Source organism: Macrobrachium rosenbergii, chromosome 42 (genome assembly GCF_040412425.1).
Source record: "Macrobrachium rosenbergii isolate ZJJX-2024 chromosome 42, ASM4041242v1, whole genome shotgun sequence".
NCBI classification, from domain to species: Eukaryota; Metazoa; Arthropoda; class Malacostraca; order Decapoda; family Palaemonidae; genus Macrobrachium; species Macrobrachium rosenbergii.
The window spans coordinates 24793132-24937310 of record NC_089782.1 but is presented as its reverse complement, the minus strand read 5'-3'; the positions used below and the strand labels follow the sequence as shown (position 1 = coordinate 24937310).

The 144179-nt window shown below is 36.0% G+C and overlaps 5 protein-coding genes, 2 long non-coding RNA genes and 1 pseudogene across 11 annotated transcripts in view; 4 read left to right on the top strand and 4 right to left on the bottom strand.

Annotated features, from left to right (window-relative positions):
* Positions 1-23691, top strand: part of ergic53 (protein ERGIC-53) — a 31734-nt gene extending 8043 nt beyond the window's left edge. The window contains exons 3-12 of the mRNA XM_067085790.1: positions 3174-3343; positions 4736-4835; positions 8967-9101; positions 9395-9528; positions 9767-9869; positions 13237-13339; positions 14066-14201; positions 16185-16323; positions 16494-16642; positions 21967-23691. Of these exons, the coding sequence (XP_066941891.1) occupies positions 3174-3343; positions 4736-4835; positions 8967-9101; positions 9395-9528; positions 9767-9869; positions 13237-13339; positions 14066-14201; positions 16185-16323; positions 16494-16642; positions 21967-22003 (1206 nt within the window). The 3' untranslated portion in view covers positions 22004-23691. The remainder of the gene's footprint in view (positions 1-3173; positions 3344-4735; positions 4836-8966; positions 9102-9394; positions 9529-9766; positions 9870-13236; positions 13340-14065; positions 14202-16184; positions 16324-16493; positions 16643-21966) is intronic.
* LOC136827586 (uncharacterized) lies at positions 6277-6954 on the top strand (the record flags this gene model as incomplete). Its single annotated transcript, XM_067085063.1, has 1 exon — positions 6277-6954. A coding segment is annotated over one exon (546 nt), but the record flags the coding sequence as incomplete, so codon positions are not given.
* A 6014-nt stretch (positions 23692-29705) lies between the features above and the next one.
* On the bottom strand, positions 29706-47732 carry LOC136827765 (peptidyl-alpha-hydroxyglycine alpha-amidating lyase 2-like; annotated as a pseudogene).
* A 19513-nt stretch (positions 47733-67245) lies between these two features.
* On the bottom strand, positions 67246-76658 carry l(1)G0320 (signal sequence receptor subunit 1 l(1)G0320). The gene is made up of 5 exons (XM_067085789.1): positions 76485-76658; positions 69836-70051; positions 68887-69146; positions 68481-68739; positions 67246-67850 (listed from the first exon to the last, which is right to left on the bottom strand). The coding sequence occupies exons 1-5, from the start codon at positions 76558-76560 to the stop codon at positions 67789-67791; spliced, it is 873 nt and encodes a 290-aa protein (XP_066941890.1). The 5' UTR covers positions 76561-76658; the 3' UTR covers positions 67246-67788.
* Positions 76659-83106: 6448 nt separating this feature from the next.
* Positions 83107-110450, bottom strand: kibra (WW and C2 domain containing protein kibra). 3 transcript variants are annotated; one of them, XM_067085786.1, is made up of 16 exons: positions 110166-110450; positions 105170-105279; positions 101580-101783; positions 101035-101191; positions 100631-100880; positions 99961-100188; positions 98823-99829; positions 93878-93964; positions 93450-93648; positions 92101-92265; positions 91230-91442; positions 90504-90737; positions 88760-88901; positions 87862-88052; positions 85898-86031; positions 83107-85736 (listed from the first exon to the last, which is right to left on the bottom strand). In XM_067085786.1, the coding sequence occupies exons 1-16, from the start codon at positions 110291-110293 to the stop codon at positions 85373-85375; spliced, it is 3813 nt and encodes a 1270-aa protein (XP_066941887.1). In that variant the 5' UTR covers positions 110294-110450; the 3' UTR covers positions 83107-85372. The 3 variants fall into 3 exon arrangements, with proteins under 3 accessions (XP_066941887.1, XP_066941888.1, XP_066941889.1); XM_067085787.1 differs by lacking the exon at positions 110166-110450 and adding an exon at positions 109726-110027; XM_067085788.1 differs by lacking the exon at positions 90504-90737 and having other exon boundaries at positions 110166-110430.
* Positions 110451-113253: 2803 nt separating this feature from the next.
* LOC136828066 (uncharacterized) lies at positions 113254-121977 on the top strand. Of its 2 annotated transcripts, XR_010849895.1 has the most exons (4): positions 113254-113334; positions 114404-114462; positions 116324-116432; positions 120793-121977. It is a non-coding gene; the product is annotated as an uncharacterized lncRNA (long non-coding RNA). The 2 variants fall into 2 exon arrangements; XR_010849894.1 differs by lacking the exon at positions 113254-113334 and having other exon boundaries at positions 113981-114462.
* Positions 121978-122123: 146 nt separating this feature from the next.
* Positions 122124-137151, bottom strand: Got1 (Glutamate oxaloacetate transaminase 1). The gene is made up of 8 exons (XM_067085785.1): positions 136887-137151; positions 131120-131301; positions 130203-130311; positions 129766-129950; positions 126630-126813; positions 126014-126179; positions 124255-124397; positions 122124-123551 (listed from the first exon to the last, which is right to left on the bottom strand). Exons 1-8 carry the CDS (start codon positions 136999-137001, stop codon positions 123412-123414), a joined length of 1224 nt encoding a protein of 407 aa, XP_066941886.1. The 5' UTR covers positions 137002-137151; the 3' UTR covers positions 122124-123411.
* A 6899-nt stretch (positions 137152-144050) lies between these two features.
* LOC136828064 (uncharacterized) overlaps positions 144051-144179 on the top strand; it is a 23717-nt gene continuing 23588 nt past the window's right edge. For both annotated transcript variants that reach the window (XR_010849893.1, XR_010849892.1), the window contains exon 1: positions 144051-144179. This exon is cut by the window's right edge and continues 56 nt beyond it. This is a non-coding gene — a long non-coding RNA (uncharacterized lncRNA).

The following is a 144179-nucleotide window of genomic DNA, read 5'->3' as shown; positions in this document are numbered from 1 at the left end:
CAGGAGAAAGAGTTTAGCCTTTCGAACTAAAATGTTCAAGATCGTGACAATGTTTCATAATAACAGCAACAATGTGCTGCTGAACCTTTATATCCCCATATGAATATGACGTCACGTCACACTTATGAATAGTGGGTGAGCTTCTGCACCCTCACACAATACTGCCTAAAGGAAGAAAACAGCTCTGGTTGTGGGTGAAAGACGGAGAAGCGCACGCCGCAGTCTTTAACATTGCAGTCAGTCTCAGTTTTGGCGAAGGGTTAAAGGTGGTTAATGAATGTTATAATTTTGTGTATTATAATATAGCTAAATGAAGTAATTGTCATTTCCTGTATTGTCTCAGCAATTTATTGTATATTTGTAAGAATGAGGTTATTTAATGAGGGTAGTACTTAGAGATGGCAACTTGGCTTCCAAAGTATTTTATTTGTTCATACAAGAATGCAAGCCTGTCTTTTACATGGATGTACCTTCAGTGAAAGCTGGTTAGTTCACTGAAGCTCAACAATGCAACCTGATCACTATTCTTCAGCCTCACCACTGGGCCCCTGTTTTAAGATAACAGTTTTGCTTACTTTATGCTTTTTTATGACTTTGTCTTATTTTGTGGTACTGTACAAATGATGGTTCCAAATTGTTCACCAGCGAGGAAGTTTGATCAGCATGAATGTTCAGGATGTGACTGCATGTTTGAAAGATCAGAAACGCACAACATGTTTGAATTGCATAATTTTTCTGCTTGGTTGCCGCCTTATGAAAGAATCAAAGGTCCAAGAGAAAAACATCCAGGGACTACACACTTCATTTTCCCTAGCCTGAGAGACTTATTTAGTGGTGTGGTGAAACACTAGTAATAATAATAATAATCATCATCCCCAACAATCATTCAAAAATCCCTTGTGCTAACCTCTGCAAAGTCCGCTGAACAGGCACAGGGTCAGGCCGACATGTGTCTTCTTAGTGGAGGGTACATTTCAGTTAGAACTGGGTCTTGAAAACTCATCACTAAATTTCTCTAAGTAGGAAACTCAAGATCCTTATTGTGGAGTGGTCTCTCAGCACAGACAACTGCAAGGCAGTATGGCACCTGTTGGGTTCTCCTGACAGTAAACTTGCTTACAGTGTTGCTGAATCACAAGCTGCCATGATTGCTCTCCACATCCGAACCCAGTGGTGGCCGCAAACAAAATACTTGGAGTGGTTCCCCCCCCCCTTTATCTTGAGCTGCTAAGTGAAAATTCATGAACTCAAGCAGCATCCATATGATCCATATACACCCCCTATGGCATTATCAGGAGTGATTCCCAGATGCTGGCGTTGGTTGCAGACTTAACAAGGTTGTTGCTTATGTAGAAGTTCCTGAAACAGGCCTACCTGGTTGGAGTGGTCCACAAACAAGTGGAATACCCTTCAGCTTCTTATGTGGAGAATATTTGGCATCCTCAGAGGCAGTAGCTGCAGCTATCACTACTCTTGCAGAAGATTGATAACCAACCTTTACCAGGAGAAATGGAGGGTTTGTTGCATGGTGTAGTAAATGAGTGCTGCAGGACTTGATGCCTGTATTTCCTTAATAGCAGTGTTTTTCATCTTCCCTGGATCCAAAGAGAAGTTGCCCTTGTTGGCCCATATTGGACACCGAGTAGGTTCTCTGTCTCAAGTACAGTACTGTACTCCTGAGGCAAGGCTTAGTTGTGGGCTGTAGCATAGATTTATGGAACTTGTCTGACATTTTTTTTCAGTCTTCTGAGATTTACAGTCACTTCCTAGCTGGGACTTGGCTCTGGTTGTTGAGCCTGACCAGGCCTTTTAAATTTAAGAGTGCCTTGGCCAAGCCTCTTTCAAGTACCTAACAGTAAAGACTTTGTTCCTTGTATCCCTATTCTATCTGCTTTGTTTCTGAGAACAGGAATGAACGCGGCCTCATGTTTCAAGATACTGTACATTGTGACATGACCTTCTGGCTCAGGCAAGCATTTCCAGGGCATATTTGGTAGTATCTAAGGAAAATTTATTAACTCAAAATCAAGGTCCACGAGATTTGGGTAGTCGCTATCTTGCTGGCCTTCAAGCATAATATTGAGTTTGCAGCCATTCATAGGGCATCTGTGTGTAGATGCCACACCTCCATCTCACAGGTTTACCACAGAGACTTAATTAGCAGATATCTTGACATTACTGTATTTCCTTTGCCAATATTTTCAGTAGAACAAATATTTGAAGGGTACCATGGTAAAGACATATGTTATTCCTTTCTCTTGATTACTTGCTTTCTCCATGGCACCATTAAGAGCCCCATAAACAGAAAGCTGTTGTCCAGAAACACAAACACAAACTGAACCTCCAGATGACTTGCTTTCTCCATGTCAAAAACAGATAAACTGTTAGTACTTGGGCTTATGTTGACCGTAGCCTTCTGCTGATCACAAAACATGCCTCTACACACCAGCATTCTGGAGGCTCACTGGAATGCCCTGCTTCAAACTGAACCTCCTAGATGACTCAGAACAACACAGACAACTTGATCTGAGCGTTGCTACATTTGGTGTAGTTTTTATGTTGCCCTCCCTCTGGATTAGCATTTCAGTCATCTTACAATTAATGGGCTGTAATGAATAGGCAATATTGTTACAATACTGTACAAGAACATTTTTAATAAAATCATTAAACTTGGTGGATTAAAAAGGCATGACGCCTTTCTATCCCCCATACTCATTCGGAGTCCCTGTAGAGCACAATGAAATTATAGTGTGGTGGCAAACAGACATCTGCAGTGCATTATGGATATTGTGGGTTCCCTCATGGAAGACCTGATCTTAACACACTGAATTACAGCCTGCCCCAGATAGATCTCCACATCCAGATACTGGAGTGAGGGTGCCTTTCTTGTCAGGATTATGACGTAACTGGGATTAGGTCTGCACAGTGTGTGGCATCTTTGGAAATATAGGTTTGTAGGAAAATCCTCTTTTTGTGGTGAAGAGGGTAAATTATTTTTAAGCATAAGGAAACACAAATTCTTACTTTATAATACGAACTTTGAGGTAAAGTTGAGAAAAATGGTTAGGTGTAAGATTCAAAAGACTTTTGTAATTAAAAGTAGCTTGTAGAGTCTGAAAATGTTTTTCTTAGCCTCCTGTAAACATTTATTTTTAATTTTTTTTTTTTTCTAGGCATTTTGGTTTACATCAGCTCCAGGAGTTGAAGGTCCAGTCTTTGGAAGCTCGGATAAGTGGAATGGTCTGGGTGTTTTCTTTGATTCGTTTGACAATGACAACAAGAGGAATAATCCATACATCATGGCCATGGTCAATGATGGTACAATTGTGTATGATCATGAACAGTAAGTACTTTCTTATACTGTACATTTTATTACAGTACATATTTTTAGAAGATGGCAAAATACCTTCAAATTAAACAGTATATATTGGAAAACTCATTACTGTAGTTATAAACATTAGTAATTTACAAGTGAGTAAGTTTGCCAGCAGTATGTGGTTCTCCCCCTTCAGAAAAAAATGTACATGGGAATACAATAATGTTACCAATTCATAAGAAGTAATTTAAATGTTTCCAGCTTTTTTACTAAGCTCTATTCATTACTCTTATAACAATTTTTAAGTCTTTCTGGAAATTAGAAATTTACCTTGATACCCTTAGACAGCAAACCTGTGACTCATAGGAGACAGTAATAGATATACAGTATAAGTTACTCTTTGAGTCTCTTGGATTTGTTGAAAAGTTTCCTATGAAAAGACGCTGGTCACACTGAAGAACTTCTAATCAGAAAAAAATTGTTTAATGCATTGAGAAATAACACAGACATAGTAGGGAATCAACACCCTAGGTCTAGGGGATGCATAAGGCATCATATTCTTGCCACAAATGTCCTATACCATTTCCCTCGGGTCGTCCTATTCCTCTCCCACTTCCTGCCAAATCATTCCCTAAAGCTAGGCAATAGACACTGTAAATGCAAATATAACTCACCTGATGTAAAATTGTATGGACTGGAATATTGCTAACAATTAAGAGTTACGAATAAACATAAAAGCAGGCAAATCTGCAGCCGTTATAACTAGGCCAAATATAAAGTTTCAGATAAATGAGGTTGCTGAAGTCCATTGTAGTGAATAAATGGTACTATTTATGGAATGACAGGCAGATAATAAACTAAATAGATTAAACCCACAGAATTGTGCCATTTATCATTTTGGTGTGAATATGCATACTTTAGGTGATAAAGGTTAAGCATTAGGCACAGATGCCTTAGAGAGGAGTTAAGCATTTTCAGTGACATCAGTCAGTCCAATATTTTTTATAAGCTGAACCTTAATAGATGAAGATATTTATTCCATTTTATAATGAAGCATTCACACAAGTCATAGGATTTTTATTTCCAATGTCTGGTTAAACTTGTCTTTTATTTTATAAGTAATATTAAATAGAGTAGTTGAAATAATAAGGAGATTTAAATTGAATTTGACACGAACTTTTAGAATTATTGTTGTCTTTATACAGCCCTAGGTGCTATTCCTTTTCTGTTATCAGTACAGATTGAAGGATAGAAACTGTTGTAATAGTCTTACGGGTTTTCAATTATTGGTTAAAGATTGTTAGAAAATGTTTGGAAATCTTTTATTTTTTGAGATCTTAATATATATATATAATATTCTCCCAGTTCCATATTGTATATCCTTGTGTTTATGAACGTAAATGTTACTTTTTCCTCCAGCGATGGTGCCAGTCAACAGCTGGGTGGATGTTTAAGAGATTTCCGCAATAAGCCTTTCCCAGTCCGTGCACGGATAGAGTATTACAAGAATGTTCTAACTGTAAGTACCATACTTTTTGTTTACATAGTAGCATACTTAAAGACACTGTTGAAATAGTCTAGTCTTTTTGGGTTAGACAGTGAATTGCTATGACACAAGTTGCATTTGGTAAAGGACAATGCATCAGTACTGAACAAATGCTTGCATGACATTTCTTATTGCTATACAGTGTACTATAGTATTTTATCAAGTAGCTTTAGACTCACAGGATGAAGTAAAATAGACACACAAAGCAACCATCTGCTGATTTAGCATAAAGCACTTAAAATTTTTAGATTGATGCCCTCTACTATGATTATTTCTCAGATTTATCAAGATACTGAAATGTTAAAATGAACAGTAAATTCCATTCTCAAAAGTACCTTACCAGTTAACTATGTAGCTCATCAGTTTATCAGGTTTCTTTTCTTATTGGTTGTGTTGTGATGGGTTTTTGTCAGATTATCTTGTTAGAAGTGTTGCATGTTGTTGAGAAATTTTTCAAATTAAATTAAAAGTTTAGAGTTTAGCTTAGGCTATAAATTCTATGGAATTATTGTTAGCAGTGGGATAACTTTTAAAATACTAGTATAGGATATCCCAAATTATCTGAAAAGTTGAAGGCCTACTTGAAAAAATATTACCAATAAATTATCTCCTGTATATAATCAACTTGTGGAACTTGGATGCTGTGCATGAATATTTCTTGTGAAATATAGTCATATTTGCAACAGTATCTTTCTTTTATAATTTTAGCTAATCATACGGAATTGTAGAGAGAATTTTGGTTTGAACAAGGATGCTGAATGTGATCCAATAATATTTATCTCGGTTTCAATACCAACAACTAGCAAAAATAGTTGGCCATGCTGCAGTAAATTTTATCAGTTTGTAGTACTGTACACAAAATCCTGTTTCTGTCCATAAGGTGTGTATTAGTATACTGGAGTTTTATGCCAGCTAGGTCAAAGTTGGCATGGCCTTTACATTTTATAGCTTGACCTTCAAGTCAGTTTGAAGCTGTTTGTTCATTTGAAATTCTTCCTTGCTTGAGCACGTTAGTGGTAAGGTATATTGTATAATTATTCTTACAGGGATAATTTTTTTTATGGAGATATGTTGGTGTGGGAGCCAAGACAGGTCATGTCAGGTTTTAGGGATATGATATGGATTGATTGTACTCGGAGAATGGTACTTTTATTTTTGGTAATTATTTTTTAACTTTATAAGAGGTAGGTCAAACAGTAGTTATTAAATATGAAACTGAGTCCTATTTAAAGTGGGTTATCCTTTTGCAGTTTTAAGCTAAGATAGTGTATATTACTCCTTACTTTTAATGCAGGCATCTGTGAAAATTTTAAATGCACCTGTAACTTTTCGATACCATCTCCAGGATTTTGATATTCATTGAATTTTGTTAGCCATATTTTTATTTGCAAATAGCTCTTGAGTTTTTTAGTGAAACTTGTACGCACAGGTAAAAACACAGCTCCTTGAATATGATTATACAAAAATGCCAGAGGAGGGGTCATATGAATCCGATACCCAAACTACTGAAGAACCGCAGCCTGTTGATTCTCTTCTAACAACACCAGCACCCCTTTATCAAAGCACCACCACAGTCTCTCCCACATATGACGAATATGTAACGACCACACAATCTCCCGACGATATTTCTACGACAACAGCTTATTCATTCTTTGGTTATGGAGCAACAACTACAGTTCAGTCAGAGGTTGAATATAGCACTACTGAAGCCTTGCCAGAAGAAGTATATCTATCCACCACACATGACAGACCTGATTCAAATAGTGCTTTTGTTGAGCCTTTTCATGATGCTGCAGAGGATGAAATGGCTACAGGTTGGGGTTGGTTTGAGACCACAGCAGAACCCACAACTGTTCCGACTACAATGAAATCCAAGAAATTGAGGCGAAGGAAAAAGCAGAGGAGGAGCAGGAGGAGGAAGGGAAAGAAGAGGGTGGGGAGCAGTCTCCCTGTGGTATGAGGGCATGGCAAAGAGTGCAAAGTAACCCCTTCCTAAAACTGTTGCTCTGACAGATTTTATTAATACAATGCAGTAGTGCACAATTGTCAGTCCCTTGACATATTTCTTAACCATTAGGGAGTAAGATTTTTTATATTTACCCATATGTGGTTTTGAAATCTTGGCCTGGGTTTGTTCCCTGTAAGTAACATTTGTTGTCTTATGGCTTTCTACTTAATCCTGTTTTAATATTTTTTCAAGATATTTGTTTTGCTTTTTATCAAATGTATCTGTATTGGAGTTTAGTCCTGAAAGCTGTGTTGTGTTCACTTTAGAATACTTCTCTATCAGGTAGGACTTAAGAATCTTGGGTTTTATTTAGATATTGAGTATACACGTCATAAGTAAAGTTATAGCTTGGGATTGGAAGTAAAGTTTGTAGATTGTAATATTGGGGTCTTCGTAATTATGACGTCAGTCTGTTTTAGACTTCATCATGCTTTCTTAAACAACTACCCCTGAAAAACATGCAGGTATCTAATAGGTTTTGTTGTGTTTGGAGTTAAAATTATGCATGTTAACCAAGAATTAGATCTTACCTATGCAGTGGTGCTCTAGAGAGAGGAGGCTCTCATTCTATAGGTATACATGTTGACCTAAAGTATTGCTCCAATTTTTCTTCCCGCAGTCTAGTCAGTTTTCTCGTATTTTATTAGTAGTTCTTATTTTAATGCTGTTCATTTAGTATTGAACTTAATTTTAGCCCTGACATTTCTAGACCTGGCTTTGAGATAATCTAAATGGATCAACTTTTCAACTTGTACAGTTATGGAACTCTTATTAAACTACCTGGTTCTAAGTCCAGGTCTACATGAGTACCTAATTTCCTTGTTATATTTATATGTTTATATTCTTTGCACTTCACCTTTTCCTTTTCTATCTTTACTGTGCCTGCTTTGACATGTACATCTTACGCCTGTAAAGTATTATCTGATTATTCGTATTATTGTCAGCAGTTTTTTTTTTTGTCATAACATCCACAGTCTTAAAAATATTCTATAGTCTTAAGAATATGTAAGGGTAAACTGTTCATTATTGATAAGGTGTAATAAAAACCTTGACCAGCTATAGTACCCATTTTCAGTAAAATTACACTGGTTTTGCACATCATTTGTGGTATTTTATCATGGCCTTTTGACATGTCAATTCAAAGATTAAAGTGGTAGTTGGTAGGACAAAGTGTGTGGATGATGCACAGGAAGGAACAAGTACAATAAGCATTCCCATAGGTGACTAGTCAAGTTAAGGACACCTCGTATGAGCAAGTGAAGATAAGCATTCCCAACAGAGATGGAGTGAAAATAAATGTTCTAAATTGTTTAGTTAGGAATTATTATCTCCTTTGCTTACAAATAAGCTGTTTAAAATACTTTTTTCACAATGAGTGTTTACATCGACTTTATCCTGAAGGAAAAAAGAAAGCGAGATACAGTCTCATTAACAGGATATGTTGTTCAAATTAATTTTTCTGTATTTTCCAGAAATGTTTTACACTTTGATAGCTTTAGTAAGTCCTAAATTGGTTGGAGGTATTTATTTTATCATTAATTTTAGGCTTTCATTGGAGGTTTTAGGTCTAACAGTGCAACACTTGTAGGAAAAGTGCGAATTTCCTTTTGATATGGAGTATTATACAGAGACAAAGTTGGGTGGACTAATTGACTAATAACTGATGGCAGTTGTTTTTCTAATATTGCTGTGTTTGGTTTTGTACCACTGGACTCTTTATTTTGGGTGTCATTTAAAACTGTGTGTATTTACATTAATGAACTGTAGTGTTTTGAAAACAAAGAAAGCCAGAGTATGAGCAGGGATGCCTCCTAAGATCATTTTCAAGATTTTCCTCTTTTAAGTGTTTGTGTGAACTGTGGCTGCTAACTTAAATTGTGAGTGAAATACTAAAGCAACTTTTAGAGGTATAATATAAAGAAAATTGTCGGATGATCATTTCAAGTAGTGTATCGGGTAATCTTGTGTCCATCATAGAAGTTCATGTAATTTTGTAAATTTTAGTTTTGTGCTTTGAAATTCCTCGGTATAATATTACAATATAGGGTATGCTTCCTTCTAAGACAAACTTACTGTGGCTTTTTCTTATGTTTCAGCTCATGGTTCATAATGGAATGACCAACAATGATAAAGATTATGAGATTTGCATGAGGGCGGAAAATGTGCGTCTTCCAGCATCTGGATACTTTGGAGTTTCTGCAGCTACAGGAGGATTAGCTGATGATCATGATGTGAGTATCATTTTATTTTCTTCAATTTTTTATGGACATAATCATAAATATATGCAGTTTGTAAATATTTTTACGTTATTATTTTTTGTTGATAAATATTTCACTGCTGAGGTCTATGCCAGCAATCATACTCTTCAGTTCTGGGTTGTACACTTTACTGTTCTTATTTGGAGACTCTTTCTTTAATTAATCTCTTTAGTAACCTGTTATAGCATAGTTTTATTTATGAATAGTCCTGTTATAGCATAGTTTTATTTATGAATAGTACATTTACTAAGTTTTATTATGCACAGGTACTTAAATTATTGGTATCATCTCTCCGCTCACCTGAAGAGATGGCGCTTCTCCAAACCAATCAAGAGGAGGAAGAGAAATTCCGCAAGGAGTTCCAAGAGTATCAAGAGAAAACCAAGAGAGCTAGAGAAGAGTATGTATTATTGCTTTTTCATGTACCAGTTGATTCTTTTTTAAAAAATACTAGTCTTTGTGGATGGAAATTCATAGATGTTATCTATTACTGTATAATTCAGTACTGCACAAGATCAAATTAAATCAGATTTGCAGTCATTGAGCATTTCCTTGTTATTGAGGATAAAAATAGTAGTTGTAAGACATAAACTGTAAAAATGTAGGTGTGAAATCATAAGTTTACATTATGACTCCAGATATGTTGCACAAAATCCTGATGCTGCAAGAAAAGATGCAGAAGAGGAGTATGAAACAGGAGAGCAGAGAGAGCTTCGTAATATTTACCAGGGCCAGAGTCAGGTATGTCGACATTTTGGTAAATTTTATTTTGTTTTGCAGCACAGTCGATCCCCGCCTGTTCATGGTTTGGGATTCTCGGCTTCACCTATTCACGGATTTTTCTGCGGAACTATCCCCGAATTATTCGCAAAACATTCAGAAATTCACAGATTTTTTCATCAATAAATATTCACTAGTACTATATTTTCATGTTATTTTCATGACAAAATACATTTTTATGATAAAAAAATTTACTAACTTTCAAATATTACTATTAATGTAAACAGCAAAATATCAGTAAAAAAAATTTTTTTGTTCAATGCATATTACATATTTAGGAACTGTACAGTACTTAACTTTCCAGTGTTTTCCCCTGTGTACTGTAAAAAAGAAAATGGGATTGCTTCAAAACAGTATGAGAGAAAATGGATGTACCTGAATACAGTACATAGGGGTAACTTGAATAGTTTTCACACTGGTTCTGTAAGCCATATATTTTTAAGGGTAATGTTGTAAGATGACTTTGGAATGATATTGGAATGATATTAAAGTGTTTTAGACAATACAGGCAGTCCCCGGTTAACGGCGGGCTCAGTTAATGGTGATCTGGTTTTATGGTGCTTGTCTGGCTTACCTAAAATCGGTACCCATGAGAGAAAATCACCGATTTCCGCTATTGGTGCAGATAATTGGGTATTGGCGCCAATACATACCTAACAGAGGCGCCGATAACCAAAAATCAGCGCTTTTTGGCGCTGATAAGGCCCGAAAATTGCCGAAAAGTTATCATCACACCCTCAGAAACGGAACCCCGCCAATAACCGGGGATTGCCTGTACAGTAAACCCCCCCATATTCGCAGGCTCACTATTTGCAGATTCGCGTATTCGCCGATTTCTCTGTGGAACATATCTACCCATTATTTGCGGAAAAGTCACCCATGCACAGTATTTTTCACTGAGAAATATTCACTAATTACTGTATTTTCGTATCATTTTCATTACTAAATGCACTTTTTGTGATAAAACTATTAAAGTACTTGGGTATAAGCATTTTTAGAGGGTTTTTGTGTTTAAACTATCAAAATAGGCAGTTTTAAGTGTTTTTAGAGGGGTTCTAAGTATTTGCAGATTTTAGCTATTGCTCGGGGGGGGGATTGCGGTATGCATCCCCCACAAATACAGGTGGTTTACAGAAGTGTAATGTATATTTGGTGTAGGATGATTGTTTAAGGTATGCATGTGGTGTTTGAACTATTGAAATAGGCAGATATAAGTGTTTTCAGAGGGAGTGTTTCAGCATTCACTGATTTTTGGTATTCTCTGGTGGGTGTGGTCCCCAGCCCCCATGAATACCAGGGATTGACTGTAAAGTTCTGTGTATTGTAACTTCTCTTGCTCCAGTGTATTTTTTCGCAAATTTCCATTCCAGTTCTGATCTGGACTATGTGCAAAAGGTATACTGTCAAATTCATAAGGACTGACTGTGCCTGTTGTGTGAACTTAACTTGGAAAATCTGGACTTCTACCCCTTTCCCCCATTTTGCCTAATCTGCCAAGTTATCAACAGTGATAATTTCTCAGAACCTCAGGATGACCCATGTAGCACCCTTGTGGCCACATGTAGAATGGTATACAGATCTACTAACTTAGCTGACAGAAGCACCAAGAGAGATTCCTCCTTGGCACAACCCTCTGTGTCAACTGCATGTCGAGAGGTTTCACCAGTCAGTGGGGTCCGTCTATTCACAATTGGGATTATCCAGTATCTCCTGCAAGCAAGAGGCTTTTCTCACAGAGCAGCGTCAGAAATGTCTGGTTATCTCAGAAGGTGTTTTATAGTAGTGTACCAGGGAAAGTAGGCTGCCTACTGTGATTGGTGTCCAGTTGGAACTAGTATTCAACTAGTAGTAGACTTCATTTTTCTCCAAAGGGAGAAATTCCTTTCGGTGTCAGCCATCAAGGGCTAAGGGCTGCTCTAGGTTTAGTTCTACGTTTGAAGAATGTAGACCTATCATCTCCGTGGGAAATCTTTGTTTCTCAGGAGTTTTGAGCAGTCCTGTTCCCTGAGAGATCTTGACCTCCTAATTGGGACCTAACACTGATGCTTAGCAGTCTCACACATAGTCCAAACGAACCCTTACAGGCTTCATCAGATAGAAACTTAAACCGCAAGACGATTTTCGTTTTAGCCTTTGCCTCTTCAAAGAGAGTTAGTGAACTTCACAGACTCTTTTGACGTTAAACACACGAGGGGTTGGGGGTCTGTAGTCTTTGAATTTGACCTGGAATTCATAGCTAAGACTCACAATCCATCTGTTCATGACAGCAGATTCGAATCTCTTTCTATACCTTCCCATGGAGATTTTGTTGGTAATGACCCTGAAAAATTGCTTTTATGTCCTTTTACTAAACAGATCAGAGGCATATGACTCCTTCCTATGTCCTTCTTTGGCCAGGAAGTGAGCCCAGGTGTGCTGAACCTCCAGTCGGTTCTGAGGCTTTCTCTATCCTTCATCCAAGATTAAGTCTCCCTTACGTTAAGACCAAAGGTTTGTTATGTATATGAGCAAATGACAAACTTTAAATCAATTGGTATTTTTCATAATTAACAAACCTGTGGTCTTAACATATATGGCCTACCTCAAGCCACCCCTCATTTAGTTACCTGGGCTAAAGGAAACTGATGTATTGTAGTCGAGATAGATTACGGCAGGTCAGCTCTACCTTCATCCTTTCCACCATCTTGGCTAGCTCCCGTTGCCACCAAAATCCTAGTATCCTTTTTTTTAACTGGACTCCAGTTGGCGCTAGAGAATTTTCCCTTACATTAACACCGCATGTTAGTTAGTAATGAAAAATACAAATTGATATCAAATTTGTCATTTTGTGTTGGTGTGTACTAGATGATAAACCTTATTCAGAGGTATTGTAGATCTTGTCACTGTCAATCATTTGTGAAATAACTGAGTTAGGCTATCTACTTGAATTTCTCGCAAGTAGCATTCACAAATCTTTTTGCAATAATGTAAATCAGTGTAAAGATTTTTTTAAAGGTTTTCATTGATTTTAGACTAAATAGTAGAATCAATATTAATTTTGGTGTTTGACTGTGAAGAATCAAGTGGTATCATATGCTCATTTTATGAGAAGCAATGTTGTAGCCTAAAGGAACCTGAGTCTTTTCTCAAATAGCATGTTGTATTGTAGATATGAAATGTAATTACAAATGGCTACTGTATCTTTTCCTTTGGCAAAGGCATCAATTGTTAGAGTGTTGGATAAGTTTGACATCCTAATGAATTAGATTTGGAAAATATGATTGACATTTCTTTCTATGTGCAGTCCGAAACTGGTTTGATATTTATGGTTAACTGATTTTTCTTCCAGATTCATGAAACTATACGAGCTCTGTATATTAAAATGGATGAAATAATAGGTCGGCAGGAGCGGACTTTAGGCCTTGTATCAGCCGTGCATACTGGAATGGGAGGTTGGTTTGCTTTCTTTATTGTACAGCATAGAAAACTGTAGAAGTCAGATTGTCACTGTCTTCCAATCCAGATCTTCCCTTATACTCTTTTTCCATGATTTTCTGGGTCTTCCTGGTGGACTTGGGTTTTTTTACTTCTATATCAGCTACTTTAAGATCTGTGTTTTCCAGCCCCCTAAACACTACCTCACTGCATCATCTTCAGTTATAATATTCCCAGTGTAATTCAGCCATAAAGCTAGCTTAACATTTTGTTGTCACATCTCATCAGAAACTCTCCATTTTCTGAAAAGTGTCTTTGTCCCCACTCTGTGCATGAAAGTGGTATTTTTTTTTTTGTGGAGGGATTTTATTCACATCTTGAAGTAAATGAAGTATTTTTTTATATGTCAGATTCACAACATTTGATTGTAATTTTATTTGATTTTATGTATATGGAATTAAGGTAATGTATGGCAGTAATTTAAAAAACAATACCTACCCATTTTTGCCTTGATATTGAATGAACAGAATAATGCATCAGTTGCTCTAAAATTTATTCTCACTATTTTTTTTTCTTTGTTATATTTCTTGTAATTCAGTGCTGCTGCTCTTTTGAATACTTGAGAGGCTTACTCTAATAGCTGCCATATTACAATTACTCATATGATTGCAGTCATCAGTGCTAGTGTTCTGGTCAAATTGTTTAATTTAATTAGCAATGCCAACAAAATTTTATTTTTTCAGGAGGACAAGTTGCTCCAACAGGCCAGGTTCCTCCACCCCAGGTTGGAGCCCTGCCTACAGATGGCATAAAACGACATGAAATTGATGCAATGCTCAACAATCAGAGAGACATAGTTCAAACAGCAAGAGATATTAAGTAAGTTTGTGGTGTAATGTTAGGTAATGAAATTCTTTTATCTGATATATCAAGATGGCACATTTTAGCACATTCATTATGAGGTTAAATAGTCCTAAGAACACCCAAAAGTCAAGTCAATAGTAATTGGTATTGGGCTGTAAGGAAAAGATGCACCAGGTATTGCCAGGGTGCAATATTTTTGTAAGGACCTAAAGCTTAAAAAAGTTCATGTTTATTTTTATACCATTCTTTTTTAATTAGTTCCTTGGCTCATGTTATGTGCAGTTAATCACAAAACAGGGAGCTTCCTTTTCTTCTTATTATTCTTCAAAATTGGTAGCCCCGTGTTGTTTTTGGGAAACTGAACAGATGAATATATTTTGCACATAAAAAAAACCTGTTAGGGTGATTTTTAAATTCAGGACCACTTAAGCCGCTGTTTAAATATGAATTAATTCCAGTACAGGTTGACCATCACTAATCCGCATCATTGGGACCTGGAGGGTGCTGATTAGCCATTGGATTAGCCATTTGTTAGGCTAGAAATACACGAAACCCATAGCTACACACCTCATCTTAGAATTAAAGTATCCCATAAATCAGTACAAGTTGGTTAATAAAGAAAAAGACAATTATCAAATACAGGTAGTGCTTGAGTTAATATAATCTGACTTGCGATATTTTTGAGTTTACGATGGGGGTTAGCAATAATTAATAATACGAAAAAATATTTAGGAAAAATATTTTAGATTTCACGAGGCGAGGCAGTGAGAGAGACCAACTTTTTCCTCCATCTCTTTATTCCATCTGCTAGTTAAAAAAGTAAAAAGAGAATGATAAAGTATTATGTTAGTAATGTTATACTTCTTGCGTAAATGCCGTACAGCCATAAACAACTGAACAGGAAACTGTTGTTTTGCTAATAATCGTATCGGATAACAACTGTTGTGCTTGTATTTTCAACCATCGACGGTAATACACAATTACTGTAAAGGCGTTACAAATGACGCGGCACTGTACAATAGGACTGATATATTTTTACACCATACCCTTTATTTGGAGAAAAAGATTAAAGGAAATATACTGCTACAGTAACTTTAGGCTGTGTTGGGAAGCGAAGCTGAGAAACAACGTTGAAGCTGCCAAATGACTATAAATTATCGCATCGGCAACATGGAAAACTTCGACCAAATAAAACTGGAGAGAATTTGGCTTTAATCAAAACTAGTAGGCATGAAAGAATACAAACTACTACTGTTTTCACGCCAATAAAAGATAAATACGTAAAGCTCGTATTACGATGAAATCAAGAGAAAATATCGAACGGAATCTTGATTTTTTCACACAAAACAAACATTCCCCCACAATGGCCAGCCGTGATTCCCGAGAACGTCATATATTAACGAAAAAAATAGCTAAATTAGTTTCACAACGAGACATTTAAGTTATATTTCAACTTAAAAACACCGTATAACGAAAATATCTCGCCCCAAATAAATAAAGCATCCATATTCATTTATGCTAACTAGAAGCAAGAAAAGCGGCTTTGAACTTAGTTAAATGCGGCGAAATAAACACCAAGAGACTACCGATTCCCAAAACAAAACATTGATCACAATTTATAATACAATTGGAAAACACTGTAGTAAAGCATAAACTTTAAAGATCCATGAAAAAGATGCACATTTGTTATGTTGATGTTTGTATAATACTGTTATATGTGAATAGAGTTCAGTATAATGTAGGCTAGGCTACCAGTTTGTTGATGAGCACACTGGTGCCACGAAATCGAAGGGTCATGAAAGCAGTTAGCGCAGCAACCCGAAATTGGAAAATTAATGCGAAAAAACATTGGAAATTACTTCAGCGAATTTGTGCCGGATTACTGATTGTTCCGATCTACTGATTGCCGGGATTAGTGATGGTCAACCTGTACTCTGTGCATAGCTTTTTCATTTTCAGTACTACCAGATAAAATAATTAGCATTCTTGCTTTCACAGGAATTTTGTAACAGAAATTCATCAAAAGAGTAATCAGCTGATATCCAATAGTCAGAAACCACAAGGATCTGTGCAGCCAGTTGGTTATGATCTACATGTCACATTAAATGAAATGAAAGAAGGGCTGAATATTGTAAAGGTAGGAAAACTAAAGATTAACATATTCTTAACCTTAATTTGTGCTATGGGACATTAGCCTTAAATTTTATCTGCATGTTCTCTGCCAGTAAGTGATTTTTTAAACAAAAAAAATCTTAAACTAGTTTTTTTAAATGCTTTTATAAGTATATATAATCCCTTTCTTCGTAGCGGGATGTTTCATCAGCCAATCAGAGATTGAATGCAGTACCTGTAGGTGGTGGACAGGGCTGCCCAGCTGTTAGTTGTGTGTCCACAGGCATTTTCATCACTTGTATGGTGATTCAAGTTGTTTTACTTATTGGATATATTATTTACAGGTGAGCAAGTTTTTTTTCAAGTATTAATCAAGTTTAGGTAGGTACTTTTTTTCTTTAACGAGGCTTCATTTGATATTTCATTTGCTTGGAGAACTGCTAAATTCCATGGAAAATTGAAATAGTTAATTCCAGAATTTATAAAACAACTGATGTACCATTTTTTGTTACGTCATACTTGTTTGATCGTACAAACCCATTAATCTCAAAATAGCCTAAATCTGTACGAACAGTTCTCAGTCACCAACTTGATAAGACGTTGCAAGGAGAAAAGCCCCATTGTTTTGTTCCCAGCCTAGGATCCACTGGCCAAGAAGGCAATTGATTATTTCCTGTGTGACAATGCTGTCTCCCATTAATATGATCTGTTCATTTGTTTTTACTCAAACACTTGTTCATACACATACCACTTAGTGGCTTTTTGCCTTTTGCTCAGTAGCATACTCATTACTCTTGTAACTGAGTACTTTCTTCTTCAGTGTTTCAGTAATTTTATGAATCGTGGAATCTTATACATTTAATCTGTAAGTTTTACCAGGTTTCTGAATTTTTACATTGGCTTAACATGAGAGCTTGGCAGAGGTGAGTTTTGCCCTTAACATAGCCTTTGTCATGGTTTTCGTTTGCCTGTTTTAACTAGTACTTTGTAACAGTTATATTTCCTTTTCAACTTTGGATGTTTAGTGACATCCTTGTCATGATCGCATTCCATGTGATTCTGGAACATGCAGTATTTTTTTTTTTATCCTGGAGTACCAGCCCTAATGCCTCATGTATTATTTTGGTATTCTTCCATTGCAAATTCATTACTTTCAGAAGCTTCCATTAGTTTGGATGATCCACTAATACTCCATTGCCCATTTCTAGTGAGGGATGGGGCTTTTTGCATAGCTCTTCATCGTCTTCCCAACTAAATTGGGATTCAGGCTATATTTTTCTTAATGAGATCATATAAGATGAAATAATGTTTTTACATTAAACTTAAGTTAGTCCTTAGTTCATTAAATGAAGATGAAGATAACATTCTTCCCTAAAGATTAGGGCAAGAAAGGGGTTGAAGGGAGAGTAACAGTACCAAAGTGGGAAGCAATAATTCATAGTCTGAGATATTGAAACAAAAATAGAAATATAAAGCTGAAAAGGGAATGCAAGGCAACTGTTAACATTAGGAGAATATCTACCAAAAATTCTTGCTTAGTTTATGGCATGGGATAATAAATAAGCATGCAAAAACACACACAAAATTACACAAAACTGGAGATACTAGACATATTACTGAATTCTGGAGAAGGGCAAAGTTATTGTATACCAGACAAGTCAGGATACATAATCAATGAAAAGGAACTTTTGAATACAAAATAATACAGCAATACTCAGAGATGCATCTGCAATGTCACGAGATAGTCACAAACCAAAGCAAAACTGGCTAAGCCCTTTAAATCCCTGAAGGTAAAAGGTAATGCACATGTGAAGTTGTCGGAAAATGTTAAATGTTTAAAAGCACATCATGAAATATATAAAAAAAACTAGCAGCAACTATGTTAGCTTTGCACACACCACACAAATCTTATGTAGGTGGAGCTAGTGGGATCTTTCTTCTTTCAACGTGTCAAGTTGGTGTAGCTGGTTCTGTTTTATATGAAATAATACTAATTATGAATAATGGGTTTTTCTGTAAAAATTTTTTTGGCAAAAACATTTTATTTTTTCTGTTTAGTCATAGGTATCACAAGTCACTTATTACTAATTGTATTACTGTAATCAAATTAACCAGGCCATATGACACGTAGAAATGTACCATTCAGTGTGCCTTAATGGCATAAAGTAGACAGTTTTTTTGCAGCTTCCTTTTGACCTCCATTTGTACATTCTGCTTGGTCTCTTCTCACTAGGCTGGCCAATGTCTCTAACTCTACCTTGTTCAATTTTTAATTCTCTCTGTGGATGAGCTTGTGACATTCAAGAAATATGACCTTTATCATGAGTAATTTGACTGTGAACTTGACACCACTTGTTTCAAATATTTATAATTATATAAATTAGTGTACTCCTTTTTTATCATTTGCTCTGATTTGGATATATTTGTATTATGAATAAAAATTGGATTGCTGTAAGTCTGTACAGCATGTTTCATTTACTTTGAATTATGGAAGCCGAGACATCGAGTGAATATTAGTGATGTAATAAATTTCTCTGTATTGTTAGAGGGAATGGTGAGGGGTCAGAGGGTTGCTTAGTCCGATGGTTTTCTTCCCGTCATGAACACTTCAACTAGTGGTTGGTAATTTGTAAGTTAAGGATTTGTTTGAACCTATTCCCATTCCCTTGTTAAATCTTCAGTCAGGGTATAACTAACTTAATAAAAAAAACCCAACCTTAAATACCTTGAGTCTGTGGTGACCTTATGTAATACTTTATACTTATGAGAAGCTTTATTTTTGGGCTTAAGTAATTCTTTCAAGTTCCAATTAAATTTTATAGTGTACTCTATAGTTTAATCAAAAAACTACATTTGGTATTCCCCTCCGTAAGCGTTGTTTGCAAGTCAGCTGTGAAGTTTGTGCATCATCATTTCTTTCCAAATTTTATTTTATAAAACTGTATGCTCATTTACAATAATTGGTACAATATACTGTACTAGCTATTAGGCTTGTAGAATGTTCCCTCTTTTTCTAACTCATACATATGTATAGTACTGCTTACTTACTTCATGTATTTCATGTCATTATAGTGGTATACAGTACTTTGATCATAAAGTTTCCTTTGTAACCCTCTTGATGTATAGGTGAAAAATTTAATTTTGTCTGAAAAGTAGTTTGTGCATATTGGTTATACAGTACAGGTATATGCCATTGTCTTTGGAAAAGGGAGTATAGGGACTGTGCAGACAAAGTCTTGGGTTCTGTCCATAATGAAATTATCATTCTAGAAAAAAAAATTGTATAGAGTGCAGTGAGAAAGGAAGATTAGTGTAACCTTAGAAATAGTTGTAATTTTTCTGTTAATTTACATTAGTGTGGCTTGCATGGCACACAGTAGCATCCATTTGGCCCAGCTACACCATTTTACTTATCTTCCATTCCCTTTGGGCTGTTCCCTACCTAGCTGTCTGGCTGCTTTTTAACTTTACCGTGCTCTAATTTCCTGTTCTCATTAATGAAATCCTTGGTTTGAGAGGTATGGAAGTCAGAAAATTACTTGAAATCTCAAATTAATTTATTGTAATGACACCATAAGCAAGTTGTGAACCAGAACAGAGGTGCATGGCAGGCTATTACTAAACTGGAGAAACCTAAATAGAAAGCTATTTTATTAAGATGTCAGAAAGCATATTAATACAGGAAATACTGAAATATACTAAAAATTATATCCTAAGGAATACATAATTGAAATATATGCAAGATACACTGTAAAAATGAGATTTGACTTTATTAAACTAGGAAAAAATGAGGTTAATGAGGGTTAACTGGATTATAGTAATCTGAAGGAAGAATGGAACTAAACTGTATGTAAATTATTTTGAAGATAAAAATGTCCTGATGTGCAAAACTGGAGTGTTCTCAGAGATGTATTTTTAGACTTCCTTGAAGCTGCAAAACAAAATGATGGATCCTAAACAAAATGGTGCAAGAGGGAATAAAAATATACTTGGCAAAAAAATTTAGTTTGGATACCAAACTAGAATAAATTTGATATGGAGAGGGCAAGAGTTTTAATGATGTAACTTGTATGTTGTGAGGTTTACTTCCTGGTGATCTGGAACTTTGATAGTTGGTACTGACTAAATAAAATTTGATTTGTTTGGTGATCTGAGAAGAGAATTATTAGAATTATCGCATGTAGCTGTCCAGTTTGCGAGTCTTGACTAATGTTTGTTCTTAAATTGAGTAGTAGTAGCATTTTCCTTATAGGTGATGTGTAAAATTATCCTTTTTGTGTCTGTGGGTTAGGGTAGGCTGGCAAATGCAGTTCATATAAAGTAGATATTTTTTTAAATACAGGTATGTCTATCTAGTTTTTTAAACTGAATTGTAGAAAGTATGCTAAAGATGTCTTAAAAGACAACAAGGGCTCATTCTCAAGATTCTCTCTGGTATCTGCAATTGGCCTTGTCCATTCCAAAATTAAAACTATGTTGAAATCATTACATTAAAATTGGTCACAATCATTTGACCCCCAGAATGCAGATCAACACAAACAATCTTTATTAGTTATTGTTCAGCTTCCAACCAACAATGACATATCTAGTATTGGAAACAAATCTTTAAAAGAAATTTTGACAACCTTTAATATTTTCAGTTTGAGAATCTTGAAGTTTTAAGAAGTTGCAGTATATTGAATAAGATCTTACATAATTCATCAAGAACACATCTTTCGGTCCAGCTCAGTGAGCGTTAAGAATGTTCACTCGGTGGTCTGGTTAAACTATTAAGATTTTCAACTGCTGCATTGATTTCCAAATTGTTTAACAACATCAGTGTGTGCCTCAGTCATTTTTGTAAGGGTAGGAATATTTGTCAAAGTATGTGATTGAAGACGAGAGATCGATGTGACGTAAAGTTTACTTTGAGACCAGAGTAAAATTTATTAATGTCTTAATCATATGGTATCGAGGTGTAATTTTCATGTATATATACATCATGCCTGCTTTTGTCAGAAAATTCATAACCGAACTGGTTGTGAGTCTTTGTTAAAAGTTAAGTGAGGTGAGAGGCAGTAAAGAAATAGGCTATTTGCAGCATGCTGCACTACTGCATACATTTAGTTTCATGGTTTAATCAGAAACATTTATGGGTTCATTAACTGGTGATTTCAATTGTACTTCTTGTTAAGAGTAATTTTTGTCATATTTACAGTATAGCATTCTTAATATGCACTATGCTGCACTAAGAGTTGAAATTAATTTATGGCATAGAAGAAATGTTTTGGACTCTGATGAGATTAAAGTTTGACAGTTTTCTATACTGTAGTTCATTTTTATTTTACATAAGAGAGGTAAAGGTGTTAAAGCAAAAGTTATGGTAATTAATATAGCTTTGTTACAAATTGAGAAATTGTCTTAAAGGTGCTGTGGGATTAAAGTACCTGTATTCAGCAAAAAGAATAATGCATAAAAAGTTTCCTTGAGTAGTCATAATGTTTCAATACTATCTATAGAACACTGCAGTTTTGATAAATCTGTACAGTTTACTTTGATACAGAGTTTAGCATGAAATATTGACAAATGTAGTATTTGGTGTTTTGACAGTACCGTACATTGTTGTACAGTATGTCTGATATTTAGTAAATATTCTGTTTTCTCAGTGTAATTATTTTCTTTGTTTCAGAGATAACAAAGAAGCCCAGGCTAAGAAGTTCTACTGATTTCCTACACAGCAGATAGAAATTACACAGTACGCAGATAGAAAATACACAGTACTTGATCTCAGGCATTTCAATTGTATTTTGCCTAAAGGTATTTTGGAATTTACATGGGAGGGTCATTAGGCATTTTTTTGGCTTTTAAACTGTAAGGGTGTTTTATATAGTACAGTACGTAGTGTATTTTGTTGTTACTGATCTGAAAGTGAGATTAATTTAGCAAATTAAATTTTTCTATAGTCTTCCTCGATAAATAGTTTAGCTCTGTCAGATAGATGCTAGCATAGAGCAGTCTAAGCGCACATGAAACAGGTTATTGGATTAAAGAAGTTTCAGAAATTTTATTCTGAGACTTAATTTTTACAGTACAGTATATGTATATACTGTAAATATTTGTATGCATACGTGCAGTAGAGGCATTTTGAGTCCTACAGATACAGAGTCGATCCAATTCTAGTAACACCTGGTAAGTCAAACTTTTGGTTGTTTTTACTATTATTTAAACACCTGAAAAATCATTTAGATATGTGGGATAAAAGTTAATTTTATATTTTAGTATTAATTTGGATATTTGTCAGGGTAGTTTTACGTGGCTTGCAGTATATTATGTTTTACCAAGAAAGGATTTTGATTATCAAGCAGCAAAGTAGATTTCAGGCTAACTGGTGTTCATTGTCATCAGGCAGGTCAAAATTGATTCAATGAATGCAGGAGTGTAGTTGATGACTTGTTTCACAGATGTAGTCATATTTCTTTTTAAAGAATCAAAGTATGAATGTTGTTATTGATACTGTATATAGCAGAGTTGAAGTTTTGTACTACTAAAAGACTTGACATATTTGTATAGAGATGCTTGGAATTTATGGTTTTATTTTCCCACTTTTTAAACAAGAGCAGTATTTTTAAAGTAAGTGATATGTGGTTTGCCTACAAGGAAAGTTTTTGGAAATTTTTGAGGAATTTGTGAAACATTTTGCTATGTAAATACAGTATGTATGATCATGTCATTTCAACCCATTTGGCAGCCCCTTTGAGTCCTGGTATTGTAGAGGAATTTCGCACCAGTGCTGTTCACATTCAGCTAATATTATTTAGAAATGTATTTAAATGGATAGGCAAACTTGAAATTTTAGCAGCATGAACAGAAAGCTTGGTAGTCTATTCTCTTATCAGAAAGGGTTTTCACTCTCTTCTCACTTTTGATTTAAACTTTTCTTCTGACTTGGAGGAGAAGTAATTTATAAAATAAGTTTCACTTTTTGAAGTTTTTTTTTATACTGCCAAATGTACATATCAAGTATACCATTCTTAATCTAACCTTTCTTCATTGGTATTTTCCCCCCACTTTTTTTTTGTTACAGAAATGTTGAATGTAAAGGCATATTACTTAGGAATCTTGTTACTTGTGCAAGGTATTTCAAGATTGTGATTGAATTTTTCTAATAACATTTTAAATTAGTGAGCAGGTTACTACAGAAAACACCAAGCTTAGGTATGTGTTGTAAATATAGGTCTTCATACATTAGTGAAACTTGCTCATACTAGGTCGACTAATACGGTTGAAATGGATAGGTATTAACATCTTTTCAGAGTACATTGTTGCTTTTATTTTTTTAAATATTGCCAACTTGGTCAAATTAATGTATTTGTTAAGATTAATGATAAATTATTTAAATAAATGTTTTCTACACTGCCTTGTATAATTCCTAATGTTGCATGTTTATATAAGTAAGAATTACCTCTGGTATTTCAGGAATTTATCAATGCATTCTTCAATCTGAAGCTGTAAGTACCATGCAAAAAGAATGTCGGGTACAGTACATTCAAAGATATGGTACTGCAGCATCTGTAGTAATACAAAGTGCTATTCCATTTGGGAACTGCTTTGTTTGATGTTGTAATAACAATAAACAAAAATGGTTAGCTACAGACTAAAGCAGCTGAATGCCCTTTTAACACCCTAGTCTGGGTTTTTCCATGAAATACCATACCATTGGCACAAACTGCTATTTAATGTTTAATGGCTTGGCACTTTGTTTCAAAGTTGGTCTTCTCCCTAGGAATAGTGTTTCAGAAAGTATGTGGCTCCTATATAAGAATATAAAATAGTGGTGTGATATTTGGTCCATCAGGGAGGCCACTAAAGCACTGTCACGGCAGTGAAGATATGAATTTTTACAGAAAAAACACATGATGACATGGAGATGGCCTTGGAAGGTTACGCAACCATGAAGGGCTATCAACGTGAGGCATGGCCTTGTGAGCTAGAAGACCTTCGAGGAAAACAGGCTCGGCCAAAAGAGGGATTCTGCACTTTTGACTTCTTGATGAAGGCTTCATCATCTTTCCTACAGACTTGAGGAGCGCTCGCACCCTGAACAAGAAAAGTAGTAGTCCGATCTGTAGATTGGGGATCCCCTAGAAGTATCTCTGTCCATTAGTACTGCAGCATGGGAGTTGGGAATTAGGCGTGGAATGTCGGACACGGCAGAAGGAACATTTATGTGTGCCTTGACGGAAGAACGGGTTCGGCACGGGCGTGATCGGACGAACGCAGAACAGCTGCAGGAGAAGAGGAATGAGATTCCAAAGAGGATTTGTGTAACCTCTTACATGGAGGGGCTATGAAATCCTCCATCCTCTGTCTGATGGGAATGAACATAACAGACAATGATGATGACGAGGATGATGATGAAGACAACGAATATCAGGACTGCTTAAAACTCCTAAGAAGCATAGCAATTCTCCTTTCAGAGAAAAATAAGTAGGTCTACTACTTGTTGAATTCCAACTGGAGGGAAACCCCGTTGATGACACCAATCACAGTAGTCGGCCCACTTTCCCTGGTACACAGCTGTAGGAGACGACCTGAGATAACCAAACATTTCTGAGCTGCTCTGCGAGGAAAGCCTCTCACTCGCAGGAGATACTGGATGGTCTCCAACCATGAAGAGATAGGGACCCTGCCAACTGGTGAAACCTCTCAATGTGCGGTTGGCATAGAAGGTTGTGCTAAGAGGGAATATCTCTCGGTGCTTCTGTCAGCAAGGAATCTACAAGGGTCATCCTGAAGTCCTAAGAAATTATCACTGTGATAACTTGGTGGATTAGGCAAAAGGGGTTGGGGGGTAAAGGCATAGACATCCAGATTGTCCCAAGGATGTTGAAGGGTGTCTTCTGCCACGGGCCAGGGATCTGGAATGACTGAACTAAATACCTCTAGTTTTTTGTTGTCTGGCCACAAAAAGGTCTACTGATGGCCTTCCCTTAGATGAAAAAACCTTTTTGCCACATCCTGATGCAGTGACCACTGTTCCCAGAACCTGACCCCGACGACTCGGCTTGTCAACCACTACATTCCTCTTGCCTGGGATGTATCTGAGAGATCCACCGAGCGAGACCACCCACTGGTGCAATTGTACCGTCACGTCGTGAAATGACGAGACACTAGCCCCAAACCCCCAATCAAATCTTTTAAGGGCAAAGCAATAGAAGAAATCGAGGGAGTAAAACCTTCCAGGGAAGAAGTAATGAAAGGAGATTCTAGTAAAGAAGAGCCAAAACAAGAAGGAACAGGTGCATCACTGCCACAGACACAAAGCCTTCCCAAGATGGTCACCAATTTCCTCTTATACATATCTCCTCTTCCTATCAAAATTCCTCCATTGCTCAGGAGAATAAACAACACACACTGAACCTGGGTTACTTGCGCTACAGTCGTTAGATCTACACCTGCTACAAGTAGAATGGGGATCTAAATCAAGGCAGGCAGAAAACAAGAGCAACGATTGTTACCAACCCTAGGGTATTCTTGCTGAGGCTTGGGAAGCTTAAATGACTCATGGGTTTTCATGCTTAAAAAAAAAAAAAAAGCATATCACGCAGAGCACAACACACTCAAAAAAAAAAAATAAATAAATAAATAACAGAACACTGAGGCGTAATGCAGGCAGGAAGGGACATAACTGGCTTCTTGGCAGAGAGGGCAACAGCGCAACCTGCTATGAAGGTGGTCAAAAAGAAACAACAGCTGTAGCTATGCCTTCCTCCTTTCTGCCATCTTGGCTATCTCCCGTTGCCACCAAAATCCTTGTACTTTTTTAACTGGACTCCAGTAGTCGCTAGAGATACGATAAGACTGCAGGTTTTAGTTATAAAAAATACAAATTGATTTAAAATTTGTCATTTTTCCTAGGTTTACAAAACAGATTTTCTTATAGGGATTTATCCTTCAACATGAAGTGGAACAGCCTTTGAATTCTGATAAAAATAGGTGGTTAAAATGATGGAGCTGGGGGGGAAGAGGGGAGTTACCACAAGCTCGTCATTACATTCTTTCCTTCGGCCACAGGTAAACAAATTGTTTCAAAAATTTGTTCTCATGGGGGATACAACAATAATCTTTCATACATGATATTTCACCTGTAAATGCCATCCTCCCACTTGCCTGTACAAGCAAGAGGTGCAATGTCTCTAGCAACCTCCTACCATTCTGGTGAACAGAGGACTTGAGAGGTAGGACTCTGTGCCTGAGATCCTCAAAAGTTAGAAGGAAGTCCAGTAGGAACAACAATTTTAAACAAAAACTTCCGCAGGAGTTAGCAAGTAAACAGGCAGCTTTTTCAAGGCTGTTCATAATGGGATAGGAGAAAAGCTCTTTGTCCTTCCTCTCCCTCGTTAAGAGTATGGACAGAACTATTCTGCAGCAAGAAGCTGCTCTTGTGGGATATCTGGTAAGAAATAAAGGAGAAAACTCAATATACAGAACCAGGTTTGCCTACTGGATGGCTAATGTGAGTGCCAGGTAGATGAGAGCCTTACCACCTGACATGAACCTCCTGAACTTGGCCTTTTGTCCACAGTCAAAATCCCTATGACAACATAGTGGTGGTGTCCATCCGCAAGTCTAACCAATACACTTCTTACACTGATGCCATCACTGCGGATTCCAAGGCACTGGTACCCTTAGTGTTAAAAATGAAGCCCACCAAATAGTTACTCAAGAGGGAGGTTTTCCATCTATCAGCAGACTGATGCATCCAACCAGAGGCGAGTCTTCCACTTTCTCTGGCATATACAACCTCTGCTCGCATGTAAGAAGCAGGGGAAGTTGTCTGCTCAATATGCTGGTTCCAAGAGAACTCCCAGATCTGCAAATTAGTGTGTTCACTTCTGTTAAAACACCACAAGATAAATATGACCAAAGCAACCAACCTGACAAACTGTCTTGCCTCCAGAGCAGAGACCAAACTCTGCTCCGAAGTTGGGATCAGAGGCTGGCAGAAGTCAAAGTCGCCTCCCTGATATTTTGGCACTCGTGAACGAGCAAAGCAGCCTCCAGAAAACACTGCTCCAACTCTGCCTGAAGAGTTCCAGGTCTGAGGGTCCCCAGAGGGCCAAGCTACCCCACCTACTGGAGAGGAGAGACCCATACCAAACTTCGCTCCCACTCTCGTTCCTGCGCCGGACAAGCCTGTCGACAGGGAAGGCAGACAGGAACCTACAGGATCTTGGTCCTAACAGAAATCAGACCTCGAATTGCTCCCTACAGCAAGAATGCCCAGGTTGCAAGTGCAAGCATGCAGGGAGAGGTGGTGGCGCAGGGTCCCACCTACAACATCTGAAGGTTGAGGGATAGGGAGATCTTGACCTGCTGCTCACCTGTGCATAGTACAGAAGCTGTGCTCAATGTGCAGAACAAACAGGCTGTGCATGCCTACTTAGTTGCAGCTCAATTGAGCTGCATGAAGGAAGACCACCCGGAGCCAAGACTAAGAATTACGCAACGACATCCCAATGTGAGCCCAAGAGCTCACAGTGGTTACGTGAGGGAGTGGTCCTCTTGTCCAAATAGCCTGCCAGAAGTATGATGTTCACCTGGAGGGAATTTGTACCTCTGCTCTCCTGCTAAGAGGAAGGGCAATGAGAAGTTTGCATGGACCTCTTCCTACTACTGCTCTTGGACTTCCCCTTCCTCCTACACTGAGGAAGATGACTGGGAGTAAGAATGATGAACACTTCTTCCTTTCACTATTTAGTTCAACTCATTAGTCAGCTTACACACTGAAGAGGTGGTTGAAGCTGGGGGAAGATAAGTCACAATGTCAACTTGCTCCGCCACAGGCATTACCACAGCTACCTATGGTAAACAAGGCAGACACTGGGATTACAGAAGCAGCAGGAGACATGTTGGTACTAGATGGTTGGTTAGTCTTTCTTCCTGCGAGCAAAACCAGGATCACAGCAGGTGATGGACTACCTGGAATATTCAAATGGTTTAAATGTCATTTAAAACAAGTTTACCCTCAAAAAGCTTATAATGGGCTCAGTCAAAACCTCTTCTCACAATATCTAGGCAAGAGATATCAGGTGATGGCCACACTTATACCTGCTGCTTATCCATGATATGATGAGCAATAAGATTACAGTACCATGTTAAAACTGATGTATACACTACCTGCTGAAATGCCAAAGAATTCACATCAAAGAATCACAAATATTTTTAAGGTTAATTACAACTTCCTATACATTTCAAGGCATCAACTCTGGAGCAGTATTGTGGTTTTTTAAATGTTCCTAGCATAGACAGGGGCATAATTTCAGATTTTTGTTGGGGGGGGGAGACAGTTTGGCGAGCTTAATCAGGTGGGGTTTTTTCGATTTTGAGCTATTTTATCTGCTTCCTGAAGCAAATAAAATAGACAGATAGATAGGTATAACTTAATGTGATGACATATTTGAATTTTGGTAAGGATAATGGAAAACCAGCTGCTGTTACCACTTAGGGCTTTGGGGAGGGTGAGGGGGGCAACTTGAGTCTTGGGGGGGGCAGTTGCCCCCCTAAATGATGCCCCCTGAGCATAGATCAAAATCTTAGCTGACAAACAAAGATGCCACAAACAGCCAACCTGGTCTCAAACCCACGATTAAAGTAAAAATAAACAGCATAATAATCATAATTTATTTTACTTATATTTTCAATACATCATTCTTTAAATAATTTATGTACTTACTCAACATGCAGTTGTCCCCCAATATTCCTGAGATGTGGGATACCATGCCCTGGAAAACCTATGTAACTTGCAAATTACCTAGTCTGGAACTTTGTACATCCGAATTGCCCACCTATGATGTACACTCAACTGCCAGAGGAAACATATATGCAGTGTTCTGCTTGTCAATTATGCTTGCACTACCTTAGTGTGACTTGCAATAGACAATTCAGTCTCTGACATGTTACACTTGCACCTTTGTAAGAATAGCTTGATACTGATTGTGTAAAATACATGGTGCACTTAGAACCTTCAAATACTGGAGGTTAACTGCATGGGACTGTACACATATTTTAATATAGAGAAATAGAGTATATACATGTACTGTGTATCACTTATAGTATGCATATTATATAATTTTACATCACATTTATATATATATGTATATATATACTATATTCATACTTTTCAAATTTTCAACAATTTAATACAGATTGCTTACACATCCTAGTTTTTGGTAAAAAAAAAAATTAACATGATAGTATGACATCCGCTCATCATGAATAAAACTCCTATAAATTTTACAAAGCTTAAACAAGAGCAGAATATTCTTAATTTTATCATTCTTTGAATATATGATAAACAAAAAAATATTCTTCAAATTCTCATCCTCTTAGGTTGTCACAAAAATAATAAAACATGAAAAAAAAAGGTTCACATTTGAGACTTATATTTGCAGCTAATACTGAGGATGCCCACATTTCTTCTCTGCCATGCAGTAACAAACTTTTTTTTTTTAGTACAGAGAATTAAAATACCATTTATGGTACACATTAACCCTGTTGGCAACACTGGCAAAAGCTGTCAGCTGTGAAGACTGAAAAAGTGCCATAATCTTTCTCATTAGCATTTGCGCTGTCAAATACTGTATGAAACCTAGTCCAATTATTTGATATCCTATACACGACAAAGTTATTCTCCAGTTACATACATATTTCATCTAAAGAAATTTGACTGGCTACATTGCAGATATTCCAATGTAAATTAGATTTATCTTTTAATAATAATTGTATAATTAATGTACAATGTTCACCTAACCAACCCTGCATAACTCTGCAGTGTTGACATTCCAAAACCTTTGGCAAATTCAATATTTCTATTCTATTTAGGGATTGGGATTGTCATTAAATAATAATGTATTTTATTAATGTTAAAACTTCCAAGTAGTGTAGCTACAGGTAGTTTTGATATGGATGTGAAGATTCTACACTACGAAAGTTGAAGCATTTCAGAGTTATTGATATATGATATGTCAGGTAAGCAAAGAAATGTTCAGGTTGCAACATGAAGTAGGTAGGAAAAGTAAATATTGCAGATCCACAATTACTGATGGCTCCCTGTAGTATCAGTATCAATGGGTTTAAAAATAAAATTCTCAAATTCTACAGTGTTTTCAACAAATTACTGAATGATGATTGGTTAAATTTCATGGTAGACATCAGTTATTTTAACAAAAGGATTATCCAAATAATTTAAATAAACTGATACATTACTATGGAGCACTGCAAAAAACTAACTTTACACTACCTGTTCAATTCAGAATACTACTATAAATTCTGGGGTTACTGTATGTATAACCACATGATTTGGGGTTTTTTTATAAGTGCATATCTACAAACCATACAAAAACACTTGTCAAAGTAATCTTATTTTTCCATCTTTGTTTTGCTGGATTAGATGCAAACTTGGAATTTAACCCCAGAGAAAAAAAATTCAGGAAGTTTATCATTATCTGAGTGGCAATAAGTTTTTAAAAATTATATGAATAAAACATTTTCATGTGGCTATAGCACTGCACATGAAACAATATCTGAATGAATAATTATGAACAGAACATTTTCAAGTGGCTATAGCATTGCACATAAAACATCTGAATGCGTAATTATGAATGGAGCATATTCAATGTGGCTATAGCACCGCACATAAAATATCTGAATGAATAATTATGAGTAGAACATTTTCATGTGGCTATAGCAACGCACACAAAACAATATCTGAATGAAAACACTACTGTACATCTTGATACATTATGAAAAACAATGTAAGAGAGAGAGAAATATTTCTGAGACCTGACTTTGGAAGCCTCTTGAAAATTTTATAAACTCTTGAAGTAATAATATACATATCAGTCAAAGTACAGCAATTACAAAGAACTGCTTCACTTGACATTTTAGTTTAATCTATACTACTGTGCTGTATATGAATACTATACTGCGTACGCAAGGAAATAATACAGCAATCCAAAAGTAACCCAATCCTTACAAGGGATACTCACCAGTAATGGGTCTTCTTTTCCTACAGGAATTGGAAACCTGCATACAACAAAATGTTATACAGGTAGTACTCTTAATTCATAATTCACACATCGGAATTAGAATCGACTCCCCTTGCTGTTCTCTCCAAATGAAAGTTTGCTTGACACAGCTCTTCTTTGGCACCTGTTGTATTCTTTTCTGCCTTTCTTATCATCCAATCTCTTTACTTGGTATCAAAGAATATTTTACATATTGACACCTGACAACCCAAACTAAATCAAACCCTTCCCTTTGGCCTGTTCCTGCTTGGCTGACCTCACATACATAAACTTCTATTACAATTTTGATTTATCATATCAAACCAAAAACCTAGGGCTAGCTCTTTGAGAATATTAAAAATTTGGGTGACTCAGTAGTCTCATTAATCTGGTTCATGACGAGAAATCGACTGCATAATTCTAAACATTTCACTTTCGTAAATGATCTATACTTTAACCACTTAAGAATTTCTCCAGTTAGTGACAAACTAAGTTTTTACCTTGTTAGTAAGAGCAACCAAAAATTTCAGTTTGCAAAATCTTTCCTGTAACAGGATAGTTTGAGAGCAAATTTTATATTGCAGTGAATTAAATGAATTGTATAAAAGGTTTAATAGACTGGTAATATTTTTACATAAACTTTCAATACTTCATCCAACTTTGCACATCTTCTCCTGTTATCTAAGAATTAAATCTAAAATTTACTTTGAATCATGTATAATGGACATAAATGATATTATTTATGAGAACAGTATCTTAGAACTGACAATTATTAAAGTTAATTTTACTCAATACCCTTATGAATTATGTATAAGATTGTACTGAGAAATGCCAGTGTAAATTTTGTGAATTGCCTACTGAATTGGTTAGTCTTTTTAATGTAATGAATTTAGATTTTTAGTATTCTGCTGGATTCTCCAACAAGAACTTCCATACCCTGTTTGGTCCAATTTCTGTAACATAGATTGTAGTAGCATCTGGAGTAACAGCAATAGCATGTGGATTCTGGAATCCCTGAAAATCAAAATTAAAATAAGAATTAATCATGAAATAATCAAGACTCCACTGCTGTAGTTAGCTGGCTTTTTTTAACCTGGTAAACAAGTTCCTCTCAGAATACTTCATCATAACATTTTTCAATCTGGTGTTGACAATGCAATGTATGCAAATAATGTAAGGTGCATACAACCCTTCACACTTTGCTTTAATACAAAGTTGAAGGTTTTATTTTGATAGTGCCTTGAATAATCATATCTCATTACAAAAGGGAACAAATTTTATTTCTGATATTCCTTAAGTATTTCATCTCATCATAAGATATATACAAAACAAGAAAAAAAAACATTGCATCACTTTTTAGCAGTATGCGTTTAAATTATCAATGAAAAGTCAAAAAAAGCTTACATGAACTGGTCCCCAAGCATCTAGTAGTATACCAGCATCTAAATCTGCAGTAAATCCTGTAGCTGCTCCATCACTTGAACTTCCCCCTACACCAACTAGGAATTCATCTGGAAATGGATTGATTAATCATTATTAGTGCCACAATAATTCTACAAGTGCAGTAGTTTGACTAAGTTACTTTTTCAAAAATCATAGCCATACTTCCACTATGAACTTAATCAGGTCATTAACTCATGGCTATAATTTAGATATTAACTAAAGACATTCCCCAAATTACGATGGAGTCTGTTCAGATAAACCTATCAAATGGCAAATAATGAACATGACAGCCTGGCCTAGCATAGCCTACCTTAAATATACACCATGTAATTTATCGAATAATGTACTGAAAGTGAAAACAGAATGGCTGTACTGGTACCTAAAATTAACATACATAATGAAAATGCACTTGGTGTGAAGAATGTTACAAGTATTAAATGGTAAAATTAATTGCTGTATATAATGAGGATGAAGGAGTTTTTGGTGCAACACGGCTGCCAGCATCTCTCTTTTGAAGAGGACTGAGAAAAATTGGTAGAAGGCACTAGGGCAACAGTACTTGTGAGAAAAATTGGTAGAAGGCACCAGGGCAACAGTACTTGTCAAAGGCATGCTGCTTATATGGTAAAGCATGCCTGGCACGATCTCCAAGGTGTCAAAAAAAACTATCTTAGCCTCTATCTAGTCCTCCATCCATGTGTAAAAGGATTGCATCTCTCAGATCATCTTAGCTCTTTTCTTTGTGATGACAGGATTTTAACAATGCCAAAGAATTGACAATATTACTAATTTGCTTCTTACCCTTAAGATGGTTGGGAAAGTCACCTCCAGTGGCCATTAAAGGTATGCCATCTTCATGTTTGAAATGATTATATTCAAACACAAGATTATATCATTTTTGTGTACCTTTACAATATAGCTACAAATACTCACAGAAAATTACTTAACATTCTATAACATAAAACTTACTCAATACAGCTACATCAAATACTCGCCATGGTTAGGATCCTCCAGCCGCAACACAGCATGTCCAAAGTCCTCCTTATTTTGCAGTCCAGCTGCAACACATACCACCCTTTTATTTTCTGTCAGCAATGCACAAAACATCACGAGATTCCTCTAGTGCCACTCCATGAGAACAAACATGGCATCTGAAGAACCATCCATACCTAAGAGAGAGAGAAAGAAAATAAAACACAATAAGGAATTGTGACACTATTGAATAAATGCCTATCCAAAAAAATGTTGACAAATGGTAAAAATTCATATAAACAAAACTGGGTATTGCTTTCATAACCTTTAGTACTGTACAGCGTACACTATACAGAAACCATGGGGTCACCCAGTTGCACTGCTTTCTGCCTTTTACATGTTTCAACTTCAACTTCACCTGCTCCTGTTTTCAATTCCCAGTTATGAACATCATCCTCTTGAGTCCTGGAAATGTAACTCAGTAGTCTCATTATTATAACTGACAAAAAATGTTTCTTCTGCAATGTCCATAAATAATAAATCATGCAAGAAATTATGACTCTCTGAAGATGCACTGGAGAAGAAACAGGCCCAGCACCTCTGAGGGTGTCCTGGGCCAATGATCAATCATAAGCACTTGTGACAACTGACAGCCTTCTCCTGGTGCTTAACACTAGAGGCAAAACTGGTAACTCTTCTACCACACCAAGCAGAAACAAGCAGAAGAATCACCAGAATAATTCACAGGAAACCCCAAACTGCAGTTCTTTTGGATATGGGGAAAAACAAACTCAAATTGTGCATGTTAGTCTAGCAGACAGTTGGTCATGGACACTTGTGAAAAACCAATAACCATCTTCTGTAGTTCAGTCCCAAAGAGGAGCAAAGACAGCACCCTCTCCAACAAGAGAAATAACATTCATGAAGAATTCTAGAATTACCACTGAGAAGACTTCCAAACCTCTGGGACAGTGAAAACGGGTAACAGTAGCCCGTGTGTACTCCTGCTGATGGCACAGGCAAGTTCAAGCAAAAAGAGCACAAGCACACAGGTAGCATAAGCATGCAAACCCCACAAACACATTGATCTTTATGCAGAAAACAAAATAAATGAGAAAATTCACTATAAAAATTTAAATCATTTTAATTGTTTATAGACCTTTTAGTCTTGACGGTAAGGTTAAAATATCCAAAAATATGAGAATTCCCCGTAATATAGGAATGTCTACTTTTTTTGAGGTACAAACCCAAAGTCTTCATGATAGACAAAACCAAAGTTAAATATTTTGTATGAACAACATAACAATCTTGGATCTTACACCCTGATATGATGACCATCTACTTACAAAAAGGCCTCAAAGAGGTACAGGTACAATAACAAAGATTCACAACCAAAGCTGCATCCTGTGACCATAGTGCAACAAGGAGACTTCTTTTTCAATGACATCAAAGAAAGTGGTGGTTCTAACAGATGAGTGGGCAGGCTTTTCTTTCAATCATTGCATACAAATCTTAACTACCTTGCTGCAAGCTGCAGTTAATGAACAGAATACTTTAAAGCTATATAACCAGTGACTGAAGAGTAAATTTTTGTCTGATACATACCTGGGACCAAACTTTCCAACAAGTTTTCCATCTACATCGAAAGCGTAGGACACGGGCATTGCAATAACCATTGCGACATAAAAGTCACCTGTGGATGACACAGCAACACTAGTTGGCTTGCACATGTGAACATCATCACTGCCTGGAATTTTGGCTTCACCGAGGGTCAACTCTGGTTTTTCACTGCCAGGTGCAAACTGTGAAAGGATAAGTATGATTCAAAAATTTAACTTAATCCTCAGTATAAAAACATTCAAATACATAAAACTAATAAGTTCAAATTACTAACAACCCATATGAAGTAGATTACCGATAAAGCTTAATGTAGGAAGGGATCCAATTAGATTTTGAGATTCCAACTTCCAATGAAAAAACTTCTAACAGCCAAAACTCCCAGAGCTGTCAAGCAGAACACCAAAAAATATCCGTATGAGCCTCAAAAAATATCGTAACATTCTGGCATAAGTATTTACAGGAACACCACTGATTTCTGACCCAACAACCTACAGCACCTTTGAGACCTTGCAAGATCCTTCTCCAAAACTTTTTTTTTTACCACTTTTTTCAGCTTTTTTTGTTATTAGGTGTTACAATCTTACCGCAATGAGTAATCACACAACTTATTAAAGAATCTAGATTCACCATTCCATATCAATGCAGCTGTAGATACAAAGTATATATAGTACTGCATTGTTTCAACAAATATTACACCGAAACTGTCTCTGAAATGAAAAAGCTTGATTCTCATACAGTCTATAATCCAGAGAAATACTCATCACCTCCTTCAGCTGTATTTATTTTACATGCAACATACAGTTGGCTGAGTCACTGGATCAATAGCTCTAGGGCATCCTTGTACTGTAGGCTATTTAGCATGAAGAATATCAGCAGTTACAACTGCAGTGTTCCTTGGATACCATGGTGAGATCCTCCAACTGACAGCACTAACTTTAGAATCAATGAACATGTTTCTGGTAGGGAAAAATTAACCTAAGAAGATTAACTGGACCAAAATACTCTCTCACCATAGGACTTACTCTTGAAGACTTGATGAAGAGCAACATCTGTTAGCCATGTATTGCCTTTCTGATCAACAGTGATGCCATGGGGAAGGTAAAACAAGTCTTTGCCCCATGATTTTACAACATCACCAGTCTGAGGGTCAAGAACCATCACCCACATCCTCATCAATTGGACCTTGGCCTTGGAAATGATGGAGTCGAGTTGAAAGTCCTGTCATAAGAATGTTAATGAATTATGTCTTGAAATATGTCACAACACAGAAATAGATAAAGATAATCACCTTTGGTTTCTGTCAAAATTTACAAAGAAAAATGGTGACTCATTTTTAAACACTTCTCAGGATACACAACAGAACTTGTATTCTCTTAACTGTGTGATACATTTCACCTTCAACAAAATGCCAACACTTGAAGGGCCAAAAATACAAATATACAGAATCTTTTGAACTAGACGATTACCATGAATGTGAGACCCCTCCATACAACAATATGAGCAAAGCTAAATAAAATATCAGAAAGTAATAAAAAAAAAAAGGCTGGGTAAAATGAACAAATAAAAAAATTTCTCAAGAGGTGTTGACAATTCTTGTGGGTCCTGTCTCCTCACCTTCAATACAACATCTTTAAAGTTACAATGGTTCTAACCATGCAACTCTTTAATTCTATTGAAATTAAGGTAATGGAGTCCAAATTAAATTTTGGCATCACTTCAGTAATTATGCTTTTAGTATGATGAAGTAATATATTTTCATTCTTTTTGAACTTTAACATTTTATGGGATGTAATTTTACCTTATGATAAGTAATGTGACCTTATATATACACCGCAATATCACTTTAATCATTTATATTAAAAGAATCATATTTAAAGACAAATTTTAAAGATTTTAATTTTTCCTACATATACACTACATACAAGACCTCTTCTTTATATGGACATGCCCCTGACGCAGATGGGACCTGTTCAAGCTTAAAAACAAGATTTCAAATTTGACAATCTCCCTTAACAAGAGCTTTATAATCACCAATGCACAGATTATGAACAGCCTCAGTTTCTCTTCAGCTGTAGGGCATTGTCAAGTGGTAGATGTGAGATTATACCGTAAAGACCTGGGCTTGTCTATCTTAGAAAAATGAAAATTACACGTATCTTCAAAATCTGCCATTTATTCATACCAGAAAACAAACCCTTAAATTTCTAAAGAGACTTATCCATATGGGTAAGGAATGGCCTCGAAATTGTGACTGTTTAAGTGCTGGCTTGAGTGTCAATTTTCCTGGCCACTTATGTGAGAAGGGAGAAATGGCTCTTGTACCATTAAATCCTGACCTGGCAAAAGTACGTCAGGTGACAGGTACCCATGACAGTGTAGCTGAGCACTGTGAAACCATCAGAACTCCCTCCCTCCACACAGGAGAGTCATCGGAAAATTAGTTATTACTTAAAATAGATACTGCCCTGGCCCCCTTAGATCTAAAATGCTGAGGACTTTTGCATTAGTTAACAAATTAATAAAACTTTGTCACCAAAGTTCTACAGTACAGTATTCTGTATCCTAACAACTGATGACATGACTGTAATTCAGTGATATTACAGTATCTAAAAATACTTCAATAAATTCAGTACTACCAGAACTTACAATTCAAGTTTACACTCGTAATACATTGGAATTGTATTTCAAATTATAATTTAATTTTTCTTGTTACTAATACTGTACAGTGTATTCTTAATTTACGGGGTTGACTGGAAAGGTTCAACCAATCATCAAATACAGTAACCCCTAAATCATTTGTACTCTTTCTATCTGCACCATGCCCTCAAATCTCAACTTTCTCTGCGCAACTAGGCCTATGTACGGGGTACACACTTGTTGCACTAAATTATAAAAGTGAAGATAAAATCACACAGGAGCCCTTTATGTATGATACGTTAATTACCCGACTGGAATAAGTGTGAAAACTGACTTACTGATGAGGTGGGGAATAGGAAGAATGGAGTAATCAGGTGTATTGGCCCTGGGTATATAGAAATTCATACACTGATTTAGTCTCAGTGCTATGGTCACTGACATTTACAGAATGTTGTTAGTTCTTCACTTGGGAAGCTACTATACATTCGTTGGGAGTTCAGTGTTCTGCTGGTGGTCATGTTTCTATTATGTTTACGCTTGGATGCTGGACAGCAATACCATTAAATTCATAACTTCACCTAAATATGATGTTTCATGTAGCATACCCTAATAACATAGTAGGACATGTACCCAACACATCCAATTACAGCATTAAAGGTCAGCCTCATGCACTTATCTACAAAGCTTTTTTGTTGCATCTCTGCCCAAGATTCACTTCAAGCAACCTCATCTTCATTCAATAATAACAATTTCCCTTCATTCCTCAGTGCTTATACCTCTGTATATACGACAACTTCATCTTTTCTATCAGTACTTGGCACTATACTGAACCCATTTTCATTAACATTTGCTTCCTAAACAAGGGGTTTTCAGCTCTACCACCCTTGAACCTTAAATAATCAAAACAAGTGTCCTGTTTCCATTTTACTCACAGCATTCACCTAGTTATTTCCACAAACTTGTCACATGTGAATTCTTAGTCACTGTGACTGAATCATATGTATAAAGCAGTTCCTACAAGCCCTCCACTTTGCTATACTGCACTTACTAAGAACATCTATCGCAATCTCAGGAAGGTGTGTCTTTGGTACCCAATTCTTCTTCTGTACAAAAAGTGTTTGCTTACCATATCGAGTTCAAACTTGAAGTTTTAGGCTCTTTCCTAATTTCCTAACTGATCTCATTCGTAAAACTGGGTGAATATTAGTTTTGGCCTTCCTTCCTTCCTGGACTTGGAGATATTACAAAATCTAAGCACACATTCTTTTCATCCTTATATTTTGAGAGAGCAAAGTCTATCCAAATGGTGCTCAACCATTCTGGCTTCCCCTTGCCCGAGTGTGCCCCTGCAATACACTTGTAAGGTCTCCCCTGAAACTCGTTCTCCTCGCTCCGTTTTCTATATTCGGCCTTCATACTACCCGAGTGCATCATACACGGAAGTGTTCTGCTTTCAAGGCAAAAATAGTTTTATTGTAACATTTGTCTGGCGAGTCATATTCCATGCCCTCAGATTTTGTTTTCTCAACAAATTGAGCTGTATAGCAGTCTACCCTTTATGCATAGATAGGCTGCGGTGAAGGCCATATTTTTTGTTAATAGATCAGTCTTATTGTTCCTGTTATCGTATTTTTTGGACAAATACATCTTTCTAGTCTTAGGTAAAACAAATTGGGCTCTGCAGGTAGCTCGGCATTAATGTATCAGGCCAAATCAAAGATGGTTAGGTAAGTGCCCTAAAAATGTTGAGTTAGAGCAGTGACCTATTCACCTAAGTTTTATGACATCTACCACTGGACTAGAATAGTTCCCATGGTATGACTCTTCTTGTCTTACATATACTTTGCCAGAATTATATTTTCCTGCACCAAAATTTTGGTCAGCATGTGTACCACCTCCCCTAACCTATTCTTTCCTATTAATGTCCCAAATTAACAGCTCACACTTCACAGAGCTCCTTCCACTCAAGTTCTAGTTCCATCTGGGGTATCTGGGTAGCAATTTAAGAGGGGTCTTCCTAGTGGTCCAGTATAAATTTTAAGGTAAAATTTTACCTTGAACCACTGTCACATTTTGGACTTTGAAGTTATTTACCTATGTTTTAATATGTGCTTTCAACGTTTCTGACATTCATTTCATTTCACAAATGACTTAACCTAACCTAACCTAACCAAGGGTACCAGATCCTTGCCCTAGGGCATATTATGTGGTTGGTTGGGTCATTTGCAAATGAAACAAACATCAGAACTATTTAAAGCACTCAGAATTGTTCAAACCACACACCAAAACATACAAAAGTTACATCTTAAGTTTGGAATATAACATTTTGGCCAAAGGGTAAAACTTTACGGTAATTCTGTATATTAGCTTCACGCCTGTTTTTACCTTTTCAACTGGTTTTTTCTACACTTTTAGGGGTTCTGATACTGGCGGTGCATCTTTGTTTGTTGTCGGCCAAATGGAATGTCCTTCATTGTTTAGTACTGGCCTGGGGGTACCCATATGTTAACAAGTTATTGCACTTGCTGGACGGGATATGAATCGTTGAAACAGACGCACCGTGCTCTGTCTTGTGAAGATCGCGTGAAAACCCCTCGTTGGTTGGACTTGGGGTTAATTACAGGTTAATTAGACTCGAGTGCAAAAATGAAAGGTAAATACATAATTAGCAACCAAAAACTGGCAAGAAAAGTCAAGTTATAGTGCCGGCGGCGACACGGAGCTACCCTATAGTTCTACCAACTTTACTTTGGTAATTCCAAGGTGAGCTAGGCTATGGCAACTGATGTTTTCCTATGTTATTTTACTTGCTTTACAAGAATTTAAAGTAATATTTTGTTGGCCGCTGTAACTAAACTGTAATTGACCTTTGAAGACTACACGATACCGACGGGGTAGATCTAAGCAGGCATTCCGCAGGCGAGCCCCCCAACCCCCTCCATACCTAACCACGCAACTCAAGTAAAGTTTTACCCGCCAAAGGCCAAGTGCTGGGGCCTATGAGGTCATTCAGCGCTGAAATGAAAATTGTGAGTAAAGGAGTTTTTCAAGGTGAAACAGGAGGAAAACCTCACAATTGCACTATAAAACAATTGTTAAGTGTGAGTGGAAAGCAAGATGGAGGAAAGAAAATGTGAACAGAGGTACAGTAAAAGGAATGACGGAGTCGCAGCTAGGGGCCAGGGGACACTGCAAAGAACCTGACATAATGTCTAGTGGTGGTATCTTCAAGTAAAAAAAAAATTGTGTAGAGTAGTTTAAATATGTTACTCATGGTTCACAGACTCAAAGGACCCAAAATATCTCCAATGTTTGTTCAACTTCTAAAGGATTAAAAGTGTTGGCGACAAGTCAATCAAAAAATTTCGAGAAATTACAAAAAAAAACAAAAGAAAATTAAACTAGGCTAGGTTTAGCCTACTCACCTCGAGATCACATGGCCAACGTGAGCAATACAATATCGCCTGCGAACTTATGTTAGGTTGTATTAGCTATATAATCTTTATTATAAAATATCCAATATTTTCCCGACTGATATAACGTCAGATGGCCTAATTTCACGGGAGTTTTCCCTAAGCTTTCCTACCAACACCATGCTATGCTAGGCCTACTTGCCAAGTAGACTAGGATATAGGCCTTTGTTCAGCTATTATAAATTTTAATTGTTCATTCATACAACTGAACGCAACAAAACGAGTATTATAAATACTTACAAACACTAGTAACTTGACAAAAAAAACAACCTTCTAACATCACCCACGCACTAAACAATTTTGCCGGCAAGGATAATTGAATTTGTTTGTTGTACCACGAAACTTTGCGCGCACTACGTAAAGCAAAGGCTTATAAAATTACTTCGCCTGTCATATGGTAAGAAATAATTTTCTTTCAACGAGCAAATGCACGCAAATTAGTAAAATTGCATTTTGGTAAATGGAAGGTCGGTGATCAGAAAATTAAATTTCTCCTCAAGTTGCTAAATCAATAAGTTTTTCTTGTGTGAAACGTTCGAAAGTATAACTATTCAATCTCTTTTTAGTTTTCTACATCAATAACTACACGCACCTCATCTACACCATCTCGCTTAAAACTGTCTTCGACATGAAAGTTTCATTAAATATTTTTATTTAATAATACTCTCTCTTCAGTTTCCATGAACGCCTCGTTTTGTCACTATTTTCTAGCTTAACATTCTATTTACTCGTTCCTTTTTTTTATCCTAATTTCTCTGTTCTTCATTTGGACTTTATCTTGGTACAAAACTAAAACGTCCACCTCTACTGGGAAACTCTGTGCTTATTTTGTTACCGAAATGTCTCAGGTTTTGGGAGGGAGGGGAGGGACGGAAATCGATTACAGCTGAAATTGAGTATTTTGTAATCAACAAATTATGAGACATAAATATGATTTACTGACTTCTAAAAACTTTCGAACAAATTTACCCTGTTACACCCCAAGAGATAACTATATTTCTTAACTAAACACACATACACGCACACATACATACATACATAAACACACACACACACACACACACACACACATACACATACACACACACACACACACACACACATATATATATATATATATATATATATATATATATATATATATATATACTGCACGCTAAGTAATTTCCCTTTGACAGGGGTGGCTCAAAAAAGTAAAAACACAACGGTCATTTAAATATTCATACTAAGGAATGAATTATACAAATACATACTAAGGGTTATTAAAGATTAATAAAGAATAAGTCTACAGTTTTAATGTCCAGAATCAAGCCATATCTCCTATATGGCACTTGAGAGATCTGCCGAAGTGCAAACTTTTCCGAGTCACTAAATGAAAAAGTTCGAGAGCCAGTATAGCTTATATACTCACGTATGGTCCCATTTCCTCGACGCTCTGTGGAAGACGACTGGATGTCCCTCAGGGTCAACTGATACCCCAGAGACTTGGCCCAGCTTCAGCATGCTGCCCCATCCTTTCACTTCTCGGGGGTGGGATACCCTGTGGGCTCTGTTCCAGTCGCTCTGCTGTTTGATCTGGAAGGGGCAACATAAAAGAAAATCCCATTACAACCAAAGACAGAATAGAAATCGCAAGAGAGCCCTTTTAAAGCAAACTCCGAAAAGTACTACTATTATTAACTGCCATTTCAATTTTTTCCTTAGGTTTTTCCTAGAGTATAAAGGTGTTTTATATTAGTACGTACTGCAACGCATTAAGGAAAATTTAGCTATTTTTATACTGATCAACAGATTACTGAAATCTTATAAACACAGTTATTCTCTCTCTCTCTCTCTCTCTCTACCAAATTCACCCAAAGGGGATGTATTCGCTATAACAGGAATAAGTAAAAATACCCACTGCGTTGTCTCCAACATTCGCCTGGAATAGAGAAAAATGAGCTATATGTAATTATAAAGATCGCACCATATACGTTATAGGGCCTTGAAATCTTTCCAGATCCACAGCTTCAAGCAGTAAAGGGGACAGCCACGAACGAACTTGGCTGACATTTACGGCAAAGCCAAAGAAGCATCCAGTTACGATAAGTTATATTATTTGCGATTTGTTACTGAACGCGGATGTTTTTGTCTCAGTTACAAATAATTATTTTAAACTTGGCATTACTATCAATCAAGCAGAAACGTATACTAAATGCAAAGTGATGTTAAACTGCGACGAAGATGAAAAATAAGTTACTACACTATAATGTATTTGCATAAACGAAAATGATGGTGTTAAAGATGGCAATGCGATGGAAAGTGTTCGAATGAAAAGGAAGAGATGTAAAACAAACGTATTCATAAATAAAATGGAAACTGTTATAATGGTTTCACAAGGTCATAGTTAAGATATCAGTCAGGGTTGGCGGAGAGGGGAGCCAAAAATTTATATAAACTGAAAATGTATTATGATTTACTTCAAACAACTTTATTGATTTCATCTGCACTCAAGAAAGACAGTCACACCGCCAGATAACGCCAAATCAATCAGTCAACTCATCAGACACCAATAAACTTAAAAACATGCATCTTAGTTTTTTCATGGAGTAAGGCTGTAATGTGTTAGTTAATCTTCACCAAATGATTTTCATAACCTCATTTTTTGGCCAAAATTTAGAGGAAGCAGCGATCACTGTAGCCCGACTCTGACCGCGCCCAATATAAACGCAATATTGCTAATCACACGAAATAACCTCAATCTTCTCTTGGCATTCTATTTTTAAATTGTCATATCATGATTCTGTTAATGAGAAAGCAAAACAAACCACAGTCATTAGCAAGAAATTGCAACTTACTTTCCACGGAAATATAAAATCCCTGTCATCCAATTTGGATTTATGTCATTCCTTTTCATCCTTTTTTTTTATGGAAATCAATCAGAAATGTCAAATACGGAACTAGAAAAGAATTTTGCAAGATTACAATTCTTTTATCCAGAATTGTAATCAGGGCTGATCGCTGAAATGCCGTCGAAAAGCCACTTCAGACAATGCAATCCTGTACCATAAGGATTTCATTAAATATTTCTCCCTGATACCATTGCACGCCAGTAAATAAAGTTTCACCGGGGTCTCTCCCATTCCCTGTCATATTCACCATAACAGTAATTGTAGGCTAATAGAAGTCACAAATTGAATATTATAATTTTGGAACAAAACGCATGGCCGAGAAAGAGTTAAACGTTGAGCTTATGAATTGTTCATATCAGGTCAATTATAATTGCTAAAAGAATTTATCGTACCAGGCGGTCTCGAATATCTTCGGCCCACGCGAGAAATATTTTGGTAGTTCAGCCATCAAAAATATCTTTAATACAATAAATGTTAAATTAGACGAATCGAAGAGCTTCTGAATAAAGGGCAACTCATGTTGTTGTCAGACTGGGCTCGTCTTATGCCAGCACACTGTCTTGCTCACACGAGCACCCAGCAAAAATTAAGTAAATAAATACAATTTAGCTTGCGTACTGTCATGTCCAACTTACAGTTTTCCATACGTTTATCACAGTGGAACACTAAATAAAATACTAGAGAAGGATGAGTCAACCTAAACCGAGAAAGAGTCAGCAACCTGCGGACATTGCTCTGGGGAAGTTGACGATGAAGGAACTTGCTGTGAAATGTATAACGCATGGTTTCATTATGAATGTTCAGGCATCGAGGTCAGACACAGACCCAGACTTCGCAGTGATAACATATTGTACATCTGCAATAATTGCAAGACGCCTGGAAAAAAAACACAAAAAAATTGATTGAAGATGAACTGGAAGAAATAAAAGAAAACACAGAGATATTAACAAAGTTGATTCAGGATTCGGCTCAGAAAACTAGTGACGTAATGACCAACACAGATGAAATCCAAAACAAAATTGATAACGTTGATAAAGATGTAAAGACCATGACAAACATGAACAAAACTTATGCTGAATCACTAAAGACAAAAAGTGCTTCTGATAAAATCTACAAACGAAGAGAACACAGCAGCTAATGAAGGGAGAAAAATTATGAGTAAAATAACGGCGCCACTTGAAAAGGTTAAAACAAAAGAGATGGGCACTTATTTGTAAGATTTCCAGACAGGAAACACTTAGAAAAGGCAAAAATGGAGATTCAGAATATCAACAGTATATCAGTAAATGAGAAGGGTAAACTTAAACCAAAAATAAAAGTAGTATATGTCCCGAAGGATGAAGATGACATTATCGATAACATTGTAAAGAAAAATCCATGGAAAGGTAACCTCATATCTGAAAATGACGACCTAAAACTTGTAAAAGAAATGATAGCCAAAATTGACAAATATAAACACTGTATCATCAAATGCACACCACAAATACGAAAGGCTATCTATGGTAGAGGTGACAAATTGTGTACACTGTATAGCCGTTGCAAAGTATACGACTTTACATGCCCTGTCAATGCTATAAATGTCAGGAATTTGGTCACAGCGCAACAAATTGTGGAAACGGCCAAGCTTGCCCTAGATGTGGTGAAAATCACAAATCAAATTAATGTGCTAGCAACACCTTCAAGTGTAAAAATTGTGTAAAGACAGGTCATAGTGATACTAAACATAAAAACATATGATGGCAACAAGTGCATAGTATATACAGACTATGTGCCAAAGGTGAAAAATAATAAGGATCATGGCTTTGACTAATAATCTTCTATACAATTTAATACAAGAAGAAAGCAAATTTGGAAAAGAACTAAAGACTCTCCTATCCTTCAGGAGCTGCGATACTGACGAGAAAACACTTAAAGACAATTATAAAATATAAGAAGCTCCTTGTAATGAAAACGTACAAGGGCCCGCCAGAGAGGGAATTATTCCTTTGAAGGTCGACTTTTGACAGCAACAAGTGATCACTGGATAGTGACAACAGAGGGCATTTGGCCTGCTTTAGAAAAAAAAAAATGTGACGTTGGGCAATCGAGACCTTCACATATTGCACATGTGTCATTTAACACATGTGGTCATGCCTCAGTCACTAGAGATACTTTGTTTTTCCTGTCGAAACTGGGGACAGGAAGACAAAGCCTGGAAACAAATTAATTGTTATTCCATAAAAATATGCGTTACTATTTGGATAATACTTTCTCGTGTTTACAGGCTTTCATAATTTTCTGGATGTATTTGTTAAGTGTTCTTTATTTGTTACGAATACGTTTATTTCAATTAAAAATTACAAGGAAGTGTGTCACAAGATGACTGCCGTGTCGCTGCAAGTACAAAAATGCTGTAAATATCAGTTATAAGAAGACGGTAAACTAATGAAATTGATAATGTTGCACTTAAAACATTCATTGTTTTTATTATAGTTATCACTATTCACTAACCAATATATATATATATATATATATATATATATATATATATATATATATATATATATATATATATATATATATATATACACACACACTCGAAAATAATGAGGACAGCCAAAAACAGATGAATCATATAATTAAAAATATAATGTTCAATCTTTTGCAGAGATAACTATCCTTTAGAATAACAACGTGGGAATTCTACCATCGCGTTATTACATTTCCAAAATAAACCATGCGCTTTAAAATAATTACTGTGAGTCATTACTTTGCAATCTTGTCTTTTCTTTGAAGAATGGAACACTCGGACGATGGAGAGACTGTGTCTTACATATATGTTTTACTTTCTTCACGACTATGATAATGGTAGAAAGAAGTCATGACCTTACCAATCCCTTATCTTCAGCTTATCGTGGGAAAGAGCATGTCCCGCTACACAAAAGGCAAAAATTACCACTCCACTATAGTAACACCCCCAATAAATACTAAATGAACGAGGACCACACCACATATTACTGTCCTACGGTAAATCGCTGCTCTAAGAAAATTACTGGAAAAAAAAATGTTTCCTCACCTTCCTCTCGACGTTGCCATCGAGGAGGTTCCTCAGTTCGGAATAGAAATCATCATCGAGGTCGGAATAATCGTATACGGGAATCCTGCCGCCCAGAACGCAGGCTATGCACCATATGGCTGTGATGATTCTCAACCAAAACATCACCTCCATCAGGTTGTTCTCGGCTTCCCAACGATAGACGGCGCTCTCCGATTGAGTGTGGTGTTAACTGTCAATCTTCCTTGCACCGAAAAGAGCGGAATATAGAATGAGACAGTTTACGACGATGAGGAAAACCCCTTTCGCCCAATGGGTGTCACTTCTCGTAGTTCACAGGCGAATGACGTGACTAGCCCACTCGGGGTGCTGAATGAACTTGCCCATCGATTCTGGTTGCCATGACAACGCTGATGTCACTTTGACGTCATTTCTACGCGTGCGCCCAAATACATAATAACCTGTGGGATAATATCTTAGTTACTTGGTATTTGCCTAGCGAGGCAATCATGATAAGCTATTGAACCCGCGTTTATGAAAGGAAAACATTATCAGGAGAAGCGGAGGATTTCAGTTTTATAGTCTGAGCTGCCATATTAGATGAATAAGTTGCGACTAAATAATTTTCGCTACCTCTTTTATTAGTACTTAACATCATCATCATCTTCACATTCCTCACCATTAGGTCCTTTTTTTTCAAAATAAAAACGAATACCCGTATTGTCAGCAAAGGAACGCGTCATGTGTTTTTAAACCAGAGCACCTGCCCCATTCGGACAGCCTGAAAATTTGACAAGGCAACAGGTGTTCATTGTAAATACTGTAGACACCTGCCAATAAGAGGTTGCAAGTCACAAATCTTTCATTTCACATACACACTAATATATATATATATAGATATATATATATATATATATATATATATATATATATATATATATATATATATGTGTGTGTGTGTGTGTGTGTGTGTGATTATAATCACAAACATCATCATCTTCTTCCCAGCTTGTTCCCATTTTTATATGGGGTCGCCGTGATACCTTCTTTTTGAAGGACTTTGGTTTGGCTTTGGGGTAGACTTTGTAGTCCCGTGATTCACTTATTTCAACCATAGGGAAATGAAAACCTGGGCGTAAATCCATATCGATTTCTACTTTATTTTAAGGACTGATAAATGCTGGTAATTTCTACCGCTATGTATCTGTCCTTCGAAAATATTAGAAATATAGTCGAAACTGGTCAGGAATAACATACAGTTTTCCATGTCCCTGTATATATATATATATATATATATATATATATATATATATATATATATATATATATATATATATATATATATATATAAAAAAAAAGGTAGACGAATCACTATCAGATAGAAAGAGTTGCTGTTCCTGATTTCCCCGAGACAAGAGGAAGGAGCGAAGATTACTAAAAAATATCTGGTTTGTCTGTGAGATAAGTAATAAGTAATAGTCGTGTTACCAGTAGTGTCTAGTATAAATTATCATTTACAATTTCACTCGCCTGATGCTCAGTCCTTGAAGGACCGTAAATCATTGCAAATAATCAACATTGTTGGGATATCCCAGAAGAACTATCTTGTACTGTACAATGTTTACGCTTCACCATTGTCTGGTCTGAAGATCTTGCATTGTCAACTTAATACCTTGAATATTGCTGTCAGAGTTAATCATTATTCCTGCGTAAGAGCCAGTTCAGATTTTAAGCACTTGTGTTTTTTACCTTGCTAATAGAAGTCGACTGAACGTATTGGTTATCAAAAATCGAACTCAGGTTCAAATACTGAATACTGATAGACGAATTCTGCACTTGATAACAGGTATCATTGATCTCTCATGCAATTTTATGAGTCTCATTTATGTCTACTGAATGTTTCATTTATGTATTCAAGTATGCATAACTGAGTATAGTATACATGTCACTTGCCTCTTACATAACTAATATGGTGCCCTCTCGATGAGACAGAAAGAGTTATTCCTGGGGAGAGACTATTTTCCCCATGTCAATCTGATTTTGTTAAAATCACAATCGACAGACAGGAAGCCACGCACCGAGTCGTAAAAGTCTACCAGCAGTTTATAAAATTTCGAAATTTATAACGAACGGGGGAAGGAACTGAAACAAAACTTTAGCAAGGAACGAGGTTCACAATACAAAGGACCTGTTCAATAAAGAAATAAGTTCACCTGGGAGGTTCAAGAGCAAGGTACGTTCCATACACCAGTCTTCTGAGTAGGTCTAGAACTGCCACTTTTTATTTAAATTTTCACACTTCTTAAAACGAATGCTAGCTATGTGGGAACGGTTAGAATATTGAGAGAGAGAGAGAGAGAGAGAGAGAGAGAGAGAGAGAGAACAAAAAACAATCCGAAATGTAAGACATCTGAAATTTGAACACCTCCACGTGTTCATTACGACTTATCTGTTAGAGTAGATCACAAAACTTGAGGACAACACTGAATTACACTCTAGTCTAACGACAGAGGTTTATACATAACAATACGATGTTCATCTTTAGTTTCCTCAGAGCCTCCCAAGGAGATGAACATTCTACAGTGAGCTCTCATAGGCGACAGCCGTCTCGAAAAATTAATTATAATTCAAAACGAAAAGAATTAACACTATAAGCTCCCTTGCTTCAAGGAATGAAAGACCGGTCTCCTCGGAATATTTATATCCCTCTATTACATATGCATTAACCTTAATGCGTTGCTTTTTTTTATTAAAGTTACATAAACGATATTTTACACATCACGATATTTGTACAAATATTCTAACCTTTCAATTTTCTATCAAAACACTTACTTCAACAAAACCTTTAGGTAACTGGTTTATGAAGCCCAGGTTTAAGAACGTGCGCGTAACACCAGATATTAAAGGCTCCTTAAACCTGAATGTATTTGCATCTCGAACACTGTTATTCCTGAAGGCCTTGTCACAAAAGTGCTCCAATTCTTCAACGCAGTAATGGCGATAATGTTGTAAATGACCGTCTGACGCGTCCACAAAGTAGTGGGGCCGCACCCATCATCGAGACAGTCCAGTGGGAGATTATGGCGGATTACAGCTTCGACTCCGATGAACATTCCGTACCATGTGCATATAGGGAGGAACATTTTTCAGTCTCATTCGAATGTCGCATAACATGACTAGAGGGAGACCTTTGATGCATCCACAGCTTTTGCAACTACAATGCTCATCATAGTTTCCCCAGAGGAAGCGACCTTGGGCATTATAACCTCGTCAATGTCAACAAGAGCGCTGACAAACTTATACCTGTTGATGAAACAATCATTGTAAGAGACCGTTTCCTCGTGCTCCTTTGGAACTTTGCCAATGAACCCTAAATACATATTCAAAAGACCACATGCATTGGGTCGCCTTCCAGACAAGGGAAGCTTTATTACTTCAACAAGACCTTGTTCTTAATAGTAACTTAGGACCTTCGACATATTTGGATGCATGTCATAATCATAAAAGAAAACCTTATCAGCACCTAAAATGAATATAAGTTCGAGCCATTCAATCAATCTAATGCTGTAATCAGTGATTGGATAACTCATTCCCTTCACACACAAACTGCAAGATCTTCCTTCTGACCAGATGGAGGAAGAATGTTGTCTACCTTTAGATTTGTCTTGGCCATGTCACAAGGTTTTCTCAACTACAGACACAGCTTGCAGTACAATATGTCTGTATCCATGAGGATACAGACATGTATGGTTGCATAACTCCATTCTTATACACGCCCATTGCAGCCCTCCATAGACATCTGCGCTCAAAAACAGGAGCAACTGCTGTTCCTTGTCTTCTTCAAACCACAGTTGACAAAAAAGAGATGTGTTGACCTTGATCTTAGTGATCTGACCTATGATACGTACTGCCGGTACTTCTTTGGTCCAAGTTCTATTATCGAAGTCTGCACCAAACAGACAGTAAGGTCCGTCAGCAGTCTGAAGTTCTTGATAGTGTGTGCCAACGTAACTAAGATTATAAAGAGACGGGAATTATGAACTCGAACTATTCTTAGATAAATCTTTGTCCTTCACTTTCAGCCAGAATCCTGAATCGATGGAAACAAGGGTGATATTTGAAGTCCTTGCTGAAGACTTAAGGCAAAACTGTTGCCGCTCAACAATGTACTGTAAAAAAAAATTAAAAACAAATTTTCATGAGCAAAATTTTCTTTGCATATTCTATAGATATCGGGTAATTTTAAATCAAACCGTGCAAAAGAGGGCTACGTTTAACATGAAGCTCAGTTTATTCCCTTTGGAATGAATATTAGGGGTTCTTTCTTCAACTATGACCTATAAACATTTTGATCTGTGTGGAATGAGTCTTGATTCTTATTATAACTGAAACTGACTATGAGTACGAAATTCAAATAGGTTTATCAATATGTTTCTGGTAAGTGTTAATTTTTAATGTGTACCATTTGATGGTTCGTAAATGTCTGAAAACTACTGATCAGGAAAGATGCTGGTTCTTGCTTATAAACCGTTTTGTGAACAGTTTGCAACTGCTATGATTGTTAACTTGCATCAACACTCAAGCATAAGCCTAATGATTTTTGGCAATCTCAACATTATGAAAAACTTTTTTGCCGAATGATTTGCGAACTAATGTGAAATAGAGACGACCATCTATCTATCTTCCTTTCTTTTCCAGACCTGCAAACTTTTTTCGAAACAATGACGACAATTTATCTATCTTCCTTTTTTTTCCAGACTTTCAGTCAACCCCAAAGATGTCCCTCTATTAATATTTTATCTTTAGCCTATCTCTAAGGATTTCTTTAATAGATATTAATTTATATGTGTAGATTCTGGCACAAAATACCATTTGTCTTGTACAGTACAATGACTCATTTGCCAACATTTCTTCTTGCAGTAAATGTCAGTGTGAAAACATTTTTCCAGGTCAAACGTTGTTAAAATATTGTCAGCACAATGCTGAACAACTGCACAGTTTTTGGCTGTTTTAACACAAAAAGGAAAATCAAATCTTTTGGTTTAAGCATAAGTTTCTTTCCTTTTTTCGAGAGGTGAAAGTTTCAGAGATGCATGCATACAAGCATGTCGACGATTTGATAAGCTTAACCCTGATAATGCTTATGATTTGCTCTTCGCTTTTTTGCAACGATGATAGTACTGACATGAAATCAAGTTGCAAGATGAAAGTTTTGTTTCTGAAAGGCAGAATATAGCCTTTCTTGTAAGTTAAATGGAAGACATTTTAACTCGTTAGGCCAAGACAAACAGCGCGTGAACTCGATAACAGTTGTTATCCAGTTCGATTGCAAGTGCAAATGACTACTTATGTAGGAAAGGTCTCTTAAACAGCAGCAGTTTGGAAAAAAACTGCTAATTTCATTATGTTGTTGAAAAGTGTTTTGATATTATGAATTCTTCTTCAGTATATGATGACAGTAACACGAAATGCTTTTGGGATTAATTATGAGGAGCAGAAAAAGGTAGATAATATGAAAACAATGATAGCAGCGAACTCACGATTTAATTGCCTTTATAGATTTCAAAATTGAGAAATTCTGTCAAATCTCTTACAGACCTTTACAAATTACTAAGTAAATTATGTAGTGTTAAATTCATACCTACAAGGCGATTAAATCAAGACATACGTTGGAATATTTTTTTGGTTGCATACGTCAAATGAATGGACCACATAAGCTAAATTCGGTGAGTTTTTAATTTTGCTTGAGAAAGTATTTGTCAGGAAAAGACATTGCACTGTGAAGTGAAAGAAAAACCCCACTGAATGTGAAAACAAAGTTGATTTTTAAATAAGCAGTTGTCATCATCTGCTAGTTCACAGCTGTGAACGAACGGAAATTAGCAGTAGAAATGTGTCTGATTAGCATTTTCTTTAAAAATCTGATCAGTGAACTTAAAATTGAAAAGGATGATGTTAGAGAAGAACAGAATCTGACTAAGAAAGAGGAAGGAAAACTTGAAAAATTAATTTCTTATATAACAGAAGAATAGTCTCTTCGTTACATTGATGGCTGCACCGTCAAGAAATTTGCATTGAAATATCTTTAAAAAAGGAGTTGAAACAAGAGACTGCAATTTATCAGAAATTTCATGGCTGAGCACAATCAAAATATAGGCAGACTACATGCAGCACCTTCTAATGCTTTCACGTCTCAGTTATCTATGTGAGAGAGACATTTATTGCAACTCATGACAAAACTTCACGGGAAGTTAAAAACTGCATAAAGTCGCTTGATTCTGAATTAGAATTGTCTGAGGCTGATGATCCCAAAGATGTAATAATTAGGATGAATTACCTAAATAAAATGACTGTAATGAAGAAAAAGAAAAAGAACGAGTGCCAGAGCACGAAAAGAAAATTTATGAAACTAATAAACTAATACCGAATGGGTATCGAGAAGTTCTTTGTTCTTATTTTGTTAAATGAATCCATATACAATACTAGTTACGATAAAAACAGTTATGTCCATCTTACTGGACATATCCTCTAGGACCTTTAATGACTCATGGCTTTGTGAATTTGTTTAGCATTAAAGTGAAAAATAAGAAAAACTCTTAACTGAAGATAAGTTTTACTAAAGGAACCGATTATGAAAAAAAAAAATGACCGCTTAAATGAGCGCGGTACCTTGACATATGAATCTCTAGCGGAGAGGGGCTCACGTGACAGCCTGCGCAGAAAAGGTCTTATTTTCGTTACCAGGCCCATTCTTCTTTGGATCCTGCACCACACATCTCACACCTTACTCATTATTGGAACAGGGTATCTGGAGTCCTACAATATCCAACGAAATACTATTCTTTGGATAATGGAGTCCTACTGCGCATGTGCTGACCGGCCGCTTGGATAGAGAAAACAAAAGAATAACGTCTGTGGGTCCCAGAGACCAAACTGAGATACTATAGGTTCCCGAAGTCACTTCAGGTAATTAATTGATATATACACTGTGTCTGTTCATTTTAAAGCATTTCTAAGAATTGTCTAGGCACTAAGACCTCAAAGGGATATTCTGTTAATGAGCAGACGTCCGGTATTGGCGATCGCTGAAAAATACTGCATCTACGTCATAGCGTGCTGTACGCGAGTACAAGTTGGCTGCCGATAGAAAATGTGACTTGGATACGAGTTATGCCATTGCGTTTTCATGTGAATTCTGTGGTCTACGAGGAGCTACCTTGTCTCAAGAAAGCGTCATTATGCTCCAAGTAGCCAAGGTCCTGCTAAAAAGTCAACATTCGTCCCGAGGACCCGTTTTAATTGCAGCATTTATATTCCTAGAAGCACGATTAAAGTCGGATATACTGGACGTATTTTCAGTTCTTAACTGTGGTACTTTCAGTTTCATTCTCATTTTAAATTTCTATTTTTTGCTATTCAGTTTCTCTAGCCATTCACGTGCCTTACGTACGACCCAATGTTAAGCAACATCTAATTCGCAGTACAAATCTGCAGAAAATACACCATCCTTTGTTCTTCCCAGCAATTATCGGTTGAAAGAGCCATGATCTACTTGGGTAAATTAATTATAAACAGAATCTTTTTTTAAAAATCAAACTGTATCAAATGAAAAGACTTAAAATCTACATCGTAAAATTAAATTGAATCTAATGCGGTATTACACTGTATTAGATAATCATATTACCAGGTGTGCCAGATATCAACAAGTGGTAATCTTGATCTATATCAAGAAATTTTAGAAGCAGCAGCATTTTCATTATTCCCCGACGAAATAAAATTGGGGTTCGTTTATCTTTCACCAACTGACCCGTGTTTTCACATATCTTTTATCCCTGGATACAGAAAAGCCTTATGCGTCAAGTTGCTTTGTTTCTTCTGTGTGGTTTCTACATGTGGCTTTATTAGGCCTATTGGCGTTTCGCTCCTTTTCGTTCAACTTTCCTTTTTCGGATGTAGGCGATCACTTTCTTATCACATACACTCACACGCGCACATACACACACATTAATATATATATATATATATATATATATATATATATATATATATATATATATATATATATATATATATATATATAATATATATATATATATATATATATATAATATATATATATACTGTATATATATAAATATATTATTATAAGGTGTTACAATATGTATAACCATTTTATAAGTGTTTGTATATCTCTGTGAAAATTTTGATGTTTTGCTTGCAGATTTGTCATTTATTGTGAAGATGTGATTTTAAAATGTCTTTTCTTGCAGATAAGTTATATATCATGTATGCTTACGTTCTATGGAATATTTTTCCCTTTGTTCAATGTTTGAAGTGTCTTGTGAAATTCTTATCAGGTCACCACATCCTGTTTGCCGAGAGAGAGAATAAAGAGTTTGCCTTCCATATTTGCACAGGTGTCTGTAACTCGCATTAAGGAAAAAGAATTCTCTTATGTTGTCATGACGAGCTGTCACCCAATCGGCGAGTTCACTATTATATATTTGTTCTCTGTGCTTAACATGTCGTTATTAGCTGTATCTATGCATATTCTGTTCGTAATCTGAGTAAGAGAGAAAAAGGAACAGTAGATAAGTGGAGTTGCTTTGTGTCTAAGAGCGCTTCCATTGTTTGCTCAGCTGCGTTAGGCTCCCAAAGATTTGGTAAGCACTGAACAGGAAATGTCCATCATGTAAGATAAGGGTATGGCGCTCGAAGCTCACCCGTGTGTATTCATATACGTGTATACGTGTATATTCTGTAGAATGGGAATTAGGTATTCTATGAATACCCTATGTGTATTCTTGAGTATTCTGAAAGGGCCTGCGAGAGAAGCGCAGTGTTTTTCTAAAGACAAGTTAGTCTGCCAGAGGCATTCCTGAGAGAAACATCTCCCTCTCTCTCTCTCTCTCTCTCTCTCTCTCTCTCTCTCTCTCTCTCTCTCTCTCTCGATAATCCCATTTCTGGTTGTAAAAGCTCTGTTAAATTCACCCCAGGAGTGTGTTAATTTTGTAGAAGGTGATCAGGAATATTATTTTGTGCAAGTGTTGAGGAGATTGTAATAGTGTAATAATTACGAAAGGTAAGGTGGTGATTACAGAGTTTTGTAAAGTGATGTTCTTGGATAAGACTGTGCTATCATATTATTATAATGTTATTATTACTGTGTTTTACTGGTGATTTCTTATCATTTTTTTAGTGCCTACCTGTTATTAAGATTTTGGAGAATGTGTATGTGGATTCCAGTCAGTAATATTTTGGTGACTGTTTGTAATGGTTAAATCAGGTATATACTTGGCACTTGAGTGATAGTTAATAGTCGATTCTTACCTAACCAAATTACTTTCTTAATAAATTAAAGTTTTTGTGATTAAGAAATACTTAAATCTTACACTGTTGTCAATTAATGGTAAATCTTTTGAGATTGTGAACTTTACATATAACTTTTGAACTTAGAAATAAACCTGTTTGTTTAAAGTTTTTAAAAAAACATGGCGTTTCATTTTGATCACCAGTAATTAGAGACATTAATGAGTGTGTGCAAGGTAAGTGATGTATCTGTTTGTTCACCTGAGACTTATCTAGGTAAAACAGAACCTGAGAGATAGTTACAGTGCTGGTTGAAGATAACCCATATTCCACTAATCTGGATATAACTTAATAATTGTTACCTCATCCATAACTTGATAAAGTTACATTGATTTTCTCAAGTGGGATCATTATACCTTTAGAGATTCAGTAACTCTTTGTTATGAGGTTTCAAGTATCTGGTCGATGTGAGGTAACTTTTGGTATTATTATTTGTGTAATAACCAGGTGCTCACTGATCATAATATATATACAATATATATATATATATATATATATATATATATATATATATATATATATATATATATACATATATACAGTCAGTCGCCAGAGGAGAAATTGAAAAACTAAGCACCGAGTACTTTCGTGTAATTGTTATACACTTTCCAAGTGCATTTTCAGTGCACTGAAAATGCTAACAATTACACGTCTTTTATTTTATTTTATTTTATTTTTAGCGACCGAGTCAATGAAGATGGATGAAAGCTACAAGTTTTTCGTAATTCTCCACAGACGTATTTTAACTTCGTAATTAAGTATATCACTGTGAATGGATCTTTCTACAAGTTTGATGCATCATAATATATATATAATATATATATATATATATATATATATATATATATATATATATATATATATATATATATATATATATATATATATATATATATTTGCCTCTAGGTAAGTCTTTTGGGATGAGTTGCTAGCACCCCCCTTGTCCACCCTGGCTCCACCGCTCCCCACCCCTACCCCTACAATCGAACCAACTACCTTATTCACCACTAGGCCAGGGTCACATAAAAATACGTATACGTAACTCCAAAACAATAAAAGATGCAAAAGAAACAATGATTCTCGCTGAAAAACATTGTTAATCAGGAAGAAGAATGACAGTGAATGCTGGGCCCCAACCCCCCAATCTCTCTCTCTCTCTCTCTCTCTCTCTCTCTCTCTCTGATGTGTTTTGTAATCTTTGTTTTAATTGCCAGAGTCACAGGTGAACCCGTTCGACACCTGTCTCCCCCCCACCACCTTGCATAACCAGCCAACCCCCCTACCCCGTTACGAGCAATTACATGTTTCATCCTACACCAGACAAACTATTCTGACGTTGTTTGTTTTCAGACGTCGTAAATACAGCCCTAATTGAAGAAGAAGAAATAAACACATGCAATACTCTTATCCATGGAACGTGACGGACTGCCCCTTCAGGTGTTACTGCACACAAAACTATGAAAGAAATAGCCAGATGAGGGGAGCAACTGAAGAATACATAGTGACAAATGAAATGGATGCGCTAAAAGAGAGAATGAATGAAGCGGCGAACAAGATACATTTTTTAGAAACAAGGAATATGCAAGGAGAGAAACCAAACCCTGTGTCACGGGCAGAAGTAGTAAGAAACCCCGCAGTGTCCAACAGGAGAGGACCATACCTCGGTAGAGGTCAGTAAGAATAGAGCAGTGCAAGACTGGAAGAAAATGCAAAAAGACAAGAAGAAGTATAAAGATTAAAAAGACTATACACTAACTGTGGAATATATTATGTAAATATTAGGGGCATCAAGTCAAAATTAGAATCCTTGAAAGGAATAATCGAGAAGGTGGACCCAGTAATAGTGTGCCTAACAGAAACTCACCTCCAGGAAAATGAATGAGAAAGTAACTGGTTACAAGGTGTTCCATAACAACGGAAGGAGGAGGAGGAGTCCTAATAGGTATTAAGAATGCTGGCAAGTATCACTGTACAAACTAAAGGAGAAAACATAACTTGAATCTATCTGAGTCAGCATTAACAACGGCACAAACAAGAAAAGGTTAGGTGTTATATACGCCCCACAGGAAAGTAAGCGCAAAAATGATCAGCTGATAAGCATGTACTCATCACTAGGAGAGGAAATAATTAAAGCAGAGGAAAACAAGGAAAAAGATAATGATCCTTGGGGACTTTAACTGCAAAATGGTAAAAGTCATCAACAATAAGAAAAAAGTGACTAAAGGAGGAAAACCATTGTTACAACTAATCAAACAAAATAAACCAATGTTATTAAATAATCACAGGAAATGCATTGGAACTAGGACAACAATTCAAAATGTGCAGAAGTCCATTACTGATTATGTGATGATTAGGGATGAAGATGAGGATGATGATTAGGGATGAAGATGAGGAAGGAGTACAAACAATAGAAATAGATGAAACAAAAGAAATAACTCCATACAGGATATCCTCTGAATTAGTTCACTCTGACCACTGTGCTGTGAGAGTGGTCAAGAACTGTAGAATAGTATGTGAGAGAAGAGTGTAAAATATAGAGTAGATAAAAGAAAACTAAAAGATTGCAAAGACCGACAAGCCTTGGTAGACATAGCAAGACAAAATGGTCCAATAAAAAAGAAGTACACCAAATGTCAAACAGAACCGGACAAAATCTTGAGAAAGTGTAAGGGGAAAAGCAGTGAAAAGGAGAGCAAATCAAAAGTATTAAGAGACCTAATGAGGGCCAGAAGGAGGATTACAAAGGAGGGCAAAAAGTTTAGTAGTACAGAAAAGAAGAGGTTATGGCAGGTGCAGGAGAGATTAATAAGCGAATATATTATTAGAAGAAAAATGAAGGTAGGCGTCATCAGGATACAGGAAACAGCAGCCGAAATAAAATCCAGAGGAGGAAGAAATGGAACAGCCTTCTGGGACTTCAAGAAAAAACTAGACGGCACAAAACCAAACCATGAGGTGGCAGTAAAAAGTAAGGAAGGAATAATAATAACAGAGAATGCTGAAGAAATCAAAAGAGAATATGAACAATATTACAAAGATTTATTAATATTAGACAAACCTAAAGGTGAGGTAGGGAAGGTACCAGATGAAATTAACCTCCAATACCAGAAATGGATGTCCATATGTGGGAGAGGAAAAACTGTAAACATCCAAAAGCCAAGCATTCATGAAGTGGAAAAAGTAGTAAGGAACCTGAAGAATAAATATACCCTGGACAGTCAAGGAGTAAATAACATAATTATAAAGAATATGGGTACAGAATTGACTGAGAGTCTAGCACTCTTAATTGGAGACATCAAAGATGAGTTAAACACTCCAGACAAATGGGAAAAAATGTAAATATTATCACTGCATAAAAAAGGCAATAAACTAAAATTGGAAAACAAGAGAGGGATATTCATTACTAGCAACATAAGCAAGTTATTTGAAAAAGTGAGGATGGATATAACGAAGGAAAAGATAAACCAGAAGATAAGCCGGTTCCAATGTGGTGGCATGGAAAGAAGATCACAGATGATCACCTGCAGCTGCTACCCCTAAAAGCAGTGATTGGCTATAACACTTTGTTAGGCGCATCGATATAGAGAGAGAACGCTCTTGCGGATTCAACTAGATTTGCTCATCCTATGTTAGCCGTCACAACATTTACTGCCGTTGGCGCCCGCTAACTTTAAACGCTTTGAAATACAAACATAAATCTGTAGAAACTAAAATAATTACCAATACCACTTATGATAATATAATAACATTCCTGTTCATAAATGAAAACTAGTAAATATTGTCGTCTTGATACGAAATAACACAACCAGCCAGTACTCTATTCTCCAGATCTCTATGAATGAATCCATCTAAGGAATTCCAATTACTTCGGACATGCATGGTGCTTTTAAGTATCAGAACGTTTATGTTTTGCAGATTTAATTACATAATTTGCATTGTATTTTCATATTCTTGAGTAAATTTACCGTGATTATGCGTTTTCGATTAAAAAATTCGATGAACAAAAGCTAATGAAAACTGTATCTTCAATTGTGTTGCTGATTGTACATGAATTTGACGGTTAGAACCCGAGATATTCTGAGGCACCTTGCTAACGCAGGTCACAATATTCGGCTACGCAGACTTTCATAGAAAGTCGCTTATATAATCTGAAAATCATTATCAGGAGAACCACGTCAGTATTACCCAAAACAACTTAAGCAATGAAGTGACATCATTGTGGGAATCACTTTCCTAATGACGGTGTTTTTTTCTACACACTAAATGCTACCTAGTATTCTTTGAATATCTTTTTTTCAAAAATTTTCCCATCAGTATATATTTAACAGCTAAAACTGTTTGTATTTATCGTAATACCTGCTTATAACTCCATGAAGGCCGACAGCTGTCTGGCCAAAAATGTTCCCTCTGAAATTACTAGTCATAAAACGTTAGCTAACCCGTCTTACAATTTTATAAGTACAACACTTATATGAGAATAGCTGTTTATTCCTTTTAATCCAACTGTACTTTTGTACTGGACGTTGTACCTATATACCGTAATTGTATATGATTGCACCTATGCGGATATTTAGGCCATGGAGCCAGCCACCGGGACATTGAATTTAGTGCTTCAGATAGGGAGATGGAGTTGGAGCGGTTGGACTGAAAGATAGAGATATGCACAAAATAATGAGGTGAAGTAGAATGATCTAAAGGTGAAACAGCCATAAGGCCTCATAATAATACATCATGAGGTAACGGTTGGAGAGGTTGGATACCACGATGGAGGAAAGGAAGCGGGAATGGGGGTAATCTGTAAGGCTAAAAAGTGGATGCCGATAAGGGCTGAAGGGGCGCTGTAAACACCCTTTATTAATGCCTACAGTGCATAACGTGGGGTGCACTGAAGGCGCTAACCTAAACCCACTGAGCGTTAGGCTGTAAAACCGTATATAACTGTATTTCATTTGTAGCAGTAGTGATGTTTAGTGTAGGCTAACTACTAAAACTTTCTTTTTCTCCTCTAACTGTATGTTTGAATGTGTATCTGCATACGGCTTAAGGCTGAAAAATGGCATAATATTGTTATCAATATCGCTATGAAGAGCGTCGTCCTTAATCTCTCGAAAATGACTGCTGTCCCTAGCAATTATAACCACGTAGGCGGTGATATGGCTATCAAAATGTAATCAACTGAATCGTTATATTTCGGTGTATGTTGGCATACTGCGGTAAATATTGGTGTATCTTAATGTGTTTCCGTACATGTCTGTAAATATCAGTAAGAAATGAATCCTGCTAAATGTTCAATCATTTACAATTACAATAAAGATGCCACTTAGCCTAACATAGGCGAGAATGGAGGGCATTACCTTCAAGTCTAAAATTAGACTTCATATGCTACTTCAACCCGAATATGATACAAACTAAAATACAATAATAATGAAGACTTACTGTGACACGCCACCTTCAGGGTTTAAATCATGGTTTCGACATGAATTACTTGTAAATACACTTATAATAAAACCACATTTTTGTCAAATTACGCGGCCTGCGCGTCCATACTTCCATACCGATGAAAATGAAGTGAGCCGTGTAACCAATTTCCCGACTAATTGGGTAGTTCCCGCTTCATTAAATACAGTTGCAATTAATATTCACTAAGTTTCGTGCATATATACTTATATTCAGTGTTTTTTCCTTTTCAATGTCATAGTTGTACTACTCATATCTCTATTCATAAGCAAAATAGAGATAATTAGTCTCGTTTCAGTGATGTCCTTTGTATTCTTCCGCTAGGTAAAACTATGCTCTATGGTGTGTAAGTCAAAATTATATTTTTCATTCGAATTTTTGTGGCGACTTTTGATTATGTAGCTCCTGAGTAGCAGGATTAATAGAGACTCTATTAATCCTGCTGAGTAGGACGTTTATCCCAAGTTAGTTTGGAGAATGCGTAATATTACTGCATTAGCTAAATGTGGGAGGTGGTAGCTCTTACCCTTCCCAGCGCTCATTAGCCTACTGCCCAATATCTAAAATAATATCTTTGGTCTTTGAACGTCAATTGGCCAAATTTCATTGTATATATATATATATATATATATATATATATATATATATATATATATATATATATATATATATAATGTGTGTGTGTGTGTGTGTGTGTGTGTGTGTGTGTGTGTGTGTATGCTGCAAAAAATCATCTGTTCCCTAGTTTACAGTAAGGATTATCAATTCCAATGTTGTAAGCAAAATTCTTATAGTCTGACCATGAAGTTATAATGATTGACATTTTAGGTGCTGCGTTTGACTTGTTAACGTGAGGCCGTTTTCAAATCCCTGTCGACTGGAGTGTTGGAGCATAATTTAGCATCATCGTTGAATTTTTAACCAGAAGACTGTAGAAAGTAGTTATTTGAACAATAGTGATTACAAGACTGAACTCTGGTGTTCCTCAGGCCAGTGGTATAGGCCTAACAATGTGGTCCTCTAAATACGAAGTTCTTGCGTGGATCTTTAATTTTAGGATTTGAAATTCACGAAGGTATAAAGTAACTCCAATTAGTCATTTTCCACTATTTTCAACAAATAATTTGTCAAGGATAAGGGCTAAAATTATTAGGACTACTTGGGTCTTTCTCTGGCTAAGCTATGTGAATTAACTGGTGTTTTTCTACGGCTGAAAAAAGCTATTTGGCCCATAAATTTTGCTGATGGAGTCAGCTGTTTAATCATTTCGAATTAAATACTACACTACCTCCACCAAGACTAAGACTACTAAAAGTCATAAGAACATTTTCAAAATCTTCCAGAGGACTTTTTTCCATTATAGATTAAATCGTTATTAATTTCAAGACTCGAATGCACTCTACAGCTTTCGATATGTTTTAAATGCACATACAAACGAACTGCAACTAAAACTTCCTAGGTAGTTGCCATAAATATATTTCTGCAATATCACAAATTCTACTTCTGTTACATAGTAGCCCAAGTTTGGGAGATTAGAATGATAATATGCCATATTGACAGGAAGAATTTATCTTGCTAGACACATGCTTTTCCAAGAAATAATTCTTCCTTTTATGACTCATTTTCAAAATTTTGCAGAGAATGCATTGTATTCCTGGTCTTGCAAACCTATTTCAGGAGTCATTTCAATTTTAAGTAATATGTTCTATAAGACACCTTAATTTAAAATTAAATTGATCATGTCATATTTTAAGGGTATAAAGTCGTATGCATATAATGTTTGCTATGATTAATTCAGGTAATATTTGACCACCAAAGGACCTTGTTTCTTTCAAACGTAGGAGAGATAGGGCTTGATTTATCTGCTGGTTGATAACATTTGGCAGTCATTAGTGGCACCACACCTTCCTTCTTACTCTTATTTACTTTCTGACCAGGGCCTTAGAGGCAGAAGGTAAGGGCTGAGAGGACTGGCCACCCTTTCTGAGTGATTCTCTGTCGTCTCTCTCGGGGGAAAGTGGCATCTGCATCAAGTCTGGCAGGACACCTCACAAAGAACCCTCTTTCTTACCTTTCCGGTCCAAGGCGCTGAGAGAAGTTGAAGATTAATGAGGAAGGAGAGGAGCAAGATGATGTGGTCTAAGGGGAAGAGGAGAGAGATGGCATATCACGAGTCAAAAGGAAATTTCCGAATAAATCAAGTTTCAAAAGTAGTTGCAACTGTGGGAACGGCAGCAGACAATGTTCCAGAATCCATCACCAAAGCAGGCATACCTGTATCAGTCAGTGCAGCAGCATACACACACTACTATTTTAGTCATCCACAACAGTAGGGGTGGTACTGAAGCCAGCTGTTACAGGAGGGATGCAAATGAAACTATTCCTAAGGTTGGCTAGAAAGTCCTCGACAACCCATTTAGGGAGTCTGTTATAAGGGTTTTGTTGATGGAATGGAATATAAAACAGGCCAAAGGCCAGGAGCTAGGACTTATGAGGTCATTCAGTGCTGGAAGGGAAATTGAGAGTAAAAAGGTTTAAAGGTGTGATAGGAGGAAAACCTTGAAGTTGCACTATAAAATAATTGTTATTAGAGGGTGGAAAGTAAGATGGAAGAATGAGAATATGAACAGAGGTACAGCAAAAGGAATGAAAAGGATAGCAGCTTGGGGTCGAAGGGACACTGCAAAAACCTTAAGTAATGCTTACAGTGTGCAGAAGGCGCTACCACTCCTAAGCGGGACACTTGCTGACAATAGTCTAGGAACACTTAAAAAGGAGAGGGAGGAGGTGCATTCGACCAATCCCGGTGTCTCTCCCTAGACTGTCCAGCAATGTGAGACTGAAGAGGTGACTCAATGAACGGAGTCACAGCACTACGGGGATAGAAGCCAAAGAGTCTTTTGCGGTGAAAGACATGCTTTCTTGCATCAAAGAGACTTTCTTATGCCTCTGTTTGTTTATAGACAAAATTCAGCTACTGTGCCAGGGACCAACCTTGACACTTCTCACAACCTTGTTAATTAGATGCACAAAATTGATGTGGATCAATATTATAGGTTGACACGGATCCACTGCAAGTAAACCCATTCCCGGACACCTCATCAAGTCAGATCTCTCAGATAAAATATACACCAAGTCAAGCTCAACATTCTCCAAATATTAAATACTGTAAACACAAAAATATTAAGACTATCATTTCTTTCTCTCTTTAAATCTTCAGTTGAAAACCCTAATGGACAGTCAATAGACTATAAACTCAAGAGGGCTCCAAAGGAAATTGGGCTTCAGAGATTTAAAAGTCATAGGAAAAGGTAATAAATAAATACAGGGGAACAGAAAATAAAACCAATACATCTGAATTCAGGAGACATCAGCAGAGAGCAGGAATGAATTTGCTCCTGGCATAAACATTAGGAAATCAGATTCCACAACTATTCCATATCTTAGCTATAGCCAAAATAAAACTCAGGGTAAACCTGATGCCAGAAAGCAGTGACATTTGCAGCAGCAGCCTGCCTAGTGTTGCAAGCAAGAACAGCTAGGTCAGGTAAGGAAGAGTGCAAATGATATTTATCATTGTAGTGCATTTTATGCAACAGACATAGTAAGCTCATCTATGCTACAAGTCAATATTAATTATTATATGCATCATTATCATACTGTAGTGTAATGAAACTATAGTCACTTTCTAGACTCCCACAGGGGTTGCCAAATGGATTAGTTCTTAGATGAGATATGAACTTAAAAACAAGATAAAGTTAAAAGAAACTTAAGTTTAAGTAGAATGAGACCACTATTAGTATTTCGTTAGTTTAACCACAGTACCAAATCACAACACATGACTCACAGTCTTAGCGTGAATAATTTGTCTTGAATGGTACAATTTAAATTTTAAAATTTGATAATTGGATGTAGAAAATGAAACTGGTCTGTTTCAAAAGCTTGACATTTACTGTCAGCCTAAGTACAGGCATTCACATAAAATGTGTTTAATTGCACTCTGCATACACAAGTTTGGACATGTAGTTTGTCATTAAACATCCATGAGCCAAAAGTGTGATCAACTCAAAGACATAATCAAATCAATTAACTGTATTCATTCTGTTCTGAAAAATGCCATAATCAAGTGGTTGGTTTGATCTGTTAATTAATTGCTATCAGTTTTATTACCCCATAAAATCTGTCTTTCATTTGAGATGTTAAGTCACTAACAGAAATAATTTTCTCCTGATCTTAATGGTTACAGCATCAGTTGCTTAATCATCTTCATTTCCCTTGCACAGTCCCACTGTGTAAACAGAAGCATTGTTTGGTACTGAGAGGTTTTTGTTTTGTTAGGCCATATGGCAGAAATTCTTAAACCTGATGAAAATTTGGAATCTTCATTATTAGTTGCAGTGTGACCATCACATTTCAAAGGACAGTCAATAATGAAAGATGTGGATTAATAGCCACAGAAACTACAAGTTCATGGGAGGCACTTGTTGTCAAGTAATGAATACGCTTCTCCTAAGGAGTTTTAAAACCTTCAATACCTAACATTCCATTCTTGGTAAATCAGGATGACACCTCAATATGGCAGGTGTTACCAGACTACTCTAGTAAGTTTTGAACTTTCCACTAATTTCACTCGGTACACTGCTTATGTTTTCCCATTTTCAGTTATTTCATAAATACTGTAAGTATAAATATTCGCAAATGTTCTTTACAAAAACAAATCTAATGAATAAAGCCAATGTGAACTTGTCCACTCTCGCATCATGAAGGCTCTACAGTAACCCATTTACATCAAAACCTTTAAGCCAAACTTCCATTAGTCTGACAAAACTACAATTAAGGCATGATAAATGCCACATGCAATGAATAAAGAACAAGAGGTAAAGTGTGTTGAGGACATGCACAAATGCCTATATCAACACTGGTTTACCTGTAGACTGTCAACTTTTTCTTAAATTAGTAAATTGACTTTACTGAGCCCTCTACGAGGAAAATAAAAAAAAAAAATACAAAAGAAACCTTTTATTCCTCACTTGTTCAATTTTGATGGGGGGACACATTCCTATAAAAGTAGCACAAAGTGAGAATCTAATACTTCTATGGAATCCAACCACAACCAAGCACTTCTTAACTGTTGGCCCCCAAAGCAGTTTTCAGACATACTGACACTATGGCAATGTTAACAAATGTCCCATGTGAGCCTTATCCACAAAGTCATCATGTCTGAAAAGAACTTTGGGGGCTTCTCGTTTAGTTGTTTGAACAGAGGTAGGACTATAAATATGGATTACAGCCAATGCCGACACACTTACACAGTTGCATATGAATGGTGTTATAAAAATCTCAAATCTAACCACAATCAACAAATTTTCACCATCACAGATAACAAAAATGAGGAATGATGATTCTTCATTCAACTCCTTCAGATTAAGCATAACATGGCTTTGACGCTGTTTTGCACTGCTCTGACGACTGTCCAGCCCTGTCTGACAGATATCACATAACTCTGGACTTGGAAGCTGAGTATCTTCAGGAGTTACCTCTGAAGGTTTACTTAGAACTAGCGATACGCTTGGTCTTTCGTTGCTGTGGTGACTGACGTGGGGTCTTCTCTGCAATAGACAAAATTAAAATGCAAGTGCATCTTTATATTTTCCATAAATTTTTCTTATTGACTGCATTTATTCTTTTACTGCAAGCTAAAATAAACTAATACTTTATTCATAATGCTTAATATTTTTTAAAATACAGTATTTGACAAGAAAAAGTAAATTCCTACCGAAGTGAGAAAAGTAGCTTTCTTTCAGAATGTATATTCATAAGGCTCACCGTAATAGATATGAAATAAAAAGGAGTCCTCACGGCCATAATACATATTATACATGTATTCAATCATGATAATAAGAAATAATATTGACCACCTCTCTCTCTGCAATCACTTGTTTTCACAAATGAAGGTATGGTCTAACAATGTTCTTAAACTTCAAGATCTGTATACAGTACTGTGCCTAGTTGTTGATACTCACACATACACACCTGATGCTTCTTCACACACTACGTACGTATTCAATTATATTAGTGAGAAGTCAAGATATACAAATTCCACTAACTACAAAGATTTACACTTATCTGTTAAGTACTATGTAAACCGAGTACAGATATAACTACAAGAAATTAATGTCAATGATCTACTATTTTCATCATCTAAAAACCCAAACAAATCTCAATGCTAAAATACTTACTGAGGTCATCCAGGACCTCCTTGGGAAGCCAGTCATAGTCGACTCCATCCTTTTTGTTGGTACCCATCTCCATGACAGGCTTCTTGCTTGCCTTCTTGCGTCCAAATGAGGAGAGAAAGTGATGACCAGCAACAAGCAACAAAACAGCAAAGGCTAACATGAACACATACAGGAAGAAGGTTTCTCCATCCATACCCTCATCAATTTCAATAATATTGACTGTTTGGTTGAATACTGGTTCCACAAACATATTGCCATCCTGAAATAAAGAGGTAACATTAATCACTGCCTAAAGTCATCTCCAATCCTCTATGACATTTCACCTTGCAGAAAAATTACGAACATCATTCTGTATTACAAAATACTTCATGAAATATCTGCTTTCCATCCTGTATAACCAACTTACAGCATCATGATAAGCTAAGTTAATGGTCAATCCCAAAGGACGTCCAGCGAAAGCTTCAGCTGGGAAGAAACTGTACATAACAGTAGCTTCCTGACGAGGTTTGACAGCCCTATTGTAAGGGATGGCAGTGAAGTTCTGGATGTAAAATGAGAAGTCCATGGGATAACGGAAGGAAGCATCAATAGCATCCAAAACGAAGTCTTTGTCGCCATTGTTTGTGAAGCCAACGAGGAACTCAACAAGCTTACCAGCAGGAAGTTCTGAAATACAAAATCAATATTTAACACTGAAAACTGACCTCCACACGGATATCACAAAATTTCCCACCCAATAAACTATACATCTAATATCAGAGCATCTCCCATACAAATAAAAACTACATATACTAGTAACTATCCGTCAAAAGTAATGTAGTTCAAACCATAACCTTGAATGCCATATTTAATGCAGTAACTTACTGTAAACAGAAATCAGAATTAGCCTAGTGGTGAAAAACACCATCTAAAAACTAGCCAGACAAATTACCCATTTCACATACTGTACTTCTCTTCAATTACTGGGTAAAATACAAGCCAGAAATAGCACTGTATGTCTGCCAGAAACACTTAAGCTTTACCCTTTCCAATGCAATGAATTTAAATCTAAAATCCTTAGGTCAAGATAATATTTTTCTCAATCTTTATGTTGTCCAGAAAGGCACAGGCAGTGAAGCTGTGAATACATTACACACTTAGTGCTGGGAAAGCAAAATCACTTGTATTACCACTGTTAGGAGGACAGGTACCATCACTTGGATTGATAAAGTATTAACAATTGCGTTTCTTACTGATAATGACATTATCAATAAAATACTTCAGGTAGTACAGCCCTAAACCAGTCAACAATATATTTTGATTATAGTACTCTTAATATATAAATTTAAGAGAGCCTAAGAAATAATATACCATACCTGATCCAGTGCCTGTGGGTTTTGTAAAGAGAATGATGGTATCAGCATCAGGTGAACCTTTGGCTTCTTCTTCCTCTTCCTCCTCCTCTTCTTCCCCTTCCGTTGTTTCAACTTCTACTCCAGTTCCATCAGCAACATTCACTTCATCGTCATCCTCAATGATGTCATCTTCCTCGCTTTCAACTTCATCCTCTTGAGCATAAGCCACTAAATTACCTGAAAGAGAAATGGGAAAATAAACCTCAAGCTCTTTTTACACCACAGATACTACAATTCAATCCCCTACATATAAAGGTGTAACTTTCCTGTCTACATAAGAGGAAGAAGAAAATTATTTCAAACTGCACTGAACACAAAGCACAGTACAGTTCAGTATTATACAGTATTACGGACTCTAAGAAAAATACTAAAAATTGAAATCAAAAGTTGACTACTTTCCACATTACTCATGATGCTGAACAGACCAAAATGGCCTTTCTATATTCAGCAATGTAAATAACTACATAAAATGGATATAATAAAATAAAAACTTAACAGCAACCTTTCAATACAGATACTTTAATTGAGGAAAGTAAAACTATCAAATTTTCCTTGCAGTCACCATTCTTTAAAAAAAAAAAAAATTACATTTGTAGTTATTTCTACACAGGGTTTAAAATATGTCTTACTGGCAAATCATTCATATAGGTACAGTAAGAGCTAAAACAGGAGCACCCAAGAAAACCCACAATCTGTCAAGATGAGACCAAACAAAAAAACACAAGTTTGTGCTAAAAGTGTTAAAAATACCTCATAATCCATTGGGTTCATATGCAAATGAAATGCACTCAAAGAATGATGACTAGTATTTTATATGGCTGAAACTGCATCTCTCTCTCTCTCTCTCTCTCTCTCTCTCTCTCTCTCTCTCTCTCTCTCTCTCTCTCTCTCTCTCTCTCTCTCTCTGGTTGGAAAAAGCCATTTGTATAAAACAAAAAATCTGCACTGTATAAATAATAGAAAACAGGCCATATATTATCAATTTTTAAAGGATTATAGTTTTTTCTTTTTTTTCTGACCTATAATAAAAAATACATTTCTTTAAACATGTTTCTCATAAGCTGTAAGTCACCTGGCTGAGAGATGTGTACTAATACCCAGCAAGTGTGATTTGGGCTTGTTGCCAACACAACTGGCAATGTATATGTAAGAAACTATGAGTGAATTAACTAAAAAGTGCATTATACACACCATCTTATACCATTAACATACTACAGTAGAATCATTAACGATAGGGTCTGGAGAAAAATTACTGCCAGTAAATAGAAACTGCCATGGATGATGTGTAACTACTACCAATAAAAACAAAATTAAACTTAGAATCACTTCTAAGAATTTCCTAGTAGGCTACTTTAGAATATTCACTGTGGGAACAATCTCAACAAGTATAATACCTGTGCACATAAGGTGACCTGACCTATGGACAGGTACTAATTCACATCTGTTCTTAAAGCCTTTACTCTGTGGACCCCACCTTCTCACGGAACAAAACCATATTACAAAGAAAATTAAATAAATCTTGCTTGCTGGTATTTCCCAACAAAGAATTACTTTTCAAACACTAATCACAAAAACTTGTCTGATTTTTTACATGATACTGACAGGATGCCCTTAGCTAGTCCAGGTCTGAGAAAAGTGAGCTAGGAAGAAATATGACCTAACCCCCATAAGAAACATCATCTGCTTGGGTGAATGAATGTCATGGAAATCATACCAAGAGAAGTTGGGCATTCCACAGTTTGGTACTATGTCATATATATTGATGTTGCTGTCAAACTACGTAATAATTTTTCTCTGAAAGAGTAAATAGTCACTAAAGATTGCCACCCAAATAACTCTGATTCTAGCCTGTTGAGAATGACAGTAATCAACACACAAATGAAACTACTGTAGTATGCTCTACCGTACTTTCCAAAACAAACTGAAGAAAATTAAATAGCCGGAACACTGATTAATGGATAGAGGCAGGTATTCAAGTAAATGCATATTTATAAAAACTACTAGACTGGAGTTAACCAATTATAATGGATTCAATTAAGCCTACCTGGACTTGTGCATGCACTGGGGACAAAAGTAAATGTTAATTGCTTAAATGGCATTATGGGAAAGTACTGTAAAATTACCATATTGGAAAACATTATTTTCATACTGATTTGACACAATATGAGACATTTTTATCACCATAAACCCCACTCTCATAACCACCACATCACGACACATCACAATTTCATTTTTTTCGATTTCATTATGATGAACATTCTGTACTGAAGCTTATCCTATCTATAGTCCTTGTGGTTTTGTTAAGTCAATGTATTGACAAATGAAATCCCATCGAAATGAAATGGCATCTGTCAACTTTGTGACTCCCCATGAACTAGTTAGAAAAGCAATGGGTTCAGAAAATCCATGCTACATCACAAGAAAGGCTTCATACTCTCTACAGGCTGCCAAGAACACAATTACATTATTTCACTTTTTCCCTGGCTACAGAGATAAAAACAATCTTAGAAATCGATCAAGGTTAGTAAATTTATAAATCATCTTCTACTTACAAATTAGGTTATTGGCTAGGATACTCTAACAATCAGTCATGCCTAGTACTGATGTTATTCAAATTCTGGGTAAGTGTTCTATCAGCTGTGTCACTCTGGCTTAAAATGATTATGAATTTCCCAATCTATCATGGTTGGATCAGCCACCACTGCTAAATTATAGATCACACAGGCTATCCTAGCATAAGATAGCAAGAAGGCTAAATACAAAACCCATCAGCACCTAAGTATGATAAACATGCACCTCCTCTTGGCAATACACATGAAATAAATGTGTAATACAAGTAGTATGTGTTACCAACACCATGATGGCTCTAGGTTAGGATAGTTTTGATCAGACAAGTTTATGGGGCTATGCTATATTTCTGATTCTGGAGTAGTTACATATTGAAACCAGATGATTTCTACGTCTTTCAATCACTTTTCCTCAACAAAATGACAAATTTATTAATCAATTTGTATTTTTCACAGCTAACAAACCTGTGGTCTTAACTTATGGATAATCCTTCTAGCGCCAGCTGGAAACCAGTAAAAATAACAAACAAGGAATTGGTGGCAACGAGGTAGGCCAATAGGCCGTCAAGTTCCTTCGTGCATGTAGCGAAAGAAATAAAGCCTCAGTTTCTTCCATCCCAGGAAACTTGACTGAGGGGTGGCTAGAGGTGGGCCATATAAGTTGAGACCTCAGGTTTGTTAGCTATGAAAAGTACAAATTGATTAATGAATTTGTCATTTGTTCATATGCAGAACAAACCTGGGTCTTAACTTCTGAATAGACTCACTTTTGGAGGGAGGAAAGAAACTCTGGAGCCGACTGGAGGTTCAGCACACCTGCTTACTCTTCCTGGCTTACAGAAGCCTATGGATGGGAACCAAAGCCTCTGACATAATAAATAAGTGATTATTTATAAGTCAGACTTCTGGGAATCATGTGATGAGACAGTGTAGGAGGAAGTTAAAGAACTATATCTGTGGATAACAAACCTTTGTGGCCACCAATAGTTTGCTATCAGTCCTTTCTCCCCTTGCTAGAGAGAGGAGGGACTTGCTTTTGCCAAAGTTTTATATTTATGTAGGAATTAGCAAAACTTAACAAAAAGGCCGCAATCTCACCGTATCAGACCCGACCCAGCACATGATGGAATGATTTCTTCGCCCACCGGGTAAAGAAGAAAAGAAAGGAAACCGAAGAGACCAACCATCCCATTCATTCTCACTTTCATACCACCATCTTATTTAAGATAAAAACTGTCCGGCTAGAGGCCCTGGATGAGTTAAACAACCTGTCAGGCAGCCACCACTGGACCCAAGGAAAGTGTCCAAGGACCTGTGGGCAACATCCCACAGATAGCAGGAAGTGAAGGTGGTTTGACGAAGCCATGTGTCAGCCTTCAAAATCCTTTTAACAGACAAGTTCTTTTTAAATGCCAAAGAAGGGCCTAGCCCCCTAACATCATGTGTTCTTGCCTGCACTCTGTTAGGATTGGAGCATGAAGTCAGACCATGGACTTGTCTGGCAGCCTCACACAGCCTAAAGGAGATTGCATTCCAGGACACTTTTTTTCTTGTTCCGGCCAATACTAAGAAAAAGTCTTCGGCAACCTGGTTGGAGAAGGCGAGTCCTTTTCAGGTAGCAGCGTAATGCTCTGACAGGCAAAGGAGCAATTCGTCCGGATCATTATCAACAAAGTCACTGAGAGACAGAATTGAGAAGGAATCAAATCTGTCACCATGACAAGAGGGGTTTTAGGTCTTAGCCACGAATTCCAGGACAAATTTGAAGGCTACGGACTTCTAACCCCTCGTATGCTTGACACCATAGGATAGGCCATGGAGTTCAGCTCGCTTCGAGAAGGCCAGAGCCAGCAGGAAAACCGTCTTGAGGGTTAGGGTCCTATCTGACACACGAAGCAGAGGCTCAAACAGGGCACGGGTGAGGCTGCCCAGTACCAAAAGTCAAATCCAACTGGGTGGTCTAAGCTCTTTTGGATTACAAGACTGCTCAAAGCTCTTGAGAAGCATTGAGATTTCCCACGAAGAAGAAAGATCAACATCCTTCATTCATAAAACTACACTCAAGGCAAATCTGTGGCCCTTGATGGAAGACATGGAAAGTTGTTTCGCTCTGCAAAGAAAAACAAGGAAATCTGCTACTTGCTGATCAGGCGTTCCAATTGAAAAGAAACCCCAACGACGACACCAACCACAGTAAACGGCCCACTTGCCTTGGTACACAGCTGAGGAAGATCTTCTGAGATAGCCAGACATCTCTGATGCTGCTCTGCGAGAAAAGCCTTTTGTTCGGAGGGGTTAACACAGAAGGTTGTGCCACGGAGGAATCTCTCTCAAACCTTTTGAGAGGTTAGAGACCATTCCGTGTAGGGCCACATGGGAACAACTAACATCATTCTGAGGTTCTGAGAGGCCATTACCCTGTTTACAAGTTGAAGGATTAGGCAATATGGAAGGAAGACATAGACCTCCAGATTGTCTCAGGGGTGTTGCAAGGCATCCTCTGTCAATGTAAATAGATCTGGAACCACGGATCAGAAGACCTCTAGTTTTCTGTTGAACCTCATTACAAAGAGGTCTATTGATTGTCTTCCCAACAGATGAAAGAGCCTGTTTGCAATGTTGTGGTGCAGCTGGCCTAACTACCAAACTTGAAGGAATATGCTAACTGTATGTAAAGCTAAGAGTGGGGTCCAGGGGAAAGCTCATTTTAAATTTTGGACCAAGAATCCAGATTAAGGTGTGCGCTAGGGGGTTAATTTTAGCCAGTCAGGTTGGATTCAGCAATCTATGTTAGGTTACGATAAATCTGCAATTCTCTCCATAATTAAAGCTCTGGTTAAGTTTAGGCTGGGGAACTAGCAAGGGAAAAAGCTGCAACGATTAGGAAAGGCCCATCATCCCAGCTAATATTAGGATGAAACACTGTAGCCTATTTCACTGTATATATTATTGCACTGTGAGTTGTTAGGTTAGGAGCTGTTTGTCATGTAGAGCCTAGCACCCCACGATTATGGAAATTAAAAAGCTTAGGATGTCCCCTAGAAGTGCCTTACTTTTTCTTATGAAATTGTAACTAATCAAATACATGGACGATGTATGTTTCGTACAATTCATCTTAAGTTTATACATTTTTTAACATTTCAGCAGGTAAAATTCACTAATTCTTAGTTCCCCATGAAAAAACACTAGTTTCCACTGGGATCCCTATCTACTTATATAGTCTACAGCCCAGCCTGTACGATGTGCATAACTAAAAAATATAATTGATCTGACCAACAATAGCCTAGTTGTTAAAATCCCATCATATATATAAAAATTATTCATGTCTTTGGTGCATAATTTATGAATTTATCCACTGGGCTATTATTCTATCCAACAATACAACAGGCTAACAAGCCAAAGACCGTGAAAATCACAGATGAAACAAGTGGCAATTATCACAGTCTAAAGGACATTTGACTAATATCACCATATAAAACATCCAACCTACAGACCAGCTAAAGATGGGATGGGGCCCCCAGGCCAACGGTACCCGTGAATATGGCTTAAACTCGAAAAATCATTACACTTTGAGGAAACCCAATGAATGAATGAAACAAACTTATGCTATAAAACCAAGGAGATCCCCCCCCCATAATAGCACCGAAAAGCAACAGACGAAAGGAAGCCGGGGAGGAGGTAGAGCAAAAGGCTAATAAAGTGGGTAAATACGAGGGTTGAAGGGCCGTTCAAAACCTTTACCGTTGGTGGCCTAATGCCTACAGTTCCCCAAGTATGATGCATTGATGGCACCTGACCTATCTAAGGAGGTAAAACCCAGTGGCTCAGTAAGACTTTGCAGTCCTCAAAACAACACAGTATATACAAAGGAAATAATGCCCCGTCATGCCCGCTCCTGTTATTAATCCTTAGAATTTTGACCTCAACGTAAAACTTCTATCATCCCTATAAGATGACCCAGCTTCACAGATGACCCTTGGTCTGGATAAGGCTTCCGTTCGCAAGTTGCAAGGGGTTAACCTCGTATTGCTAAAATTGCTTACCTTCGTTGGTGATGGTAATGACGGCTGGTAATACTAGCAGTAACAAAAATAGCAGCTTCCTCAACATAGAAAACATCTTGTACCTAGAGTCAGTACTGGTCAGTGTCAACGAGTATGTACGCAAGGAACTTTCTCGCCTCTACAAACCGGCCAGCCGTCTGCTGCTGAACAGAGGGCAGAATTATGGGTAACGATCATAGTGGCCAGTTACTCATTTAATATAATAAATTTGTCATCATCATAAACCAGATATAATCAAATTATGATAAAATAAATTTAATAAATTTATTTAGTCGACAAGGCATATCAATACATAACGTTTTTTTAGAACAAATAATCGAGTAAAATAGTTAATAAAATTTGGCACTAAAGCGTTGACGTGGTGACGTGCCAGCGTCTCTCTGGACACGGGAGACTGGAAATGAAACGGCCGTGGAACTATAGCTGACAACAAAAAGAAAGTTGGTTACTTTCCAGTATTAAAATTACTAATAATTATATATTTGCTATGAATATAATACATATATTATTTTAATCATTACTATAGTAAACCTATTTAATATATTCTTACACTAGAATATTAATTTAACTACATCTTACATAGTTGGTTGGCAATTCTGCTCAGCGTTGACGTTTCATATTCCTCGGTCACGCAAGTGACATGTTTTGCCAGGCGGACCCATCTACTCTAGCAACCAGTTCATTGAAACTTGAACTCTAAAAGCGTTAATAAAGGTAAAACATGTTTAGAAACTGTTAAACTGTTACCAAAATAAAATCGAGATAGAAGAAAACCAGAAAATTAGAATAGCCCAAAACAAAGTGATAAGGAAGAACGATTACAAAAATCTGAAGCCAATACCTATCAAATATATCATTAAATTTGTTAATGGGGTAATATTGAAAACCTTTCAAGAGCAGATGAAAAGGTAATAAATGCAGACCAGGTTTTACAGGAGGAAGCAGGTAGAGATAACTATCTTGCATCACTGTGTAGAAGAAAGTCATAAAAATAAGAAAAAGATAATTAATAATGCTATTAGTCACTCAGTGACGCATTTATGTCAATAACAGCAGCAATAATGGAATACGAAATACATTTTACCTAAGGTCACTGACACTTAGAAACAAGATATGTAAGGGAGAAAACAAATATTTAATCATTTACTTACATTTTTTATTTCTTTATTTGTTGATCCATCTATTTTTTCTAATAGCAGTCTCACTCTTTTTTGTATTTTCTTTTAATTTCTGTTACTTCTTTCAGATGAGACATATATCCTTTGGAAGCTTGTATTTTTAATTAATATAGCCCCTTTTGGACTTGTCCCACACAATTGGGTTCATCTTCTGAATAATAATAATAATAATAATAATAATAATAATAATAATAATAATAATAATAATAATAAGCTATGTCAGGGAGGGCAGCCGATCGAGGCTACAGCCTGCCCCAACATGCGTCAAAGTCCTTCAACAGAAGGCATCGTGCTTACCCCATATATATAAAAATGGGAAAAAACACGTTAAAACGAAAAAGAAGAATAATAATAATCGAAATTAAGTGGTATGAGACGAAAATGCACAGCTTCAACGCCAGTGTTCAAATTGATCATACGCTTGATGACAAAAAAAAAATCTAAAAGAGGAAGGAAGAGGATTTAAGAACAAGAATTCATAAAAAAAATTGGAAAATGAGGCTTTGCTGAGGATATTTTGGTGAATGTAGAAACCACGAAAGATGAATTTTAAAAAATGAACATCCAACAGAAAGAGGGAAAAAGTGTGGCTTGGAGACAGACGAGGAAAAAAGTTTATTATCAATGAAAACATGGCAGATGTAATAGCCTACACGTGTAATGTGTATACATACATACACACACAGACACACACACACACACACACACACACACATATATATATATATATATATATATATATATATATATATATATATATATATATAAAAGATGTAATATATTTTAGATAATATTTCAGAATAAGGTGTATCTAGGCTTCCATTTATTACATAAGAACTTGCCATTTAGTAATATAGCAACCAACAACTGTGACGTCACTGGGAGCTACTAACGTTATTAGAAAAACGATAGAGAAATAAAATTTGAGCGCTCAGCTACATTATTTTTTTGCTCTGTGTGTTTTTAACGTCGCCTTGTGACCCCTAGATTCATACAATATGGATTCATATAGCGATACTCATCGATAAAAAGACTGTTCTTTGTCCGTCGCACGTATTGACAAATTCGCGAATCGTCTAACCCACACCCTTGACAGTAGTAGTTAGCAATACAGATTTTCTATAGGACGGCTCTCTCGCTCGTTCTAGTTGCATGCGGAGTAGAGGGATCATATTTTAACTACCGTAGAACTCTATCCAGGTCCAACCTGGTAATAGAAGGAGAAAATATGAGTTAATAAACATATTCTTGGGTCTCAATTTCCATTGAAAGTGTTTGGAAAATAATTTACTAACAAAATAAAAAAAAAATACCTACCTCCTTAATTCAAAGATCTCTATTCTTTTAGAGCATACTTTTCAATTTTTCAAGAACACTTTTGAAAAGAAAATTTACGCCATCCCTGATTCTTTGGTTTCTAGATAATTTTTGAAATTATTATGGTTTCATAGACTAGCCAGGGTTAGGTTAGGCTATGCTACCTCTAGTCCTAGAGGTAGCATAGCCATGTCAGTGTTCTTATGATCCGACTATAGATATTTTGCATCCGCCCCCTCCTCCACCCCTGGACCTATTCGAGCAAATGAACAATGGGCAACAGCATATTATACTACTACATTTTCAGAATTTTTTTTTTTTACTAAAGATAGCTTGTACTATCAGAATGGTGTAGTAACACGTCCTCTTAATACTCTGGTGAGCCAGGAGTCTTCGTCTAGGAACTGATTTTGATTCAATAAATCCCGCTGAATCTATTACAACTTCTACAAATCCTGCTAAATCTACTACTGCTCCAAAAATCCTGCTAATCTACTACTACTCCAACGAATCCTACTGAATCAACTACTATTCCAGCAAATCTTACTGAATCTACTGCTGCTCCAACAAATCCTAACGAATCGACTCCTATCTCCAATTTTCAGACGGCAATTGCTGCTACATTTACTTCTATATACAATACTTTTTTTTTTATATATATAAAAATCCGTTATTCACCTTAAAAGTTGCTTCGTTTCAATAAAGAAAAAATTAATGGCAATGCAGCAGCAGGAACCTTATTTGCCGGCTGAATCGTCCTTCTCTCAGTTGAAAGAAAATTAGGCAGACTACACCCAGTAAGTAGACTTTTGCTGCTTTCAGTCTGGTAATTTGTTGTTTCGTAGGAACTATTTGGAAACTGGAACAATGACACCAACCAGTGTTATTGTGCCTCCCCTCTATACCCCGCCCCAACCCCCCAACTACCCCCGCTGTGGGGTTACATGACTCGGGACGCTAAAATTTACGTCTTCCCAAGTATCACGTCAGGATGAGAATAGTATAACCGAGAAGACAAATGCAAGGGTATAGAAACCAAATTTAATGTTAGGATACACGGAAAGAGTCATTGCATCTTTATTTCAAAGATACAGAGTTACGAAGCAAACATTGAGAAGTGGAGCTGATAAAAGAAAAAGCAACCATCTTTAATATATATATATATATATATATATATATATATATATATATATATATATATATATATATATATATATATATATATATATATATATATATATATATACACACTTTTATTAAAGTCCACTAAAAAGTGAAAAATAATTTTTGAGACTCCAGGATTTTCTTACAATCAATCATGTCTACAAAAATAAAAGCGTGAACTCCAAACATGGAAGGAAATGCTACAAGAAAAGAAATATATTTTTTTATCTCTTGTAGCATTGCCTGCCTTGTTTGGCGTCCACGCTTTTATCTTTATAGGCATGATTAATTGTTAGAAAATCCTAGTGTGTCTCAAAAAATAATTTTTCACTTTTTAAAGGATTTTAATAAAAGTGTTTTAAAAAACTGGTTTTTTTATATATTTTTTATTTTAGACTTTTTACTTTTGACAGAAATTTACCGAGTCAAAGAATTTCTGAAAAATCCGAAGAGATTCATATAAATCCTGAGATACTGGGAGAGGTCACTGTAGGGTCACTAGAGGTCACTGCTGACCTATTGATCATGTAAGGTTGTATTGTCACCGGGATTGAGTAACCTTGAAAAAAGTCCATCGGGCGAAGGGAACAGGTCTAAATTTCAGTTACAAGATTTGACTAAGACAAACATACATACAGGCAAAAAAGCAAGCTAAATAAGAGCATATGAAAAACAGCAGCGTTCCGTTACCACCATCAGTGAACTGGAAAGACCAGCATATAGACCAATAATTTAGGTACAGCAAATCGCTGTTTCAAATTCTTATGGTCAGGCAAATGATAACTGATGAAATAACAGATATCATACAATGAAGTAAATTCACCATGTTGTCATCACTGAGAAAATGTGCTTTTGCAAACAAAAAAAGGGGGGCTTGATCACAACAGAAGCGGGTGAACATATTTGCTATTGGCAGTTTGCATAAGCAGATTGGGTGTTTGTACAGAGTAAAACAGTTCAAGCAACGTATGGAGAAAAATAAGTTACACATTCAGTACAAAAGTTTGGGGAAATAATGAGAGATCAATGAATTTGAACTGAAAATTGAGTTATTTCATCATTGTAAATATGGAAAAAGTGCATTTTGAATATCTATGCTAACTACTCATTGTTGAATGATTAGTTTTAGTGTAATGAAAAAAACGTTGTGCCCATGTAAGTAACTTCAGAATATGTATTCTTGTTCTTATTCAGGCTGTAAAAAAGTAGTATTTGTTCATTTTGCCCCGCTTGATGCAGATACAATACCAGCCAGCCTATTTTGGCCCCTGGCTATTCTGCAGTATTTATGTGTTGGTTAAAATCTTCATATACTACAAGAATGTCAACCAAATATTCTCATCATACGAAGAAAGATGGAAGTTGCCAAGATTGTTAGAAGGTTGAAACTGAGGACAAGCTGCATCCAAAGTTGGAAAAGCTAATGAAGAGCCTATGACTCAATTGTTAATGACTGAACAATGAAATTTAGACTATGCAGCCAAGCACTGGAGCACTTTCAGCACCTCAGTGAAGAGGAATTGGGAGTGGCTGGACAACTACATAGAGAGATCCAGATAATGAGGTGAAGTAAAGGATCTAAAGGTGCAACTTGTAGAAAACCCCTACCATTGCGCAAAGACCAACACCAAGATGGAAGGGCTGGAGGTAATGTAAAAGGGCTGAAGGGACACTGTAACATCCTTTAGTACTGCCTACCAGGATCACATCAGGTACACTGACATTACTAACCTCGAAGGGGTCCTCCAGAAGGTTAAGTAGTCCATTTTGAAAAAAGTATTAACAATAGCAAACAAATTAAAGAAACTAGCTAAGCAATGGAAGAGACTCATGCAACCCTTCTCAATAAAAATGTCTTTGTACTTACTTTGAATTTCCCAAGAAACCAACATTTCATCTATGACTAGAAAGGTTATGCCATAAATTGGCCATGGCTGGAATAAAACTACAGCACAGATTAAAATAAGATCTTTCAGAATATTATGTCGTCTGGTCACTTACAGAGAATGGATGAGGTCAGATTAGAAGACATAGTTAAGACTATGGAGATCAGAAGATGGCAGAGAAGACAAATTTAAGGGGGTGGGAGTTTCTGCAAGTTATGGAATGAGTGTGAACCATAAAAGAAGCACAGGAGTAAAAGTAAATTGACACTGACCGTTGCAGTACATGTAAAGGGATTGTCATGCTGTATACAAGGGTAGTGCAGGTATATGAATTTACCGAGTCTGTTTAATTTGATCCAGAGGGGTTTCATCCTTGATTTGGTAGTTAAGTGTTTGCAGCAACAACTGTGTCACTTTTCGTTCCATAGCTGACCCATTTGAGCATATGATCCAATGCCAAGAGAGCTTTAGCACTTTAAATTTTTAAATGTTAAGCCAAGAAAAAGGTAAAATGAAAAGCATGTTTAAATCACAACATAACTTAAACTTCACCATTAATTACTACATAGTTTAATGATGTAAAATTGCTCATCTGGCAAGGGTGGCCCAGCAGTTTAATTTCTAGAAGGCAACAATTGGAGACAAAAAATTCTAAAATAGACAGCTGAAGGAATGGATAAAAATATACGAATAAAAAAGCAGTTGCAAGACATGGAAGCTGGACAGACCTGATAGTGCATACAGTGCTACTGATCAGTACTGTCAGTATTTGTGTTTGAAGCAACAATTCTGAGAAAAAAAAAACACTGTTGTCATTAAAGCAAAGGGCCTACACTTCATATCCAAATGAAACAAACATACAGCATTCATCTGTGCACATCCAAGAATCACTTGACTGTCAAATATTTGGTGCAATGTCATGCATTCTTTAATAAATGTAATATTTTCTTGCTCCTAAAACCTTTGAATTTCCTTAATACACTTTCTACTACATCTTTCTCCACTATAAAACAAGTAAAATTCATTTATGAAAAATCAGGAAAATAAAACTAGCACTTAATTTCTTTCTTTGTTAGCATAAATAATTTGTACCTTGCAAAGGCACGTGGATATAGCGTTTCTATGTACATATTTACAATAAAATTTTTGGTTTAACAAAACAGGATGAAAATGTGAATGTTAACAAGTTAGTATTCAATCATGACACTTCTACTATTTAACAATCACCTGTTAGCTGATGACAACTATCATAAAATAACAATATACAATTCTATATAAATATTTTTCATAAGTCTGGCCCTATTAAATATACAAATATATAAAAAGTAATTTGGTTTTGAGTTCATAAAATTTACTTTTGCAACAAGAGGAGGAGGAAGATGATACAAGGGTTCAGTCTAGAAAGCAGATATATAAATATCTTCAAAAAAATTTTTTTATATATACTGTATACAAACTTTGTTTATAATCTATTCGGCAAGTGTTTTATTTTAATAAGAAGGCAACTTCAGGAGAGATAAAGCAGGTACAGAGGTAACTCTTGGTATTTCTAGCATCTGAGAATTTTTTGAACACCAGCTTCTCTTCACCGGGTTGTAATGCTTTCTACAGCTATGTCTCTTAGAACATTTCTTTCATGTTCAGTACCGAGTACAATGAATTGTTGAGACTCCCTTCTTTGGAAAACGAAAGGGATTTATCACCAGTGGAAGGCACAGAATTCCTCACCATTACCCCATTTTGTGACATTCCATCACTACCCAAGACAAGTGGGCTTCACAGAAACAATAAAAAAGGAACAAACTGTTACCTAAGAGAGAAAAGTTTTTGCCTTGTGAGCAAAATAATGCCAATATATCATCTTGGCTATAAATTAACCATATAATGTAATCTGGAAGACAGAAAATAAGTTATGTTCATTCTTCTTACCTACAGTTCCTCATAAAAGACTAGTACAACCTTTTATCTGCTAATATGGCAAATATAAGTTTTATAGATGTTAACCAATCTACATAGATCATCAGCTTTTTGATACTTTCTCTACACTATCTTCCATTACACTCAAATTCATAAATAGATTACATTTTTTATGGTAATTACATTGTAATTATTGTGAAGAGCCTTGAGAGAATAAAATACTCCTCTCATGGAATCTCGCTGCCTTAATGAGTGAATGAGGCACGAGGAATCCTCCATCCAGGACCACAAGTATATGGAAGCCTCTTTGTTAGATTACAGAGAACCCCAATGAAATACAGCTGCATCAAATTTTTTTTTTTTATGTAAGTGGGTTTCCATGCTGAGGAGGCAAAGTCTTACTGTTAACCCTTTGAGATTCTGATGACATCAAATGACATTCTATTCCCAACCCTTGAGATTCTGTTGATGCCAAATGAAGTCATCAGCCAAAAATTTTCAATGAATGGCATGTTACTCTGACTTTTACATTTTGTTGTTTTTGAATTTTGATCACATTACAATAGAGTAAAGGTATTCAGCTTCAAAACAATACCAAAAACCAGCTTCATATCATGAAAAATAAATTTCAAGTAAGCAATATAAGAAACACATTGAGATGTCCTTAACTGGACAATCTTTAATTTGCCACAGACGAATTTTGGGACTTCCCAAAATCTCAAAAGGTTATGCAATTTTAATAATGGAAGATGTAATCAGATGAATAACTTAAAATTATGAAATTACAAAGATTTGGCCAAAAGTCTGGTGATGCGGGAGAGGGAGAAATATGAACAAGAATGCTCTACAAATATTGCAACAGAGTTCACAGCTGCTCTCTGGGGTCTCAAAAAATAAATAATATAAAAGATTCAAGTGGCACTGGATGGAAGAAGTCATGAATTAATATACAAATACATACATACAGAAACATACACAAACACACAACATATATATTTATATAATATATATATATATACACATATTAAAGCAACCATTCATGCTCTAATATAGTTTTTATGTACAAATGCATATCTGTATGCATATCTATACATATATTCATAAAATACACATATAAATATACATACATATATAATATACATGGATATACATACACATACACTGTACATATATGGTTGTGTGTATACTAAAGTGTTAATGTATGAACATGTAGATATCTATTTTGTATAAGCAGATATAAAAATTTATTTATGAAAGACTATACATGTGTAATTTGTGTAAATACTGTATGTACATTTATGTGTGTGTGTGTGTGTATCCACATACAAATATGACCACAAATGAAACCAGCAATCCTAACGATAAATCAAGACTTCCACTCCTGATCTTCGTGCTGAGACAGGCATCAGGCGGAGAAGACCTTAGGAATGGCTCCAGTGTTAGACTGCCTGGCTGGTACTCTGAGTGAGAAGAGCCAGAGCGTGTTTGGAAAGTGGAAACAGTATTTGAGGTAGGAACAGGTGGCCGATGGGGATGATGCGGGAGGCGATGACTGAACAGGAGTATGTTCGCCAGACATGGGTTCAGAGTTTGCAAGTTGTAATCTTGACTTGACGTCTGAAGTGGCAGATGAGTATGAGGGTAACGTGACATTTGCGGTGGGATTAATGGGGCTGAGCGGTTCAGAGGGCGACGTCACTTCACTGTCCAGTTCTACTGATAATGGAGGTATAGTAGGACTGGATTTCAGGAAGAAAGCCATTTTTTCCCTGTAAAAGTCATGCAAGATGAGAATAAAGGCCAATTTATGAGACTTCTTGCATTCAATGTGCAAATTTTACAAACTTGGGTCAGAAAAAAAAAAACATTAAAAAGCTAGACTACCCCATCATAAACAAATTCTAAAGTAAAATATATATACTGTACTCACTTGAAAGAGACAACATCTGGCTGTCCTCTGGGTGTCTTTGAATTACGAAGCTTGTGAATTTCACGTGAAGTTTTCCTAAGCATTTTTTCCATCCTTCGATCTTCTGGAGACTTCACGCCACCACCTTTCGTAGCCTATAAAAAAATACAGAAACCATTATATGCAAACAAATACCTACAACCATATGTCTTATCAAGTTTTCTATGCTGTATTTTCATATACAAGACACTATGCTCACCTAATAAAATTCTTTATCATTTCTCTATCCCCCAATTAAGAAAAATAAGAAAAAAAATTTAACCTTTATAATTCGTAAAGGTTTCAAACTAAATATGCCATTACTTTGTGGCCTTCTACAATTTAGTACAAAGACATTCATTTTATGAAATCATTGGCCCCACACAAGCAGTTTTATGAAGTTACCCTAATCTTCAAGTAAATCTGAATGAGCAACATTTCTGGTACCTCCTAAAGAAATATGATAAACTTACAAGAACAGCTATTGCAATAATAAAATTACAAATACTGTAATTATGTTTTCCAGGGATGGCCAATTTAACTAAATGGTTTAACCCAAATGGTTTACACCAGTAAAAAAACCAAGGTTTTTTTGGTTTTTATGTTTTGTAAAAGTTTTTAATGTTTTTTTTTTCTTCGTTAGGTCTTCATGCTTCCTCCACAACTTTTTTGAGATATTAATTTTTTGGTACTTAACATAATGTTTAACCTACTAGTACATTCAGTCATATCTTAGAACATATTAATACTAGTGGTAAACTTCAGATATTTAGGTTAAAAGAAATTGGTAAATAATTTGCTTTTAATGCAAAAGAGGTACTGTACTGTATATATAAACAAAAATAGAATATGAATCAAATTAACAAAAAATTTACAAAAATAAATACTATTTGGTGACTGGTATCAAATAAACAAAAAATGGTTTTTGGCATTTTCTACAAATAGCTCTATACCCTTTTCTGCCTTCCACCACTTTTTTTTCATAACATTTCCAAATGTAGTCTGCTTTTCTAACTGTCATATTGGTCAGTTTACTATAAACTGCTGATCAGGCTAATGTTTCTCTGGACTGACCACTTGCACTTTATTAGAAAACCAGTTAGTGATTGTACCATAACTATAACAGTAACATGCCAGGCATGCTGGTAGATTGGTAGTGCTCTTACAGTTGCCAACTTGACATATGATCATATGATAATATTAATCCGTCATCTAACTCTGTGTTATTTATTTACTTTATTTTCAGATGTAATAAATAAAAGCCATTTTGGATATAGAAAGTCATAGGTTCATTAATATGAAATATTAAGTATACTTTAAAATGGTAAGTTGGTAACAATATTTTGTAACCAGATCCAAACTTGTAAGTCAATCAGACACAGGTATTATAAATGACACATCCACTCAACTACAGAATCTCTCTCTCTCTCTCTCTCTCTCACACACACACACACACACACACAAACACACATATGCAGTTATCTGAAGTATTCCATATAACCAACGATTTTGACTTGTAAGTAAAGTGTTCTAATTTCTACGAGATATGGAGATGAATGATAATGGAAAATTTAATTTTTCAATACTTTGATGGATATAATGGTATGTCAAACACATATAGGCACTGCAGTTTGTGTGAATATCATCTAAATACTGTATCTGAAGTTTTATCACGGATTAGCACAGGAATTAATTTAATTAATTAAACCAGAAAAAACCATATTCCTTGGTTTAAACCAAAAATAAAAAACATGGTTTTTTTTTTAACCATTGGTTTTTGCCATCCCTGATGTTTTCACTACAACTTCACCATAACCGTCAAGTGATGAAATTTGGTCAATAAATTTTTTGTTGTTCTGATAACCATGACAAAATTCAATAGCAACAAAAAATAAAAGCTGCTTCATAGGCTACACCTCTTAGTGAACTGCACTTCATCAACTTACTTGGCTTAAAACACTTGTCATAGTGTTCTGATCAGACAACCAGGAAGGTGGATCTGGAGAGCCTTTTACCCCTTCTAGCTGGCTCTTCATATTCCGCAATCCATCTAATTCTTCATGAAGCTGATGCAACCGTCGACGCTGTGCTGCCAGATCTAACTCAAGATCAAGAGATGTTCGGCCACCTTTCATTCCTGCATTTAAGAAAAAAAAAAAAAAAAAAAAAAAAAAAGGGACATTACATGGTACAGTCATTGGTTCATTAATTCTCAACCAATCAACAGTGAACATTTACTAAAGCATCTCTGGCAATATTGTACTGCTACATAATCAACAAGAAATCCTTGAAACAACATCAATAGTTAAAACTAAAAGACTCAAAATGACTTTCAAAATTTTCTTGTTTCACATTCTTATGAGACCATATTTTTTCTGGTTTTAAATTCTCACATAACAAATTCCCCTTTCCTTACAAGGCAAACTACTATGTTATCCTCAGAGGTGACATTAATTAATCTAAATTACACAAGCTGGCTATCTCATATTGCTGAGAACTCAGATCTCAAAGGTCAATTTAAACTAAATTAATATAATCTATACTACAAAAAATTACATCTGTATCTTCTCCTGTCCCTTCAAACTCTTCTTAAAGTATAAGGGCCAAAAGTGTATGTAATCAATAAAGTCTGCTGGGAACGCCATGGAAAACTACGAGTGGTACCACATTTGGGAATAAACGGGTAATGTGCACAAGACTATAATTAAATATTTGCAACTAAGGTGTTGAAAGCTTCACACTCAAAATCTTTAAAAGGAAAAAATATTACCAATAGCACACAATGGTTGATAACCCTAGACATTTACATGGTAAAAAGGCCTAAACACCATATTTTTATATTACCTGATCCAGATGACCTTGAAGACAATCTTAATGATCCTCCTAAGCGACCTTTCCATCTTAAAGATCGGCGTTCGGCAGTGCCCCGCTGGAAAGGTGCTCGTCTATACATAGGCACACAGCTGTCACTATCACTGCGATTTAGCTGAAACAATGAAATTTAAAAAATAAAACCTTGCCCACCAGATCCAACAGTTAGTACATCAAACTTGCAATTGTTTTTCCAGTAGAGCTTCTACAGGAAATTAAAACAGAAATTCACTGTCACCAGTGAAGGAATAATTATAAAGAAGTTTTAGATAAAATCACATTAACAAGAGTTGTGTTATAAGCAAGAATAACTTGAATTAATCAACTGCACAATGAGTCAAATCAGCATTTAAATTCATACTGCTACAAAGTGAAAATTTTCAAAACCTGAACACTAAATTTTCAGGTATTTCTCTCATTATTACTATGCATTAGGCCAAACTTTTAAGCAATACAAAGCATTTTATATGTAAATTTTCTGTTCATATTCTCTTCCCTAAAGAGTATCTTAGCAACTGATATTATTATAATACTGCATAATCACTGTCAAAGCAAAGCAATGGAAAAATCATTTGCACGAAAAAGAGATCTACTGTTCAACATAAAATCCCTATTGGGATACTGTTTAATAAATAGTGTGTTTAAGAAGAGAAACAAAATAACCCAAACAGTCAAAACACTCCTATAATTATTCTATTTAACAATTAAAAACATAACAGAGTTGAAACGACTCCCTCTTGATATATTTAAATGGTGAATAACCTGAATGGAAAGAGTGCAACTAATAAGGGTATAATCAATAAACAATAACAATTCCAAAAATATGCAAAATTATCCCTGATGTGCAAATTTTATATAATGAATAATACAAGATTTGTATATATGTGTATCACATCTTGTGAATTTATGTTGTCCATCACTTTTGCATTTTTTACTGTACTTTTCTGCGTATAACTTCCATGCTTCATTAGATACATGAAGCAGTGACAGTTGAGTACACATTCAATTTAAATTCTAAAATGATATCTGGCCCTAAACCCATGACTACTACTCATTTGTTGTCTCTTGCTAAAAAAATTTAACAAATGTCTAACATTTTTTTTATTTTCTTTACAGTATTTTCAAAATAGTGGGGTGAAACTAATATCATACAAAATCTATCATATACTTTTTGAAATTATATTCTTATACATAGAAAATTTTCCACTTAAGTACTTCAGCTCTTTTATGAAAAGACTACCAGATAAGGTAGATTATAATTTAGTACATCTACAATGGGGTCAGTAACAGTCTCAGGGCAAAAAAGAGAGTACCACGCCTGACAAGAAGTTTGTGGCTAATGAGACAATTTGAATGTCTTTAGTTTCTCTTCCATCTGTTCACTCACAGATCTTTTACTGATCCAAAAATAAGTTCTCTACTAAAGACAAAACAGAACGGCTCAAAAAGCTGTCATTTCCTAAGTCCACAGATAGCACAATATAAATGCACTATTCCTGGAAGATGCATACTACTTGAGAGTTCCCTGTAAAGAATAGATTGAATAACCCATGAAAAGAGTGAGACGATGTGATTAAACATTGCATTCTACTGGTTCATATAAGAAAAGAGAACCTCAATCTTTACCTGATGTTCTAAAGCTGAACTGCAGTCGCACACAATTAGTAGGAAAAATATTCTCTGGATAAAATCATACAAAACTCAATCCCAATCTTACCCGACATACGTAGTTGCTCTTGCCAACGGCTGCTGAAGGGGTAAAGGTTTGAGACCTCTTAATGACAGGTATCCCTGGCTTGGGTTGAGTGGCATCCATCTTGGACGCAGCCAGGGATGTCCGAGAGCCTGCCAAGCTGGCCGACAGAGGCATGAACATGCATTCTGTGTTGGTCTCCTTATCAGCCATCTCCACCAACTGATCAGTGGAGTCGCCTTCAACAGCTGTATCCTCCTGTGCAGGCGTGCAACATTGCCAAATGAGCAAAACAATCATGCTAAGGTGCAGCCAAAAAAAGTGCTTTACAACAAAGCTATCGTGAAATCTTAACATCAAGAAATCTTTCAAACATTTCAACTTCAATAAAGCACGGTAGGAATTTCTTACAATAACATTAAATCTTACATCAAATATGTGAAAAATGGTAATACAAATATGAAAAAAACACTGAAGACTTGAAATATTAAAACAGCATTAGGCACTCCAGCTGAAGGAAATATGGCAAAAATGTAGAACATGCAAGGGGAATTAAGTTTTTAAAAACTCAAAAAAGCATTATCCATAAAAACTAAAGCCATTTGTTTTAAAAAGAAACCACATTCCAAAAAACCAAAACATCAAGGAAGAAAATCAGTAAGCTCAACATCAAAACATATAATATTACTGTATATTAGGCCATTTAACATCTCTTTAGGGGGGGATGGTAAACACTTAACAAATACTTACAGCATTTTCCAAGGCCTCTTCCATGACGACTTCTTGGCATTCTTCAGGTTCTTCATCTTCCTCTTCCTCTTCATCATCGTCGTCTGAATCTATCACATGTTCAAAGTCCTCTGAAGTAAGATGAAGGTTTAATCGCAAGGCCTCAGGTCCTAAATTACGGGTTAAGGTAGAGGTCTGGGAAGATATGATGGTACTCTCATCACTGCTTTCCTCCTGTGAACAGGAAAATTTTTTTTAATTATCCTGTGGAAAATGCAATGTACAGGTACTATAACAAAGATGAGTCACCAAATCTCATCCTTCAAATGGGTTCTGTAACATCACTTACAGTAATAACTTCTGTACACAAGTGTTTTTTAAGAATAGATGTAAGGAATAAAATCTTCAATCAACAAGCTTTGTCAGTACTTAACCTGAACGCCTACACTTTTTTCCTATTCCTTATTTGCTGGTACATTACAGTACCAACAAATATGGAGAGCATTTTGCACAAAACATGTATCAAAGGAAAATGTTACTTCCATCAAACAATGTGCAATGACAATTGTGTTACGATATAAACAACTGAAAAAGTAAATTTTGTGTCAATAAATCTTATACACGCTCAAATAACCACAAGTTGAATATAGCCGACAAATATCCTGTGTAATGACCATTTTTTCCTTTCCCCTCTAACAACATGAAATGGCAAGTTACATAAACTGTAAGCAAAATTACCTCTTACTATGCAACCAAGAACAAATTTTACACATAACACCAAACTAGTCTGGTTCAGAATACATCTGTTACATGGATCCTGCTCTGAACTTTTGCAAGCAATGCAATTACTGTAAAGCTACAAAACAGGCCAACCAAAGAAATCAAAACTCACCTTAACATTCGAAGTTGAAACGGAAGATCTTAATGTTGATGACTTGGAAGACAGATCATCCCTTGTAAGGTGATCAGGTCTAAGCATGGCAAAGTTTAATATGTTGTACCAACGCGTTTGTGGTGTGTCTAGCGAGAAATCTGCTAAACTTATTTGAGCATAACCCTGAAATATTAAATTACATTTGTCAAGACTATCAAATAGAAGTTAGTGTCAAATACTACTTCTACCATGTGCTCAAGAAAGCAATACACAAATATAAAATAAACCTTCAAAGATCTGTATTAAACTATAAGAACTTCCCATAAAATTTTGTAACTTACAATAGGCTGACAAGGCTTACTAGCCTATCAAGCCTTTATAAGGCAACATACTGTTATTACTAGATTAGCACAAAATGAGGTTATTAAATAATCATAACACAAATATTAAAGTAATACAAAAGATTTTCTATTTAAAATTAAAAGTAGTTTGCCAGAGATTGAAAACCTCTGGTAGTGTCATAAGCCAAAATTTTATTTGTTTAATTAACTCCCAATGAAGTTATTAAGATTGAGAAAGACTGAAAATCTCTGGTAGTCTCACAAGCCAAAATTGTATTTATTTAATTATCTCCCAATGAAGTTATTAACAATGATAAAAGGAACATAAAAACAATAGTAAATTTAAACACAATGTAATGCTCTGTGCAAGAAAAAATCATCTTAATTCCTAGTACATATATAGCAGTGCCTCAGGAAGTTGGGTTACTGTTAACAGCAGATATCTGACATCAGATCTAGCTTTATCTAAATCAGTTTAATTACTATACTGCTTATGAACTGCTTATGAATAAACTTATACTAAATTTATCACGACATTTATATAAAAATTATATAAACAATTTTGCACAGGACAAATACCTGTAGTAAGTACTCTCTGCTTAGGACTTAACTCTTATGTCAGCTTGCGCATTACAAAGTAAGGCAAAATCTGTATCTGGCTATTAATTCCAGTAACTATTACTGCACTGTACTAGTAAATTTCATTCAAAACCTCAGAGCGTTACCTAAGGTAAGTGACAAAAAAAAGATTCCTCTTCTCACCAAATAAACTACTGTGAACAAGAACGTGACTGCATGAAATACCTGCTATTTTCAAAGCATCAGTTAGAAAATTCAGTGAAATAAATCTCAAACATCACTTAAACCCCAACATAAAACTCTTCATCGTAATCACTCGTCCATCCCCACAAATGCATTTATCCATAAACAAATAACACCTAAAAATGTCTATCATCAATAAAATCTGGCACGACATGAAAAACAATGATGCAACAAAAATGAATGTTATTTGCCAAGATTACTCACCACACACTCTTCATCAAACGTTTCATTAGTATCACTAACAGCCCACACATTAACTTGTAAGGTTTTAGACTGAAGTTTACGCGGAGCGACAGGGAAAGCAAAGGACTCCCCAAAAGTGGGTCTCTCTGTGTTCCCATCAAGATGTGTGCAGCAGGTAAATGTTGCTGCTCCGGCAGGAAAAAGCTGTACTTTTACACATCTGAAATGTGGAAAAAACCTTTAATAAAACAAGTAAAGGCTAGATTTATATGCAAGTTAATTAATATGAATTCCTAATATATACTATATAACTTACAATTCTTATATAAACCTTTATGGTAAAATGAATGACTGTATGTATAGAGCCGTTTTTACAGAACATGAATACAGTATTAATATTATGTGTGACATATAAATCCAATTGGTAAAAAATCATTAACAGAACTTACACTTTACACCCTTCCTCAGTGTTGAGCATTGACAAATTTCTCGCTCTCTCTACACCTACGTTTAGTTGGTTTTCTTCTCTGCTATACCTAGAAATAAAAATATAAATAAATAAAATGCCTGTCCCTAAAAGCATAAAATGAATGGCTCATTCTTGTAAAATGCACATGATTACATGCTTTCTTTATATACAACACTGCATACCTTTTAAGTGATGTGTTTGAGAAAAAAAAAAATGCAAACACAAGTATGGAAGCCAATGCAAAATATCCAACACAAAATTGGAAAAAACAAGATTTTATATTTCACTGAAACTTTCTCCCTCCACCAATCTAATAATGTAAGAACACTGCACTCTAACTTTATTTGACGTACAATGTACAAAGAGATTTTTATTTATTTTCATTAAGTTGATATATTCTTAGAGTTTACATATTTGAGAAAGAGAAAAATTTCAGACAAACAAACCCCTTTAACAAATACATATGTAATATGTATTTGCTTGTATCATGAGGTTATTAAAACTTGTAATCCCTACAGATGACATCCAAAACCATCTTTGGTATCAATAAACAGTACAATGCTTATGGCTCTTAGCTGTTCTGCAAAATATGCCTCAATTTCAATTACAGCATTCCCTTTTTCCCAATCAATAAGCAAAACACTTGCAGTTTGCTTTCTAAGGCACACTGTAGATGCTACTAAAAATTCATTAGTGCCCCTTCAGTCCCAGTTGCACTGCTCTCTGCCTTTTACTTTTCATTCTGCTCAGGTGTCCAATTTTTTAAACTTTGTCTTGTCCAACTTCAGTCTCATCAAAAAACGTATCCTCCTGGCATGCCCTAGGCCAGTCTAGATATGTGACTCAGTTTTTCTCTTTACATTAATTAATAATATCCTCCTGGCATGCTTTAGGCACGTCTAGAAATGTGACTCAGTTTTCTCTTCAAATTAATTTACAATAATAATCATAATAAAAAACCTAGTTTGTTACAATTCAGTACCTCTGAATTACAAACCACCTAAGGAATTCTATCTTTCAAAAGTTCTGACACTAAACCTAATGATAATCTTCATACAAATCTCAATATTTATATCAAGTTTGAATGCTTAGTAATTATGATATCTGATCCATCTTTAGCTGCACCATGAAGGTGTGATTTACCTTGCAAAGGTTTAGGTTAAAAGTTAAGTATACCTTAGTTTTACCAGACCACTGAGCTGATTAACAGCTCTCCTAGGCTGGTACACATGAACTATACTGAATATTGATCTATAAATTAAGACTTTTCTAATGGCAAGAAAATCTGCACTTCTGCATAACATTTAAGGACTCTGTTACCTTACTAAATGATGCTGCAAGTGAATAAAAAAAATCTTTCCCTAACATTATCTTTTTTACCAAAGACCTTTGAAAAATATGGCAAAAAATAAATTAGTTTAGGGTTTACAAAGGTACTAAAAACTTCAATACACTGGGTTGAAGGTGCTGGAGACCCACTGTTACTAACCATGATTATTTTTATAATTAAGCACATAGTTAACGAGTCATATTCCTAGACTCTCATTGGCTTGCATGAAAGGTCTGTTCTTAAGATGTGAAAACTGGAACAAGGTGAAGTTAAAGATACATTAGACAGTTTACACAGGGTGAGACCAAAGGGTTGAAAGAAAAGTAAAATGCAAAGATCAATGCAATGTAGTCCCAAGACAGGACTGCACACAGAACTGCGCAAGGCACACTGTAAACAGTACACACTTAGGGTAAAATATACTGTTAAATCTTAGTACCTCAGATGCCTTGCACCAAACCCTGTTTTTCTGTTGTGAACTAAGTCTTTTTGCCTTCCATTTTTTTTTTTTTTTTTGTAAATCAAACCTTTGCAATTCAAGGAAAACTGGAAATTTGTTCGCTGGTAAAAACCACAGAGTTGTAAACAATAAACATTACGTTGTTTCTGACAGGCAAAAAACTGGCCAACTGTACTGTCTACATTATTAGGCTTAGCTTAGGAAGATAATTTAATTACAATATTCATCTCAGCTTTAAACACGGTTTCATGTCATTTCAATCACTTTTCAGTCAGCCTGATAATATTGTTTCCCTTCTCATGAGGGATAAATTTAAGATGCACATCAGTATTTGAGGAATCAACTAAAAAATATAGTGTAAATAAGACTATAATCATCACCATCATTATCAATTTGAGTAGTTTCACCAAACCAGAGTTGAAATTAACTTTAAGGGGCTGATACTAAGGATTTGGTATTCTTAGATGAAGAAAAAGAGTGTCACACCTTATTTAGGAGATGGCTATTTAAATCCCTTAGTATCAGAAACTGTTGGGAGGCTGAAAACATTTCTCGTATGTATTTGTAGTCCATGATATGTTGCTATTTATTGCTGATGCAAATATTTACACAATATGCCCTGATTTGCATCAGCAATAAATAGCAACATATCATGGACACAAATACATACGAGAAATGTTTTCAGCCTCCCAACAGTTTCTGATACTAAGGGATTTAAATTGCCATCTCCTAAATAAGGTGTGACTCTTTTTTCTCCATCTAAGAATACTAAATCCTTAGTACCAGCCCTATTAAAGTTAATTTCAACTCTGGTTTGGTGAAACTACTCAAACTGTTTGTAATAGCACTAATGAATTCAGACATCTTAAGTTCAAAACATTTTTCTAAAATAAACACATACATTCATCTAACATGTCAGTTGCAATGAACAAAAACATAGATCCTTTAAAAGTATATCTTCACATCCCAAGTTCTTATTTTCCAAGTATATGCTGGTAAACTGAGCATTTTTGTAATACTGTGTTGCTAAACATACATTTCTGTTACTGTGCGTACATATTATCAAGAGAATGAGCAGAGAATGAGCACCATACTGCTTTCTGATATCTTTGTAAGACAAATCAACCTTACTCTAATATTTAGATAAGATCTAAATCAGATACTTTGTACAATTAAAATGGCAAAGTGGATACAGAACTCCTGAAGCAAAAAAGCCAACTTCAAAAAAATATTTACAGAGAGCAAACACTCAGTTCATTCTCATAACTGCTAAACAATACTGTATTTCTTTTGAGTAATAATCCTATAGGCCTACAGGGTAATGCCCACTATGAGCTTTGTGCTGCAGATTGCAATAATTACTGTACTTGCATCATCCCTATAAGATGTAACTGCACTGCTTTTAGTTTTTTTTTTTCATTCCACCAAACATCCAAACTTTTCGATATTATCTTAACCCAACTTCTGTCTATATTTAAGAACGAATCCTGCATGCAGGCACTAGAACTCTAGAGGTTATGACTCAGCTGTCTTGCTACAAGGCTTTACAATGGCATAAACTGCGTAAGTACAATAACCTCTCTATTATCTGAAGTAATAGCTCCAAAGGGGCAGGCAAAAAGTGGTATTAGTCCTATGATAGCCTACCACACATATTCATACTGTACTTGCCTAACCGTGAATACATATATACTGTATGTTAAGACAAAACTACAATAATTCATTTACTTTTTAAATTAGTGAATGTCTGTGAAAAGTTCACAGACTAGCCTATTAATAAGAGGCTTCACAGCCTAATCTATATTAGCTCGTCTAGGTTAGAAAGGAGGAGTTGGAGAATTTTCTGTTAAGGTCTTACAAACTATAATAATGGGTTTGTATAAGGTAAGAGTATAAAACAAAATTATAAAAATATTCTGCACATTTTTTACTCTCTCATTTATGGCTTCTTTGCCATAAATTGAAAATGAAATAGAACTGTTTTGCCTTATAATAAAATCAGATTGTCTATGAGAGTTGCATTACACATTATCTGATTTCATGATAGATATATAATTATAAGAAGTTTGTGCATAAATTTAGTTATAGGCATATTTCACATTACAGCTACATATATAAACACATTATTTTATATATATATATATATATATATATATATATATATATATATATATATATATATATATATATACTTATATATATATATATATATATATATATACACATGTGTATATATATATTATATAATTTACTTTTAAATTCCAAATTAAGTTAAAATATAATCTAAAAATAAAAGAAATGCATCTGATTTTACACAACTGTAGTAATAAAACTTTAAATGACAATCATAGCTCGGCTCCAAATGCCAGTCAACATGACTAATACTTTCCCAACCCCAACTTCTGGCATATCATTCAGCCAATGGACACATGGCATTCCCATTCAGCCAATCAGCATATAACATTCAACCCTAGACATGACGTACTTCAACCTGCCTAGCTGAGCAGCAGTTATCAATATTACCTCCTACTCCAGAATCTTTGTCCATGTTTAAGCAGGCATACTCTTTCGCACTGAAAAGTCTATGGTCAAAGGCAGATTTTGGAAAGTAAAAAAAATATAAAAAATATACTGCTACTGTACAGTTATACTTGTCAATATTACTACTGAAGGTAGTTTAACATACGACCAATGACATCAAATTCCTATCCAATAAGTACTGCAATTATTCTAAGTAATTTACCTAAAATATTACACTACTACGACATATGCTCGGATGAGCACACCATAATGGTATGTGGCTTCAGTTTTTGTTAGTTATCAAAGTTAAATAAGGTGCCATCAATGCACTCCTACATCTATGAGAATATAAACTGCTAATAATCTTAATTAGTACTCCCTAAAATATAAAAAATTCTACCTTCATAAAACCTAAATTTGTTCTGATTTACCACACTTCTCAACTTTACTAATAAACCCCAAATATGTAACATACAAAATAAAAATGGAAACTAATAATATACAAATTAGGCTTTAAAGTTAGCTTTTTAAAAAACTCCCACAGAATGCAGAAAGCAGGTTACCAAACACAACATTTTCTTTACAAAAAAATAAAAAACAGAACTATTCACTTACCTAAGTTTTATTTGCACCTGAGGTGTCTCTGGCGGAGAAACAGATCCTTTAGGATACGCCTCATAAACTCCAGAATCGCCAGCTACACTTTCATCACTGACAGCCGCTGACATTGTCCGTGCATTTCCATCTTCACTCCCCCCGCCACAACCTTCCTCCTCTTCCTCGACCATATCATACAACAAATCACTGTCACCAGTAACCCTTCCCAGTAATGCACCACTTACACTCGTATTCCCAACGTTAAATTCGTATTCAGTCAATTCTTTCACTTGTTTATTGCCAACTGATAAACTTTCTAATTGTTTTACCCCAGCCTTGGCAAGGTGAGGTGTTGGAGGATTGTGGGATCCACCCTCAGCACTACCAGGTGTTAGACACAATTCTGCCAACCTGTCATGTACTGAACTAAGGTCAACAGCACTGAGAGGGCCATTCCCATTTGCTTCTCCCGGGGTGAACCTTGGAGGTGCTAATGGGTCCATGCCAGATACAGCATCACACGCAGAGGTAGGTGGGGACAAAGAGGAAAGCGAGCTCCGTGGCGATAATGATAACATAGACTGAGATAATACAGCTGAATTACCACTGCTCTCCTCAAGAGACCGTAACTTTTCAGCATACTGCCTTTCAGCCTCTGAGTTTGATTTAAGTAGTCTTTCTACACGCTTTTGAAGTTCATTCATATTAAGAGCAACATGCTCACTTGAAGAGTATTGCTGTCCCCCATATATATCAGTAAATGAGAGACTGGATAAAGAGCCCTTACTAGAAGTAGATAGAGAACCTAAGGAAGACGATGAAGACACGGAAAGAGTAGATGCCGACAGAGAACGCAGCTGTCCCTCCAGACTAACCATGATGCGTACAGTATCACGCAACCTGCACAGTAGTTCCTGTCTATGTTCCTGCAGGGACAGCCGCTCTGCCACAGCTTTATTGCTAACCTCTAAAGCTTTTGCTAAGTCACACTCCAACTGATTTATTTTTTCATCTAATTCACACACCTGTAAGAAAAATTTTACTTATAGAGGTGATGTTTTGCTTATACTTATAACATTAAAATTTCCTCTCAACTGACATACAGTATATAACAGCATAAACAGCAAGAATATAATAAAGAATAAAAGGCACTTACCTGTAAAGGGTCACGAGTATATGAACGAACACTTCGATACTCCCGAAGTAGCTGCTCCTTTTCTTGAATGAGTACAACTCTATCCCTGTCACCTTGGAGGTCTTCAGGAGACAGCTTTTCCTCTAATCCCGCCAAGTCATGTTGCAACCCTTTGAGTGTGCTTTTAGCAGAGTCATACTCCAACTTGAGTCTTGTAAGTTCAGCTAACCTTGCTCCAAGGGGCATTCCCTACAATAAAAAAAAAATGTAATTCTTATAAAAATGTTATTTCTTTCTATAAGACATAAAAAAACAAAAGATCACATTTATTTACTATCAATCAGTATAAATAAATGTTACTTCAAACTTATAAAAATAAACATTCACCAAAAACATTTCACGTTTACTGTTACAGCAATAAGGAAATGAGATCTTCAAACTACCAACACCTACTGTTCCACTTCATACTTACAACTTTATATAAATCTACATTAGTATGCAAAATTTGTAAAAGAGGAAATGTAATGTTGAGGTGGCACATTCAAAGTCTAGTGCCAATGGAAATGAAAACTTGGTACAAATACCACACCTTAAAAAAAAAAAAAAAAAAAAAAAAAAACTTCATGGCACAAATCTACCTCTGTGATAGGAAAGCTATTTCACCACAGCACTCAAGGGGACAAAATATTACCTCGCCACAAAAGTCAGTCTGTGAGGCTGTGCTATACTTTTCAGCTGCCTTTTCAAGATTTACTTCAATAGCTTGGGTAGTTTCAGATGCAATAATGTCTTCTCTTAACACATTCAAAGATTTGATAAGCTCAGCTTTCTCCTTTTCTCCAGCTCGTAAAGACTCCTCTATGTTTTTTAGCTCTGCAACAATAACTTGTGCCTGTTCTATACTGTAAGGTGTGGTTAATCCACTCAACTTTTCTTGAACTCTGTAAAAATAAAAAATATTAAAAGTAACAAAAAAGGAGACATTACATAACTAATGGTAGTGCAAAAAAGAAAAAGAGGGAAGGTAAAAACAAATGAACGTAACAATAACTGTGATAGTAATATATCAGCAATAATGTACGCAAATCAACTCACTGTGCCAATGTCTGCATGCCAGCCTCAGTGTTTGCAACCTCATGCTTTATCTGATGAAGTTCCCTTTTTAGACGACTAACACGACTCCTGGCCAGAGCTACATCTGCCTTGAGCAAATCTGTATCATAACGTCCCGCACCACTGCCACTCGAACTTACTGTATAACAAGACACGACAAATAATGAATAAGATTCACACCATAATTAAACTCAAAATGCTCTCTCTTTAAATTACTGTATACTCAAAAGAAAATTTATCTCCCCTTATATACAGTACGCCCCTTATTGCTATACGATTTCAAATAAAACTTTTCAGATGTCACTAGACTAGACCCCTATTCAGTACATTACCTAGTGTACTTAAAAAATCAATCAAGTATACAAAAGTTCTTCAATCATAAATAAAAGCTCTTCTTACACTTACTTTAGCCTTGAAATAAATTCTATTAACCCTTCCACAATAAAGGAAAAAATTTCATACACAGTTCAAAATGGAATCATCAATACAATTACATTAAATGTGAAAACAAGAAACTTGTGTCTTACATGAGGATCTTGAGCTAAAAAGGTTGGTGAGAGTAGTGTTGAGATGATGATATTCATCTTGCGCTAATGCCAGACGCTGAGCCTTGACCTGCATGATGTCCTGCTTGGCACTCAGGTCGTTCTGAGCTGAACACAGGTATTCGGAGAGCATAGCCTCCTGAACTTGCCGCCATGCTAATCTGGGGTCCTCAATTTGGTTTTGCTCTGAAAACATATGCATATTATTATTGATAGTTAACAAAAAAATTTAGAAATAACTTTGTCATAAAACAAAAAATCTGCTGCAATAAAAACGTGAATGCCTAGCTAGATACATGTACTATTTTCTAGATGGCAAAATTTTAGAAACACCTCCCCATAAATCACAACAAATTACCAGCTGCTCATTTCAAATGGACTGATTCAGTAATGACGACAATTTAACCAGAATACTGAGCGATACTTTCAAGCCATTCAAAGATGTCTGGAGATATTAGCTATTATGAGAAAAGAGTAAAGAGTACAGTACTATATTTTCTTTACATCACAGCTTCCTTATATCAATTAACAAATTAAATTGAATTAAAAAAAGTTTATTTAACATGGATTTTAATAACTGTTAACATTTATTCAATGATGATTCTAATATTTACTCAAAGCAGATTTTAATCACATTATTTCAACAAGGATTCTATTAACACCTATCAAATGGACATAAGTTTAAGACTGGGCTTTTTTTGGGTGGGGGGAGGGGGTTAAATCAGAAAAGCCTAATAAAAAAAAATTATAAGTATAATTAATTACATCTTTTAATAACAATATGACCAGAAATCTATTACTGCTAAACATTTCTATCATCATCTTACAAATTATGGATAATGTATCAATTACACAGCACGCCAAAAACTTTAGTCAAGAGAAAAAAAATTTGCAAGTTTTCTGGATCAATGAAAATCACAATCATAGAAATGGTCAGCTAGAATAACATTAATCAGTATTACAAAAAGTCTGGAATATAAGATTTAAGTCACAGGCCAAGCACTAGGACCTATGAAGTCATTCAGAGCTGAAAGGAAAATTAAGAGTAGAGGTGTGAAAGGTGTAACAGGAGGAAAACCTCACAGTTGCACTTGATAAAAATTGTTAGGAGAGGGAGAGACTATGAATGGAGGTACAGTAATGCCTACATTGCACCGTATGAGGTGCGCTAATGGCACTACCCCTCCTACAGGGTACAAAAAGTCTGGTGACAATGTGACACACGCTACCATACCCACTTCATAGTATGCTGGTAGAGTATTTGGAACTTGCTACCCAATTTAGATCTATGGACTAATTATTCCTCATTAATATTCTTTGCTAGCTTTAAAAGTGTTCCTTGAACATTTAAGAACAAGTACTACTGCATAACATTTTGTACCAAGTGCAAAAAACCCAATGCACTTAGTATGAGCCTGTAGTGCCAGACTGTCATCATGAAGCTCAAATAAAATGATGTGATGGAAGTCAAGGACCTAATGAACCTGTATTTTATATACAGTATATATGCATGAAACCAAATAAAAGGTGAAAAGAATAGAATAGAATAGAACACAGGCAGTCCCCTGTTATCGGTGGGGGTTCCATTCTGAGGGTGTGATGATAACCGAAAATCGCTTCTAACTGAAAATCGGTGATTTTCGGTGCTTTTTCAGTGATTTTTGGGGATTATCAGCGCCGAAAAGCGCCGATTTTTGGTTATTGGTGCCTCTGTTAGGTATGTAATGGCGCCAATACCCAGTTATCAGCACCGATAAGCAGAAATCGGCAATTTTCAGCGCCAAAAATTGCCGATTTTCGTCGCTAAACAAGCGCTGTAAAACAGGATCGCCGTAAACCGGGGACTGCCTGTATAGAATTCTGGCCAAAGGCCAACCACTGGGACCTACAAGGTCATTCAATGCTGAAAGGGAAATCAGGAGTAGAAAGGTTTGAAAGGTGTAACAAGAGGAACGCCTTGCAGCTGCACTATGAAATAATTGTTAGGAGACAGTGGATAGCAAGATGGTAGAAAGTGCATATGAATACAAATACAGTACAAGGAATCAAAGGGGTTGCAGCTACGGGCCGAAGGCAAGCTGCAAAGAACCTTAAGTAATACCTAGAGTGCACCACGTCAGGTGCACTGACAGCACTATCCCCTACCAAGTGTATTTTATACATGCAAGATAACCAAATAAAGGGTGAATGACCTCAACAAACCAATTTGGGAAGAGGATCAGCAGTGTTTCAAGGAACCACTAGACAACTTCATCTTTTGATCTGGAAAGGTCAAGAGTTGTTTTAACCTGCTTACATCTGATAGGGTAGCAAGGAGACTCTGCTCCAGGTCTTACTAGCAACATTATCTGTTAATGCAAAATGATATAGCTGGTAACTTTGTCCGATACATGGCACAAAACCAATACAATTCTTGTATATCTTCAACATTCAATATGCATTGGTAAACTATTTAAAGACTGACTTAATGTCTGACTGTAACTGGAGTTAACTTCAATTTAATAAGCTTTTGCATCATTTAAACAACAATCCAGGTACATGTGTATGTAAGTGTTCTAAGTTGAGTATACCTTAGTTTTACCAGACCACTGAGCTGATCAATAGCTCTCCTGGGGCTGGCCCGAAGGATTAGACTTATTTTATGTGGCTAAGAACCAATTGGTTACTTAGCAATGGGACCTACAGCTTATTGTGGAATCTGAACCATATAATAGCGAGAAATAAATTTCTATCACCAGAAATACATTCCTCTAATTCTTCATTTGCCGGCCGGAGACTCAAACTCAGGCCTAGCGAGTGCTAGCTCACAACTCTACCGACTCGCCCAACAAGGAACTTGTAAGTGTTCTCCTATTTACAGAAAAGGTGGAATTAATCCCACAGGATTCAATTTTTTTTCTCATATTGTTGAGACATTCTCCCATTTGAATGGCATTATCATCCTTGGGACATCTTTTAGACAATTATCATGTGCTTATTTTGAGTGTTAGTCTCACTTTTAGTAAGTTTCTGGAGTTGTGCAAGCTAGTCATTTTGCAGTGTCAACATCCTTATTCTAATCAGGTGCTGAGTAACAGTGGTTTTATCCCTTTCCCAGTAAAGCTTTGGAACAGTCTTTGGGCAGAAGCTGATGTTGGTGTCTTACTTAATACATGGGTGTGCTGCTACCTTCAAGAGCCAAGCCTCCATGCCCTAATTTTTAAAATTTGTTATTCAACTGTATTTTATTACGTTTCTCTCCCTTTACACTGTTTTCCATCACATTATATTCTATAGAAGTCTAACTGATAAAGAGAACACTTTGCATTGCTCCATATGTTTGTACACTGTAGATAACAATGATTTCACTTTATATAATCTGGAATTCCTCATCAGTTACCAAATTCCCCAAATCATGACCAATTCTGGTTCAAAATGTTGGTAAGTTATAATAAAAATTGGATATGAAGCCAATCATTTAGGTACCATCAAGATTTAAACAGAAGGTATACTGGCTTAAGAATACACGAATATTCTTAAAAAAAAAAAAAAAAATTCAATTAATGCAATTACAAACGACATGAACAACTTACTATTAATGTGATCAATGTAGTAAACACCAATCTGTGGATCGTAGCATTCCTCCCATCCATAAGGAAGTTCATGGCCGACGCAATCGGCAAATGTCTGGGCCTTGGTATAACTGTAAAGGAAACATGAAAACGTGTAAGTGATCATTTTCAAATGTTGCTTCACATACTGTTCTACTCATTAACTACATCCAAATTATCTGTACAAAGTCCTTATACCAAAAAGTACAAAATGATCAACCAGTGAATTAGGAAGTTTGTCAACCAAGCAAAACAAGTCAATCAAACTTCAACTGAATAACCCTGTGATCAAAATTGTACATTTGAATAGCCTCTGTATCCTTAAGGGCACAACAAATGATATGATTATGAAGGTCAGCAAGGCAATTATTCAAATTACTGTGCAGTAGAGTACTATAGCGTACACTCTAGTTCTCTTCTCTCAACAATAGATGGTATCAATTAGGCATGCACCACTGCACATTAACATGTGCAATATTCTGCACGTATTCACAGCTACTCCAGCATTCTCACAGCATCTTCACTCAGCAATACGGCACTCACTCAATTACAGCAATCTCCTTTCAAATTAACTCTGAACATCTTTTTCACCAAAAAAGAGTATTCTACAGTCTTTCCATAACCAAATCAAAATATAAAAATAACAATTCCCAAAAGATCTTTGACTATGAACACAAAGGTACTAAGAATTCAGAAATGTCACAAAAAATAAATGAGCAATGAATCTTTAAGGGGATACAAAAACTGTTAAAATGTAACATATACTGGGCAGTCAAATTTGAGCTGCTATTCCTTTTTAAACCATTTTTTTCATGTTCACTAATTTTAAAAAACTGACAGTTGTGAACCTGATAATGGACAATTCTGTAATAATGTCTAAGCATCTTTACTTCAACTGCAAAACAACTTCCAGTTACAATAAAACAAAATATGTAGTGATTAGACATCAAATATGAAGAATAATAAGTCATATGTACAGCTCAAAAATAAATAAAAATACACAGCAACATCCTGTCAAAATGATGCTATCTTCCAGTGCATATAACAAAGCCATTTATAATACAATACTGTGTTCCTTCCACCTTCCAAAACCTTTTATGCTCTCCAGTAGTATTGAATATGATCACTTTAATTTCCAAGACCAAAACATACTTGAAACAAATAAAAGAAACATAACCAGAAATTCTTGTGGCTTTACAAGTACAGTACAGTAACCAACATGAACCACAGTCTTGACTGGGAAGGTCAAAATACTGTACAGTATAGTGAATGATGTGTTCAAATGTAAAACTTAGTTAAACCATTGCTATTTATGCAATTAAAGCAATTCAAACAATCAAAATCACATGTGATACGGAAGATGATAAAAGGAATAACTAAGCAATGCCTCTGACCCTGAGATATTGATTGAAACTATGTTGATCATTATTCCCTTGACCCTATACAGTACATAGACCTTGAATTAGATGTTCAATTAATTAACTTTTTTGTTATTTCCTATTCTTTACTATATCTGACTCTTCTTACTCTATTTTTTCACATAAGACCATTCAATTCTGTGGGGGATTCCTCTGGAGGAGTGGCCTTTGTGGCTTTGCTCCAAATGAATCTGATGACGTTAGGTATAACAGCACATTAATGCACAGCAGTTATAGCAGTTCAAGTCTAGCATGTAGGCTAGCTATAACAGTCATTACTGTATTTGATGACAGTGTAGCCTATGTGTCTAAAATTCAGTAGACATTTCTACTGCTACTTCACGATACTGCATACATCTCAGAGGGAGAAAATAAATAAAAGTATCTTCAATGATTTGTTCACCATGAAAAAAATTTTGTACATACCAAAAACAAGCAGCTTAAGGTAAAAATTGAGAATCAAAACAGAAACATACACAATTCACTGGTAAAAGATAGTAACAATTTTAAACTTGGTAAATACAATTTACCCACGCAAACAGTACCAATGAAAGATAAAAAACCTGAGTAAACCTATCCCAACCACAATCGTACAGCAGCAAATTCTCCAGCACACTCATTCAAAACAAAGAGGGAACAAAAGGCACTCTTCTCCTGATCCCACTTTCCTCATACCTTGGTGTATCATCAAATCTGTGGTGACCACTTCACTTAAGATGATTTGCCCCATCTCACCCTCAATCATGGTCAAGGCTAACCCAAGACAGCCCCAACGACTGCCTATCATCCTTATTATCAACACTAAACTTTCATCACAGATCAAGTTGACTTCATACTGCAATGTTCTTGCAATTCTCTTTCTGTTACAACAACGAGAATGAACTAAAATTTAAAACATTCCAATCTGTAAACAGTATAAACAGCATTACCACCATGCACTACAACTGAATAACTGCTCTGTTGTTAAAATTTATATCATAAAAAAGCCTTATTATAGCATTGTTGTGGTTAAACATTCAGGCTGAACATTCCACTTCAGACTGTTTTACTCACTCCACTTCAGAATGTTTTTTGTCCTTTAAGTACAATGAATAACAATGGTGACAAGAACAATAGTGATGATTCTTTCACCTCAAAAAATGTTAACCCTTGCAGTGCAGTTTCGCAATGGTAACAACAATTAACCCCTAATAGTTTTGAAAGCCACAGAGTATCATTTGGTCTTTGGCCCTTGCAAAAATGATACAGTGATCTGCTCATGTTCCTCCTCCAACTATAATTCTGAACTGATATTGTTATGATACTCATTTTGGTATTTTAAAGTGACTACACAGGTTCTAGATTAAATACAGTAACTGCATACCTGCAAAATTGTTTATTAGCCCTATTGACAAAATTACTGTATGAATTTTCTATAGGTATCCTACCTATTTTCTAAAGGAACGAGACTTTATCTTATTTTCCGTGATTTCATAACTTTTACCATGAATTACAACGGTACTGCAGTATTCCAAACAATTCTTTACTGACTACAAAACAAACTAACAAATCTTTGACTTTTCACTGTGGTATTCTTAATCTACAGGATTGTTACCAGCCTTGGATTACTTAAGCATTTAAATTTCATCAAAACTAAATTACTAGAAATGAAAAATGCCACTATACTACACTTCTACAAAATCCCTGTACATTACACCTTTAATAAATCACTGTGAAAAAATACCGCTGCTAACTGATCAATAATGTAAATTTACTCCCATAACAAAATTCGTGACAGCCTGTTTACGTCCCCATTTGTATTTCTTGTTTTTCAATGCTTACTCATGTGATTTTCAAAGGCAGGATATACCCTTATTTCACTTATTACAATTCCCACTACAAAACAACAATGTAACACCTGGTACTGTGTGACAATAATAAATTAGTAAAATAAAAAAAAGTCCTACGTAACTTTTCCTTGAGAGACCAATAGATCTGATACCTGTACCTAAATATAAACAATTTTAACTAGCCTATATCTTGATCATGTTCCACAATGAACAAAAGCCCCTCACTACTTACTTCTAAACTCAACAATCAAATCTGGTAAAACTCCCATATTCCCTATAACAATTTAACAGAACTTGCACCCCAAAAATACACTACTCAAATATGCAGTTATCAAAACATGAAGCATTTAAGCACAGTCCAGTAATTAAATCAATAACCTGGTTAAAATGTTAACAATTAAATCTCTGTATAGCTCCACATACAAGAATATCTAATTACACCTAAGAAAATCATCAAATAAGTCCTAAAATAAACTGGCCAAAAGTAAAATCCTCATAAACTGATATGTGTGCTGTATCATAATCACACCAAATAAAGTTGAGTTCCCATGATAAACATTAACAACAAATGGATGGAAAGAACAATAACAATAATAATAACGTGAGATTAGGCTAGAAGCTGAAGAAATACCAACGGGATAAATGAAAGATTAAGATTAGGCTATGATTGGCGTGGAGAAATTAATTACTATATATTTTTATTTTAAATGCCTGATAATAATGCCAAACCTTGTATATATGTCAGGCCATTTTTAAAATTTTTTAAATTTTGAGGAATTTTTGCCTAATATAATTATGCACTGTCTGATCTTTGAAAATAACCTTGCAATTGTATAAATGTCATGATTTAATTTAAACACAGTCTTAACTAGCCTTTACTTAGCAATTACTGTCTATTCGTCATACTGAGCCTTAACTAGCCTTTATTCAGCAATTACTGTCTACTCGTCATACTAAGGTTATGTTGCAACACCAGAGACCAAATGCAGGGCTGGAGAAGGATGCACGTAGCCTAACAAAACCACTGGGCACAAAAACGACGCCAGGAATGAGAATTCCCCGCCAATCAACAATCACAACTAGGCCTACATCCAATACATCGCAAAATGCGAGCATCATTCCTCTAACAACATCTCCCACCCTCCCCTCCTCCCCATTTCCCTACTGTAGGCTACGAGACCCCTTAGGTCCTCCAAAGCCCTCCCCCATCCCCTCTCTCCTCCACCACCTCCCGGCCCCTGCATACCAAACATTCCAAAGCTTTATCTGCCAGGGTCACACACTCACATACCACTTCAAAATGTTGGGGCCGCATTTCTGCCCCTCCACATCACAAATTCGCCACTTTTCCGTTCGCCAAATGCACATTCACGCCGCCAAATTCGGTTCCAGGGCCGAAGAAAAGGCGGAATATAACGGAAATATGCGGCCATGAGACTGGCATGCGAACAACACATACGGACACAGTCAGTCTCTCTCTCTCTCTCTCTCTCTCTCTCACTCCTCTCAAAAAAGGAGGCCAAATGATTATTTCTCGTCTGAACCTTCGTCTCCAAAACCAAACCACTTCGAATCACACTCAGGACGATCTGCGTATCCGTCAGACACAGTAGCAAGCACGACTCGGCACTAATACGAACGGGTTAGCACGTAATTATAATAAAGGAATGGCTGTGTGTGTGTGTGTGAGAGAGAGAGAGAGAGAGAGAGAGAGAGAGAGACACGGCCTACCTATCTCTCGGATCTATCCACGTCGTTTTCTTATTGTTGTGATCGATGAAATAGATCTTTCCGTCGTAATCGTGTCCAATTTCCCATCCACTCGGTAACGGCAACTCTCCATTTCGTCTTCTAGGCATTATGTTTTCAGTGAAAAACACAGAAAAATTCTCATCACTACCGTCCACTGTCCTCCATATTGAGACTTCTACTAAAGTTCTAATGACGTCAAGGGACTCCTTCCTTCGCCAATCGTCGCCGAGTCACCTCCAGCGGCCAATCACCGCCGCGGATGCCGCGAGTCCGTGACGTTTCGATAACGTTTCCGTGACGTTGCCGAATATCCACCAATGGGAGGCCAGACACACTCCTGGGAACCAATCAAAGCCCTGCATTCCAAAGCCAGTAGTAGGGAAACTCGGCCGAAATATCTCGTGTTATTAGGGCCATATTTGAATACAAAATAATTTGTGTTTATTTGACGGGATATTTGACTCTAGCTACGCACGTTTCACTACGCGCGTACACAGCATTATGTCCTTGGTGGAAAAGAACCCCCCTTTTTTTTATTTGCCTTTTAACAAAAATGTTTATGGTAAACAGGTTCAAGGTATTGTCTGGGGTCATCAATGGCCACCAGGTTTCACAAACAAAACGCCCCAGGTAGAAGAAAAAGAGAAGGTAACAACTCAAACAAGTTGCAAAATCTGAAGACGGAATGGAATGCGGATTAGGGAAGACAGCCTTTGCTTCACCTGAATAATTCAGAGAACTTTTTTTCCTCTCCTGCTACCCCTACTTTTCTTACCTACCTTCCACACCCCAACCCCCGCTACCCAAACTACCTTTCTGTCGCATTCCACCAGCGTAATTAAAGACAATAGGTGCATTCATTGGGATTTTAAGGGATGATGCTTAAAATACACGAGAGAGGCAAATTTGTTCTCCAAACTTCGTGTTTTGAATATGAAGTCCATCACGAAGGGATTTACTCCGCGCAGGTGACCTTGGGTCTTTTCTTGCATTAGTCGTGGTTTAAAACGCCTCAATGAGAACCGAGATGGTCACAAAAAATAAGGAGAGGAATTCCACGCGTGTGACAGCCATGCCCTCGGAGTTGACACGCCCACTCCGTGAACAAAGAAATATTTGATGAAGGTGAAAACGCCAAAGGGTTCTATCAATCTGAAAATGTTTTAAGATATCGAAAAAGAAAGTGGTCAATGTGACCCACTCTTCCCCTAAGGGACGTTAGTACCACAGGTACGCTATTCATTAGAAGGACAGGTGTAGTGACGCAACAATGCAGTTCTCAAGAGCGACGACAAAAAATAATCAACTCTGGTAAAGTGCAGTTGATAAGATGACTTGCTTTAGACTCAGTTCTGTCAGAAAGAAGTCCTGCCATATAAAAGTTGAATAAGCTGACCATCCACTAGTACTCTATGCTAGTAGTTTTTAATGTTGTTATTAAAGCAATACGTCATTGTAATCCTTTTTCTGCTAATAAATAAGCTTTACATAAACAGGAAACTTCCGCTTTCGTCCTTAGTACCTGTCTCTTGAATTAGTGTGCTGTTCGCATCCACATACTGTAAAGGTACTACCAAGTCTAGCACTATTTTGCCTTGACGCCAGAAGGGTAGAGCCTTCTCGTACCTGCAAAGTCTTGAGGGATAAGGTTGCCTGTCCCATGCTCTTATTTTTCACTCGTAACTGCCGTTCACACTGTCCACTATTGGGTCGACTGATGGCGGTAGGCCGGGCGCGAACCACGGGCCTAACCAATCTAGGCTCAAACATTCCATATTACAGAGTTACAGTATTTTTCATATAGTGATATCATTTTTGTTGCCTGTGGCAAGGGAATTATTATTTTTTGTTTTTGGGTTTTTTGTTTTTGCCTTCATTAGTTTCCTTTTTCACTAATTTATTTGTTGATCTCATTATCAATCTTAATCTGAATCTCTTAATCTAAGATTTTACCCAATTTCACTTACCAGTGAGAAAGGAATTTCCTTCTTAATAAACGATTTTTTGTTCATGTGATCTCTCTCTCTCTCTCTCTCTCTCTCTCTCTCTCTCTCTCTCTCTCTCTCTCTCTCTCTCACGATATGTAACAAAATGTGTAGTTATTTTATCGATTATAAATTACAATATTTAATTTGTCATTTACATAAGAAAGAGAAAGTAATACCAGATGATTAAATCTATCATCTAGACTTCCCGCTTTCAAGGAACGAGGCTTGTGCTCCTTTCTGTGGTAGCGTTCGTTTCTTTTTTTTTTTCCTCAGTTTTTCATCCGAGTAAATATAGTCACTTAGATGCCCTTCCCATCGGCCTTCCAATGATAGCATTAATTTGTGCAGACGATGAGTAGGCTAAACCATGGATTGGAAGTTAGAGATGACCTATTTTTATGAGAAAAACAAGTTAAGACTTCAATTGGTTGATTGATTCAAATCAAGCAGGCCTTGTGCCTAACAAGTGCCCTTGTCCAAAGGTTACCCTTAAGTGTGGTAAGGTGCTGAAGGGCATAAGAGGTCTGGTGTGGACCTCTCGACTAGGTCAAACGAACTGAAACGCTGACGTTACATATTTTCAAGGAAAGGAGGGTAATTCCAACATTCAGCTGTGCACTTGAGGTCTGGCAAAGGAGCTGTTGAACATCGTACGAAATTACGAGTGTTTCTAAACTATAGATTCAGCATAGTTTTATTGTACTGCTATGCTTTTAATATACACTCATAACAAGGCTACCCTTCTTCTACCATCAAACTTTGGAATTCTCTCTCTCTCTCTGCTCCTGTTTTCACAGATAATCTTCCACCTTGAAAGGTGTGTCTACCTTCTCCGGATTGACTCAACTTTTTCCTAACCCCTAATGTTTTTTTTTTATTATTATTATTTACACCAGTCTCTTTCCTAAACCCGAATAAATAAGGAGGGTTTCCGTCCGTAAAGCATCTGCCAAAACACATTATGAAATGAGCAGTTTAATGAGTGTCAGAAACACCTGGACAAGGCTCATTAAAAACATGACCCAGTCTAGAGATTAAACTGGGATGAAGAAGAAGAGTGGGCCTAGTCTAGATAAGAGATTAGATTACATGGTTCACTGTACTAACAGCTAGACCTACTGTTACTACGGTAGCAATAGTATAGGCCAAAGATTGGACAGGTTAGGTTGATTTTAGGTAACCTCACATCTTTTTTCCTTCACATTTTGCATTGTTTATTCGTTAATATAATCCATTAAATACGACCATCTTACTCATGTTGCATATAAGGCCTGGACTAGACAGGACCATCAGATTGTGTGTCCCATAGGCCTATGCTTAATGGTTCAACACGAAGGCTAATGGTGTGTCACTCTCGAACACATGACGAGCATCCGTTCTTATGATTTGCAATAACTGATCTGAACATTGTTAACATCCGATGTATTGTCGTCTTATACAGTATTAGCTTTTTGCAAAAGTTTCATAATAAATAGCAACAGATTGTTTTCTGTTGAACAGCATGTTGATGGACTATCAAGTCACGTAGTGCTAGTTCAAATGAACGTAGGCCGATTCTCAATTGACAAGTATTTCCTCCATTGTCTAACTTCCTCCTTACTGGAATCTGCCTCGTGGAACGCCCAATCCCTTCTTCCCTGTTTAGTTTCCTCTTTTCATTCCTACGGTGGAATGTTGAATTTACTGGCCAATTGCTTTGTTTGTAGGTTTATCAGTGTATATTCCTAAAGCGTTCCTTTAAATAATCCGATCTTTTTTCTCTCTTCTCTCTCTCTCTCTCTCTCTCTCTCTCTCTCTCTCTCTCAATTGTTCACTTCCTCTCGAAACTCTGGTATTTTTCATTATTTATTTACCATCACATGACAGCACCAAACCATTATGGCAGATGGTTAATATTTTGTTTTTTACGCCTAATTCCGTCGTCATACTAATACCCCGGCGTAGCCCCTCCGACAAATTCTTGACCACCTCTTCGCATCCAGCCAGTACCCAGCTGCCTGTCTTGCATTTTTGAGCAAGGTCACCGTGATACTTTTGATTTTTCTTTTTCCTAGAGCAAGTGTCTTGATTCCATGTGGAGGAGCTGTATCAGAGGCATTTAATTTAAGTGCCACTACTAATACCACTACTGTTTCCATTATTACCCGAGAGGTCTACCATGGTTTAATGCTATTGTTCGGGATAATTATGTATTAATTAAGGCTAAAAGGACTTGGGTTTCTCTGACAGGTTTAAGCAGAACAGCATCTCCACGTGTGAAGGCAGAAAGAACAACGCAAAGAAGAAAGGTTAGTGTGTTTGGCTATCTCAAAAGACTTAGGCTAATCCTACTACAGTTTCCTTACTAACCATTGCTGCTGCAGATGCTAGACCCTAGTATAACCTTGTTACTTATTCATACATCCCAAATTACTCGTTGTAAGCCTTGGTGTCGTTAGTTTTAGTAAATCTGGCATGATTCTTATGTTATAAGACAAAAACTTAGCTTTCGCTAGATAAGAACCTAGGCTAATTAGGTCTAAGAATTTCCTTATCTGGTTGGTCGTACATGATTTGTTACGTAACCTAGCAGATAATGAGTGTATTTCACACTCGCTGCCATCTTTCTTTTTTCCGAATAATCGGACTTGACTCATTTTAAATGATGGTCGTGTTAATATTTCTGTTAAGTGTCCTTGCAGTGGTCATACCCAATCAGGGAAATCATACCTGTTTTATGCCAATATCACAACCATGTCTAATTTATTCTTCTGTTGATTTGTTTCTACCACCCTCCCGCCATCTTCTCTCTCTCTCTCTCTCTCTCTCTCTCTCTCTCTCTCTCTCTCTCTCTCTCTCTCTCTCTCTCTCACACACACACACACACACTCTGTCATATATTTTTTGTCATTCAGTTTGAAATCAAGCCTTTACAGTCGTAGAATGCATTTTGCCAATTTTTTTAACATCAAGTATAAACATTATATAGTATATATATATATATATATATATATATATATATATATATATATATATATATATATATATGTGTGTGTGTGTGTGTCATGTGTGTGTGTGTGTGTGTGTGTGTGTGTGTGTGTGTGTGTGTGTGTGTGTGTGTGCTTGTTGAAGTGACTCTCAGTGCGTTTCAACATTATGGGGTTAGGGTACATATGTACGTAGTTAGACACCATGACTGAAGTAGATTCGAAATATTTTGCCTGTAATACAGCATAACTGTTGGCATAACATAACATCATATTATAAAATTATTGTAACATAAAACATAAACATATCGCGTTAAAGAAAAAGATACACACACATATATGTATACGTATGTATATAATTGTTGATTGTTTTATTTATTTATTTTTTAATTGTCTCATGCATTACATCCCCGCATTTTATTATAACTTTTCTCACGCCAATTTAGAGTGATATGAACAGGCCACCTGGATATCTAAGAGAAAAATGATCCCTGACATCAAAGATCAAGAGGTGAAACAGAGCAAATAAACACAAATTAAACCCTCGGTCTCTTCCTCCATTCATTTCGACAAGACGAAAGAATGTCGCTAAAAAAATAAAAAATACAAAGTTTTACAACAGTAAAGAAACTAGGAAAAGCGTATCGTCAGATTACATACCACACTCATAGCCTAAGAACTCAGCGTATCAATCACTCTCTGATAACATACCAAAGATTAGATTAATCCGAACCGTGAGCAAAACAAAGATACACAGCAAATACTTAGAAGCCTTTTTTTTACTGTATAGATTTTTTTTATTTCGCGATCCGTGGAAGAGAGGAAATGCCAGGAGAACGGACTATTTTCAAAACACTCCGTTCGAACTCAGCTTTTTTCGTCCACTTCTCGGCGACAGCCGTAGTTTCTATAATCGGCGCTGTCTAAAGGTATGTTGTTCGCGAAAAAGGGAGTGTTTTATGTTTCATCATCAGCAAATATTTCTTGTTAGGAAGTAAGACAGGAAAAGATAAATGAAGACATTCCAAAGCGGTCTAGTTTCCTAAATATACCGAGACCGCGATTCTTGTTTTTGTTTTCTCAGCTCTGCGCCCGAACGGACGTCGTGGAAATTTATACTAAACATATATCTTTGCAAGTCCGCACACATCGACAGATCTATTATCATTATCTAATTTTACAGAAACGGAAGCACATGCCAGGGTCAACAACGAAAGTTAGAAAGACATTTCCTAGTCATGACAACAGCGATAACGAATTCGAACGAAGTCTGTAGCAACGGGAAATAAAAGGTTAGTCTCCATAAGAATGGAATGTTATTACATACACAGCCAGTCAGCAAGGGCGTACACATCGGACATACTTCTCTGGGTCTCTTGTCTCCCTCTCTCGCTAAGAAAATGCTGCAATGCTCTTCCACTTGCAGCGATATTCCTTCTTTTTTAAGATAGCAGATTCTAAACCTTTACAAAAACAGCGGCACTATTTTTGCAGTTGCCTGTCTAGACTGGCAGATGTGTCAGGGTACAAAATCTCGTCAAGTCAAAGAACTTGGGTGCGCGCGTGAGTGCGTGTGTTTACAAGGCTTTGTCGTTGATCAAGTGGAACGACAATGGATGACAGATGGGATCGACAGAATATCACTCTTCTTTTTTTTTATTTTTTAAAGGAATCTCTTATGCCTATAAATGTTTGCATTCGATGGTATACAAACATAATAAGCATAATACGAAGTTTGTGATTAAGCAGAACCATATAGCAAAAGGACTGCTGTATTATTCATTTGGGTATTTTATGGTTTCAGCTTTATTTGGAAAAAACTTCTACAGCTTATTTTCGAATACTGAAACCACAAAACGACCCAAATAAACAATGTACAGTCCTGTTGTGTAGTTCTGCTTATCGCAAACTCCGTGTTACGCTTATTGTTGAGTATTCCATCGAATACAAACTATATACAAATTATGCACACACACACACACACACACACACACACACACACACACACACACACACACATATATATATATATATATATATATATATATATATATATATATATATATATATATATGTGTGTGTGTGTGTGTGTGTTAAATATATTATCCCCACACACACACACATATATATATATATATATATATATATATATATATATATATATATATATATATATATATATATATATATATATATATATATATATGTGTGTGTGTGTGTGTGTGTGTGTGTTATTATTAACAAAACTATTGACAAAACTAATGCTCTCCTCCACAGGGCTTATGATTTAACCTCGTCATGGGAATCATACCGTAAAGATGTATCGTTTTTACATAAGTATTTTATCAACAAGTGGTTTCCATCACATATTTTTTATAGACAATGCAAAAATTTCCTAAACAGGAAACTACCTGATCCTCCTGTCGTTAGCACAGTACCGAGGAAGAAACTTTATGCCAGTATACCATATATTCTGCAATAGGAAAACATTTTAACATGTTACAGGTCATTCTCATTCCGAAAAAAACCCATTTACAATAAGATCACTTTTTTAAATTAAAAGACATACTCTGCCCACTAATGCGATCTTCAGTCTTGTATAAATATACTTGCTCCAAATGTAATTCGGGGACATACGTGGGATCGACTAAACGATTTGCTGAGGGTCAGGACTGTCCAATACTGAATTTTCCAACATCAGAAATCATACTAAAATATGTAAAGTAATATCGAATATATATATATATATATATATATATATATATATATATATATATATATATATATATATATATATATATATATATATATGTGACATAATATTAGTTTTATTGATTTGTATTGATTAATAAACTCAAATTAACATTAGGAGTATGATAACACTGAATAAGCTAGCAACGGATGAACTATAAATTAAAATCAATTAAAACTCTGAGCTCTATCAAAGCTTTACATATGCATAGATATATAAATAATCAACACACAATCACCTGTGGAACAGAAATAAATTTCTGACTCACATCAGGATTGAACCAGGTCTTTTTCAATTGAAAGGTCTAGTGGGCAGCCCTTGCCTTTCAAATTGAAAGACCTAGACCTGATCCCTTCTGTGTTAATCAGAAATTTATATATATATATATATATGTATATATATATATATATATATATATATATATATATATATATGTATATATATGTGTGTGTATATATATATATATATATATATATATATATATATATATATATATATATATATATATATATATATATATATAAAGAACATGACTTAAATTTTTTTTTTCACCACAAGCTTTTCAGTGAGCCACGGAAATCCATCATGAAGCAGCTCATTAATAAAAAGTCGAGTTATATATATATATATACAGTCTCACCTTCCGCGTGAATATTCTGAATTTCTGTATTTCATTACGTAAATTTACAGAACATGAAAAATCATTTGGGGCAATATTTATATTTGATCTTGAATGGTTCTCATCAGTTTACTCTTCCATTAGGTAAACTGACTAGTATGAGCATTCAACCTAAAGGTCGATTCAGAACTAACAAGCAGAATTATTAGTAGGCACTTGTTTGAATTTTCAGAGGGGTGTTATAATTGGAACATAGAATTTAAGCCAAAGGCCAAGCACTGGGACCCATGAGGTCATTCAGCACTGAAAAGGAAATTGAGAGTAAAGAAGGTTTGAAAGTTGTAACAGGAGAAAACCCTTCAGTTGCACTATGAAACAATCGCTGAGAGAGGGCCTTACAGACCTTACCTTACAGTTCGTTCTGGTTGCCCCAGGTCCTCAGTGAGGCACCTTTCAGGAAAGTAAGATGGAAGAAAGATATGAATGGAGGTACAGTAAAAGGAATGAAAGGGGTTACAGCTAGGGGTCAAAGGGACGCTGCAAAGAACCTTAAGTAGTCCCTACAGCGCACTGCATGAGGTGCACTGATGGCACTACCCTCCCCCATGGGGCTAGAAGGGTATTATAAAAGAAGTAAAAAATGATGTGCAAAATGTCACAGAGAGGCTTCATCGACTGTGCATCAGACCCACGCACGCACTGCATCAGTCATTTCTTCTATGTATATCTTGAAGACACTCATGCATTCTAGATTTGAGGGTCCTTCCTTCCTTTGCAATGACTCGCTCATAACTGCTACCTAGCCTAGGGCTTCCTTTCCTCCTCCACTCCAACATGACCAGACCATCTCAAAATACACTTGATTCATCCTTTCACCTACACCCAGCTGGGCTAAGGCAGAAACGTAACTGTAAATGATTCTGGTCTGGAATGGCCTACGTCAAATTCCTGTTTAATCTTGGATTTAATAGTATGAGCTTAACCTTACTCTGCACATCAGTATCAGTACTGGATTAGGTTTGCCAGATAATGAAATCTCCATCTTGTATAGTTCAAAAAGTTTCGTCAACGTTAAGTTTCTCTTTGGCCTTTGACTTCTGAAGTAAGACCCTGATTTAACTCTGTACAAAACATCACCAATGAATTGTGTGTGCTAAATGTGAAGTTTACAACTTGTATAGTTCTGAAGTTATGGCCAAATGTAAATTCCTGTTTGATTTTGACCTCTGTCTCACTGTAAGGCATCGTGCATAGAGTTTCTCTTGAATAAATGCATATTGGACCAGCCTGCAAGAGAAGAGGGGGCATATACTGTATTCACAAACCTTCTTTTGTATTTAGTAGATATATAAGACCATTTTAATAATGTCTGCTAACTTCAATTGTAGTAATACATGTGACTTTCTCAGTAAAACCTATTAGGAGTAGACATATTTGAACTCATTTTTAATGAAGAGCATCTTGAAATATTTGCTAATGAGCTGAAAATTACATTATCATCTCAGTGTCCTCTGGCACCTAATTTTAAAATAAAAAATGTTTTTACATGCAAAGATAACATTAAGTCAGTTATCTAAGTTATTGAAAATGATAGGCATTCGTTTATGATTCCTAAGAATACTCACTCATATCCTTAAGCATAATATACATTATGTTTTCCTATTGTGAGTGTACTGTACACTACTTGGCATAATCCATGAAAATGCCTACTTGCCTTTTTCAGGATCTACATTTATCTTATGCAAGAGGCAATCTCAACATGAAGTTATCAAATTCTGCATTTTCCCTTCATTCTTCTTCAAGTCCAATTAATGATTTGAAATGGATATTTCCCGGTTAAGATTACCACACCTTCACAATATACATTTTTAAAGTAATTTGTATTTTTCCATAGGTTTGCATACCTATATGGAGTATCTTCCTGACCATGCACTGGACCAGCCCGTGCACTAACAAGGGTGATATACCAAGGTAAGGGGAATAGGATATGTCCTTCACACCAACTTTTCCCATTGGACTTTCGGTCGTAAGATAAGCAACACTGGCAGAAGTGGTGAGGCAGTGGCAGGTTTCCTCCAGTATGAAAGGCTATATTTTAAACACCATATCGTAGTATGGTGTACATGGGATACCAAGTGGAAGCCCCCTGTTCCTTGATCTTTTTTTATACAGACTACATTAGCCCGATGACATCATCTTTCCTATATAAAGTAATTTAATGAGGCCACCTTGACATTTTTCAACTGACACAATTCTTATGCAAAAGGGTTTATTTTTTCAGTGATGTGAAAATTGGAGCAAGATGTTGAAAAAGGTGGGCGGCTTGGTGAAAAGAAACCGAAGAATACAGATGAAAACTAAGGCAGAGAACAATGAATGTAGAAGCAGTGTGTGACATCCAGGGGACACTTAAATAACAGGCAGTCCAAGACAAAAATTAGGTATGTTTGCAGGATTGTTAAGCCTATGATTTTCTGGTAGTTTAATCACTACATGCAAATATTAGGAATGTTTGCAGGATTGTTAAGTGTGTCATTTTTGGTATAGTCACTTTCAAGCTAGGATTTTTCAACGTCCCAAGGGGTACAATACTGGTGAAATCCTGTTTAAGTATTATGTATATGTTTTAGGATTATATTCAACAGGATTACCATTCAAGTTTCAAAATCCTAAGTATAATAGTTATAGCGAGACTTACTGGCATGACCAATTTGTTAAGCTGGTAATAATTTTTATTACAGTAAAGGCATGAGATGATGATGAATCAAGTATTTCCAGGACCCTGTTGTGATTCAGGAGAGTCCTTAATGAAAATGCATCTTTGATATCTAACCAATGAATTCATGCACTAGTTAGACATCGTTTTCATTCTCACAAGAGTAACGTCTCTGAACAGTTTGAATTTGATTTGGAATGTTTTGAAATGCATAATGAATAGCATATTTTTACTTGTATCTGCTACATGCTTCTAGCAGTCAATCATTACAAGTACCAAAAATATTTGAGCACCATTTTTCTTTTGGAAAAAATTAACTAGGACCACCGCTGCTTTGCAGAACGCAACTGCCAAAGAGAGCAAAGTTAAGATGCAGATTCAAAAATAAATCCTTCTGGTTACCCATTGATGAAACAAGCTTTGCGTATCTAGCTGAAAAGCATGATTTCCATCGACTTTGTCACTGGTACAGTAAAACTTTTTGCATTTTCTTTTAAGGACTATCTGAATCACAGGGCACATTTTTTTTCTAAGTGGTTAGTTTCCGAGTTCCTTTGTGTTTCTCAGTTTTTCATATTCATTCACTACACAAACCACTAAAATAATATAGAGTATTAACCAAGACCATCAGACATGAATGGCTATTTTAGCAATGGCTGTTATTAGATATTACCATTGTATATTGTTGAACACTACACATCTCATGTAAGGGATATTTTTCCTGTACATAGAAGATATCGACCATAACCTTCCATAGCCTTAATGAAGAGCTTTCATTTGCTCTGCAGCCTTACTCAGGCCTAATAAAATAGCTGCCTCTATTTTGTTAGTCTTGCAATAAAGTGCTCACAAAAACACTGTTTTCTTCATATTAATGGCAAATAAAAACCAAGGCAAATGCTTTAATGGTCTTTACTCTCCTGGCAAAATAGTGACAATGGAAACAAAAACTATATTTACAGGTGCAACAATCAACCGTGTTTTGAAGGTTCATCTTCTGTTATTAACACACAGGCACTAACATTTGCATCACTCTTATCAACATCATAACTCTCTTCTAGAATATTTAAGAATATTCTACCTACATTCTACAGTCAAATGCATATAGAGCAAATTAACAATCATGATAATCTGTACACAAAATACAGGTTAAACAAAGTTTAACAGATTCACAAACAACAGTCAAATCTGCAGGCTCAATTATATTACTGTACAAATAAGTAACGTGTGTAATGCCATTTATGTAAAAATGCCATAAAACAGTATGGTAAATTGTCAACCTTATAAAAATACTATCCTATATAAATAAAATAAGACTCAAAATCACTGAAGTCTTGAATATTTTAAGGGAACTTACAAGCTTCAGGAGGCAATAAAAATCATATATGAATTCCTTTAATTTTCACAGATCACTGACTTCTCACTGTTGCACCATTCTATACACTGTACAATTCACAATTACACAAAACTACTCATATATTGCTATTCATCCACAAATATATATTTCAATTTCAATAATATTAATAATCCTCTACAATATATTACTCTTTGATGCCTTAAGTAAATTCTCATTAAAATGTCATTTCAGATCTTGCAACAAATTTTATAACATGTAAATATTTCTTTACACAACCAGATTTTAAAAATAATTTGGTCAAAAAAAGTGAAATGCCCTTTACCTGGCATACTGAAATATGCCAATTATTTAGCAAATCTGCCTTTGCTTAATTTTGTATTTAGAGTATTTTGCTTTGGAGCATATACATAACTTGAAAACACCCACTTCTTTGCTGTAATTGAGTATTAATTTCAGGAGAAAGTGTTGCAGGGTCTACCTCTATAAATAACCTTATAAATTAGAGCACATTATATACAGAAAACAAATTTAATATTAGCTCAAATGATGTCTAAGAATTCTTGAAACACAGCCAGTGCCTCCTTTAAGCAATGTATGAACTACTGCAGTTTACTCATATTTTTCAGGTAACATTAAATTTTTTAAAAGTCAAATAACTCTCCCAATTTACCACTTTAATGAAAAACTGATCTTTTACCTAGCTTCCAAATTTCGCCGAGCCCTTGGTTTGATCGATACTGGAAAATTAAATCAATGGTAAAAATCCTTTATCACTACAACCTCCAACCATTGATTTTCAATGAGTCACAACCATTGAAACTTATGTTTTATTTGACATTGGTTACAGCATCATGAATAGCCTCTGCAACATAGTCAATATTACCAGTAGTCAGTCCACACATATTGATTCTACCGCTTGAAAGCAAGAATATGTGATACTTATCTGCCAGGTGCTTAGCCTGATCCGCTGGAAGGAAAAAAATATGATCATTAATATAAAACTTATCAAAATATGGAAAAAATTCTGAACAATGATCATTCTTGTACTTGTACAAGGTGAAGTCTGATGCTTGTGGCTCAAATTCTCTAGTTAAAAAAAAAAAAAAAAAAAAAAAAATTACTTATTAATTCTTGCTAGTGCTAACAGGGAAAAATAAGTTGTATGGAAAATGACTAACAATGCAGAAATCCCCAACTCTTGGCTCTCCCTCTCTCTCTCTCTCTCTCTAAAACCTACAGCTATTCTCAAGTAAGTTTTCTAACAACATTTTTCAGAGTAAAAAATTGAAATTTATTCTATAGGTTACAAGCAGCAATTCAAAACTTAATTAATATTTAACAAAGATTAATAACTCATGGTCAAGATAAGGAATATTCAACTCCTCACATGTAACAGTATTGAATGAACTAAGTTTTGCCTCTGTAGAGTATTATAAACATTATTTCATAAACATTAAATCTTTAGATACGTATTTCAATTTAACTACAGTAAAGCCAAATGATAATTATTTTTTTGTGTTCAACTACACACAAACACATGTAATATGAAGAAGAACAATGGACTTCTAAATCAACTTACTCATTGGATATTTTATAGACATTGTAAATTAATGTTTATAAAGCCTCTCACATAGTACGGTTAAGTTTAGTATAAAAACGAAGACACATACCTGTGAGACCAGTGAATGAGAACATTCCAATTTGTTTGGTGATGTGATCCCAGGTCCCGGGGGTACCAAGCTTCTCAAGGCGTTCTCTTAGTCCTTTGCGCATCTCAATAATCCTTCCACTCATTATTTTGATGCATTCTCTCCTGTGGATTAAAACTTTTATGAACAGCAAGAAACAGAACTTGGAGCCAAGTTAAAGCAAATAAAACATGAAAAAAGCAAAAAGTCAAGGCCATTACCAATGGTGCAAGGTTGTTACCTTGTCAATGAGTAATTAGCCAAAGTCAAACAAAAAACTTTTCATATGAACTGAGTCTTTCCATACTCTTGCTATTATGCTACCTCTTACATTAGTGGACAAAGATAATCATTGTTAGTTTTAGTTTGGCTTAAAACTACAGACTACCAGCATCACTTATTGCTGTTCCTACTTTTTAGGCACAAAGTAAGCTATACAAAAGCTTATGGATGAACTGAAATGGAAGCCACAGAAAAAGTACATCAAGGACAATGGCCATGTTAATGCTATGTGAAAGCAGCATGGGAGAACTCAGTACTATGTACTGAATGTAACAGAGGATGCTCAGGATTGTAAAACGATCAGTTGAAAAGTTAAGGCAGAAAACAATGCAGCCTGGGATGAAGGGAGGTAACAAACATCGCCAAATACTGCCCCAATTTTTAATTCTCACTGAACTGCAAAACCTCTGGGTGAACCGTATGCTAGTTTTGAAATGTTTCAGTGATCTCAATAAAGTACTTTATGATAAAGCCAAGTACTGCCTACTGTGTGTATAATGAGACTCACTGTACAGATTATCAACTCTAACAGGGCTGGCCAGGACACTGTGGGCAATATCTCACTTAGATGGTGAGATTCAGTAACTGGTTTTGTAGTACTGTAGTGTTAGTCATACAGTACAAACAATCAGCAATTATAGGAACTTCTTGCTAAGCACATAACTTGTGTACCATCCAAGTAAAACTAAGTCACCCATGGCTTTATGACATGAAATATTCGAAATCAAACTCAAGATCTCAGGGCTGTTTCTGTAATTATAGTGCGGCCATGCAACATACTTTCCTCCTTATTAGCAGATCCAAAGTACACATACACATGTAAAACCTAGATGAATGCTAATGAATTGGATATATATGTTGTTTGAACAAGGGTGAGCTGCCAGACACACAATATGGAATTACAGCATTCAGTCATCAAATTTGTTAAGCTCTTCCTCTACCGACTCAACATTTTAACCAACATTCATCATCAAACTTCATTAATAATGGTGAAAAAGATTTTTACTGTTCACAAATGTTTAACCACTATCTCAAACCTTTAAACTTTACACCTACTTTATCTAATGAGCTTTTTATACTATGAAACATGCATTACACATAGCACATCTTGTCACTGACATATGGCAAAAAAATTTGTCCCATTCATTATGATTACAGTAGTTTCAATCAAGCAAAATTAGAAGGCAATATATGTACCAACATTATTTCAGTGGAAAACTGAAAGATGGTGTTGTAAACACTAGCAATGCTAATTTTAAAATGGGACAAAATTATGTACTATAAAAATACTGGTGAGAAGAGGACAATGAATGATTCTGTGACGTACACTGTCAGTTTCTTACAAACTTGCTTCAAAATTCTAGCTCTGAATTACACCAGGAAAGCTATACCAAGAACAAACACACACAAGCATCAGAACTTGAAACTTGCAAAGGATTTCCATAAGCTTTGTACTTACCACTCATTAAAAAGTGCTTCATTGTTCAAGACAGCAGAAACAATGCGAGCACCATGGCTTGGAGGATTGGAGTAAGAACCTCGAACAAGTAATGTCAGCTGAGACCTCATGGGAACAATCATACTAGTGTCATTAACAATCATCATCAGATTGCCAACCCTTTCATCTGGGGAGGAATTTAATGGCATTGTGTTATAAAACTTGGCAGTTGTAAATTCAAAAACCTGTAAATTTATTTCTATTTGCCAAGTCTGCCTGAGAATGTATTAATGTCTGGCAACTTGGAAACTTGAGAATGTATTAATGTCTGGCAACTTGGAAACTAAGATAAAAAACAACTACATTCTATAGTATTTACTCTTATACAAGGTTGCAAGGTACTTGTATCATACCTTAACTTTCATTAGACCTACTCAATATTTACACTACCTTTATCAATAGAGTATATCAATTCTCCCATCAATTTTAAGTAGCCAAAACTAAGCTACAGAAGCATATCTAAAATTTGGGCAATATTCTGTATTTTCCTTGTTATACAAAGATAAATTTAACACTAAAAAGTAAATTTTAAAAAAGCCAGTAGATAAAATGCTAAATTAAAAGCCTCCTAACTTACTGTAGAGACCAAAGTTTTTGGAAAAGGACTGTGTGGCCATCATCTCAAATCCTCTGTCAGCAAAATGGCGCACAGCCCAAGCATCTCTGTCAAGATCTCCAGATGCAAAGCCTTGGTAGGCAGAGTCAAAGAGAGGGAAGAGTTTCTTCTCCTCACAAACATCGGCAATCTGCTTCCACTGGTCCTACAGGGAGTTGAGAGACTGATTGATCTTACAAGGTGCCAAATGCAAAAAAATAAACAAATAAATAATTCATATGGAATTACTAGCAAACATCAAAATTAATTATGGCATTCCTCCATTATAAGCCACCTTCATAACATGCTCATAAACTTTCAATTACAACAGGACCTCAACAGCAATATTTAGAATAAAATAGCAAATCTTCAAAGTGAAAAGCAATCTGAAGGTATACATGCATGACCCACTTATAACTGTCAAAATATTCATAAACATAACCAGAATTTCAAGGCTATAACAAACTTTAATCACATCCCCGTAATGGATGGCCAATACACTCTGAACCTTACATATTTACATCATTCCCTGCACTATGGTAGTATGAATTTAACAATGGTAAAGCAAGGATAAATATGGCAAAGATAAACATGTATAAGCTTAATAATGGTAAACCACGAGCAAATTCACAAAAAAAGTCTATTATCAAAACTTCATTATCTTCCAACAGATGCAACTTTGAAATACAGTACAAATCCAAAGTGCTCTTGCCCCTACAATGTGACTATTACCACAAAAGAAATTTTCATGTTTAGTAAATAGATACCACCACATTGACAAGTGCCCAAGTTCACTGGTCTTAGTAGGTCAAGGTCTTTAATCATAAGCCAAGAGTTATGAGTCTGACCTCACATATGCCACAGAAAAATGTTAAATGAGGCTTTTCAGTAAAGAAAAAGCAAGAATATTTTACTCTGTTGAGAGCCATCTTGTCAACTTCAAGTACACTCTTGGAGCTGTGATTGGACAAATGTTTTTTGCTTCACCTCCCATGAAATATAAAAATGGAAGTATGTTGAGGTGTCATGTCAACTCTTAATAGTAAGTCATAAGCATGGAAAAACTTCATAAGCCGGCCTATATAAAAGCCTTTTATAACTAATTATGGCCCTTATAAAGCCATGGAGGACTAGTTAGTCAATCTTGATCAACTTGTATGCCTAGAAGTAACAAACTTCATTCTGGATGAGATTTAAGATGTCAGAGAATTCTTTTTTAACTCTTAATAAGAACAGAAATGAATTCTTATGTTTCCAAAAAAGAATAACCAAGCTTGCAAGTGAGAAGAAACTAATCACAGGAAACAAACCATTAACCTTAGTTTGACATTCAATTGGTTCTCAGATCCACTGGTCAATTAAAGCTCTGAGGAGAGTTCTGAGAAGACAAACCTACATCTAATGGCAGACAAGGCTAAGATCCGTATTCTAAAAATATTCCCCCACCATGAAATCTCTTTCAACTGTTCTAAGTTTCACACTTAACTCTAAAATATGGCAAAAGTGCACTGAATATTCCAGTCAATAGTTTGAGGCATAGTCACAAATAATTCACACTCAACCCTATGTTGAAGTTGAAACATAAATTACATCTTGCAGCAAGTCTTGTTGCAGCTCTCCAAAAGGTCAGTTATAAGATCACAAGAACTTGACCTCAGAAACTTTAGTTGTATCTACAGTAAAATCAAAGCAAACAAACCTTCCTCCATGATGACTTGGTCTGTGAGACATCCCTTGCATCCTTTGCTGTTAGGCTTTGTCCATTATCTTACATTTGATTTTAAAAATCTGTATATAAAGCCAAACTCTGAGCACTTGAAGCCATTCAGCGCTTGAGACAGTTTAAAGGAGGCGTAGAGAGACTGGACAGCAAAATGGAAGAAGAAAGTGGGAATGATGGTAAAGTAAAAGGCTAAACAGGTGGAGCTAGGGGCTGAATGGACATTGCAAACAACCTTTAGTTGGGACATTTTCATTTGTTCTACAGGAAAGCAGCCAAAGTCAACTACTGCCAGTTATGGATGGAGTTCATTATCGAATTATCGAAGTAGTTAACAGTGACCATCAAGTGATGCTCCTGGGCTAACAATCGTGGCGTGAATGATTCATGCTCAAGTGAGGCCTACAAGTCAGAGCAGGAGAAAGATACATTAAGGCAAGTAGGTTAATGGACATGAAATGCGAAAAGCAGTGCAGACTGGGGCAAAAGGACACAGACAAGAAGCTTCAATATTAGTGAGTGTACTACACAAGGCACATTGGGTGAAAAAGCTCAAGAGGAGGATAACTAAAACCACAGTCACTTTCACTCTTTCTAATCTTGCCTAGGGTCCTCTAGTCGCAAGCCTGGTATGGAACATCAATATAATGGGAGGGGTTTCCCTTGTGGCAATATAGGCTGCAGCCTACAAAGATGATGTGGAAGACCAAATGTTCCATCAACAAACAATGTCCTTTGATAAAAAGATAACATTCATGGCTGCTGATTAGTTACACAACCAGTACCAAATCACCGAACAAGATATCCAAGTGTAGTAACTCTACAGTATTCCATTAAATCCTGGGGCTGAGGACATTCAAGCATCATGCTTAACCCCATACAGACTTCTTCCTACTGGAAGTCTTGGAGCCAAAGAGATGTAGTGAAACATCATCTTCCTTCCATCCTGCAAAGTAGCCTTGGATCCAAAAAGCAGTTCTACTGGTCATTATAGTCACACAAATAAAGAAATGGACTAAAAATTAAAACTGGTCACACTGAGTGTGAAGGACTATTGGAAAGGTTTAGCACACAAGTGGGAATGGGTACCCCCTTGAAGTCACTCCAGTCACTAAACAATTACCACTAATGAGGTAATTTAAGGGCTTGTTCTGTCATGAGACTTGAAAAAAGGCACATGTAAAGTAATGGTTTGTATTCTCTTATGACGTAATTAACTTAATTTTTAAAAATTTTTGAAAGACTTTCAATCATGCTTTCATGCAATGCCTGAATAAACATACAGTATACATATAAAATAAAAAGCCCCACTAATACAAACAAAAAATACCATTCAATCTGAGATCAGGTGACAATCAAAACATCTGTTGCCGAATTTATCCTGCAACAATAAAATACCTCAGTTGGATCCACTCCTGTTGGATTGTGTGCACAAGCATGAAGGATAATGACTGAATTTTCTGGGGCATTCTTAAGATCCTCTATCATGCCATCAAAGTCAAGACCACGAGTCCCTGCATTCCAGTACCGGTACTGAACACAATTTGTGAACCCAGCTTGGTTGAAGATCATTTTGTGGTTGCCTGAAATAAAGTGTAACCAAAGCTCATTGTTATCAAGAATTTACCAAGACCCTGTTACTTTTTAATTTACCAAAATTCACAAACCATTTCTGATTTATATTATATGAACACATCTTTTACAATCTCAAAGTTCATTCACTAAAATTTCCCTCTGACCATACATAACAAATGGGCATATTACCTAAATTATATAAAGCCCAAAGAACTAACACATAAATTCAGTGGAAATTAACATATAAAATTAATAATTACCCCAAGTTGGATTAGATATGTAAAAGGTGTCATAATTGAGAACTCTGTGCAAGAATTCTGCAGCAATTCTTAAGCCACCAGTTCCTGACAACACTTGAATGGAAGTAACCTGCCATCAAAGAAAAAAAATGTGTGTTAAAGTATATTTTCAGCCCCACACATTATTACTTACCATCAGTAAGTAAGACAGCAGAAGCTTAGCGTTAAACTAATCTCTTTCATTATATATTGCTGGCCAGTGGATAATATACAATCAGGAAAGCTGGGGTAAGGTATGTACAAGACACTGCTCCCATAAATCAGCTGGATAATTCAGCTGTAAATGTGTGCATTCAAGATTGAAGCTAGGAGTGGACCTGCATGAGTCTGACAGATAAGATCTAGCACTATCACTCATTTCAAAAATTTTATGATGACTCCATGTCTCAAACATCTTATGCAATTACTAGTTAGCTTGTGCATCCATCATCAACTTACTGTCATAAATTGGTTTACATAACATTTAGGCCTGCATCCCAAATACAGAAGAATTTTGTTTATCCCTTTACGACATCCTGACATATCCTCTGGAACCAATGAGCTAACTTCCCTATAGAGTAAAGTATTATTTTACAGAAAATGTGTACGGCAAATTTTACATAAATACTGAGTAATGCCTTATTTTATTTTACTATAAGAGTTGTTAATGTTGTACTTAAAGAGTACTTATTAAGGGAATCTTGTTCCAGCAATACCTATATATTTGCTTAAGTTTTAACATTTATCCACTACTGTAAGGATCTACTAAACTCACATGAAGATCCTCCAAACTACATAAGATGTACAGGGCATAGACGCTGCAAAAATTGGCTTCTAACACTAACAAGCAAACAAATAAATAAAAATACAAAATGTATACTATGCATAAAAAATTTTACCTTTCCATCTTTAATTGCTTGGTGATCAGAACCCAGCAACATCTTGGCAGCAGCAACTGAAAAAGATTCCAAGCCAAGAATAGGCAGGTACTCATGATTGAGAGACATGTCGGCTGCAAGGTCTGCTTCTACTTTTCTTACGACTGGTAAGACCCATGGTTTGGCTTCATCAGTACGGTAAGCTGTGGGGATGGTATTCGTTTGTTAACAATACTATGTGGTAAATATATCTCCATATCCTAAAATTGTAAATAACTATTTCCATTAAATATAACCTTAAAAATTTACTTCCTCCAGAAATGAGAACACATGTGCACCCATGTTAAGCTTTGTCATTTTAACTATACCATGTATGAATGTAAACTGTAGTTGCACTTCTTGTGGAAAAGGTTGGTTTTAAGGTCTTACAAAACATACAGCCTCTCAACCTTACACCTTTAATGCTATGATGTTAAACAAGAGCAGTACAGTAATTTTTGGGGGAATGAGTGATGTTTCAAATTATTTATTACTGATCCAAATGATATGAATACGCTGCATAACAGTCTGAATGATGAACAGCTGCAACAGCAGAATAAACTTTAGTAGGCAAGTATACATCCAGGCTCCTTCACTCAGATATAAAATTGCATTCAGTTCTGCAAAACCATGCAGTCTTGATAGCTATAAAAAAGCAAGCAAATACATTGTAAGAGACAAGTTGTGGCCTGTCCCTCTGGCACTAATCAGTTAAATATACTGGTAACATGGATTTGGTAGATGTACCTTGCTGTCTGTGGTAAGAAAAATATAAAGAAATTTTATGGCTCTCTCCACCTAAACAAATTATTTTATTTCTCTTTGCACTCTCTTTACCAGCACTGTATACTGTATGTGCATGAGCAGTCTCTCTTGTCATCCTTCATACTTACTGTGGTAAAAACTGATGAAACTGATGTAGTAGTTACAGAGAATGTGATGACAAGAAATGTACGGTAGTGAACAACATAAACACTGAGCTGCAAAATAACAGGCCATGGTTCCCCTGACAACACGTCATCTCAACACTAACTTTGAACATCCAACAAAGGAGGAGTTCTTCCTGTTTACGGGAACTCAAGAGGTTCCTTTCTTCCTGCCTCTTCGGTTTATCAAACAGTTATTACACTGGTTGTAACCTTGAAATAATGTGATGATTAGGTGACCTACTGAGGGACTCAGAGCCGATGAAACACGGTTTTTGGGCAACACCTTTTTATCAAAGCATTGGGTAAAGGTGAAAGTTGGCAAGTGTATATTTTAAACCCCTACCTAATTTTTGCAAGTGTATATTTTATTACCCTACCCAATTTTTGCAAGTAATATTTAGTACCTAAGTTCAATAGTTCTGGTACTTATCAGAGTAAAAGTGTGTTTACTATGCCAGAGCCATCAAAGTTGCAGTTACAGGTTCTGAACACAATACAGTACTGACATTAACCTACGACATCATGAGGTTCCACCCACAGTGAAGAGGTTTTCGAATGGGGAAAACGTCTCTTCACCGTGGCTCTGCCCACTTGCCAATGACACATTCACTAACTGATATCAGTAGACAAGGCCTACCCAATTGGGTGGAGTCACCTCCCACCTGGGGTAACTATGTAGGCAATGATGTATCTTGGAGGTACCTGTTCATTACAGCAATTCGCCTGCTGACGCAATAAGGAAGTAGACAAAGCTCCGCCTACATGGGGGATCTGGGGGGAAGTGAGCAGAATTTCTCTTTCTCTTGGCCTTGCTAGTACCTATCCTAGGCTTCAGCGATATAAATGATGGTGAGTACAATTTGTCATCGTCCCCTTGATTGCATTACCATTCTCAATAATTTTATTATTATTATTATTATTATTTTGTGAAGGTTTCATCGCAACTTCCAAAGCAGTTGTTGGGACTACGTTGTTAGCTTGGAATTCTTCCATTTTCTTGATATTCATATTGTTTCTACTTTACAAATAATTCAATATACGTAATTCATCCACATAATGAACCAGTCTATAGCTCACCTGTTAGATCTACATCTGTTCACGGCAGGAATATAAAAAGGCAATCCATTTTGTTTTCCCTCAAGTTTCAACACTATAACCTTCTATTGGCAGCAAGTCAGGAGTGGTCACTACAAGTAGAATTCAACTTAAAAGCAATGATACCTCATTTCCCTCAATTGTTAGAGGTGTAAAGGTCAATGCCATTGTTTTATTTCAGTTATTATAACCCATTGCTATATTTCTTTGTTTTTTTTTTTATTTATATCATACAGCACCCTAAACAGCGTTCATATACTCGCTGCAAATAAAAGGTATTAGTCAAGATTTCGAGGGCAAGCTATTATTTACCTACTTAATATCAACCAAATTTAACACAATTTATACTGATAACATGGAAAGAAAAATATATTGAAATCAATTTGAATGAGGAACATATTGTTATAATCACTGCATTTTAATATGTTCTGGATGTACAAATAAAACGTCTATCACTAAAAATAATTTCTTTACAAAATATCTTCATTGTCACTCTCGAGGAAGAGGTCATCATCCCAGTCCTCATCGTCGCTAGCGATGTCAGTGATGACTGGTTCCACGCTCTCATGGATATTGTCCGACTTCCAGTACTCCTATTGTCTAACAGCTCCTGCCCACACTTCTGGAGTGACCTAGTAACTATTACCCACTATAGAAATAATTATCTATTCACACTATAGTAAATCTTGCCACGGGTCTTCTCACTTGTATACAAAGTGGGAGGCCTTAGCACAAAAGCAGTCCTGCAACCACGGGGACAATTCCATATCCTGCAGGCCATTATCGAATTTGTTGAAGCCTAGACTGTTTAAGCATATCCATTTACCGCCTACCTGGTGGATGGGCGGAGCCCCATGACATCATATTTTGCTTACATCACGAATTGTTTTAGGATCACTGTCTGTGGTTTTCTTGGTTCTGGCATTGGCGACTTCATTTTACTCTATAAATATCAAAACTATCGAACTTAGGTACTAAATAATACTCGCAAAAATTAGGTCGGGTTATAAAGTATACATTTGCCAACTTTCACCCTTATCCGATGCTTTGATAAAAAGGTGTTGCCAAAAAACCATGTTTCATCAGTTCTCAATCCATTAGTAGGTTACATTCCACAAACAGATCCTACACCCTATTCTGTTTTCATGTTACTATGCAACTGAATCATTTCAGCAAAATCATGTAAAGTCCACATTCCTTTATCTGCATTTTTTTTTTGTCTGTCTCCATCTATCAGTCTTTTGTTAAAACATCCTCACAGCTTTGAATATATTTTGCAACAGCAACAAATCCTCCTCGACTGGCTTTCTTACTATCCAAATTTTCTTAATTTCTCTATCAATTCCAGGTTAGCTTCTAACATGCCATGGCTCTCATATATTGCAGCTCTAATTGATTAATTGATTATAAGTGCAATGGCAAATATTTACCTTAAAACTGTATACACCATATTATACCATGACCAAGAAACTGCAGCAATGAGGATGTGTTGGGAGGCAAAAATACAAATGTATCTGTCGTTAATGGGGTAAGGATCGCCAGATGCATTGTCTTATACTTTATAAGCATGACTGAATTCCAACCCTTTTTCCTCCACGAATCACAGTACTGTACTTTAATTCAGACTGGAAACAATAACAATGCAATTCTTTGAACATAATGGCAATAACCAATGCATTCTACTATAATTGTTTTGCAAAAACATGGATAGATGCAAAAACTCATACTGAATCAGTTTAATCTGTATCATCAAGGATGGGGCTATGCTAGGCATTTATTGAGGGTGCCCTAAGATCATTTCCATAGTTATAAGTTTTTGGAATTATGCATATTAAAGTACCTAATTCCATTTGAGTGTCTGGTTAATGTTACCTTAATGAAAACAAAGAAAATGTAACAATTTGGACTACTGATGCTGTGCATGAGTAACAGGAAATATTTTCACTTTCAAAATGCTATACATATTTAGAAGGAGCATTTCAGCCAATAAACCTAAGCCCTGGGAGAGATGAAAGAAATGTCACAAAGAGCAGCTTGATCCACTGTTTGGAGATAAATGGTACTGACAGTTTTGACTATTCAAAATGCTCAGTTTTTTCTAACACTGTCATGGACTGAATAATTATTTATTTAATAAATTTATTACGCCCAAAGACGTCAAACAAAGTTACATATTAGCAGTTACTTACAGTACATCAGAAATCAACAAGAAAAAATTACAGCATTGAATTATCAGTATATACTATCAGTTACAAAATAACATATATGAGATCGTATTCTATTATCACAACAACTGCAACATACAGTTTAGCAGCCACCAAAGTGTGGATGACGAGTCAAAATTAAGTCTAGGTGGTCATCTTTGAGTAAATATTGGCAGGTTTGAATGGACTGAATAAGAACAGAAGAACAGAATATAGAATTTAGGTCTAAGGCCATGAGCTGGGGCCTATAAAGTATTACAGCACTGAAATGGAAATTGAGAGTAAAAAGGTTTGAAAGGTGTAACAGAAGGAAAACCTCACACTTGCACTATGAATTAACTGTTTGGAGAGGGTGGAAAGTAAGTTGGATGACAGCATATAAATGGAGGTACAGTAAATGGAATGAAAGGGAGTGCACTGACAACACTAATCCCCAACAAGGATGGACTGATTAATGCCAGTTAATACAATTTTGAAGTTAAATTTTTGTCTAAACTTTATATGAAACAAGTTACTTTTAAATATTTTAAAATGTTTATATAATGTCTCAAGATTGATTTGGTTGGATGCATCCATCCGTTTCACTAAATTATGATTTCCCCACCTATAAACCTCTAACTGTGGTCCCATTATGCTAATGCTGAAAAACAGAAGTGGGGGTGCATTTCCAACTTGTCCAAATTGACCATTCTTACCAGCTCATGGGCTAAACACTAACATTTACCATTTGTATCGAAACTAGTTAGCCTAGCCCAGGCTGTGTCGCACTGACGTCACAGTACAGATGTACTAAAACTACTTATCTGTATGTAAATACTTTTAATATATTCAATTGCCCCTCAAGTACCCCTGATATTATAATGTTGGTGAGATATTACAGTACCATAGTAAACTATTACCTCACTCCGGATTTAAGACGATATTATAATTTGGCGACATTAATATTAGTATCATAGTAGGCTATTGCCTCAAAACGGATTTAAGAGTATTTATAAAATACTTACTGCTTTCATTTCCTAATTTCTGTATTCCGATCAAGGTCAGTTCTACAGTAGATTTTACGATAAAATCTCTCGAGTATCAACGACTTAGTTTGGGCAACGAAAAATTCGCTTTGGAGAGCGAATTGAAAACTGCTGGCTGCCTGAAGAATATTGTTACTTAAAAAAAATGTTACACAATAAAAAAAAATACTTAGTCTACACTACGAAAAGACGTTTCAATAGGCAATAGCATATCTTTTACCATTCCCACTCAACATTACCACAGTTGATAGAAGTTAAAAGTGGCTACTTCTTGGTATTCATGGCTTACATAACATCATATATAAACTGTTAGGCCAGAAACCTTTTTTCATTTACTTTCACTAGCCTATACTCAAACAGGAGGCAAGACTTCTACAAAATAAAATATAGCATTCAAAAAAAATTTTGAAAAAGGCGCTGGAGCGAGCGACTCCGCCCACTCGCGGTTCCTTAGGTAATATCGAGCTCTTGCAACAAATCCGAAATGACAACCTACCTCCAACGCTGAGGTTCACTTTCTTTTCGTGTGTGCTGTCATTGAAAGCCTTCATGACAGCAAATACCTCGATAGGTGGAGCAACTTTAATCCCGGTAAATCTGCTGGGAGCCATTTTCTCGAATGTTATAGGAAAATATGAATTAAATAACAACTGGTCCTGCGAGCGGTCTTACTCGAGCGACTGACCGAGAGAGACTATTAAGCTTAAGACTAACTGACTGAGCTGCAGGCCTGCAGCCGGCTGAGTATAAACAAGAGACTCCGAGTATAAAAAAAAAACAAATGACGATCGACAAAGGGAGTTTCACCGTTTCACAAAGGAATCTTCCCCTAACAAGACGAACATGTTCTTGTTGGTGTTCATAATTATAGAATAATATTATATACTGCATCAAATTTAACAATTGCCTCTTTATTCTCTCTAAAAAATCCGTATACTTATGGAAGTTTATTTAAGATAGACGATAAGTATTAAGAGCCACAAAGACTATTCCTGCTATCTATAACGTTCTACTGTCCTTGGAAAATATCGTCTGCTTCTTGTCACTAACGAGTAGACTATAATAAATTTCAAGTTTGCATTCATTTGTTGATGTCAAACTGAAGCGTGTCTGAAGAAAATGTGTAGCTTTATAATTTCATGAAGGTACGTAAGTCTCAGTGGAAAGGCTTTTGATAACTGAGTCACCTTTGATTGGAGAGCACGTACTCTCCTTAACCTTTTCGAAATCCAAAAGGAGGTTATCAGTCCAAAATTATCGATTACTGTTAGCTAATAAGTGCAGTATGAAATACATGATACTAGTGCGTGATCAAAGAAAGCGCGTGAGAATTTAACGTTGTAATATTGATGTTCATTGATCTAAGTTTTCTGTCTGCATTTTTCTGATATGAAATTAGTCTCAACTAGATGTTGCTGGTTTCGTCCGGCTTAACCCTAATTGTATGAATAGAAACGCTTTCTTCATCTATACTGCTATTTGTATTATTAATTGTGTCCAACATCGGTGCTAGACTCGGGATGACACACATCTGTGCGATAGACATCTTTACCAGCTTCCCTGTCGTTTCTTCATTTTTCATCCGAGAAGGTAAATGGATTCGGTCCCTCCGATCTTTCTCCCACCCCATTTCCCCTCTCTTGTAATTTCTACGTCTTATCTTTACGGGAATGTACCAGCATCCACACCCCCTCCCCCCATCCCCAGCCCTAGTCGGCACTTTCCCTGCTCTGCTGATCCATCACTCTGTGCTTGGTGGCATTTATGAGTTATTTGAAACATTTAGCCATGACTTTTACAGGCAGCGACCTAAAGCAAAGGTCTAAAACTGTGAGCACAGCCAAATGAAGCATGCAAAAAGTCTATTAATTAGATGTTATCATCGCGCAACATCGGCATTAATTTGTCACGTTTTTATGTTTATTTTTATTCTCGACCTCTAAGATAAATTTACGTTAGTTTATTTTTCCAGTAGCAATTATTCTGTTTTCGCCATTAAATAGGAATGTTTTTAGTCTCTTCTTAAATGTGAACTGCACTTTAACTTCTTGTCCTGGTTTAATTTATAATCTTGAGGTAGATTTATCATAGGCTTTCAAAACCCATCTGCGGGTTCAGTCTAGGTTTCTCCGCCCTAAACTGCTCAACTCTGTGTCTGTGTCATCACATCTCTAATACATCACGATTTCCCCATTCAGTCGTTTAAAACATTAACACACATAATCTACTTAACTCTTTCCCTGATGGTAACAATGTTTTGTAGTTTTTCTCTTTGAATATGATGCATGTTACTTTCTTGTCTTTTATGACTTTCACGGTTAAATTGCTTTTCTTTGTTAAAATATATGGCAGTGCAAGCTGCCACCCCGCCACCCATCCCACCATCACTACTCCCATGTCACTACTGAAGCTGCAGTGACAGTTGATTTTCACAGGGCGTTCTTAACAAACCCGAAATTGCTGCCAAAGCTTCTCCCTAAGTTATGAATAGATTTCAAACTTCGAATGGATCTGGGGCAAATTCTGACCTGAATATATGAAGTTACTGAATTTTCCTTGTATTTCATGGTTCGTCAATAATAACCAGTTTTAGGCATCACCGGTATTGATTTATCAAGCTAATAACTGAGTTATGGATTACACATAATTAGCCTGTATCTGTCCTACAGTGCGTCCTAATTATTAGGCTTAAAAACTCCATTTAGTAATTACTAATGATTAGGTTATATCCAGTTCTAATCTTTTCTTCCCTGGAATGTCCAAGGACGACAAGCATTTCACAAGATAAGTCTGACACTCATTTTAATGACTTTCGTTTGAGCAGAAGTTCATTAACGCCCGCTCCCCCTACTCTCTCTCTTTACAGGTACTTGTTTCCATTTCAAACTACAAGCTTATTCCACAACCCGAAGCCTACTGCAATGTTACACACACGCGCTCTTGAACTCTCTCCTTGCCTTCGTATTTTCTGACTTACATTCTCCCGACAATCGTTTCTATCTGGTTTATGTCAGCTCCTTTGCCTTCCCACCTCTCTTTCCAGTCTCCTTCAAGCCTGGGCTACAAAAGGGTATTGCGTTGCCTATCCCATTATGGCAACGAGACACTGATTATGCGGAGAAAATAAGTACAAGAATTGCTGTTTTTTCCGTTTATCTTCATTGAGACGTGAAGAGTGATATTTGCTTCATCCCATTTTAATTTTCACATAATTTATGATAAGGGAACTGAGACAAGCCAAAGCAAAATCCGCCTTTTAAAAGCGAGAAGTCTCGTTATCCAGAAAACACGTAGAAAGGAAAAAATTCCACATCCTGAACTTGAATATATGAAATACCGATGAGATTCGCTAACCCTGAAAATAGCCGCTAACTGTGCAACAGCCTGTCTATGAAAATGAGGCAAAATTTAAACTACTACATAAGCAAAAACAACTAAAAACTAATAAAGATAAACATCATATTACACTCAGTGACCCTGTGATCAACAGCCCTCAAGTGAGGCTGATAAAGGGCCATTATCTCTTGTCAGTTAAAGTAAGAAAAAAACGAATAACAGATTTACGCGGTCGATAACGACCCCCAATGAGAAGATGCTAGAATTTCGATCGAGCTGGCTTATCCGTGAGAAATAAAAATCGCACTCCGTAGAGGATGCGCATTGCGTTGTTACTGACGTCTGGTCGGTTAGTTCTAAAACGCATGCGCGCGCACACACAAACACAACACAAAACCACACAAAACAAAACCACACACACAAAACCACACACACACACACACACACACACATATATATATATATATATATATATATATATATATATATATATATATATATATATATATATATATATATATATATATATGTACAATGTACACTTTGTAAACGCTTAGATCTTTCAACATATGACGAAAGCTGAACATTACACAGAGGTTGTGGTTTCTGTCGAGAGAGCAAGGTATTGAAAAATATGGCATACCGTTGCTCATGCTATGCACAGTAGGCACATGTATGAAAGCATGTATAACTGTGTAATGCAATATAGAGGCACATATGCACATTTTGAACCACATGGTGTGCCCCAAATTTGGTTTCTTAAGAAGGATCGAATACTGTTATCATCCCTTAGGAATGCTGATTAATGCACAGATGTACAGAGATGCATATGCAGCATAAATTATAAATAAAGACTTTTTAAAGACTTAATGAGGAAGGTAAACACATGAATAAGCTCACGTATGACATAAATAGGACCCGAGAAATAAAAAAAAAAGAAAAAATAAACGAATGACGGGATTTGAAAGAGCTGCTTGATCTGAGCAGGTAACCAGCTAATTAGAAAGTTTCATGAAGATGAACCTAATGAGTGCGGGCTCCTTCAACACCTGAGTTTCTTCCACTTTGCATTTTTGTACTTATGAAATCACATATTTTGTCGACTATTTAGCATTAAAGGACTTGCACGGATTTGATGCATACATACAGTACATAGGCTACATAGCGAGAGAGAGAGAGAGAGAGAGAGAGAGAGAGAGAGAGAGAGAGAATGAACACTGTAAGGCAAATCTACACGCGCAACTTTAAATTCTCAAATTTAACTGCATATTTCAAGGGTGAAAAAGAACTTTTTTTTAAATTTTCAACTTGAAGGTAACCGAACTCATTCGGTCAATCTCCATTGGCCCCTAGCCCTCACTGTGTTCCATTATCGCTAGCATCAATCTCTCCCTCCAGGTAAACTCTGGCTTCATTTAGGCCTAGTTATGATTGTGTGTGTTTTTTTTTTATACAGCTTCTCCATTTTACCGCAAATACGGCCAACAGGTTTTTTTTCATTGGTGTGCTCATTTTCCGTCTTTTATAAGCAGTAAAAAGAGGCTAATCAAAGAATATTTATATACATTTCAGTCATATATTTCCTTGATTTTTCAAGGATGTCTCTTAAAGTCATTAAATTTACCTGTAAGCATGACAGGTTATAATCTACATGATAAGCATAGTTAAGTCAAAGCCGTACACATTTTCATAAAACTGGTCTAATTTATATAAATGTACTTGTCCATACATAAGGCCTTGCTGAGTAAGGAATCAGCACACATATACACACATTTATTCACTGGAAAGTAATCGCAGCATGTGAAGCTTATTTCATGGAGGAACAATGCAAATAAAAAATAATTATAGTTGGGAAACTTCAAAACACTTGCTTAGTAAGCAGTGAAACATTTCTAAAGTTATTATCATCACATAATAATTACTTTATTCTTCTCGTTTAGTATATAACTAAGTCTGTCTGCATAAGGTGACAAATTACCACAAACCTCTTACTGACTGACACCGCAAAACTTTCCTTGGCCTTGAGTCGACTCCAGCTTGCCTTTGCACATACAAAAATATCACGAACGTGAGACCGTCGCATGTCTCTCAGAACAGTGACGAAGGTAGAGCAGTTGCATTCAGAATATGCACTGAGGTCAGAAAGATATTGGTCATCGCAGAAAGGAAAGAAAAAAAGTATCACCGGAAACTTATATATAAATTTATATCCATTGGAGATGGAAAACATGCATTTTCATTTCAACAGCTTTATAAAACTCAAAATTATTTCGGCATGTAATTCAGCAAAATTAATAAATATTTCAATATGATAACAAATTGTAATGATACATTTATTAAAAGAATAGTAATCTTATAAATGATATCATAAACTGTCAAATCTGACAGCATTATTGTTTTTAACAAATAAAGGCTTAAGATAAGATTCTTCAAAACACACACCTGGACAGCTTTATTTGAACAAAAGTAACTCATATTCAAAAGCTGAATAATATTATCATAGAAGCGTTATAAAAACGAAATACAGTATATCTAAAAGTCCTTCTCCCACTGTATTATTATTATTATTATTATTATTATTATTATTATTATTATTATTATTATTATTATTATTATTATTATTATCGAACGATTAAAAAATACACACCAGTTACTTCAGCCCGCCAACCTAGAACGAGACACTCAGGTATTACAGGGAGAAAAACAGAGTCCCCTCAAATGAAAAGCAGAAGAAGAAGAAGGACTGATTCTGTCTGGTGAGAGAGGGATGGCGTGCAGTCACATAGGCGACATGCCTCTCCCACGGACAAGGTACCTAGACCGTTGGCTCTCCATCCCAAGGATTGACTATTTCCGCTCCCTGTCGTGTGGACTCATCGAGTTGTTGGTTACTTCTGGCTCAGTTTTTCCGAAAACATAAGTACTCATTAATCCATAAAGTTTGCTAGGCAAGCAGTTGCATTATTCTTGTTCCCTTTTGTGCCACTGTGGTAATCTGCAGTCTTGTCTAACAAAGGAACGATTTAAGAAAAATTTACCTGCCTCACGTGAGCATGTGAAAATTATGAATAATTATATTGAGTGTAGCCTTATTTACATATCTATGTGGTCAGCCGCGAAGTGATGATGAAATTCCCTTCCCCCCCATTTCTCTTTCTCTCTCTCTCTCTCTCTCTCTCTCTCTCTCTCTCTCTCTCTCTCTCTCCACGCTATGGAATTCGTAATATCCTGTACTCATGCTTCGGCATATGATAAGCGAAATGAAGGTAATAGTTAGCATATTAACAATCTGGAAGAAGAAAAATGAAGATAGCGTTAACGCATCGTTAATAGTTCTACATTTCCATAATAGATTCAGCCAGCATAAGCGTCTATTTAGTGGTGACGATTCTAACCATCACGGGCTTTCAGCTGTTGAAATGAATGACATACGTGGAACTGTGATGCCCATTCTGAGGGGGATTTTCGCATTTATTTAATGCGCTTTTCGTGCATTCCATATAGGCTACAGATCGTATTTGTCTCATTAGTAGCCTATTAAGTCCCCGTTCCGGCAAGAAATGATTTTCTGCTCAGGTCCATTCGATTTCGTAACCACGAGCTGTCATCTGTTATGTATTTGATTACAGTGCATTACGGACTAAAAGCTTACTTTGTGTTGGAGTTACGGGTATATCAAACCCTGTTTATATAATTGACATTTGTAGACTAATTTCAAGCTGTGGCAATCACACCAGATTTCTTAAACCGTTCATTGAGGCACGGCCTATCATCTCTGTCTCTTTTCTTCTTTCCATATTATATAAATGTTGATATGACATATAAACAACGTATTTTCCACTTACAATGAGTGGTACCACAAGCAGACAATAATTTTCTAAACTCTGTCTAATGATCACTTAAAAGCGTATAAAATCTTGATTTGTAAGCTTTGAATTGAGAGCTTATAATTAATCTTTATAACTCCTGAACACTTTTATTAACTCAGGCAAAATATCGCCGTCAAAGTTTCCATTTAAAATAATTTCAGGCTCAATACATTAAGAAACCGGCCACGAAAAATTGAACATTTCAAGGTCTAGTTAAAAACAACTTTCGACGGGCGATTGACAAAAAAAATCGATCTGTTTGATGGATTATAATCTACCGTTCGTATCTCATGAAGCTATGTTTCCAGTTTACCATAAAAAAAAACTTTCTGAGATAAACTCGAGGATAACTACGGCAGGAAGTTAAAAACGTATTGTCTTGATGCGAATAAACGGTAATTGAATAAACATTAGTACGATACTCCGATTGACCGATGGTATTATAGTTCCTGTTTAAGGAATCAACGTTTTTACGTCCATCGAATAAATTGAATATACATGTGTGCTTGCAAGCTGTGGGTGTTTTTCGGTCATTGAAGTGTTAAGTGCAACGTTTAATGGTATTTCTACGTTTAATACTCAGA

Coding starts and splice junctions, on each gene's coding strand:
- Got1 (XM_067085785.1), bottom strand. CDS start 137,001: ATGGCTCCCAGCAGATTTACCGGGATTAAAGTTGCTCCACCTATCGAG. Junction 130,312..131,119: donor AAGCAATTAAAGATGGAAAG/GTAAAATTTTTT, acceptor CTTTGATGGCAG/GTTACTTCCATTCAAGTGTT. Junction 124,398..126,013: donor GAAGCACTTTTTAATGAGTG/GTAAGTACAAAG, acceptor TTTAATCCACAG/GAGAGAATGCATCAAAATAA.
- kibra (XM_067085786.1), bottom strand. CDS start 110,293: ATGCCTAGAAGACGAAATGGAGAGTTGCCGTTACCGAGTGGATGGGAA. Junction 91,443..92,100: donor TTTCAACTTCGAATGTTAAG/GTGAGTTTTGAT, acceptor TCCTGTTCACAG/GAGGAAAGCAGTGATGAGAG. Junction 85,737..85,897: donor CCAGATGTTGTCTCTTTCAA/GTGAGTACAGTA, acceptor TGACTTTTACAG/GGAAAAAATGGCTTTCTTCC.